At 47.3% G+C, this 144,179-nt stretch overlaps 1 protein-coding gene and 1 pseudogene across 1 annotated transcript; one reads left to right on the top strand and one right to left on the bottom strand.

Moving 5' to 3' along the window:
• Positions 1–44,853: 44,853 nt before the first annotated feature.
• Positions 44,854–126,220, bottom strand: PPP1R14C (protein phosphatase 1 regulatory inhibitor subunit 14C). Its single transcript, XM_045842512.1, has 4 exons — positions 125,362–126,220; positions 66,132–66,215; positions 64,788–64,820; positions 44,854–46,466 (listed from the first exon to the last, which is right to left on the bottom strand). Exons 1-4 carry the CDS (start codon positions 125,617–125,619, stop codon positions 46,392–46,394), a joined length of 450 nt encoding a protein of 149 aa, XP_045698468.1. The 5' UTR covers positions 125,620–126,220; the 3' UTR covers positions 44,854–46,391.
• Positions 90,005–90,341, top strand: LOC123821429 (annotated as a pseudogene).
• Positions 126,221–144,179: the final 17,959 nt, after the last annotated feature.

Genomic DNA, 144,179 nt, shown 5'->3' with positions numbered 1-144,179 from the left:
TCACCTTCGTCAGTGAACTCGCACAGGAGGGCGGGCGCCTGGGGATCCTGCGTGGAGCAAAAGCAGCTGTCTGGGCAGCAGGTCCGAAGAACCCCGCTGTGCCTCTGGTGGGGCTGCTGCTAGAATTTTTATGTCTGGACAAGCTGGGGAGGAAGACTCCATATCCCAGAGTGGTGAACAGAAGGATGGTCTCAGTCCTGGAGTGCAGCCTGGAAGAGGCAGTACGTATTAGAGCCGAAAGGAGGGAACCGGTGGCAGAGGAGCATTCTCCCAAATCCTGGGTGGAGGGGAGAGGGCCCAGTAGGGGAGGGCTACCAGAAGACCTGACCGGTCACCAGGCCCCAGGAAACATTCACTATGTCCCCTTCGTGTACAGTTTTATAAGGAGAAGGAGCAAGCAGAGGAGAAAGAGGAAACGAATCGTAGGAATAGCATTTGCCACATCCCAGGGGACAGACAGGATGATAATGACGAGGAAAAACAATGGAGGGACCCAAGTTTTTTGAAAGGCTGGAAAAAAATGCAAGTTAGGATGAAGGAAAAGCAGTGAAGGACAGCAGTGCCTGCTGCTGCAGGACGTGACCGCTGGAGTTCAGGACGTGCCAGCGCAGAACACACCGCTTTGGCACGTTGCTTATTTTGAGCTGCGAGCACTGGAAAGTGGCAATGTGGGAGAAGGCGCTCTCTGGGCTCCCGGCATCTGCCTGAAGACAGGTCCTGCAAAAGGAACTCCGTGGTCATCGGGCCCCTCCCAGGAGTTTCATCACCCAGGGAGCATTGGCTGTTATCACAGGAGAGGACACTAGAAGTGGACAGCACACCCAGACAGACTCTGTCACACACCGTCTCACCTGCCTTATATTCTTCCAAGGCCCCATTCACCTTTCCTAAAAATCCCTCTCCCCTAAGAAACCTACTTCCCCTATCAAGAATATATGTAAGTTGAGATGCTAAGCCTCCTCAGGGAGTTACTCTTTTTCCCCGGGTGTCCCCCATAGTGTCCAGAGAGTACACGTGCTAAGGAACTTCTGTTGGGTTTTTCTCTTGCTAATCCGTCTGTGATCACACACAAGGGTCTCAGCCAACAAGTCGGAAGGGTAGAGGGAAAGTTCATTTCCCCCTGCTGCTGAAGAATGTGTGTGGACCAGGTATGAGCCAGGGTTCTCCAGAGAAACAGGACCGATGACAGAACCGGGACAGAGAGAGAAACAGATAAAAGGAGGCTGAGCCCAGAGGCTGGCTCCCGTGGTCACGGAGGCAGAGACGTCCCGAGGTCTGCCATCCGCACGCTGGAGGACCAGGACAGCCGGGGCTGTGGTTCCGTCTGAGTCCCAAGGCCCAGGAATGGGAGCTCTAAGGTCTAAGGGCCAAAGATGGTCGTCCCAGCTCAGGAAGAAAGAGAGAATTTGGTCTTCCTCTGCCTTTTTGCTCCATTTCCGTGTCCAACGTACTGGATGGTGCCCACCGACTTTGGTGAGAGAGGATCTCCTGACTTGCCTACTGAATCAAACGCTAATCTCATCATAAACACCCTTACAGACACACCCAGAAGTGTCTTGGCAGCTCTCGGGCTGGACTCGTACCTGAGCCAAGCTGACACGTGAAATTAACATGCAAAAGCCTGAGACCGAGGCTGAGAGAAACACACACACTTCTTTCCTGAATAGAAAGTTCGTACCTGCTGGCTTCCATGTTTTCTTTAAACAAGAAAGTTCTTCAATCAACAAAAGTGGAGAGTTTTAAGAAGAAAACCGAAGGTCCAAAGGCCCCAGGTGAGTGATTAAAGAACACCCACCAAGGCCCAACAGCCCCACCCTGCCTGCACCTCCCTTGAGTGGACGGACGGAGGTGGGGGGTGGGTAAGCAAACCTTCCCCGCCTCTGTGATCCTGGAACTCAGTGTGCAAGTCACAGGCATCTGAGATCCACTCAGAGGCCAGGATCTCGGTCACTGGGAAATTCTGAACTGGATACCTGGGGTGAAGTCTGCAGGGCGAGTTCCCAGTGATACATGGTTTCCTAAAGAAGAAACAAATCTGTAGCTTTATTCATCAATTCCATGCAGAAAGAGCCAAGCCTTTGGAAGGAGCGTTACAGTTTCCAGAGTCCCACATCACTCTCCATGTAAAGGAGATGCAGATGCTGCTGTGTGACACATACACACACACGGAAGACAGAGCAGGCTCTGACTTCCCCCCAGGCCCCTCCCTGCCTCCCGGGGGCCAGCCCCACCCCTCGGAGGGCCTCCTGTCGGGTTCTGTGTCCTCAGCCGCTGGCTTCGGTGGTGAAGAAAATGAACTCTGTCCAAGTGCCGTTTGGCGGAAACTGGCTACGTAACTTGAAACATCTTCTCTCCATTGGCCACGGAACTGGGAGTTGTAATGCCTCAAAGTTCCAGCAGGTTCCGTTCCGAATAAGGAATGAAACCCTCTCTGTGCTGTAAACTGTGTAAACAAGCAGATGGAAGAGAGATGCAATGATGATGCTAAAACCCTTGTTAAATTCAATATTTCCCCCCTCCAAGGATACAAAGCAAGTAATCCCTAGTGATGGTAGGTAAAGTATTCCGTTTTCTAAAACAAAGATAAAATGTATCATCTTTATCCTTGGCATTCAGAAGGCAGATAAAATGGCCAAAAAGGGCAGCGTAGATGACAGCCCCCTGTGCCCTGCGGTGCTCCCGGGGGTCACAGCAGACTCTGACCCCGCTGCCCTGACGTGGATCCAGCACGTCCGTCTGTGACACGTACCCCGGGGGGTTCTGTGCAGGTGCACAGCATCCATTCTCTGGAGAAAACTCACGCAGAACAGTCCCTGGGAGAAAATGTTAGCCAACCGGTGGACTGCTGGCTGGGGAGAACCCATCGGAACCAGCACGCACCCTCGTTCGTCCTCCCGGGGGTCAGTAAAGACAGATGCCTGGGATTACATCGCGACGGTGTGCTTTGTTTTCCAAGCTGTTTTATTTAGAGTGACAGCCTCCCACCTTTTCATTGTGAAGTGTTACTTTTATTATTTCCTTCCGGACAACGCGCTCACGTCATAGGCAAACAGAGTGTCTGATTAGCGTGACATAGCCAGTACTTCTGAGCAGCCTGACAGAAGTCAGGCCCAAAGCAAAGAGTCTCGATTTCAGTTCTGGGTTTTAAACTCGGATAATATATATAACCGATTTTTATTACTAACTGCCAGGCAATATTATATGTAACCAAGCCTCCAAGGGTGTGAACCCAGCAGGGCCAGAGTCATAATAAATTGCAGCTGACATGGTCTTAGTGCTGGGGAGACAGTAGGGAACAGTGGGGCCTGTAGCAAAGTAGCACAGCCTGTACCCCACCTAAAGAAAACTTCCATGGCCAGGCAGATTGCCCAATTTTTCAAGTATGGGAAAAACATCAGTCGTTTTTTAGTGAAATCTCTTGTTTTGAAAATGTTGCTAATTTTTTGTAAAACGCAGCTGTCTGCCCCGAGAACACATATCCACAGGCTAGATTGGACTCTGGACCACCAGTTTGACATCCCTGCTGTGGCCAGTCTCTGGAGCCATATCAACAGGAAATGCCCAAAATTTCCCATTAGAGTTTGGAAATAATTGAAAAAAGCTGGTCCAGACTACTGTCCAAGACGGAGGTGTAGGTAGATATGCTTTGCTTCCTTGCACAAGCAAAAGAAGGACAACAACAAATTTAAAAACAAAAAAAACAACCAGAAATGCCAGAAAATCAAACTGTATGGAAGTCTGACAACCAAGGAGTTAAAAAAGAAGCATTCATCCAGACCAGTAGGAGGGGCGGAGATGGGCATCCAGGGCAGAGACGATGCGAGGCAAGGTGGCGGACCAGGTGGGCAAGGCAGCAGCTGGCAATCCAGGAGTCCCACATTCCAGTGCAGACAAACTGGAAGGAACAACTGGGGAGCGAGACAGAGTGCATAACCCAGGGTTCCAGCGTGGGAAACGAAAGCTTCAAAACCTCTGGTGGCAAAAACCTGTTGGGGTGGAGCAGCAGGAGGAACTCCCAGCCTCTGGGAGGAGAGTTTGTTGGAGAGACCCACAGGGTCCGAGACTACACACAAGCCCACCACCCAGGAATCAGCACCAGAAGGGCCCAGTTTGCCTGTGGGTAGCAGGGGAAGTGTCTGAAAGCAGGGTGAGAGCCAAGCAAGCATCATTGATCCTTCTCACACCACTCCCCCACATACAGTATCACAACACAGTGAACTGGGTTGCCCCGCCCTGGCAAATACCTAAGGCTCTGCCTCTTACTAAGTAACAGGCCAAGACAAAGAAGTATGGTCCAAATGAAAGAACAGATCGAAACTCTAGAAAAAGAACTAAGCGATGAAGAGATAGCCAACCTATCAGATGTAGAGTTCAAATCACTGGTAATCAGAATGATCACACAGAAATGACTGAAAACAGAAGCAAAATAGAGGAAAAAGTGAAGGCTATGCAAAATGAAATACAGAAAAATATACAGGGAACCAACAGTGAAGCAAAAGAAACTGGGAATCAGATCAATGGTTTGGAACAGAAGGAAGAAATATACATTCAACCAGAACAGAATGAAGAAACAAGAATTCAAAAAAAATGAAGAGAAGCTTAGGGACCTCTGGGACAACTCCAACATCAATTCCAACATCAGAATCATAGGAGTGCCAGAAGGAGAAGAGGAAGAGCAAGAAACTAAAAACTTATTTGAAAAAATAATGAAGGAGAACTTCCCCAATCTGGCAAAAGAAAGAGACTTCCAGGAAGTCCAGGAAGCCCAGAGAGTCCCAAAGAAATTGAACTTGAGGAGGAACACACCAAGACACATCATAATCACATTACCCAAGATTAAAGACAAGGAGAGAATCTTAAAAGCAACAAGAGATAAGGAGACAGTAACCTACAAAAGAGTTCCCATAAGACTGTCAGCTGATTTCTCAAAAGAGACCTTACAGGCAAGAAGGGGCTGGAAAGAAATATTCCAAGTCATGAAAAGCAAGGACCTACATCCACGATTACTCTGTCCAGCAAAGCTTTCATTTAGAATGGAAGGGCAGATAAAGTGCTTTCCAGATAAGTCAAGTTAAAGGAGTTTGTCATCACCAAACCCTTATTATATGAAATGTTAAAGGGACTTACCTAAGAAAAAGAAGATAATCAAAGATACGAACAGTAAAATGACAATAAACTCACAACTGTCAACAACTGAACCTAAAAACAAAAACAAACTAAGCAAACAGCTAGAACAGGAACAGAATCACAGAAATGGAGATCACACAGAGGGTTATCAGTGGGGAGGGGTGGGGGGAGAATAGAGGAAAAGGCACAGGGAATAAGAAGCATAGATGGTAGGTTCAAAACAGACAGGGGGAGGTTAAGAATAGTACAGGAAATGGAGAAGCCAAAGAACTTCTATGTACAACCCATGGGCATGAACTAAGGGGAGGGGCGGGGAATACTGGTGGGAGGGTGCTGGGTGGATGAGAATAAAGGGGAGAAAAAAATGGGACAACTATAACAGCGTAATCAGTAAAATATACTTAAAAAAAAAGCTGGGCCAGAAACCAGTGCTCTGGGGCAGGGACCAGAAAACTTCCTCACAAGGCCAGATAATAGATGTCTTAGGTTTTGCGGGCAGTTCTGTCTCTTATAACCCCTCTTCCTTTGTGGCTGGAAAGCAGCCTCATGCGGTTTATAGACCAACGGGTGTGTCACGTCCCAATGAAAGTTTATGTACAAAGAAGGGTTTGCAGGCTGTAGACGACAGTTTGCTCGCCCTACTGTAGGGCGTCTTGTTCTGGGAATCTCTGACATCGAATCAATCTGTATCATCCTAGGTGAGAAAGAAAAATCTCTTTTTAATTGTCTAAGTTGAAATTCACTGTGATAGGGGTCTTCCAGAAGCAGCCTGGCTCCCTCGGCACCATGTCGCTGATCTAGGTCACACAGGTGGTCCAGCGAAGAGGAAAGTCGGACCCCAAAAGGACCCCAGCTGGCCTGCCATCGGCAGCACCGGCTCAGAGACTGCTCATTAACAGCCAGCTCTGCCTGTCTCCCTGGGCCCGGAGAGCTAGCTGCCCAGCTCCTGCTGTCTCTCCCACCTTGACACCGGGCCACCCTGCTGGAAACTCCTCTGAGCATCTCGCGTCCTTGGGATGCTCCAGGTCAACACCCGTAAAGCAACACATTAAATTTAGCACAGCCCTGCATGAATCAGACAAAACCAGACTGATACTCAGTGATTGTGATCTGCCATACTTCCTAACTGTTTGATCCTGCTGGTTTCCCCAGGTGAGAGTGAAACTCACACTCTCAGTTGCAATAAACCTGCTGCCACTGACTTCGATCTTTGTTCCCAGAGCTGTGCAGGCCAGCCCCCCCTCCCCCGCCCCCCGCTGTGCCCAGGGGCAGACACCCCAGTGCTACGATGGCCACAGCTGCACACAGAAAGAGCACAACAACTTGCTGGAGACCATACATGCTGAGACTCAATTAGGACCACTCATTAAAGAGGATCTCAATAATTATCTTGTAAGGGATGCCAGCTTGAAGGTGAGAGACAAATTGTGGCCAGAATCGAGGGACAGTTGCCAACATCGAAAGCCACTGCCACCCTGCAGATACACCCAAAGGGCCCATCAGGCCGGAGCTGCATATACTGACTTCTTTCCCTGCTGGTCAAACCACCCAGGCGCTGGCACAGGAACAGCACAGAGAAGCAAGTGCTGTCACGAATGACTCACTTTTCAAGCGCTTGGTTCTATGTAGCCTCTGTTCTCCTGGCTCAGCCTTCAAAAAGCACGTTGTCAATGCCTGATTCACTGTGGAGACTGATGTGGCATGAATGTGTCTTAATGCATTTCTGAGAAGCTGACACTAACACGTCTGTCAGCTCAGCCTTGCCAGGGCATAGCCTGGAGTCCCTGCCACCCACGTGAAGGCTTGGAAGGCCTGGGGGAGCAAAAATGGGGGTTCTCCTGGCAGCAACAGGGTCAGCCTGGCTGATCCGAGGTGGCCACGAGGAATGGAACAATTTACATGGGCACCCAGAACCGGGGGGGTGGGGTCACAGGGAGGCTAGTTTCTGGAAAGCCAGGACAGCTGCGGAGAGCTGCTGAGTGCCCCGAGCCAAAGGCTTTTTGCACAAATCTTCATCCCTTCAGAAGGGCTTGTCGGAGTCAGCTGAGTCCTGGGTCACAAAGCGAGCAAGGCGTGGCGTGTCTTGGGACATGCTAATGGACTTCCTAAACAATCCCTTTCCATCTTCGTGCCCTCAGGTCTGCTGAGAAAAGGGGGTTTCCGGTGATGGAGCAGCTGGCAAGGCCTGCACTGTCACTGGGTAATTGGAACAGGGCTGTCATTATCTTCTAAAACCTTGCCTGAGTCTCCCTAGCTATGCAACGGACAGAGTGTCAGCCTGCAGCGCAGGAGACAGGACGTTCAGATTTGCCACTCAACTCAGTGGCCTTGGGGGTGTCAGTTAACCTCACAGAACCTGGGTTTCTTACTTACGAGATGGTGGTGTTGGACAAGAATCATCCTTAAATGTCATACTAGGAAAAATTCTGCTAACATTTCAGGCCCGTTAATGTCCCTCCAGGGTTCCCAGCTGTGTGCCTGATACATAAAATTGAGAACATGCTGCTGCACTGCACAGAACATAGAAAGCAACCGTTTAGTCCAGCTCTTTCACTCACGAGCAGTTTTCACTAAACTCTTCCTGGCAGGGACTTACACGTGGTTTGGCCTCTGCTCCGGCCCACAGTTAGCTGTCAGTGGTAGAGAAGGATGGTGGGTTCTTCTCAAGCTCCTGTTGCTGGTGTGGGGGCCTTTCATCACACTCAACGTCCTCTCCAGCAGATCGCCAAACCTCTCGCCCAGGTGTGTGCTCTCACTTCGAAATGAGATCGCTCTGTGCCCAGGAAGACAGCAGCTTCGTGACGATGCTCTTCCGGACTGCCTAGCCTACATTCATCCCATCGCCCCTCTCAGGCCACCTGTGCTGAACCCTGCCCTTCCCACGATCCATGCACCAGCAACTTTCCTTTTCTCTTAGATCCACCATGCTGACCCCTTTATTAGCCCTTGAAAGAGGCTACAAAGGGACACTTTGGTTTAGGTTTTCTTTCGGTATCAAAGCCCCATGATTGCCAGCAGTCACAGAGGGAAGCCCCATCAATCAGATTCCCAACCAAGCCCAGGCCGACATCCTGACGGGAACGTCATGAGAGACCCTGAGCCAGAACCACCCAGAGAAACCACTCTTGGATTCCTGATCCACAGAAAGCTACATGAGATAAGAAACATTTATTGCCAAGACATTTAGTGGTAGGATAATTTGTCATGCAGCAATAGATAGTGGATACACTCCGGTTAACCTTTTCAGAGGCTAGAATCCGGCCTCTTGCCTGTTGCCTAAGAATGTTACTGATAACACTAACTCCTCCAGCAGGGTACAGCACACCTCTGTTAGAAGGAGCCAGGTATTCAGAGCGAGAGTCATAAAGGAACTGGGCATGGGGGTGAGAATAGTGTGTAGCTGGCACTCTCCACCAGCAACTACTTCCTTTTCTGTAAAGTTGAGTTTCACAGCAGCTGTCAAGGACCCTAGCAGAGTCCCTGACAAATGCATTCTTGCTCTTGAGGTGCCGGTCTCTGATATGGCCTACTGAAGACCCCTGGCCCAACCATTTCCGGTTGTTACGGAAACTGAATCTAAGGCGGCAGCCCCAGGCCTGGGCCCTCCCTCCGAGGACCACAGTGGTTTCTTCCCACGCCTCCCTGCCCGACGCCCAGGAGGCAGATCAGAATGTGGATTTCACAGGTAGAAGAAAATCACAGTTGTATTAAAAAATGTCTGCTCACAACGTGTCAGGGGGGACTCAGAAACTGCTCTCCTCCATCAGGATCTCTGTGAGAAAAAGAAAAGAAAAATATTTTTTTTCACACACAGCAATGAAGTGTGAATTGTTTTTGCGGCGTGACAGGAGGGATCAAGGGAAATGACAGCAAAAGCAATATTTAGCATGATTGAAGACTTTTTCTCTAGTGTGGTATGTGACATTCTGGATACAACGGCTGACGGTCCTGTTTGGTCACTGCTGTCCTGTCCCTGTGGGCTCCCATTGGCCTCTGGGCCCCGGGCTCTGCTCCAAGACACACAGAGCGTGCTGTGTGGTTATTGGCATCGGGAGAGGCTGGAGTGCAGTCAATGAACCCTTTTTCCTTTTTGCTCTCTCCCTCCACTCCCTACCCCTCCCGCCCAGAGCTGTCAGCCTGCTGTCCTTCTATGAGTCTGTCTCTGTTTCACTTGTTAGTTCTGTTTGTTCATCTGATTCCACATGTGAGTGAAATCATAGGTATTTCTCTTTCTCTGACTGGCTTATTTCACTCAGTGTAATATTCTCCAGGTCCACCCATGCTGTTGCAAAGGGTAAAATTTTCTTTTTTTTTTATAGTCGAGTAGTATTCCATTGTGTAAATGTCCCCTAGTTGTTTTATCCACTCATCTATTGATGGACACTCCGGCTACTTCCGAATCCTGGCAATTGATTATAAATAATGCTGCAATGAACCCAGGGGTGCTTGTGTTCTTTTGAGTTAGTGTTTCAGGTTTCTTCAGATAAATTCCCAGAAGTGGAGTCCCTGGGCTGTAAGGCAGTTAGTTCCATTTTTCACTTTTTGAGGAAATTCCATACTGCTTCCCACAGCGGCTGCAGCGGTCTGCATCAGTCCCGCCAGCAGTGCCCTGGGGGCCCCTTTCTCCACGTCCTCTCCAGCACTTGCTGTCTGGTGATTTACTGATGAGGGCCCTTCTGACTGGTGTGAGATGGTATCTTGTAGTGGTTTCAATTGGCATTTCTCTGATGGCCAGTGATGCTGAGTGTCCTTTCATATGTCTATTGGCCCTCTGTATGTCCTCTTTGGGGAAGTGTCTATTCAGGACCTTTGCCCATTTTTTAACTGGATTATCTGGGGTTTTTTAGTGTTGAGTTTTATACGTTCTTTATAAATTTTGGATATTAACCCCTTATCAGATATATTGACGAATACGTTCTCCCATTCAGTGGGTTGTCTTTTCATTTTGATGATGGTTTCCTTTGCTGTCCAAAACCTTTTCAGTTTGATGTAGGTAGCAATGTGGTGACTGTGGGGGCAGGTATAATGGGGGTAAATGGTAATTGAAAAAATACAATGAAAAATAAATTTAAAAAGAGAGAGAGAGAGAGAGAGAGAGAGAGAGGCTGGAGAAAAAGGCGTTCTTCTGTGAACTGTGTTTTCCAGCGGTTACAGGGAACCGAGTGAACAGAGAGACGGAGACGGAGGGAGACAGGCAGCAGCTGCGTAACTGACAACACGAGCTTCTCTCTCATCTCGGAGGTCCCTCTAGATTTCCCACGGGGCCAGGGAGTCTGAAGGGTTGCCTAAAATAAGCAACAAATTGCTTATTTCAGGGGTCTGGAAGGGGTCTGGAGAGGGTCTAGGGGGTCTATATTATACAAATATGTCTTTTCTGGCCCCCAAGAAAATTTTTAAATAGAGCCCCAGACTTGCTCTCAAAAAATGATTCTACAATACAAACAGAACTGCCCTCACACCATAGAGGGGAGAGCAAGGTAAAGGTGAGGAGTGATGAAGTCATAGAAACCTGAAAAGCACAAAAGGCATTTCAGAAATCAGTCCATTGGCAGATCTCTACCTTGAGTCTCCTGTGCCTGTGAATGCACGTTCCTGTCTCCTGTCTGTACGTGCTGGGCAGTAGGAAGTACAGAGGGCAAAAGAGTCTGCTTTGGGGGAATGCCTGGCCACGTGTGTGTCCTCCAGTGGTAGGACGACCCCCATAGCACCCCTCAGGTGCCGGGCTCTGCCCGTCTCTACCTTGCACCCGGGCTGTCCCATCATCTGGACCACCCTCCTCCTGCTGGTCTACTCAGCCAGTGGCCACTGCTGCTCCAGTCGCAGCCCCCGTGTGACTGCCTCTACCTGTCCTCCCCTGCCGCCCACAGACCCACTCCATGGCCCTTGTTCTGCACATGTGCCCCAGGCACCACCTTTCGCAGAGCAGCGGCTGGGCTCTGTGTCATTGCTGGCACACATGTCTGCGTCCTCTGCAGATCTGGTAACTAGTCCTGAAATTCCGTGAGGGCATTTTTCCGGTTTGGGTGGGCCTGCCAGGTGTTGAATGGTATCTGGTGGACTCTTTCATTTCTGGGACCTTGGCTGGACTAATTAGGATAACTGGAATGATGGGGCTTCTCATCCCCCGGGAGATCAACCCCGTTCTGTTCCTGCAGTGATGAGAATTTCCAGCATCAAGAGAGGGCAGGGCTTTGTGCCCTCTCTTGATGCTGGCCAGAGAAGTCCTGCCTTCTCTTACAAGTACTTTTTAACCCTCTTCTTATGTCCCATTTGCTATTGTCCTAGGATCCAAACAAGTCACATGAGTATGACTAGACTCCCTTGGGAAAGACCCACCCCGGATGTGAACACAGAGGCTAGAAAAAGCTAGGGCCACTCAACAGCAGGCTGAGGATTTTCTCTCTCGTTTATGAGTCACAAATGGCCCTCCTGTATCTCCTTAATGAATGCAGATGTTCCTCAGCTTACGATGGGGTTAGGTCTTGATAAACCCGTCCCAAGTTAAAAATAGCATTAGGTTGACAAGGCACATAATACATCTAACCTGCCCACATCGTAGCTTAGCTCGGCCTCCCTTAAATGTGTTTGGAACACTTACCTCCGCCTACAGTTGAGGGATGATCTTGAACTGCCTTCCTGTTCTTCTTCTCGCCAGAAGCAGGGCACACAGAAAGGCCTTCTGTAGACACGATGGGAAGAGAAAACACAAAGGGCCATGTCCAAACGCTGGGAACGCAGTGCGCTGTGGAGTGTCTGTCGGCTGTTGACCTTCATGGTCACACGGCTCCCGGCCGCTACCCAGCATGGCAGGGGAAGCATCGCTAGCTCGAGAAAAGATCAAAATTTCAAGTATGGTTTCTACTAAATGAGTATCTCTTTTGCATGATCCTAAAGTAGAAAGCTCATTGAATAGAACCATGGTCAGTCAGGGACCCTCTGTAAATCTAGTTATACTCCAACGTGAGTAAACATGACTAATTATTTATTATAATTAAATAATAATGCTTCATTTGTGATTAATAACATCTTTGGAATCAGGTCAGATATGCTATCTATGTGCTTAGGATGAAGGGGATTGGCTCGATGAGGAAAAGCAGGACCTGTGCTGGTCTCGGAGGACGGACACAGGCTGAGGAGGCGGAGCGGGAGGGCCCGGCCCCGGGGAGGCGTCTGCCGGCTCTGCCCGCAGGCCGGCTCTAGCTGATGATGCTATGTGTGGGACTGAACTTTGCTAAGTGAATAGAACTGAAGAGTTTTCACCCCTGGCCAAAAAAAAAAAAATTAAGGTAAATATGTGAGGTAATAAATGTGTTCATTGACTTGATGGTGGGAATCCTTTCACAATTATCATGTATGTCAAATGATCCCATTGGACATACTGGCTGGTGCAGCTCAGTGGATTGAGTGTGGGCTGTGAACCAAAGTGTTGCAGGTTCAATTCCCAGTCAGGGTACATGCCTGGGTTGCAGGCCATGACCCCCAGCAACCGCACATTGATGTTTCTCTCTCTCTCTCTCTCTCTCCCTCCCTTCCCTCTCTAAAAATAAATAAATAAAAATTTAAAAAAAATAAAGTACATTTGATTCTTACAAAAAAGTGATCCCATTGTATGCTTTAAATGCATTATGATTTCATTTGTCTATTATACTTCAGTGGACCTTAACAATATATAGAAATAACAATATCCTGATTTTAGTATTTATTTGAGACTAAGCTATATTCCAATAACATCACCTCTAACTCTGTAGTGGCTCATTCACCTGCTTGATTATGCACCTGCTGCATCTCCCTGCACCGTAGAAATGCTGCTGGTCGTCTCCAGCAGGTCACCAGGGCCAGCCAGTGGCCTTCCATGGAGTGAGGATTTCCCCTTTTTCTCTGGAAAAGGACCCGAATGTTCTGAGGTAACTTTAATGGATCAACTTCTAGTTTCTGTAAAGAGATGAGTCAGTTCTTTATAAGCTTTAGCTCCCACAAATTTAGACTTGATACTGTCATCCACTGGGAAAAAAACACCAGAGATGTGGGTTCTACTGACGTCACCATTATGTACGTGTTCTTGAAGCTCGAGACTTAGAATGACCAGCGAAAACCTTAGAGAAGCCATTTCCAAACTTGCAAGATTGACAGCTACCACCAGCACCGCCACTCCAGAAGCAAGCAACATTCTAGACACACCCTCTCTTCTCGTCGGAACGAACAAAGCTGAGGCTCGGACTCAGTTTTCTGAGGCTGACCTGTGACCCCACCCGGGCTTTCTGGGTGCCCTGGGCTGACGCCGCTCCACTTTGGGGAGGAAGTGAAGGGAGTTTTTCTTCTACTCTAGGTTCATGTGGGACAGGCTTTTCACAAGACTCAGAAACCAGAGATGCAGCTAAAAGATAAATACTCACTTTTTTTGGGGGGGGGGGTCAGATTTGGCATGAGAAAGAAATTATAATTCAAAACAAGAAAAAAAAGAGACGTTTTTAAACGAGAAATGCAAACTAGAAGGCTTAAGGCAGGAGCCCCACCAATGGCTTGTGGTCTCCCACCCACTCCTGCAGACTCATGCACACAGTTCTGAGTCACGGGCCTTCTACAGGGCCTCCTGCCCTTCATTTGCTCCTGTCTTGTCCGGAAAGGAAGACCGCATCTTCCCCACAAAATAACCCTGAGCAGCCTGGCCTGGTATACCACAACACGGTCAAGTCCCTTCTCCTCAAAGTGCCCTGGACTATTAGATCCCATCCGACGCTGGCTGAGGCCAGAGCTGGACCCTGGTCCACAGCCCGGCACACGCGCTGCGATCTCAGCTCGTCCGCTTCATAGAAAACATTCTCTAATGTGATCCGAGTGTTTGCTGCTGGGCCATTACGTTCTAAGGCCCTTCTTCTGGGCATCACCCTTGCTTCTAACACCCAAGCCAAACAGTGTGGTGTACCTGGAAAGGCCGGGGGCCACTCCACAGAAATATAGGTGTGTCTTACTGCTCAACAAAGTGAACATTTTTTGAGGACCTAATATGTTAAAAAAAATCAGTGCTAGGTGCCTATAAGGCACATAGAGATGAAAGAGTTAATCCTCCCCCCACCCCCGCCCACCCAAGAGCTTTTATAATTGTGAGGTTTGTGTCATCCTCTCATCAGTCTCAGAACAGCGGCCCAGCAGGGGCAGATGGGAGTTCCTTTCCTGTAAAGGCCGGGCGTGAGGCCCAGAGGGGCACAGTGACTTCGGGCGGGGCACCTCCTGGCCCGGAAGCCAGTGGCTGACTCCCTGAAACGCCAGGTGGCCTGCAGTGAAAGGAAGCATACAGATTTCTTTAGGCCTTGAGACCTTGTCACCTGCCTTCTCCTCATTTGTCACTACGTTTTGCCCACAGGAGTTGGCAAACCCATCAGTGCCACCAAATGCTTCGGTGACATGGGATTTAGCTCCTCAGGACTCAGTTTCCCCATGAGAGATGTTCCCACTGGCTTCGAACAAATGACATCAGATTCCCAATAACTTCTGATGAAATCGAGTGGAAAATGACAGTTTAGGAAAAAAAGAGAGAAAGAAGGCATTTCATCATGCTCTTGATGGTGCTGAAAAGAGGAACCTCTGCTGTTGCCGGGCAGCTCCCCACCCTGTGGGCTTCAGGTTGGGGCTTCCCTGACGGTGGGAGTACCTTCCTCTGCCCTCACACGTGCCCCTCTCACCGACAAAATGTCTTCTGGCTGCTGTGAGACCGGGCTCTCTATCCTAATTCCTGCTGCTCTAGAAATGTCTCTCTGAGCCTCTTTCTTTCCCAGGAACCCAAAGCCCTTGTCTGCATGTTGTGACTGCTATGTACTCTACATGCAGACAGCGTATATGAACACATCACGCGTGCAGACTGAGCCAGCTGCTCGGATGTTCTCGGTTCCTTCCTTGCCAGCTGCCAGATTTGGCAGGCCAGCTGACACCCAGCCAGGCCATTTCACTCATCGCTGCACAACACCAGGGGCTGGCCCCTCTCTTCCAGAGAATCATAGGATACAGAGGCTGGGAGGGGGTGGGGGCCCCTCAGTTCTCCGGTGACAACTCTGAACCTTTCCTGGGGGCTTTAATCAAGCATTTGGCCCGGCTATTGTAAACCTGTCCTCCCCGTGGTGGAGTGCTTGTGACTTTACTCTCTGGGCGGCAGGACAAAGCGGGGTCTGAAGAACAGCTGGATGGAGGAGAGGAGGGGGCAGTCTCGCCGCTGGGGCAAATGTCCATCAGGACCCCAGGTGTCTGTGTGGCAGATATGTGTGTGGCATGATAAAGGTTTCGTTTCACAGACAAAAATTATGGTGTGATTCAGTGTCTGCTCCGGATGTCAGTTCCCAAGTCTTTCTTCTGGGCATGTCAGTCTTTCCTCTAACACCCAGGAAAAACAGCTTGAGTCCACCCACCCACATTCTTTATGGAGCCCAGGAAATGTGTGTCCAGGGCATCGCGGAAAGATTCATTCCTCTTGGATTTGAGCTCTCTCTCTCTCTCTCATCCTCCTTTTCCACTGAACTCTCCACCCTCGTGTGGCATCACTTCACCCCATGCTGTCCCTCTTCCTTCATTCACCAAAGCATCAGCAGCACAAGATCAGTGTGTGTAGAAGACAGTTCAGTGAAGGGGGTGGGGTAAGAGAGGAGAGTTACAGCACAGTGCAGACGACGTCAAGCTGGGCATTAGTCACCACGGTCTTGCATTTCCCCAGCCGCCCCCACCAGAGACCGTCTCACTGCCTTTTAGGGCTCCTGCCTGCTGACACTGGGATCCTGTGGGCGTCTACTTGTCTTCCAGATCCTACCAGTTACATCTTCTCCCCCAGGTTATGAGGCCAAACCAGAAATCCTGCTACTTGCAATGCAGAAAACATTGGTTGTTTTACTGAGCAGTACATATTTTATTCCTACTTATTATCAGAAAAATCTATTCAATGAATGCATGATGTTTGCAGCATGAAACACGAAGCATGAAGCATGATGTCACTTGTAAATCCTTTGTTACACTAAACATACCAATCCTCATCATTTCTTTAGATCTCAGGTATCTTGAAAATAATAGAAATTCTCTCATTAATGTGGAAAAGGGCTCATTAGAAAATAAACAAGTGAAAAATGCTTTTGAAAAGACAAGTCAATTTTTTATCTCAAAATGTGTTTTTCTAGTGTTTGTATTAGTTGTTCTTGCTAGATAGTAAATTACACCAAAATCTGAGACAATATATATTTGCAGTCTCACAGTTTCTGTGAATTACAGGTCTGGGAGTGGCCTAGCTGGGGGGTTCTGGCTCAGGGTCTCTCACGAGGCCGCAGTCAAGATGTCGGCCAGGGCTGTGGTCCCGTGAAGGCTGGGCTGGGGTGGAAGGATCTGCCTTCAAGTTGGTGCACCCACATGCCTGACAACTTAGTGCTGGCTGCGGGCAGAAGCTCCTCATCCCTTGAATGGACCTCTCTGTGGGACTGACTGAGTGTCTTCACAACATGACATCTGGCTTCTTCCAAAATGAGTGGTCCAAAAGAGAACACAACAGAATCAGTAAGGCCTTTTAGGACCCAACGCTGGAAGTCACACTGTGTCATTTCCATAATGACCTGTTGGTGGCATAGATAAGCCTTATTCAGGAAGAGGAGACTCACAGGGTAAATGTCATGAGGCAAGAATCTCTGGGATTAGGAGGCATTATGGACACTGGATACCACACTGCTAGAAACGAATGTCAGCCCTCGATAAACGCTGTATTTCATTAGATCTGAAATATCATTGACAGAAAGACACATCTTCATTTTATGTAACAATCAGAAAGAAAAATCTGTCCAATATTGGGAGAATCTTTAAACAAAGCTGGTTCACCAGAGGCTATGCCTTTGATATGGGGCCAAACAAGAATAACTCCACTCCACAAAAAGTAACAGCAGAAGGCTTGCCCTTCTCATCTTGTACTGGGTGAAAAAAATATTCCCTGGAGAATATGAATCCAAGCAGGTAGCACCCCCAAACAGAGACAACTTGAAATAGAACTTAAGAACTCCTCATGAGAAACTTGATTTCAATCCAGGTCGAATGCAACTGAAGAGTCATTTAAATTTTAGGGGATGTTAATGTCAGCAAGTGTGCATCTTAAAGACAAAAAATACAGTCATATCAGTGAAGATTCCTGTAAAATGTACAGAAATAGTTCATAGTTAGCATTCTTTTTGGGAGATTACAAAAATGGAGTCTTATTTTAAGAAAAAGAAGGACAGAAACTCAGTCCATCTGCTATGAGTTGCTGGCCAGTACTGTGTCCTTTCTCATATACCTTAAACTCAGCTGATTACAGAATCAGACAATGAAGAAAAGCAGAAAGGGAATCAGTGTAGAATCAGTAGAAATAAAATGAACATTGAGTTAGACCCACCTGGCTCTAGGTCTTTATAGCTGTGTGATCTTGAGCAAGTTGCTTTACTTCTCTTGGTCTCTAGTCATAGGACCTTCAGGTAAGGCCCAGGCAATAATCTACTTTGTCTGGTTGTAAGAGTTTAATATCACATGTATGAAACATCTAGCATGGTGCTTATCAACATGATAGCTGTTATGGTGATTACTATTTATCATTTCTAAGACTATACTCCTTTTTTGAGACTTTTTTTGAAAAGGCTCAACCAACAGGAAGACTAATACCCAGAGAAGATGACCTTCCTTCTGCTGCTCATTCAATAATAACCGTAAACATTAATGGAGTCCTGAGTCTGAATTGAACACGGGTCCTGAATAGAGTAGTACTCCAGCTGCACCAGCTAGGCAGCCCTCTCTCCTTCCCAAGGAGCTGCAAAGAGAATGGATGCCTTCCTCAAACAATCCCCAAGGATGGTCACACTAAGTCTCCATCCTGGAGGAGTCAGGCAACCCTCACTGATGGGGAATCTGGAGTGAATGGTTCTTTCATTCTGCAAACGTTTACTAAGCAGCTTCTGAATTCCAGACTCTGAGCCAGGTTGCAGGGACATGGAAACCAACAGAACACGGCCAGTGCCCTCGAGGGGTTGACAGTCCTGTGGAGGAAAGAGCAAGGAGAATGATCAAGCGAAGGGCCCCACGAGATGTGTGGAGATTGTGGGAGCACCTAAAAGGACACATCGACTCCACTTGGGAAGGTCAAGGAAGACTTCTAGGAGGAGGCAATGCTTGGGTGAGCCTTAAAGGCTGAGCAGCATTTTGCCAGATGGATAGTATTGAGTTGTTAGATGGCATCCATTTATTTCTTCCTTTCTCAAGTGTGGAATCAACTGAAAAGTAAGACACAAGGGATAGGCAAAATGTCAGTTTTATTGCTGAGAAAGCCAGTTGGAGAACATGGCTTTTTTATGGTTAAAAGAGCATGCCAAAAAAGTAATTTTACAGTGGAGAAAACTGACAGACACTTCCTCAGACAGGTGATCAAGGTCAACGAGAACCGTCGTAAATCATGTTGACAGCAAGGCAAGCCTCGGTACGATGGGAATAACACTTCACCTCTGTGGTCTTATTCTGCAAAACCCATAATCCCAGTCTAATCATGAGGACCATTTCAGCCCAATTCTGGTCGACGGACTTTCTGAAAAACACCTGACCAGTACTTCTCAAAACGGTCAAGGTCATCGAAAGAAGGAAAATCTGTGAAACTGTCACAGTGAAGAAAAGCCTCAGGAGATGTAATGGAAAAATGCAATGTGGCACCTTGGAGAGAATTCTGGAACAGAAAAAGGACATTAGGTAAAAGCTAAGGAAACCTAAATAAACTACGGGCTGCAGTTAACCGAAATACCTCAATCTGGTTCATTAATTTGAACAAATGTATCATACTAATGGAAATGTTAATAATAGGGAAAGTGGTGTGGTATGTATGGACCTCTTGTACCCATCTCCTCAAATTCTCTTTAAGTGTAAATGCACTGTGACACTCAGCACGGTGACACTCAGTTAATAAAGGGAGTAAAGAGAGGAATTAAGGACCCTCGCTGCTTGTGGCAAGTTTCCCAGAGTGTGACCAGAGGAGCCCTTGAGGGGCGTGTTGAAACGCTGATTTCTGAGATCTGAATTCAGAGACGCATCTAGAAATAGGACCCCAGGCAGTTGCTGGGGAGAAGGTGACTCAGAGATGTGGTTCGGTAAATACCTTCTAACCGTTCTATCCTCTTACCTTCCACACTGCTGTGTCATGATGAAACAATCTTTTTCTTAGAACTAAAGGGGAAATCCCTGAAGAGAGATTTTGTTTGCTGTGGAAAAGAACCAAAGAAGGGCAAAGCGAGCCAGGAAGGGAGGGGGCGTCGTTACCAGTTCAAGGTCTGTGTGTCCAACGTGTCGAAGGCCAGTATTCAAAATGTCATAGCTTGGAGTAAGGAAAGTTTTTTGGATCGAGAAGGTGCCAGCTTGAGAAGATGGGGCCTGGAGGGCTTCCCCAAATCCATCTTAAGAAAGCCCAGAATTCAGGCTTCTTTTATGTCAACGGAAGGGAGAAGAGGCAGGGTAAGGAGGGTGTGCCCACCCACCACAGACATCTGGGTGCCAACAGGGATTTAAGGGAGTGAAAAAAATCTCTGAAGTGCTTTGTTTCCCTTTCCTCAACCCAGGCTGCTCTAAATCCAGTCTTGAGGCTTTCTCCATGTGTCAAACTCTAATTCCTCTAGTAATTGCATATCTATAGCAGGAACTATTAGTCTAAAGGCCGGGGGTTGGAGTGGGGGCTGGGGGCGCAGGCTAGAATCTAGAGCCAGAGAAAGCCAGCACTTTGCTCTGTTACAGGAGGAATCAATTGCAGGAACGTGGGTCTCTGGGAGAATGCCAGCTGCTCCTCCCCTCCTCAGGTAGCACAGCTGACTGGGCTCCCGAAATTCAGAATGTTCTCCTGTGCCGTCCTCGTGGGTTACAGGTCTGTTCTCAGAATTCTCACCTTCAGCTCGTCCATTGCACCAGTGTGCCATCAAATATCTTTTTCTGCGCTTGCCATGAGGCGAGAAAGTTGAGATGTTTGTACTAAAATTAGTTCAGCACAAACATCTTTGTCAGCCTTCTAATAATGCTGCACCCAATTTTAACGTGTGTGTGTGCGTGTAGCAGGGGGTTCCCACCACCAAAAGCAATTCTCCAACACCAACTGGGTTTACGCAATTCCGTTCAACTCAGTTCTGATGCTGTCTGCCCCAGATAGCAGTCAACTGACTGTGCAGGCTGAGGGCTCGGCCCTACCGCCGACCCCACCACTTCTGTTGACAAGCACAAACCCACAGTGTCACTTGTGCTTCTGACCAACACGCTATAGATCAGAGGTGCCGATGACCCCTCCCCGGGTTTGATTCCTTTGTTAAAGCAGCTCCCAGAACTTAGAGAAACGTTTTACTTACTACGTCACTTGCTTATTATAAAAGGATATTAATTCAGGAACAGCCCATGGAAAAGATGCATAGGGCAAGGTACGTGGGAAGGGGCACCCAGCTGGTGTCCATGCTCTCTCTGGGTATCCCATTCTCCCAGCACCTGCTGGTGTTCCCCAGCCTGGAAGCTCTCTGAATGCCATTCTCTTGGAGTTTTCTGGGGGCTCCATTACATAGTTCCGATCACGGCCACTGAAGATCAGTTCAGCCTCCATCCCCTCTGTCCTCCCGAAATCAGGCGGTAGTCCTGAAATTCCAACCATCCCATTGCAGGGTTGTTTCCCCTGGCAACCAGTCCCCATCTGCAAGTGACCTAGGGGATTTCCAAAAGTCATCTCATTAACATAACAAAAGAGCTTTTATGGCTCTCATCACTAAGGAAATTCCAAGGCTTGCAGGAGCCCTGTGCCCGACCTTGGGACTAAGACCAAATATACATAAGAAATCACAATATCGCACCTTCTGTTCACTGGCTGATTTGAGGGAAAAGTGCTTTCTGTTTGTTTGCTATGGAGTGGGACGAGGGAGCATATCCATGTGTCTTTTGTCCAAATCTCACCATCAGTAAGGACTGGTTTACCACCCAGAACAAAAGCAAGGTTTGCTCCAGAGACCACAAAGCTCACAGAGCTAAGCTGAGCTGAAGACCACCATCTCGGCACCTCCCCTCATCTCCTGTTTTTCAATTCCCTGGGCGCTGGCCACGCTTCCTGAATGAATGGATGAATGAAAGAATGAATGAATAAATGAAAGGGAAGTATGGTGGAGGAATCAGAATAGAGAGAAAGAGAATGGAGGAAAACACACGTTTCATTTCAGGTCTCTCTCCTGGAAAGACCCATAAGGTCATTCATTTAGGAGTTTTCATGTCAAGGCCAAGAATAGACGTGTTATTGTTCCCTGAGGGTATTATTTGATGACCAACTTGCCCTTTTAACCTACCCCACTGTGGCTTGAAAAGACATTTGACCTGCAGCCCGGGCAAGTGCCCTGACTGGGAATCGAACCTATGACCCTTAGGTTCACAGGCTGGCACTCAATCCACTGAGCCACACCAGCCTGGGTTGCAGGCCAAGCCCCCAGGAGGGGGTGCATGAGAGGCAGCCACACATTGATGTTTCTCTCTCTTTCTCCCTCCCTTCCCTTCTGTCTAAAAATAAATGAAATATTTTTAAAATTAATTTTTTTAAAAGATGTTTGAAGCTTTAATTTCACCTCAAATGGAAACAGCAACTTTAGCCACTGTGCTGTTGATTACTCAGCCCAGGAATTGGCCAGATTGGCCCTCTGCCCTTCCCCACACAGTCCCGGGCAAGCCTTCGGGGACCCCTAAGGAGACCATCCCGAAGCAGCGATGCCCCTGTCGCTCCTTCCTCCAGAGTGAGAGCTGCAGCAGGCTGCACAGACACGCTGGTGACCTGTCATTTCCCACTGGGGACAGAGAAGGAAAAGCCATATGCTAACTTTCTGCGGGTGTAAGTAGCAGAGTCAGAACGTGTGTCAAGGGGGTGGTATGGAGATGCTGCCTGTTTCGCACAGCTTTTGTCCATTCACCTTTTTTTGAAAACAAAAATCCCTTCTTCAGCGTGCTCCCTCACATCCCCCAGACACCGGCAGGCCCGTGGTGAGTCTGCCGTTTCTCTGTGGTCTGAAAAAGCCTGTGGGCCTTTCGCACCAGCCAGGTTGGTCTTCTCATGACCTCTTACCTGTCTGCGCTCAGATTAATCCTCATCCCTTGCGGGTTCATCGTCATCCATCAGAATCTGACTCCTCCTTCCTCCCCACTTTCTCTGAATTCCTGCAGCCCTTGGGGCCACACGCAATCTCCTGCTCAGTCTTCCCCACGTGGGGCCCGTATGCTGTGTGACTGTCACCCTTCTGCTCATCCCACTTCACGGGCCCTTGGAAACAAGGGCTGTGCAGTAAGCACGTGACTGTCTCCAGGTAAGTCACTGGATATCTGATTTGCTGTGCCGTGCACCTGCTTATTGAACAGGTTCTCACCCCTTGAAACAGGAGTTCAAGGAAGAGGGGAGATCCATTTAAGGGTGAAGAGAGGACAAGAAGAGGCAGGAAAAGGGGAGGATAAAGCACAAGAAATTTAATGAAGATGGACAAAGAAATAATAACTTGCCCTCAGGCTAGCCAACATGTTTCGCTCTCCATCTGGTGGCATTTCCATCCTAGAAGGTACCAGTTTGACTTCGTAAGTGCCTGTTCAGATTATAGGAGTCATGCTGGGTTTTTTGATGCTCACGCGAGTGTGACAACAGAGTCCAAGTTCCCAGTGATGCCTCCAAATTTTAAAAACCTATCTGGCACCTGCCCTCTCCATAAGCTGGGTTGTGCAAACGACTGACATTTTGTAAGCATTTGCTGCATTTTCATTGTCCTAGTACCCAAAATAAAATCCTGTCCATCCTTTGCCCTGTGCCATACTGCTGGGAAGACCGACCTGCCCCTCTTTCTCTAGGGCAGGGAGTCAAACTCCTATTCACCAGGGGCCACATCAGCCTCGAGGTTGCCTTCAAAGGGCGGAATGTAATGTTAGGACTGTATAAATGTAACTACTCCTTAACAGTTAAGCGAGAGCTGGGTGCTGCCGCCAGGTAGAAACAAGATGCCGGGCCGGATAAAACAAGGTGGAGGGCCGGATTCGGCCCTTGGGCCTTGTGTTTGCCGCCTGTGCTCTAGTGAGCTCAGGAAAAGACAATCTTTCTCCCAGGAGCAAACTGGGGTTTGGAAGGCTTTACAATATTTATTTAACCTACTCACCCTCCAAAGAGTATAGTTATTAATTCACCTGTACTGAACCCCTCCATGTGCCACAGATCACTCTGATAACCTTGCCTTTTGAGATAATGTTGATGAAAAATCACATCTGGGTAAGCGCAAAAATAATTACAACCCGTTAGTGCTCTAAGAGGAGTTTACCTGGGAGCAAACTGAGGTTTGGAACACTTCGTAATATTTATTTAATCTTCTTGCTCTCCACATTTTTCCATATGGAGTACAGCAAGTCCTCCAAGAGCATGGCTTTACTGCAATGTTGATGAGATGCTGTAGGAACTTAACTCTTGTTTACAACAATTAGCCTGTGGTAAAATTGGCGTTGCTATACATCCTGTTGCTTAAAGTCGCAGAACCTATTGGTGATGTTAAATGAGGACTCACTGTAGCACATTTGACTGATGAAAAAGTCTTGTTAGCAGCTGACCTGACTATGTGGTGAACAAGAATAAAAACCAAGAGCACGTAGAGAGAGATGGCTCTTAAATGAATTCAAAGTTTGTTTAGGTCAGAACTCAATGGTTCTTGCTTTTTTAAAAATATATTTTATTGATTGAGCTATTACAGTTGTCCCATTTTCCCCCTTTCACTCCCCTTCGCCCAGGACACCCCCTCCCACCCACATTTCCACACTTTAGTTTATGTCTGTGGGTTGTACATATAAGTTATTTTGCTTCTATATTTCCTATATTATTCTTACCCTTCCTCTTTCTATTTTCTATCTATTCTCTATGACTTATTCTCTGTACCTTTTTCCCCTCTCTTCTCCTCCCACGCCCCTGTTGATAACCCTCCAAATGATCTCTATTTCTGTGTTTCTGTTCCTGTTCTAGTCGTTTGCTTAGTTTGCTTTTGTTTTTGTTTTAGCTGTGGTTGTTAATGATTGTGTTTGCTGTCATTTTACTGTTCATATTTTTTATCTTCTTTTTCTTAGATAAATACCTTTAACATTTCATACAACAAGGGCTTGGTGATGATGAACTCCTTTAAGTTGACCTTTTGTGGGAAGCAGTTTATCTGCCCTTCCATTCTAAATGATAGCTTTCCTGGATAGAGTCATCTTGGATGTAGGTCCTTGACTTTCATGACTTGGAATGCTTCTTTCCAGCCCCTTCTTGCCTGCAAGGTCTCTTTTGAGAAATCAGCTGACAGTCTTATGGGAACTCCTTTATAGGTAACTGTCTCCTTTTCTCTTGCTGCTTCTAGGATCCTCTCCTTAATTTTAATCTTGGGTAATGTAATTATGATGTGCCTTGGTGTGTGCTTCCTTGGGTCTAACTTCTTTGGGACTCTCTGGGCTTCCTGGACTTCCTGGAAGTCTATTTCCTTCACCAGATTGGGGAAGTTCTCCTTTATTATTTGTTCAGATAACTTTTCCACTTGTTGCTCTTCCTCTTCTCCTTCTGGTACCCCTGTAATTCGGATGTTGGAATGTTTAAAGATGTCTTGGAGGTTCCTAAGCCTTTCCTCATTCTTTTTAAATTCTTGTTTCTTCATTCATTTCTGGTTGGATGTTTATTTTTCCCCTCTGGTCCACACCATTGATTTGAGTCCCAGTTTCCTTCCCATCACTATTGATTCCCTGTACATTTTTCTTTATTTCACTTAGCATAGCTTTCATTTTTTCATCTAATTTGTGACCAAATTCAACCAAACCTGTGAGCATCCTGATTACCAGTGTTTTGAACTGTTCATCTGATAGGTTGGCTATCCCTTCATTGCTTAGTTGTATTTTTTCTGGATCTTTGATCTGTTTTCGTTTGGGCCATTTTTTTTCCTTGTTGCACCTGTTACGTAGTGAGGGGCAGAGCCTTAGGTATTCACCAGCACAGGGCAACCCAGTGGCTGGGTTGTGACGCTGTATGTGGGGGAGGGGTCCAAGAGGGAACAATGGTGCTTGCTCCACTCTCTGCTGGATTTCAGTCCCTTCTGCTGCTTCCCCCAAGCAAACTGGGCCCTTCTGTGCTGATTCCCATGTGGGTGGGTTTGTGTACATCCTGGGACCCTGTGGATCTCTTTAACAAACTCTCCTGTGAGGCTGTGAGTCTCTCCTGGCACCTCAACTGCCACAGGTATTTTCAGTTGGTGGTTTGAGGCTTTATTTCCATGCTCTGGGGCCCTGGTTTGTGTGGTCTGTCTCGCTCCCCAGTTTCACCTGGTTTATCTGTGCACAAATGTGGGACTGCCAGGTTTGCTAGTTGCCCAGCTGCCTGTCTCCACCATGCCTACCGGTCTAGATGAATGTGTCTTCTTTAACTCCTTGGTTGTCAGACTTCCATACAGTTCAATTTTCTGTGTGTTCTGGTTGTGTTTTGTTTTTAAATTGTTGTTGTCCTTGTTTCGGTTGTGTGAGGAGGCACAGTGTGTCCACCTATGCCTCCATCTCGGCCAGAAGTCCTCTCAGTGGTCCTTGCTTGCTTTTAACACAGAGACTTTTACTCACGCTGCTGGCATTGGTCCCCAGGGAATGTCCCTAGACATCACTTACTCATCTAGCTGCTACCAGGATAGAAATTCTGCCTTTGTGCTGGGCACTCGGGGAAGGCATTGTCACTGGATGACACAATGCCACTGGAGACTATTCACCACATGCTGCTGGCTGTCACATCTCGGCATGGCTAGTCCATGTCCAAGGGTGAGGTGACCCCCCTTCCCACCGGCTCTGCCCCAGCTCCCGTCACAGCCCCAGCCTGCTTCACCTTACACAGCAATGGCGCTTCCCATGGGATTCTCACAGCCGCCCTGGAGAGATACTTCCCACATTTGTCTACTGGCAGAAAACAAACAAAACAAAACAAACAACAACAAAACCCAGGCCCAAATACCCTGCCCAAGGTAACCCTGCAAGACAGAATCCAAAGCCTCTTCAATGGCTCCAAATTTGGGTCAAGTCCAAACTTAACATGTATGTGAAGCTCTTTGTGAGTAACTTCACCCCTCCCAGCCTCCAATCCTGCTGAACAAGGATGGTCGAGACTCACCCCCCACCCCCAGCCCATGCTTGGCCAGACCCCTGAGTTTGTCGTTACCCCTACTGCCATCCCTTTCTCTGCCTTCCGACCCTACTGCCTCCTAGGCCTCCTCCTGGCTCTTTCCCATTTGTCCTTGGGGTCCCAGCACCTCATTCATTCTGCTAGTCAGTCAGTTGGCTAGCATTCTGCTGGTACTCACCCAAGGTGCTCCAGGTGCTGAGGGTATTGCCACAAATAAGCAGAAGTGGTCTCTTCTGCCTTGCCGAGGTTACAACCCAGTGAAGGGACACAATTAAAAAGAGAGCTTAGATATATAAGAAGTTAGGTGGTATAATACAGGATGAGAGCAGGGTGTGTGTATTAAGTGTTCTCTGAGAAACAGCCAAATGGGCAATAGAAAGTGTGTGTGTGTGTGTGTGTGTGTGTGTGCATGTGTAGAGAGAGAGAGAGAGAAGAAGATTTTAACAAAGTTTATTGTAAGTAGTTGGCTCACAGGATCATGGTGGTGGGCCAGTCTCAAGATGTGCAGGGTGAGTGGGCAAGCCAGAGACCCATGTGAGCCAGCCAGCAGGCCAAAGGTCCAGGAAGAGCCCAAGTTTCAGCCAGTCCAAAGGCAGAAAATGATCTGGTGGCCCCATTCAAAGGCAGTCAGACAGGAAGAATTCTCCTTTACTCAGGAAATATCAGCTTTTTGTTCTATTTATACCTTCAACTTATTGGATGAAGTTGACCCACACTAGAGAGAGAAATCTGCTTTACTTAGTCTACCAGTTTAAATATTAACCTTATCCAAAAACACATTCACAGTAACACCCAGAGTAATGTTGAACCTCGTATCTAGGCACGCATGGGATGGTCAGGTTGACATAAAGTTAACCATCACAGGGTGCCATGGGGACACATAGCTAGAACCCCCACTCTGGAAGTACTCCCATAATTCCCCCACCCCCAGGACTCCACTCAGTGTCCTTTCTCTCTGTTCTCATAGCCTTCATCACAGTCCTTATGTCATAATTCCTGTTGGCACGGCCTCTCTCCTGATGGACCGTAAGTGCCTCGATGTTTATATGGTGCTTTAAGACCTTGCTTTGAAGTCAGATCAACTAGATTTAATTTTCTGGCTCTCCTTTTAACTGTATACCTGGACACATTTCTTACCAACCACAAGCCTCAGGTTCCTTATCTGTACAAAGGGATAGATTTAGCATCTACCAGCCTCACAAGAATGTTGTAAGGATTAAATGAAGTAATATAATACATGGGAAGTATTTAGAGCTGTGTTGGCACATGGTGGAGCCTTAGAAAATAGAAACTATTACTCTCACTCACCATTGAACTTGAGCACCCAGCACGCTTTCCAGCAAGTGATAGGCTTTTGATTCGACTTGGATGGCACCACTCGGACTCATTTCCTGCCAGCGACTGTGTCTGTGTCCAAGGGCATCTCAGGGACTCGTTCTTCCAGAACCCAGCCAGCATGGCTCAGTTCCTCCCAGACAGGTGCTGTGGGAAGGGAGAGTGTCTGGTCTTGTCTGACGGGGCGTCTTGAGGGTGATGACAAAATAGATAGTGGTGGGAGGCTGCAGAGTGCCTGGAGCAGAAACCCAAGAACTATTCCCACAGGCGACTTCTTTTCTTTAGTGACCAGCTCCTCTCAGCTTGATCTTCAGTTAATAGCAAAACCAACTTTAATCAGGCAATTGATTTTTGGCCAATCGCTTTCCAAAGGAGAAGACCTCAGGACAACTCATTATCAAGCATTTGATTTCCACTTCAAAGATAAAGAGTACCCAGTGGGATGAACTGACATTGGGCGGTTGCATCTTTGCCGTCAGTAAGGATTTTCCTGCCTTGCTGGGAGCTTTGGAACCAGTGCCTTAGACTGTCTGACTCAGCAGTGCGCAGACATGGCAGGGTTTTACTGTTCTCCTGACGAGGTCTTCCACCTGTGGCCGGGGGAGGCGAGCCCTGGCATGGGGCCTCCATCCAGGCCTCCCCTCCCCTCGGCAGCTCAGTTCCTGCACCTGGGAAGTAGGGACCATCACCCTCCCTCTATACTGCAGGGTGACAGTGTGTGATATGACACCTAGATCAACGAGGTGATAAAACACTTGGAAGAGAGCGCAGCGTTACACACCTACAGGGTGGCAGCCTGGCATGGAGAGATTTGGCCTGAGGGCCTTATGTAACCCAAACTAATGTTTACATGGAAACACATGTAAAGTGGAGGAGTAACTTCCCACAGCATGTAAGCCAACAACCATGTCGCTATGCTTTTTAAAAATTATCTTGCATCATCTTTGATATTTCAGCAAGCTCTCTCTCTTTGCAAGTTAACAGCATGGGGCATCACGGCGTTTGGCCTTCCTGATAGTTTCCAAAGCTATTGATAATTTTTATGCCAACCCATCTTTCAGCACCAGCACCGCCAACTGACTGGGTATACTGCAAGACATACAGTATAACAACAGCGAACATTGAAGTATAACAATAGCAAACTTTAGAATAACAGCACAACGGCCCCAACGTCACTCTGGTGGGGACTCCTCTGCACATACCACAGTGCAGGTAGGAACGGGCATTCGGTCCACAGCCACATATGCATCTGCCTCAGGGCCAGAGCAGAAGCACAGTTTACAGTTCACTGGGCCCGGTTTGAAAGCTGGGTGTTCTGGGTTTAATTGTGTCCCTCGCCAGAAGATTTTGAAACCCTAACCCCCAGTACCTGCGAATATGACCTTATTTGGCAATAGTCATATTCCTAGGAGGATTTCTCTAACATAGTTGTGATGGTTTGTTTTATGTGCCGACGTGGCTAGGCTTTACTACCCAGCCACGTAGTCAGACAGTAGTCCAGGCGTTGCCGAGAAGGTATTCTGTGGATGTGGGTAATGTGGGTAATGTGGGGAAGCTTCGTTCAATCAGTTCAAGATCTTAAAAGAAGAGGAATCCTTCCTCAAAGCTGCAGTGTTAACTCTTACCTAAGTTCCCAGCCTGCTGGTCTGCCCAACTGACTTTGAACTTGCCAACCCTTCCAATCACATAGCCAATTCCATAAGATAATAATAATTCCCTATTTATATATGTTTGTACATATAACTGTAATATGTAAACATTTATGTATATATATAAAATTCTGCACTCCCTTAAATAAAAAGTTTCATGTATAGTCACATACATGTATATAGGCATATCTGTGAACACACATATTCACATGTATAGGTATATGCATATGTGTGCATGTGTGTGTGTGTCGTATGGGTTCCGTTTTTCTGGAGAACCCTGATCTAAACAACGGTGTAGTTAGAAGTGACAGGATTTTCCCAGAGTTCAGATTTGGGTCTGAGTCCCAGATCTACCATGCTACCAGTTCTGGGCACTTTTGAAATTTCTGGAAGGCCTAAACTTCTCTTCTTGCTTTAAATTTCTTTTTTTAAGATTTTATTTATTTATTTTTATAGAGGGAAGGGAGGGGGAGAGAGAGAGAGAGAAACATCAATGTGTGGTTGCTGGGAGTCATGGCCTGCAACCCAGGCATGTACCCTGACTGGGAATCGAACCTGCGACACTTTGGTTCGCAGCCCCCGCTCAATCCACTGAGCTACGCCAGCCAGGGCTCTTCTTGCTTTAAATTTCTCATCTATGATGTGACAATAAAAAAACCCTTTGAATAATAATACTTGCCTCACCTACTTCATAGAGTTGCTTTGAGTATCAAATGAAATGGATGAAAATACTTAATACAATGTCACTAATATCAGTCATTCAATTCAAAGGCCATATTTCCTACAAAGGATAGACAACTATCTCTTTTTCTTTCAGACTTTGTAAAACTGGCCTCTACATAGGACCATAAAGAGGGGGCGCTTGGCATCAGGTGGAATGAATAAAGACAAAGTGCTTGAGGTCACATGAGTGAATTCAAGGAGGTAATCAATACTCTGCCACCAGGGCTGTCCTTGCAGAGCTCAGGAAGGACAGAGAAAGACAGACAGGACCTGTCTGCTCCCTGCTGGCATGGAGACAGAAGGAAAGGAGGTGTTTCCACCCATCCTGCATTCTCTGTAGGAGACGCATGACCAGGTCAAGGAACAGACAGTGTGGCTGCTTCTCAGCCCTGCAGTGGGAGAAATTACTCTCCCAGGGCTGCTGTTAGGGTGTCTGTAAGCATGGCTGAGCAGGCCACCGTGTGCTAGAAGAGACAGGGAGGCAGCTACCGGGCCTACCAGAGCAGAGACAGACTTCAGAGATGTGCCTGCTGTTTTCTGTGTTAGGGGGCTGTCACCTGCCAGGAGTGCCACCCTGCTGCTGGTGGCTCCTTGTAGGTCAGCGGACATGGAAAACGGGGGTGCAGGATGCTGGCAGAACCACACAGAGTGCGCGCTTGCGAGCGCGGCACCCCGTGCGCGCATTCAGCAGTGCAGGATGGAGCGGTGTGCACAAGGTGCTGCTAGACTGCCCAGCAACATCCCTCCTCTCTGTGCCCCCATCTGGGACTTGCTGCAGCCATCTCCCTGTCCACACGACACAAAGCCAAAGGCTGCTTTTGCTGAGTCTGCCCCTCACGCGTGCATCACCAAGAGCTCAGCAGCCACCACGGGCATTCCCGCAGCCTCCACCTCAGCCCGTCCTCGTTCACCACCTCTAACGGTTAAATGCCGCCACGCCCGTCAGGCCACAGGGTGCTCTTGTATTTCCCTGGTCTACCAAGTGCTATCCAGACCAACACATCAATTCGGAGGACAAAATGCTTCCTTCTCAAGTCCAACAGACAGCCCGTTCCTCCAATATTATAATTCTAACTTAAGAAGTATCCAGCGTGCCTGGCGTGAGCTTGTTCCCAGTCTCACTGCCCACAGTCTGGGACCTCCCTGTTTCCCAGAGGTCCCTGTGATACATCTTTCCTTACACATACTGGTGTCACCCTCACCCCTCCCTCAAGATCTGCCATACTTTTGTATTCTCAAGACTGTTCTGCATGAGTATTTTCTTCCTCTTCCAGGGTTCCTTTTATTTCCCATTTGTTTCCTCCTTAGATAACCATAAAAATCCAAAGCCTGAATTACCATGCATCATTAAGTGGGCCACGGAATTCCAGCACGTTTATGGCCACGTGTGCGCGAGCACCGCCCCCTCCGCACACCCCCTGCCTGAGTGTCTGCCCGGGAGCTCTGGTTCCCAGAGGCAAGAAAGAGTTCCCACGCTGGCACGCCTGCCCGGGGCCACGCCCAGGTCTCTGGAGTGGGATGGGCCTCATTCCGTAGGAATTTCAGAGAGGAGGAGAGACTGTGGCACTCTTCCTCCGGCGCACTCCATACACACCCGAGTTCAAGCAAAAAGTCCCAGAAGTCCCATAAAAAAGGATAAAACCTTTGGGTGAGCAGCACCTCAAAAGCAAGGAAGGATCCACCCTGTTGTACATCTGAAACTAACACAGCTGATAGAATATTTATAACTATACTTACATTTACATACATAAATAATTTTAAAAAATTTAAAGCAAGGAAGGAGGGAGGGAGAAAGAGACTATCAAGGAGAAAGGGGATGGGACACTTTGCAGCTCTCCAAAGTCACCCAAGATCATTTGACAATACCTAGTAGGTTCAGAGACTCAGAGAGCTTCATTCCCCCGGCTGCACTCAGAGCAAGGCTGGTGCACTGTGCCAGGGCGCCAAACCCCCTAGCACAGCGAACGGTCCTCGGGTTAAAAATCGTTTTTACGGGGTCATGAAGAAGCTGGCATGGTAAGGGGAGGGTGGGAGGTGTTAACAGACCCTGTTAAAATTTAAAATATTTATGATCTGGCCCTTTACAGGACAAGCAGGCTCTGGAGTTTTCTAAACTTACCGGATCATCTTAGGACTCACCTGTGGAGACTGTCACACATACAGGTCCCCACTTGTGGCCAGTCTACTGTAGCATTGTCCAGAATCACTAACTGACCTAAATGTCCATACACGGGAGAATAAATGCAGTGGCCACAGTTATTAACCTGGGAAATGCTCACATGTAAAAACTATACCGCAGAGAGATACACAGAGTATGATACCCTTTATACGAAGTTGTTAATGTGGTATTGTTCACAGATCCTACATAAGTAGTGGAAGTATCAGGACATTCATGGGAATGGTAAATAGCAAATTCAAGTTCATAGTTATCTCTACAAAGGGAGAGGGAAGGGTCAGCAAGAGCACAAAGAGGGTGTCGATTTTAAGCATAATGTTTTACTTCTTATGCTTCCTGGCAAGCAGATAAATAGATGAGAGGTAGATACAGATGTAGAGACATATAATCTCACCTATAAGTGGACCTTAATCAATAAAATGAACAAATGAGCAAAACAGAACCAGAGGCATGGAAACAAGGAACAGACTGACAAGGGTCAGAGGGACGGGGGTGGGGGGGAGGCGGATAAGGGGAGACGGAAGGGAAAGGTCTAGTTACAGAACAAGTATAAATGACCCTCAGACAGGGACAACAGGGTGGGGACTGACTGTGGGAGTGGGGGAGGGGGGTGGGAGGGGCTGGGGAAGAGTAATGGGGGAAAATTGGGACAACTGTAACAGAACAATAAAAAAAAATAAAAAATAAATCAATAAAGAGAAATATAGATATTTCAATATTACCCCTTAGATTTTTTTGTATACCAGAAACATTTTATTGATACAATTTTTTAAACATGGCTGCTAAGAAATCTACAGCTCTAAATAGACATTCCAGGAAGCTGAAGTCTTTTAGGATTAATATATGGATCATGGTAAAAGAAACTCTACACTTTCTGGTCCTTTTAAATGGTTCGTGTATCAAGTGATGAGGACTTAGAGCACCAACCGACTTTTTCTAACCATTTCAGGGGGAAGGGTCCGCAGGCCTGTGCTCCGTTAAGCAGATCTTCCCCCTCTTCTAGAAGTGTTTTCATCCTTGGCTCTTCCTCTCCGAAGGAAGAACCGTGGCTTCCTGGAGCTTCTTTCTGGAAGCAGCAGGAAATGCTGGTCAGCGGATTCGGACCAGAAGCCGGGAGTGGTGGCTGCGGGGTGGCGATGGGCAGATGCGGGTAGGCTGTGGGAGGTGGTCTTGGGATGGAGCGGGCTGTGGCCTTGGCCCGGCTCCCAGCAGAGACGCACCCTGGGAGGGGGGGAAAGAAGCAGTGCAGCCCGAGGCGGCCGCACAAAGAAACCCTGTGGATGAAGCTTCCAGAGAGAAACAGATGGAGCTGCCAGAGGATGGCGAGACCTGCAAATAAACCTGCAGGCGGGCAGAAAGGGCTCTGCTAATTGGAGTGTATGATTTAGGAGGTGAACCCAGCGCAAAGCCCTAGAGGGACTGACTGCAGATTTAATTAAAGATGATCTTCCGTAACCTTGTTCCTGCTTTAAAAATCATCGGCCCTGAGACGCGCTGGAAAACCACATGCGCCTTGTTAGCTGGGTGTCTCCTTCTTTAGAACTTAGCTAGGAGGAGCCGTTTACCTACATAGAATCTGACCCTCTGGGACGGCTATTGGATTTGGGACTTTTCCTCAACGGCCACCTGCACCCCCAAACATGACCCCAGGAGAGAGAAAGGATACAAACACATTTAGAAAATCAAGAAGTAGAAAGTGTTATACACGGACAACGAAGGTTAAAACGTAAGTTTTTCAGGTTCCTACATGCCTAACGAGGGAAGCTGAGAGCTTGAGAATTCTGAAGGCAGACACCTCTCCCACAGGCAGAGGCTCCAGTCTTGCTCCTGGAGACGTTGCCTAATTCTGGCCCCACAGCCTTGGGGGGTGCTGTGGGCTCCCCTGGACTCCCTGGGTTCCCACTTTTGGTTGAGCCGCGTCAGATGAATGATGGGGGAAGACCAAGAAGTACGTAAGAGGCGGAAGGCCTGCCTGAAGAATAGTGATCATCACTTTTGAAACTAAGAATGAGGAAGAAAAACATTCTAAGTAACCAATGCAGTATCTGCCTCTTATGTAAATAATATCCTGCTGTAGTGTGTGTATACGCGTACACAGACTTAAAGTCTACTCCTGTTACTTTGTCACTTTACAGGCAGAGACAGCAAGGGCAGACACTTTCGACAGCACCGGAAATCACACCCGTAAGCAGCAGCAGAGCCGGGCGGGTGTGCGGGACTGATCCCAAGCCCAGGGCTGTTGACTGACTGACCGACGGATTGGTGGGCGCCCTATCTTTGCAGCTACTCAAGCTTCTAACCTAATGAACAGACTCCGTCGTTTCTGTCGATGTTGACACTGGGCCGGACCTTCCACATTAGTTGCTCATTTGCTCCTCTCTACCCCGTGGGGGAGTCTAAGCCGATGTTCTTAATTTTACAGAGCAGGAGACTGAAGCTCAGACAGAACCACTTGCCCGAGGACACCAGGCTGGGTTATGACAGATCCCAGTGTCGTTTTCAGTCTACCAACATCTCGGAGTCCATCTGGAGCCCTCAGTGGCTTTATCGAAAGGAGGATCGTGCCTGTCCCCATCCGCGTCCTTGCAAGCTTCAGACTCAAGGTCCCTCGGGGGCTGTTCTGAGCTTGATGTTTCTTAGAAATATTTGCATTGTGTGAAGTATTCTGTGGAGAATTACTCAGATCAGGGAGCCAGAATCACAGACTGCTTAGTATGTCTGTGATTATATCGAGGGCCTGCCTCAATGCATATACGTTTTGCTATTTTTTATTTTAAATACCGAGAGATGCTTATGTCCAAAAAATGGGAGCCACACTATTGTGACTGTGCACACTTCCCCAGCCCAGATCACCGTCTCACTAGGAACCCGTGTGACCTGCAGCCACCAGCTTCCCACAGGTTAGCGGAGTTGCCTTTGTCATCGGATTTCCTGCTTTGAAATCGAAACTTTGTCATCTGCTGGATGGTCTGACCTCAGGCTACTTAACCTCCCCAGGCCTCGCTTGCCTTGCCTGTATGGTGGGTAGAATAACAGCCCCGTAGCAAGCACAGCTGTGAGAATTCCCTGGCAAACGCCTCCCAGCACACGGTACCAGCACAGTGAGCATGCAGGGACAGGTGGCTGGTGTCACTGTCACCTGCTCATGGGGGATTGGGGGTCATGACAGCATCCCTAAGTAAAAGCACTTGGACTTGGAAAGGGTTTCTCTGCTCCTACTGCATGTAGTCATGGGAGCTGGACAGACAGACGGAGCAGAGGCTAGACGGACACCCACGATTCATAGTGCAATGGAAAGCCTTTCCTGGGCCCATTCTAGCTACCACTGCTTTGGACCATTCTGGAGCAAGAAAATAACTCCCCTTCCCCTTTCTTAAAAATGTTATGGGAAGAAACCAATCCCCACTCCCCCCGCAATGCTTCAGCATATCTTTAAGGATATCTTTTTACCACCTTGCACTTCCATAGTCTACTTAGTTCTTCCTGCTGGAGTTTGACTCCGTCTTGTCCTTTTTCCACATTCCCCACAGGCCCCGTCTGTGGATGGGGGGACTGCGTTCCAACGCACCATAAGCCTGTTCTCTCAGAGGAATAAGGCTCCGGCTAAACCTTCGCTGCCAGGGCCTTTTGGAAACTTCCAGACACTCTGTGCAGTCATGTGGGCCCCAGCACACAGGCCAGCCGAGCTGACCGCCCTTGGCCGGCGCTGGACACGAGTGTGAGGTTCCCAGAGGCACCGGGCGAGGACACCTCCTCAAAATGTGTCTCCTTTCCCAAACTTTGTTTCCTAGCGCAAAGAGTGAATGTAACTCTTACTATGAAAAAATACTCAAATGTTCCAGAAATGTAATAGATAAGTGGTCTTCCAACTCCTCACCCCATAGTTTCAACCCAAGAAAACTGCTAACAATAGCATATTCTCCCACTTTTTAAAAATGTATAAAATCAGTCATACACACTGTTTTTAAAAAGTAGAATTACGTGCCATACTCTCCTCGGATTTCCGTTTCCCCTCTGCACAACCAACACCATGTCGGTATCTCATTCTTTTAAAAATTATATGTTTATTGATGAGCACAGGTTGGTTTTTCTCCATTATAACCAATAGCATAATAAAGATGATTTACTTATGTATTTGTGCAGATTCTAAGTACATTTTAAAGAGTGTTGATGCTGAACCAAAGGGTGCTAGCATGTTATAGTTTAATAAAGACCTCTAAGTTGCCCTCCAAAAATACAGTTCCAGCAGATACACCTCCTCTGTGCTGTCACTGGGTAGAGCTGAACCTTTCTCAGCCCGGCTCCTCATCGCAAATGTGGACATCACGCTGCTCACGTCATTGGGTCACTCTCAGAGTTAACTCAATCTGCAAACAGCCTTATGACATTCAAATATTCTTTGTTATGGTTTTCCTTCCAGTAAGTTTAACTATGGCCTCACAGCCCTCCTATACCCTGACCTTCCTCCTTAATGGGGAATTTGGCCAGAGCAAAGATGATTAAAGCCAAAGATGCCAACCGGGAGTAGGAGCTGGTTAGCCCGAAGGAGGATGAATGCCCGAGAGCGGCGGGGCCCTCACACTCACATGGGAAGGGGCTGCGTCTTGGTAGGAGAAGGAGGGCAGGGCGCAATCTTAACCTTGAGACTGCTGAAACCTCACCCTAACAGGTACCCGCAAACTCCACCGCTCCGAATAGCCCAAGCTTTTCCCTTTGGGATTCTTCTTCTAAAATCAGTGGCACTGTCGCTTGGCCTCAGGGCCACAGTTTAAAACGGGAGGAGGGAGGCCACAGGCAGCAGCATTTTACGAACCTAGAATGCTGCACAGTGCAAGCTGCATCCACCAACCACTGTGAGGAGCCGATTTCCTCTGACAGCGACAGGTGACTTCAAAACTTTTCGGAAGCCTTGAAACTTCATAAAACCAATGAAAGGTCCCAAAGGGGCCAGTTCTGGATAAGCATGTGAATGCTGAGTCATGAAACACTTTCCTAATCCAAGGTAAGCCTCTACATTAACTTCCCCAATCATCACCAGTGAATTACCCGCAAGGACTTTCCCTAAAATGCAGATCCCCTTCGTAATGACGTCTGTCTCTGAGGGACGGGATTGGATTAATGGTTAGTTATGATTTTGAAACCCCTTCATTTCTGCTTGTTTCTCCCTGTGCAAAGAGTGAATGTAATTCTTACTATGAAAAAATACTCAAATGAGCCAACATTAAGTTTGATCCTTTATCGCTGGCAACAAAATGGGAATTTTCATTTGTAAAAGGTTTTTGCCCTTGGGCTCTGAGGTGCCTTAAAAATGTGGCTTTGCCTGGCTCAACCCACGGTGGGTGAGTTGTTTTTAAGCGCAGGGTACAGGGCTGAGCGAGCGCTAGTGCAGGGGCAATGTCCGCTTCCTGGGCTCCGCGTGCAGCCTGCGTGTAGGGCGGCACTAAAAGTGCCGTTCTTGCTTCCTCCACGTGAAGATCAGGAATTACAGAGCAGCACTTTGGGTGACAAGGGTCTCATGAAAAAACGTGAGCAAAACGGAGCCATTAAAGGCATAATTCCTCCTAGAAGTTATAAAATGTTTTATAGAATTTAAATTCCCAGCCCAAATAGGACACGATAGCTTTCTTTCTTTGCACGCCTATGAAACAACAAAAGAATGCACAAAAAGTGGTCTGTCCCTTTTACCAACCGGTGTGCACCCATCAGGCAAAGAAAGGGCCTTGCAACTGAACCTGAGAAGCTGACCAAGTTGGCGTTCAAACTGCGCAATCAGCTCAGGATCATCGTGGGACCCCCTGGGCAGAACCCATCACGGAGAGCAGACGAAGAAAGACACGTGGCACCCACCTTCCTGAGCGAGCCAGGGTATGTGTGTGTGTGGGGGGGTGCAGAACCGGTCCGTTCCAGGCTTCCTCGCCAGGCAGGCTGTCACTCACTCCTGTCTCAGGGAGAAGTCGCCATCCATGGAAGGAATTCAGCACGGCGGAACATCTGGGGGTGAAGCAGGGAGGAAGGGAGTCAGGAAATCCAGTTGGGGAGGTGGGCTTGTCCCCAGCTGTTTTGGGACACCCAGTAACCCTGGCTTCCTGCCTGGCATGGCCTCTAAAGTTCCCAGCCTGGCTCTTCAGCTGTTCTAGGTATGAATGTTTGAGACCCTGATGATAGAACAGACTCCCTCCCGAAATGTTCACGCCAGCCAGGCTCCTGTCTCGGTCCTTTCTGGCACTCTCTCCCCAGCACACCGTCTCTCTCCATCTGTTCTCTCTCCTGCAAAGCTTCGGAGCCTGTGAGGACCCCCTTGAGCCTACCTGAGTTGTAGCTTTAAGGACTCGTAGCTTACAGTTATGGGCAGGGAGTTAGCTGTAAAAGGGGCACAGATGCTTGAAACAGAAATAACATTCAAAGGGAAAAAAGACTATGCTATGTTTTTCTAACACTCTGAGAAGTTTTGTTCAAATCGTCACCCATTTCAGAAATGGGTGCTTCTCTAAGGCTTTGGGGGGATTCTGTGAAAGCCACACCAGCCTCCGTGATAGACTGTAGTGTTGGTGCCCTACGTTGGGATTACAGCTGAGAAGTGAGGTGCGGTGCTGAGTGCTGTAAAATGTTTTTTAAACATAAATTATCTTATTTATACCCTTTCCATACACTATCAGAAAGGGGATTTGTGCCCTGGCTTGTGTAGCTCAGTGGATTCAGCGCGGGCCTGCAAACCAAAGAGTTGCTGGTTCGACTCCCAGTCAGGGCACATGCCTGGGTTGTGGGCCAGGTCCCCAGTAGGGTGTGTGTGAGACACAACCACACATTGATGTTTCTCTCCCTCTCTCCTTTCCTTCCCCTCTCTATAAAAATAAATAAAATTTAAAAAAAAGAAAGGGGGTTTGTGTCTCTCTTTTATAAATCTAATCACCACCTGTCACTAACAATGGAAAAACCAGATGGTAAATCAATCAGTGACAAGCAACTTGTGACCCAGAAGGGGGTGTTGGCGCACGTTTTATATAGACAGGTCACTTTTTGACCTGACAAGAACCAGTCTGGTAACAGCAGATACTCCGTGAGCTTACTTTCTGTTTCTGGTTTCGGCTTCCACTGGGTGGGCTGTGATACTGTAAATAAATTACAGTCTCAAAACTGCTTTTGGAGTTCAGTTTAGAAACTTCAAAATAGCAAGTGATAACAGACTGCTCATATCATTCAGACACATGATTTAAAGAGAAAGATGCACGGCGAGAATTGCCATTTGCTTGTGTTCTCCAGCTCACTCTTGGGCGGCACTTTTCTGTAAACTAGGTGTGTCTCTCCCATCACCCATTTGCCCAGATCTCCAAAAGGCAAGTATTCCTTTTTGTTCCTGACACGGAGAGAGAGAGTGGTTTTTGTCAAAGTAATTTCAGCCCATGGAACAGTCATTTCCAGGCATGAAATGCTTTAAAGGAAACTTCTGACCCTATATAGTTGAGAATGATCCGTTAGAATAGGATCTAAACAAAAGAACATTATCTTCTAGCTATGAGAACGCTACAAGTCATACTGAAAGAGACCAAGATGTGGATACGTTCTAAGAAATGTACGGTTTGGTGATTATGTCATCCCGTGAACATCATTCCACAAACCTAGATGGTACAGCCTACGACACACCTAGGCTGTGTGGTAGAGCTTCTCGCTCCTAGTGTTCAGTACATGTAACTGCACTGAATGCTGCAGGCAACTGGAATGCAGCAGCAAATGTTTGTGTATCTAAACACGGACAAGGTACAGTAAAAATACGGTGCACAGACAGAAATGGCACACCCGTACAGAGCACTTACCGCGAATGGAGGCGGCAGGACCGGCAGCTGCTCCGGGCGAGTGCGCAGGCCCAGGACCTGACTGGCCCCTGGAGACTTTATAAACCCTGTACGCTTAGGCTACACTCCAGGTGTATATGTTTTGTGTGTCCTAAATAATAAGTGAACCTTAGCTTACTCTAACATTTTTACTTTGTAAACTTTTTATTTTTTTCACTTTTTCATTCTTTTGCAATAACACCTAGCTTAAAACACAAACACACGGCATAGCTGTCCAAACATATTTTCTTTCTTTCTCTCCTTATCCTATAAGCTTTTTTCTATTTTAGAAATTTTTAATTTTTTTTTCATTTGTAAGGCTTTGCTTGTCAAAAACTAAGATGCGTGAAGAACGACAGACTCAGTGCCGGCTGGCTGGGTGTGGAGCGGTGCCCACTATGGGGCGGCGCAGTGGCTGCGTATCTGGCTCCCGCCTGCAGCCTCTCCTGCACTGTGAAAGGGAAAAGGGTCCTGCATCGCCCACCTGCTCTCGCCCACCTGCTTCTCCAGGTGGTGGGCTTGGTGCCTGGGCCAGTCTGGCTCTGGCTTTGCTCTGGCTCCCCTAGTCAGTGTCCCTCGGGGAAGGGGTAATCATGATTCAAAAAGACCTCGTGCTCCCAACCACTGCATCTCCGTGGAGAGAGCCAGGCAGAACCACATACTCTTCCTGTTGAGAAGCTGATTCTGCACAGTCTTTCACGGGCCCTCTGGGTGGTAAACGAGAACCAGATGCCTGTGTGTTACAGGGATTGCGCACCAGCTTGCCCTGAGCCGCTTTTTCTCCCCTGAGTTCGCCTCCTCAGGTAACTGATGAAAGGATGCTCCATGCTCAGCAGCTAAGGCCGCGTCCTGGAGCTTTTCGTTCGGGGAGAGGGCACGAGCCTGGGAACAGAGCGGCGGCCTCGCACAGCCGGCCGCACTACAGCTCAGGAGCAGGGAGCTCCTCGGGTCTCGGGGTGAGGGGGAAGCGGCAGGTGGCCAAGGGCCTTCTCCAGTCACAGAGCACCCCAACCCCCCCTCCCCCAAAGTCTAGGGGGCTGGCTCCCATCAGACGCAGCTCCTGGCTTTCACTTGTGCGGGGAGGGGGGGAGATGAAAGTAACCCCCGTAAGAGGCAGGAAACCCTAGTGGTCAAGGGGTGTGGAGGCCAACAAGTGTGGGTTTGAACCTCAGCTCCGTAACTGTATGACCTCGGGCAAGCTGCTCGACCTTTCTGGGCTTATTTCCTCATCTCTAAAATGAGAATCATGCAATTTACTTGGTAATATTAATGTCGAGATTAAATGAGATAAGGCATGTAAGCCCTTAGCGCAGTGATAATAAACGGGAACCATTATGATTGTTGTAAATGGACACCAGTCTGCAAACTTTAAACCTAGATCACTCGGTGATCAAAGGAGCACGGGGCTAGAAGCTGGAGACATGGGAGTCGCCCCCCAGGGCAGCGCTCTTATTCCTCTCTAGTAGAAAATACAACCAGAGACAGTCAATGTGCTGATGTCAAAGCTGCCGCCCGCTGTAACAGCATCAACACGGTGAGCTGAGGTCAAGCTCATGCATCCGGGGACACAGGAATGGCCCAGCAGCCCGGTGGTGCTCTATCTGGGAGCTTGTAGGGATGGAGGCCTGAAATCTGCTCCTACAGCTTCTGATGAAACTGGTTGGTTTGATGAACTTCTGGCCAAGAGGGAGGCGTAGGTAGATACACTTTGGCTCCTTGAACAACCAAAACAAGGACAACAATAAATTTTAAAACAAAAACAACCAGAACTGACAGAAAATCGAACTGTATGGAAGTTCGACAACCAAGGAGTTAAAGAAGAAACATTTATCCAGACTGGTAGGAGGGGCAGAGACAGGCAGCCGGGGCGGAGAGGACTCAGGGCAAGGCAGCGGCTGGAGGATCCAGTGAGGCAGAGGCTGGTGGAGCTGGTGGTCCCACATTTGTGTGCGGATAAACCAGGAGGAACAAATGGGGAGCAAGACAGCCCACTCAACCCACAGTTCCAGCACAGGGAGACAAAGCCTCAAACCCTCTGACTGAAAAAAACCTGTGGGGGTTGAGGTAGCAGGAGAAATTCCCAGCCTCATAGGAGAATTTGTTGGAGACGCCCACAGGCTCCTAGAGTACACCAAGCCACCCACCCAGGAATCAGCACCAGAAGGGCCCAATTTGCTTGAGGGTAGAGGACGAAGTGACTGAAAGCCAGCAGAGAGCTGAGCAAGCAGCATTGTTCCCTCTTGGACCCCTTCCCCACATACAGCACCACAGTGAATACCTAAGGCTCCACCTCTTACTATGTAACAGGCACACCGAGACAAAAAAAAATATGGCCCAAATGAAAGAACAGATCAAAGCTCTAGAAAAAATACAACTAGGTGATGAAGAGATAGCCAACCTATTGATGCAGAGTTCAAAACACAGACAATCAGGATGCTCACAGAAATGGTTTAATATGGTTGCAACATAGAGGAAAAAAATGAAGGCTATGGAAAATGCACAGGGAACCAACAGTGATGGGAAGGAAACCAGGGCTTAAATCAATGGTTTGGGCCAGAAGGAAGAAAGAAACATTCAACCAGAACAGAGTGAAGAAACGGGAGTTCAAAAACATGAGGGGAGGCTTAGGAACTCCTGAGACAACTTTAAACATTCCAACATCCAAATCATAGGGGTGCCAGAAGGAGAAGAGGAAGAGCAAGAAATTAAAAACTTGTTTAAAAAAATAATGAAGGGGAACTTCCCCAATCTGGCCAAGGAAATAGACTTCCAGGGAGTCCAGGAAGCTCAGAGAGTCCCAAAGAAGCTGGACCCAAGGAAGCACACACCAAAGCACGTCATAATTACATTATCCAAGATTAAAGACAAGGAGAGAATCTTAAAAGCAGCAAGAGAAAAGGAGACAGTTACCTACAAAGGAGTTCCCAGAAGACTATCAGCTGGTTTCTCAAAAGAGATCTTACAGGCAAGAAGGAGCTGGAAAGAAGCATTCCAAATCATGAAAAGCAAGGACCTACATCCAAGATGACTCTATCCAGCAAAGCTCCCATTTAGAATGGAAGGGCAGATAAAGTGCTTCCTAGAAAAGGTCAACTTAAAGGAGTTCATTGTCACCAAGCCCTTATTATATGAAATGTTAAAGGGACTTATGTAAGAAAAACAAGAAGATCAAAAATACGAACAGTAAAATGACAACAAACTCACAACTATCAACAACTAACCCTAAAAGAAAAACAAAAATAAAAGCAAACTAAGCAAAAATCTAGAACAGGAACAGATTCACAGAAATAGAGATCACATGGAGAGTTAATAGCAGGAAGGAGGAGAATGGGGGGAAAGGTGCAGGGAATAAGAAGTATAAATGGCAGGTACAAAATAGACAGGAGGAGATTAAGAATAGTATGGGAAATGGAGAAGCCAAAGAAGTTACATGTATGACCATGGACATAAACTAAGGTAGAGGAATGATGGTGGAAGAGGGGGTATATGGTAGAGGGGAATAAAAAGGGAGAAAAAATAAAACAACTATAATAGCATAATCAATAAAGTATATGTTAAAAAAGTAATTACTTTAAAAAAATTGGGCAGGATGAAGGTCTAGGCTTCAGTTGTTTTCAAAGCTTTCCATGTGAAACAAATGTCCATTCAGGTCTAAGAGCCACTACCCCAGCTGGGAAGGACATAGCTGAGTTTTTCTGAAGAATCTTTTATTGATTCAACTGGCAAACACATACTGATCCCTTTGACGGGACAAGCACAAGACCAGGTGCTTGATTTATAAGCCCGAGACCCAACCTCAAAGATTCTAGAGTCTAACAGAAGGGACGAACAGGGGAAAGGACCGTAACAGTACTGTGGACGTGGGGGCCACAAGGGGTCACCACTGGTAGGTCTTCGGGTAGAGCCTGTTGGTGGAGAGGGTGCACCAGACCGAGGCAATAGTTTCTGCAAAGCCCCAGTGGAGAAAATACATAGAGCATTCTAGACACCCCAAATAATTCTGGCCATTAGTGCAAGACCAAAAGGTGAGGCTGGAGATGCAGAGACCAATTCCTCATAACAAATGTAGAGATCTTTGAGTTTTTTGTGGGGAGGTAAAATGATCAGAGCAGTCTTTCAGAAAGATTATTTTGGCTACTGTGTTCAGATTAGAGAAAAGCAAGACTGGGCACACAGAAACCAGTTCCATGATGGCTACAGCAACTGAGGCAAGATTTAACAAGGTGCAGACCTGAGAGCTATTAGTGGAAGAAGGGCGTGGTGACTGCAGGTGTGTGGGGGGCAGAGATAGGGGTCAGAGAGGAAATCCAAGCTTGTGGTTTGAGCACTCAGAGGAAATGGGGTAATGCCAGGCCCTGAGCAAAGGAAGTGGGGAAGGCGGGGGTGGTGGCATGTGGGAGAATCAGAGGCCTTTGGGGAAGAGCTTGCTCAGGCTTCATGAGAGGACCATAACTTGGACAAATCTAAGGAAAATCCTGCAAATCCTCGATTTTTCTATACTTTCAGGGTGCATGCCACTAACAGTAATTGAAATGCCTGATTAATTTGAAATCTCGAGGGTTTGTATCAGATTGGTCAAGGGTCGTTTTAATGAAAGGAAAGGGGCACGGCCTAGGAGAGGGTTGGAATAGAAGGAGGGGGGCGGGACCAGGTGCACAGAGCTCGTCCCGGGTTTCCCGCCCAACCCAGGGGTGTGCTCCAGCTCCTTTGCTATTCTCAGGGGACCGCTAGGATCAAACACCTGAAAAGGCAATGCTGCACAGAGCAGCTTGGGACCCTCCCCTGCAGAGCGTCTGACCGACTCACGTCAGCAGGTGAACGTGTTTTGTTGAGGTGAACAGGTAAGCAGAGTTGTAAGCAGCTCCATTTATTCGGGTAAATAGCTTGTCAGGAAATCATTGGTAAACATTACAAAATTAAATAGGTTTTCAAAAGCTTGCCAGTATACAGAAAATTCACAAACATAGTTCTTTTAAAAAATAAAATATGTTCGGAGCACCCTTTGATAGACAACGCCTGACCCCTGTGCTTGGACAGGGCCCCGTAGAGACATCTCACCACAGGTGGGGTTTCCGTGGGGAGGCAGCGGGGCCCTCCTGGGGGGAAGGGAGAGTTTCTGCTCTGACCTTTGACCCCACCCACGTCCATCTGAAGGTAGAGCCTCCCCCAAGGAGCTGGTGTATCATTGAGAGGGGCAGGGCAGGTACCCCAGGCTTAGCTCCAAGCAAGAAGACCGAGGTGCAAAGTTAGGGCCAAGAGCCAGTGTCCTCACCATATGCTGCTGAGAGAAGCTGGAAACGCAGTCTCCACCACGCTTCCCAGCCAGCGCACGCTCCTCTATCCGCTCTCCCGAGAGAAGATGAAGCTTTCCCACCCTGCCACCGGCTCACCACTCCATTCACCCCCTCGGGTCAGGTGCTGCCCAGGCACAGAAGTGACCAGAACCTACTTCTAAGAAGGAAGATGCATCATCTGCCGACTCCCTTAGGACCTGCTTTCGTGGAGAGAGGACAAGACACAGTACTCGGTTGAAAGCAGAGGATTAATTGCTACACAGTGCTTCCATTTCCCGTTGCAAAACACTGCTCAGATCGCATGGGCCCTTCTCTAGAAATCCTACTCGTTCTTCAAAGGAAGGGTTCCTGAAACTCGAAAACACCACAAACGAGGCAATAAGTACATCACCTGGCAAAGCATCCCAATGAATGCAATAATATAAAGTCCATAAATTAAGCCCTTGACCAACTGAACATTTCTGTAGTGCAGCTCACTCAAATAACGGATACACTGAATTCTTTCACTTTGGTGCATAAGGTGGAAGTCGGAGGTCAACAACACTCACGCGAAGACTACCTAGTCACCTCTTCAAAAGACGTGTGCGGTGACGCCCAGCTAAAGGACAACCACGCGTTCATTTCATCAGCGTGAAATAAAACTCACATCTACGTTGGAACTCGGTCGTGTGTAGATACATATTAACGTATATACAAGTAGGAGAAATTCGACATCTGAGTCCAATGAACAACTGAAGATAAAAGGATTATGAAACTAGTTGTAAAAAAACCGTCATCCCTGTATAGGTAGGCCCTAAACATCAGATTTCTCGAAGAAAATCCTGCCTGGCCCCGTCCATCCTTGGAAGTCTGCCTGGTTTGATAATCGCTCGTTGGGCCGAAACCAGAGTCGTGATATCTTTGCTATTAAAATAGTACACTAATAAAACCTTTAAAAACAAAAACACTCTTGAATAAGTGTCTAATAGATATGCATCCCCCCACCCCAAAAAAAAGTTCCTCGTAAGGACAACTATTCTTTAATAAAAGTCCTTGTGAAGTCCAAATCCCAGGACCTGGTCCTGTTCTCCAGGCAAGTTCTGCCCTGCGCCAGAATCACACAGACTTCTTCTGGGGGGGACTCAGTTTCCTCATGCCTCTGATCCGAGAGAGCAGCTCCTTGATGAACTCCTAAAAGAGACCAGAAGAAATTAATATGGGGGGGGGTCCCTCTATCACAATTAGGGTTTACAATCTGCTTGAAGTAATGGATGCCAAATGAAGTTAACCTTCGTTGATGAGTTAGTAAGGATGGATTCATCCCAACTGGTAAAGTACAGGAGCTTTTTAAACAAATGAAGAGCGCTTAAATTTCATACCGCAGTGCCTTCTAACTGCTATATAGATGCTGCTGGGTGTACGATGGGTTTATGTGGAAAATTCTGTAAGTCAAAAGTGCACTGAATACACCTAACCTACAGAAGGTCGTAGCTTAGCCTGGCTGCCTTACACATGCTCAGAACACTGACATTAGCTATAGCTGGGCAAGGTCATCTGCCTGCTGATGCCCGGAACCACGAGAGAGTATAGTACTGCATATCACTAGTCGGGAGAATATCAAAATTTGAAGTAGGGTTTCTTCTAAGTAAGTTTCACTTTCGTAAAGTAAAAAATCATAAGCCGAACCTTCATGAGTCCGGGACGGCCTGTACACTTCAGGGAGAAAACCAGGCTGCCTTCACTCATTGACATTGTCTACTTGGCCCCTGCAGGCAGGCATATGTGGTTTGGATCAATGCTTCCAATCCTTTAATACACCTTTAATCCGAGCCTACAAATCACCCAGGAACATGTCAGCTCTGATTTAGTAGGTCTCAGCTGGGGCCTGCAATTCTGCTTTTCCAGCCAGCTGCCAGGTGATGCAGTGCTAGTCTCTGCACCACATCTGGAAAGCAAGGCTAGACCAGTGGTTCCTGAATTGGAGCATGCACCAGAATCACCAGGGGGCCTTGTGAGAGCACAGAAGGCGGGGCCACCCCCGGAGTGTCCCATTCAGCAGGTCAGCGGTGGGGGGCCTGAGAACTGGCACTTCCCAGAAGCTCCTGGGTGATGCCTATGTTGCTGGTTCTGGGATCTTACTGAGAACCACTGGTCTAGACCACAATGAGAGTCTGGTTTTCTCTTTTTACTGCAAATCATAGTTTAAAAAAGTACAGACGTTTAACATCACAGTCTAGTACATTAAACACACACCTAAAATAAAAATTTTAAGAACAAACACTATATACAATGCACTCCATATTTTCTATGTATTCTAATTTCACTGACCAGGTAATGCTGGGGAAAACCCGCTAAAATGATTCTATGATGTATGGATGAGAACCCAAAGACTGAAGGACAGTCTAAACAGCTTTTAGTTACATCATCATCCCATTTTACAATGTTTGGTATCAACTGACAGAAAAATTTAGTAAATTAGCAATGAAACACATTTTACAATGCTTGTGGTCTTTTTAAGGGCAATTTCAGCAGGTGAAGAACTTGGAAGAGAAAAAAAACATGCCCATAGGTTGCCTCACTCGTAATGAAATAAAAGCCATAGTTTGAGCTCACACACACACAAATATTTAGCTGCTTAAATAAGTCGCATTTCTTAGATAATAATTACTTTTAATTATTCCTATTTAGTGTTTGTCAAAGATGAAGCTGACGGCCAATCAGACCTTTTGGTCAGCAAGTGACAGCCGGTGAGTGGCAGAAATGAGCAAAAGTACTAAGAGACCCTCCTCCCCATCACGGATGGCCTCTGTGGTGACACAGCCCTCGGATGACCTCCTGGGCCAGTCACAGCCCTGGCCACGGGCTCCCCGCTCCCGATGATGCCTGCACCTACTCTCTGGTCCACGCACAATGAGCTCGGATAGTTCATATTTCATTAGACACCTCTATTTCCCTTTCTAGTCACCTTTTTTCTAGTATAAAAGTAATATGAGCTTTTCCTAGATGACTTGGAAAATACAAACTAGCAACAATTACCCCTCAGAATAAATCACTGTTAACCTATTTTCTTTTATGGAACTCTTTTTTTTACCGAATCAAGATCTTACTATCCTTTTTTCCCACTTAGCATCATGCCAAAGCTTTTCCCGACAACATTAAATTGCCTTTCTAAAAGTTAACTTTAATGGTAATACAATCCTTTATTGCACAGATTTCTACAATCTGCTTAATTCCCCCATCAATGGATATTTGACTGGTTTGTGGCTTTTCAAAATTATAAACAACGCCACTGTTGACATCTTTGTGTATCAGTCTTTGCCTTCAGTTTGGATTATTCCCTTTGGAGAGCAATCCAAAAGTGGGTCAAAGGACAACAACATTTTAATCACCACCATTTTTGTTTTATTTTTTAATAAAGATTTATTTATTTACTTTTAGAGAGAGGAGAGGGAGGAAGAAAGAGGGAGAGAAACATCTATGTATGAGAGATACATCAATCAGTTGCCTCTCATGCACCCTATACTGTGGACCTGGCCTGCAACCCAGGCACATGCTCTGACTGGGAATTGAACCCATGACCCTTTGGTTCACAGGCCGGCACTTAATCCACTGAGCCACACCAGCCAGGGCAAGTCACTACCATTTTTCAACTTGGACAGAATGAAATCTGCATGAGGAAAAGGAGACCCTATTTTACATCTCTTAACATTATTGTATCTAACTTAAAGAATTTTCTAGGATAAAATAGTGCCAAATATTCCCCCTGACAGCCAGTTTCCATTTTGAAAAGTTAAGTGCATTTCCTATTGCCCCTTTTACTATGTGATTTAAACAACACGTACTGTGTTGCACATACAATTTCTAATTTTGTGGTTTTTGGAATCTGTTACTCAGCTGACTACTGCGAGAAGTTCCTGTATTTGAGTGTAGATTTCCTTTCTCTTTTTTTTAAAGCAAAAGTCAAAATTACAAACTCTATCATTTATCTTGGTAATAAGGCTGGTAATTTTTTCTTCACTATTTTAATAACATTTTTCATAAAGATCATTATAAAAATAAAGACTTAAATCATATAAGGACTAATGTTACCTAAACTACAGAACTTTCTTCTTCAAGGCAAAAGCAATTTGGTAATTTAAATCAAATTTCCTCAAAATGTTCATTATAATGTGTATAAATCTCAGTGATTAAAAAGTTAAAGTAAGTAACTCATCTTATACTTATGATATGTTAACATTAATGAGTTTCATTTTAAAATTTATATTAACATAATTTATATGTCTATAACTTAATATAGTCTATTGTGCATATTTTAAACTGTTCATTAAATTTGCATAATGAGGTACTCAGCTAAGTAAAAAAAATGGCAAGATCAATATTTATTCTCCAGATAGAAACTTGACAACACCACTTGCAACAGAAGGATTTTGTTGATTGCAGATGATTCACAAAGAAAATTCAAGGATCTCTAACCAAAACTACGGGTTGATAAGCTCTTGGTTCCTATTATTCAAGAACACTCTATATTTGTAACAGCAACACATCTGATTGACTTCCAAAACAGATCACTCACACTTGGGTTAGGGACCCTCATTCAGTCAGAGAAGGGCTGCCCCTTCAAAGTGAGTTATGACCTGAATTGACAAAATGAAGCCAGTTTGGAGAAGATCTGGGGGCCCAGGTCATGGCGCATGTGCAGAGGCCTTGCAGAGACATGCGTGAGAAAGTGGGCATTCCTGGCAAAGAAAAGCCCAGGTGAGCATGGTGAGAGCCTTAGTGGAGATGCTGGGGCCAGACCGCTAGGGCCTCCGTGGACGCAGATGGTGAGAGGTCATTTCTGGTGCAACGGAAAGCCACCAGTGGCTTTCAAGGAGAAGAACGCCATCTGGTTTGGGTTTTCAAAGATCCCTTTGGCCGCTGTGTGAAGAATGGTTTTGTGGAGACAAGTGTGAAAGGAAGGGCAGGCTGGAGCTGTCGCAGTGGTCCCAGCCAGGGATGCCGGTGGCTTGGCGTGCAGTGGGTGGAAACTGAAATGGAAATCAGCGGGTGGATTTGGGATCCATTCCCGAGGCAGAGCCAGGAGATCTTGCTGGTGGGCTGAGTGTGGGGGTAGGGTGCAGTGGAGGCTGGGGACAGGAAGGAAGGGAATTAAGGACTTTCATCATAGGGATATTAGGAGAAAGGTGGTGGCATTTGGTGAGACTGGGGATAACTTCAGGGAAAAAGGGTTTGCAGGTATGAGATGCCTGCTAGACCCCTGAGGGGAGATATCACGGGACAGATAAATGTGACTTTGGGCTTTGGCTCACGGCTGAATGCATTCATCTGGGCCCCACCAGCACCTAGATCAGTGGCTTTTAGCTAGAAACAAACAAACAAGATGAAAATATTACATGTGACCCACACATAGTTATAGCAACCTAGAAGACAGAGATATAAGACAAAAACAGAAGTTTTGTGGAAAAAAAGATAACTCTTACTATATGTAGTACCTCTTGATATTTTCCAGTCTACTTTATTTTGGCGAAAGTGGGGGGGAACCCACAGGCCATAACCAGCTAATGGCTCATCATCCGTAGTTTATAAACAATAATCTAGACCAGCGCTATTCAAAACAGTAGGCCTTAACCACGGGTGTCTATTTACATTTAGGTTAATTAAAATAAATAAAATTTAAAATTTACTTCCTTAGTCATACTCGTCACATTTCAAGTACTCAATAAACACATATGCCTCCCGGCTACCATAATGGACTCTGCGAAAATAGAACATCACATTGTCTCAGGAAATTCTATTGGATAGAGCAGATCACAGTGCTCTGAATCACAGGACTAGACGCAAAACGTTGGAGGAAAGCATAACCAGAGAGGGAAGGAAGGCCAAGACCAAGGCCAGAGGCCCTCTGACAAGTGAGATCTGGTAGAGCAGTTTGAGCCAGCAAAGGCTGGGAAAGAAATAAGGGAGAGAGGTGGGGAAAACCCAAGAGAGTGTGCTGTTAAGAAGCCAAAGGAAGTGTTGTCTAGAAGGCTGTCTATTGTTTCGGGAAGAAAGACATGCCCAGTACAGTCAAGATCTGATAAAGGCCGGGTAAGTCAAACACAGACAAAGCTATTAAACTGGCAACAAGGGGCCATTGTGTGTCGATTGGGGTGGGGAGTAGAATTGTGCAAATGACCGACTGGCCCCAGCTACTATGGAGGCAGGTTCTGGAGGTTTTCCTTTTGGCCCCTAAAAACTAGCTGACCTGGGGAAGGTGGGGAAAAGGAGGAGCATTTGGGGAAGAGTGGAGTCTAGGATGCTTGTGCACGTGTGCGCGCGCGTGCGCATGAGCGCGATCAAAGGGAACACACATTTCCAGTGACCTTGGAAGCCTGACTTTGCATAACATGCAGCCGCCTGACTCACGAGAGATTTCTAAGAAAGGAAGAAGCCAAAGCCGGTCTCTGAGGGGACCTGGCAGCCGCCGTGGAAACAGAAGGTCCTTCCTCGCTCTGCAGTCTCAGCCGTGCCGCACTGTCGGAGGGCTCGGCACACACGGCAGAGGCCACGCTCTGCCCTGAGCTCCCACCCCTCCATCCCTCCTGGGCCCTGAGGCGTTCAGCGTCCACCCAGCTCCCGCCCGCCACGTCTGTGCCAGAGCGGCAGATGGACACGCGTTTCGTAATTATCGCCAGAGCCAGGCGTCTGGGAACCTTCCCTAGTCACTCCGAGTGGTTCAGCTGTCACCCTCATTGAGGCTCCTGCCCTGCTCAGACGAAGCTGGCCCCATCAGAACGCAGGAAAAGCAGAAACCGCGGCATCAATGCGAATCGCTGCTTTGTGCATAAACCGCATTGGGCCATTCCGTCAGCTTTTGAAGTCACACAAAAAGATAAAGTAAATGGACATGACGTGGTAGCCCTTTGATTAGAAATATTTTCTGACAAAAGAACTTTTGAAAGGAATGTGGAAACCGCTGCTCAGTGACCGGTGTCACCAGCAAAAGTAATCATATAGGTCATGCTGGCTCCCATAAAGTGTGCCCAACAGAACTCTGGATGCTCAAGCTGCTTTTCAAAGAAAAAAAAAATTACCCACTCCCTCCACAGAATACAGGGTGGAGCGAAGAGAAAGAGCAGGTGAGGGTTCTGCAGGCTGAGATTCACATGCATCAGCAACTTCTCTCTGTCCTGTCTCCTCTTCGTCACCCCAATCCACACACTGGCCATTTCCTTAAAAATCCATATTCACAGGGACCATCTACTCCTGGCCTGAGTCTCCTTGCTGGATGACAGCAAATCGAGTCAGCTTGCAGTCCTCCCACCCCAATGTCACTTTGTGTCACTTTCAGGGGCACAGCATAGCGATTAGAAAATCATATACTTTACAAAGTGGTCCCCACTGTGTTTCCAGGACCCACCTGGCGCCACACAGGGTTATCACGATATTATTGACTACATTTCCTGTGCTGTTACTTTACATCCCCCTGACTCTTCTATAACTGCCCATTTGTACTTCTCTCTTTTTAAAATATTTTATTGATTATGCTATTATAGTTGTCTCATTTTTTTCTCCCCTTTATTCCCCTCTGCCCTGTACCCCCTCTCCCACCATCATTACCCTACCTTAGTTCATGTCCATGGTCATACATATAACTTCTTTGGCTTCTCCATTTCCCATACTATTCTTAACTTCCTCCTCTCTATTTTGTACCTACCAGTTATGCTTCTTTTCCCCATTCTCTCCTTCCACTTCCCTGCTGATAACCCTCTATGTGATCTCTATGTCTATGGATCTGTTCCTGTTCTAGATGTTTGCTTAATTTGCTTTTATTTTTGTTTTTAGGTTCGGTTGTTGATATTTGCGAGTTTGTTGTCATTTTACTGTTCGTATTTTTGATCTTCTTGTTTTTCTTAGATAAGTCCCTTTAACATTTCATATAATAAGGGCTTGGTGATGATGAACTCCTCTAAGTTGACCTTTTCTAGGAAGCACTTTATCTGCCCTTCCATTCTAAATGGGAGCTTTGCTGGATAGAGTCATCTTGGATGTAGATCCTTGCCTTTCAAGACTTGGAATGCTTCTTTCCAGCCCCTTCTTGCCTGTAAGGTTTCTTTTGAGAAACCAGCTGATAGTCTTCTGGGAACTCCTTTGTAGGTAACTGTCTGCTTTTCTCTTGCTGCTTTTAAGATTCTCTCCTTGTCTTTAATCTTGGGTAATGTAATTATGACGTGCCTTGGTGTGTGCTTCCTTGGGTCCAACTTCTTTGGGACTCTCTGGGCTTCCTGGACTTCCTGGAAGTCTTATTTCCTTGGCCAGATTAGGGAAGTTCCCTTTCATTGTTTTTTTTAAACAAGTTTTCAATTTCTTGCTCTTCCTCTTCTCCTTCTGGCACCCCTATAATTCAGACATTGGAATGTTTAAAGTTGTCTTGGGAGTTCCTAAGCCTCCCCTCACGTTTTTCAACTCTTGTTTCTTCATTCTGTTCTGGTTGAATGTTTCTTTCTTCCTTCTTGTCCAAACCATTGGTTTAAGCCCTGGTTTCCTTCCTATCACTATTGGTTCCCTGTACATTTTCCTTTATTTCACTTTTCATAACCTTCATTTTTTCCTCTATGTTGTAACCATACTCAACCATTTCTGTGAGCATTCTGATTACCAGTGTTTTGAACTCAGCATATAAAAAAACAAAATAAAATAAAATAAAATAAAATAAATAAAATAAAATTAAATTAAATTAAATAAAGAAGTACCAATGGGACTTTACAGAAGAGTTGGGGAAATGTAAAGTAACAGCACAGGAAACCTAGTCAGTGGTAGTTCCACTTCTCAGTGCCTTCACCTCTTCCACCCCGCCCCCAGACCACACATTTTATGCAGCTACTTGACACTTCTTCCAAAAAGCCTGACATTGAGCAGGTGACTTGAGAATGAGGCAAGTTGTGATCAAGCAGAGGAAGAGAAGAATCTTTTTAAATTTGAGACATAATGGACATATAGCATTAAATTACTTTCAGGTACATGTACACAACATGATCGATACAAGTATATATTGACATAATCACCACAAAAATTCTAGTTGACATTCGTCATCATGTGGTTACAATATTTTGTCTGTGGTGAGAACTTTTCAGGCCTCCTCTTTTAGTGACTCCCACACAGACAATACAGTAGTAACTACAGTCAGCACGCTCTGCAAGAAGAATTTCTACATCCAAGGAAGTTTAGATAACAGCAAACCCACAATTACTAACAACCACACCTAAAATAAAACGAAAAGAAACTAAGCAAACAACTAGAACAGGAACAGAACCACAGAAATGGAGATCACATGGGGGGTTAGCACCAGGGGAATGGGAGGAGAAGCGAGGGGGAAAAGGCACAGAGAATAAGTACCCTAGATGGTAGGTAGAAAATAGACAGGGGGAGGGCAAGAATAGTATGGGAAATGTAGAAGCTAAAGAACTTATGATACATGGACATGAAGTAAAGGGGGGAATGTGGGTGGGAGAGGGTGTGCAGGGTGGAGGGGAATGAAGCGGGGGTAATGGGACAATTGTAATAGCATAATCAATAAAATATATTTTTAAAAATAAGATAAAATAGAAAAAGAATATAAAAAAAGTTTAGATAAGTGAGGACAATGGAAGGGTATTAGGTATCTCTTAAAACATGACAGCAACCCTGAAAGCAGTTCCAAAGGGCAGAATGTCCTCACCCGAAGAACGTGCTAAGCATTCGAAACCACACTGTAAACTTTCATCAGCCTGAACATTCAGTACGCACAGGAGGCCAGAGGGGTAGGCAGTGAATCAGCACCAATGCACACAGCTCCAGGCAGTCCCCAGCCCAACCTGACACTGGGATTTGCTCCCTGCAGGCACAGGCATTCAGCACCATAAGCACCATCATCACTCCCCACGGAGACATTTAATTTCTCCCCTGTTGGGGAGGGGGCGGGCAGTGTTGTTTACCGTGGGAGAGGTGTGTTCGCTGACCGGGCACACCAGAACTGATCCTATTTTTCATGATCTGCAAAAAGGCTTATGAATCTGTTATGGGTCGGGGTTTGTGCCAGCTGTTGGTGTAATCACTTCTGCCAACAGAAATTCCTGCAGGTCTTAACTGCATCCTGGATGATCTACACCCCCACCCCATGTCCTTTAACTTGAAACCACTGACACTGTTTTGTCCATTTATTTTCTTGACTATCTGCCTTTGAAGATTAATTTGTTCTGCTGCTGAGAGCAGTCCCCATAATCCATTTTAGAGATTCGGACCACTGCTCTTAGGCTAATTTATTTTGTACCCAAATTCATTCTTCATTTGTATGCAGAACAACAGATCCTTTGCCCTCACCGTATTCAACCTTACAAGGATTTAATTCTTCACTTACTAATAGGTTTCTCAAAATCCATACACTTGCAATTCAGACAAGATAAAATAAAATCCACACAAGTAATCCAACCAATGCAAATAATCAATGGAATTAATTCAGCAAAATTATAATCTCCCACATCAAGTATCTCATTATCAATGAGGGGCAATAGCATTTGCAATGAATACCTCCATCTTATCTAAATAAAAGAAATCCATTTGCAAACTGTTTGAAATTTGGTTTTGTGACTCCATTTGCTAAAAGATGTAGAAATTTAAAAGTCATTTATGGAAGTGCCCTCAACTCATATGGTTTCTTCTGTCTAGATAAGCCTAAACACAAGAAGAGAATGTGGAGCATTTAAAACATGATCATTCCTTTTGAATTTAATGGAGGAAAAAAGGCCAAAATCAATCACAATCAATCCTTTAGAAATGCTAACCTTTTTAAAGGGCCACCTCCCTTTAAGGCCTACATCCTCCTCCATCTCTTCCTTAAAAAAACAAAAGTCATTAATTACTGGAAGAAAAGCATTCCAAAGGCAAGATGCACGTGGCTCTTCCTACAATGGCATCTCTTTTTTCGTATGTTACACCACAATTATTGTTCTCAGCATCTCTGCTATTCTCATGGTCCTCCTGCTTCTAAGGCTGTGGAGTAAGGAATTTAACCTTGCCCAAGAAGAGATCTGGTTTTTGCCCTCAGCTCCTAGGAGGCAAGCTCTAAGGCCCTGGAATGTCCTGCCTAATGAAAGTGTCTTTGTTTACCTGGGGTCTTGGGGCATGCAAAACAGTCTCACGATGTGACTCAGGATGGGGGCTTTGAGCCGTATGGTACTAGCTCAACATCTGGAGGGGCTGCACACTCGAGGTTACCGTGGGCAGTCAACCATGACCCTGAGGCCAAGCGCCAGTGAAAAGTGTGAACCTCCAGGCTCAGGTGAGCTCTGGTTGGCAATGCTCTCTACACACTGCCACACACCATCGCTGAGGGTCAACACTGTCTTTGACCCCACTGGGTGAGGGCAGCAGGAGGCTCTGCATTTGGAACTTTCCTGGACGCGGTCCCATGAAGCTCTTCCCTCGGCTGATTTTAATCTGCATGTAGCCTTTGTCTGTAATAAACCGTAACTGTGAATATGACAACTTTCAGTGAGTTCTGTGGGTCCTTCTAGCCAAATATGAAACATGAGTATGGTCTTAGAGACCTGTGAACTTGCAGTTAGTGTCAGAAGTGAGGATCGTCCTGTGGCTGGTTCCCTGCCTCTGCAAGAATGCTGAATAAAGACCAGGAAATAAATGCAGTTTTGCTCCATAACTACATGCCTTTAGCAGCCTTAGCTAATATTTCTTGGTTGATTTTCCTTAATTAAGACAATCTTTTTTTTTAGGCTTTATTTATTTATTTTTAGAGAAAGGGGAAAGGAGGGAGAAAGAGAGGAAGAGCAACAACGATGGGTCATCCCTCCTATGTGCCCTAACCAGGGGGCTGAACCCGTAACCCAGGCATGTGCCCCGACCAGAAGTCAAACCGCTGACCCTTTGCTTTGTGGGACGATGCCCAAACAACTGAGCCACACTGGTCAGGGCAGTGAAGACAGTCTTGATCAGGTTTATAAATGTTCCCAAGTGGAGCTTGTGCTCACCTAGTAAGAATTCAGAGAAAGGCAGCAAGAAGTAGGCAGAGCACAGGATGTCAACCTGCTCGTGGGTCCAAATGCCAGCTCCAGCACGCCCTGGCTCTTTTTCCTGTGCCGAGGAGGCTGGCATATGAAGAGCCCTAATTTAAGTGTGTGAGCAGTTGGCATACTGGGACCAAAACCTTTTTGGCTACTAGGTAAGTTTACTCGTGTTTCTGGTCAGTAAATCTCACCTGCCTAATCACACAAAACATAATAAGGCTCTCGGAGCAAGTGGCTACAACCACGCAAATGGCATTTTCATCTGATTGCAGTCTTTCTCTGGAAGCTCCCACTTTTCTCACTATTCAGAAATATTGTTCTGAAGGTTGTATTTCAAGTCGCTAATCTAGCGTCCAGGCTCTATTCCTCGCCCCAACCCAACACCATGCTCTCTTTGGAGGAAGCCCCATGAAGGGCAAGATGGAGAGGCTCCGCTGTGTGCAGACACTCAGACCCACTAAACTGGAGTTCAGTGGCTGCCCCCTGGGCTTTTTCCAGCGACTACAAATGCCCTAAAATCACATTCTGTTAAGCAATTTGGTTCCCAACTTAGAGAACCATGGGAGAAGCTGACATTGCTGTCCTTTTATATCCTTTCATCTTCATATTCTTTGAGCATTCCAATTCTGACCGTAGTTAACTGTGGCCTTACAAGAGATTGTTTTCTAAATGGACATACAGCCCTGGCCAGTGTGGCTCAGTTGGTTGGAGTGTTGTCCTGCAGCCAAATGGCTGTGGGTTTGATTCCTAGTCAGGGCACCCATACCCAGGTTGCGGGTTCAAACCCTGGACCAGTCATGGGCACATGGGACCCCCAAATCCGGGTGTGTATGATTCCCTTATTGGGGCACCAGTCCCAAGTCTGGGCATGTACAGGAGGCAACCAATCAATGCTTCCCTCTCACATCGATGTTTCTCTCCCTTTCTGTCCCCCCTCCTCTCTCTCTAAAAGAAATGAAAAAAAAAAATGTCCTTGGGTGAGGATTAAAAAAATTAAATAAAATGGACATACAGATTCACTGCTTTATATAAGTCCCTACATTAGTCACAGGTATGTACGGTGTTCAACAACCATTCGTCGAGCAAGTGAATAAAAAGAATACAGCAAAATGAAAGCCAAGCCTTGTCTCCCCAATCACCCACACAGACTCTCTGTGTTGTAAACACCCAGTTCGTTTTTTTCTCTCCTCTGCAGCTGACTCAGTGAGCAGGGGCTGCGGGTACTTCCACGCACGCATCAACTCAAGAATACCTGAAATGGGTGAACGTGCTAAATGGATGAAGAGCTTTAGTGATCAGGAAGAGTTCAGACCAGTCGCCACCAACGCATGTCAGAAAAGTGAGATACAGTCACCATGACACTAAGGCAAAAAGTGGGAAGTCTGCCTTCCTGCTGCCACCCAAGGCAGAAGAGCAAAGCAGGCCCGCCTCCCCAAATTCTTAGAAATCACAATCAGCATCATCAGAATCACTGAGAGTTTCAGACATCCCTTCCCTGTACCTTCATGTGGCCATGACATTTTTGTGACCCGGCAGATTACAGACACCCAGAACACAATTCTTATCACATCCTCCTGGATTTAATCTCCTACATGAACCGCTGATGTGCCGTATTTTACTGTGTATAATGCACACTTTTTTGCCCAAACTTTTGAGGGGAAAAAATAAGGATGTGCATCATACACGGGTTACATACCCATGTACATTATACATGATTACATACCATGGGTATAATAATGGGTATAATAATCCCGTGTATAATGTGCTAAAAAACATGGGGGTGTGTTATACATGGCAAAATACGGTATGTCAAGTTACACACTTTGATTGCTAGAGGGGTAGGAAATACCCGAACTTCTATTTCACAGAAATGGAACAAGTGCACAGAAAGAAAAATCTGGTCTTTATCAGAGAACAATGGCACAGCCGCTTTCAACTACAAAAAGAGATTTCTAAAAATCCTTTGATTGCACTGGTAACTCCCTCAACAGATGCCCTCCATAATCAATACATTTTCTGTCCACCATCCCAATACAACGGAGGCGATCTTATGTCATCCCGAGATTTGAAAACCATGCAAAGTTAGAGTGAGAAGCAGGAAAAGAAGCTCCTCCCCATACTCGCGGCCCTCATTGCTACCATGTGCACTAGGCTGCTGCTACGGATATTCCAAATTCAAGTACTAACCTACACAAAAATACTCCTTTTCATCTTGTGTTACATAAAAAATACCCTTTTTCTACCTTTAACTCAGCCCTCTTTTAATACCAACTACATCAGAAATGGTATTCACTCAATTATACTGCTTGTTTCAAAAAGTCCAAGTCTGAAAAAATTGACATGTCACACACTGACAGTCTGGAAAGCGGGAAATCACAAGTACTTTTTTTACTAGTCCACAACTTCTGTATATGACAGAAGGTCAAAAGTCAGTTCCATTTTCAGTTTTCTGAGGAAATCCCATACTGTTTTCCATGGTGGCTGCACCAGTCTGTATTCCCACCAACAGTGCACTAGGGTTCCCTTTTCTCCACAGCCTCACCAGCACTTGTTTGTTGATTTTTTCATGATGGCCATTCTGATAGGTGTGAAGTGGTATCTCACTGTTATTTTAATTTGCATCTCTCTGATGCAAGTGAGAGAAAGTGATGCTGAGCATCCTTTCATACATCTCTGGGCCCTCCATATGTCCTCTTTGGAGAAATATCCAAAGTTCAGGTCCTTTGCCCATTTTTTAATTGGATTGTTTATTTCCTGGTGTGTAGTCATGTGAGTCCTTTATATATTTTGGAGATCAAACCTTTGTCCAAGGTATCATTGGCAAATATATTTTCCCATATGATTGGTTCCCTTCTCATTTTGCTGATGTTTACTTTAGCCATGCAGAAGCTTTTTAATTTAATGTAGTCCCATTTGTTTATTCTTTATGTCCCTTGCCCTAGGGGACATATTGGTGAAACTGGTAGATTTTTCAAAGTCTACTCTTCACTTGAATAATTCAAGAACATCATTGTTGGTGAAGTTTGGCATTTTGCATATTTACTACATCATGGAGAAGCATTACCTTATATAGAGCCAGATTAACTAGCATGTGTCAAGCTTCATGTTACCGTATTTTTAGGACTATAAGACGAACCTAGGTTTTAGGAGAGAAAAATAGGAAAAAAAATTTTGAAGCAAAAAATGTGGTAAAATATTTGATAACCTGTGACCCCGCTCTACTGCCAGCCCCCACACAGTGAGCCAGGTAAGCTACATTCGGATTATAAGACGCACCACCCTTTCCCTCCCAAATTTGGGGTGAAAGTGCATCTTATAGTCTGAAAAATACGGTATGTGTTTTATTTTGCACCTTGACTTCTCCATCAATTATTTCACTTAGATGAATTACAGAGCTTTCCTAGGTTTCAAATCCCCTAACTGACAACAATAGTGTCAACCTCATAGCTTTGTTGTGAGGATAAAATGAGTTAATACGTGTGATGTGATTAGATTGGTGCCTAACGTGTACTTAGTAATGGTTTAGCAATTTTATTGTTGTTGTTACTATCACTGAAATTATTATTATTGCAACTAGTCCTTACTAAAATCCAGGGAGGTCATTATTAGTTCCATCTTTCAGGCTTGGAGAGGTTGAGAACAAAGTCACACACACTGAGTACTGGTGCCGGCAGATAAGACTCTCGATTCAAAGTCTGGTCTTCTTTCTACCTCCCGCCCTGCCTCTGCAATAAGACTATAAAAATGTATCTGAATCATCAATGACATCTTCCTTATGTTTCTAACTTCAAATCAGCATAATTGTATACAAAATCCTTTTGATCAAAAAAAAATAGCACTCCCAGAGAAAGCTACTTGAAAAAGAGCATCACTCATTATTAGGTATTCAGTTGAGATAGGACAAAATCCTTTAATGTCCTGAAAATATTACTGAGTCACGTAGCTTTGGAAAACCAGCAGGATGGAAAGAAAGGGTACACGGTCAGCAGTCAGGGCCTTGGAGTTAAGTCCTGGCCTCTTTGCCCACTCCTGTGAGGCCTTAGATAAGTTACCCAAACTGGTCAAGTGATGATCATGAAGATTAAGTAAGAGAGTGCTCATTACCACATTGTGAACTATAGAGCCCTGGGAAAATAAACGTTATTTTTCAAAATCATCACAATCCAGGTGCCAGTAAAATTGATTTCTTATGAACATCAGTGCAAAGGCAAAATTATCCAACCTTTTCTGAAATGATCCTTTAATAGGCAGATACACTTGGCTGAAAAATTGGGGAGAACAGGGCTCATTCAGGTGAGAGCTTGAAAATGACTTCTTACTGCTGCCTGGCTGCAGAGCCAATCAGAAGAGAACGCAGTAAGTCCAACCTTTCCCACCTAAGTAACCAAAACATGAACTTCTCTATCTAGAAGACCAGAAGAAAGGGGAAATAAAAAGTGAGTAAATGGCAGGTCTATACCTACCAGTTCAGCCTCACTCTCAGCCATAACCCTCCCATCCCACATTGCATACTGTCATCAGCATAATCTTATTATTCTTTGCCTAACCCTTCACAATAATTTAATATGATTCTCCAAATAAATAATTGTTTCAACTCTTACATTAATTTCCCTCAACTGTAAGTAAAGAAGCTCTGTTTCCAAAGAAACTAAATGGCAATGCTCTCCTGCCTCCTTCCCATTCTTGGTCCAGGAAAAAAAAGAAAGGTCCAAATAGCAACATTTGAGTGGTCCCCTTGCTCCATACTCACATGCCATAAAAAAGTCTTGTCTGTAACCTAGTGATCCCATAGGGAGACCCACCAATGGACAGGCTGTGCTCACACATGCAGATTTTAATCAGCTTACTGGCTCCCTAACACTCAAACATGAGTCCTCTCCTAAAAACAGCAAAGACAGATGAAAATGAACAGGAAAAAAAAGGCAGATGCAGAGAAAACAGAGACAATGTAGAGAGCACAATATTCTTAAAATGCGAAAACAACAAGAAAGAAAACATCTGATTAATGTCCTAAAAGAGAAAAAAGAATAAACTGCATTGAAGAAACAAGAAGAAATACTAAACCAAAATAATGACCAGAGATCAAGAAGGAGCTCTTCGATATAAAAATAAAATAGCTGAAATTTTAAAATAGCAGTAAAAAGGCCAGAAGATAAAGTCAAGGAAATATTTCAGCAGGGAGAACAAAAAAAGATCAAGAAGATGTAAAACAAAATAGAAAAGTTAAGAAATTAGACACTCCATCCAGAAGATGTACCATCTAAATAATAAGAGAGTGAATGATATAGACTTCTAAAGAAAAAAATAATACAACTTTTGAAAACCTGAAAGATGTGAATCTTCAGACTAAAACAGCTTGCAAAATACCCAGCATATGAGTAGAAAAGACCCACACGAGAGCATATCATTATAAAATTCAAAATGTGGAGAAAATCCTAAAAGTTAACTGAAGGGGGAAAACAGGCCACGTTCAAATAAATGTCTGAGGATAGAAATGGCATTGAACTTGTTAACAACAGAAGTACTACAACAATAGAGTAATGCCTTTAAAATTGAGTTTTAATAATAAATTTTATTCTGGAATTCTATACCATCCCGACTATATTGATCAAGATTTATTTTCATACATGAAAGGGTTCAAAAATTACTTTTTGTGCATTGTTTCCCAAAAAGCTACTGGGTGATGCACTCCAACTAAATTGAGGACGCCTGGGATTTAAGAAACAAAGCATCTAATATAAAATAGCAGTAAACAAAAGTCTCAGCACAGTAGCTACTCAGTAAATCCAGAGAACAACTCCTCCAGATTGTTGCACAGGAGCTCCAGAAGGAAAGTCTGGAGTGGGGGGAAGATAATGATGTGTTAGAGCATACTTAAAATTCACTATTACATGTTTAACAAAGATACTCAAGAGTTCAACAAAAAATAGCATGAAGACAAAATAAAGACAAGGTAACTGTTGACTCCAGGAAAAACAAAGGGTTATATAAGAAAGGGGCCATGGTCATATCTTACTGTTTGGTTTAGCAGTGAAAAACATTTGTTTAAATCATAATATGATTATACTTGACTATTAATAGAAAATGCTAAATAACTTTACAAAGGAGATGAAGGGAAATAAGTTGTGTGGAGAGTGAGAGGGCCGCCACATTTCCCCTTAAGTCATAAATGGAAAAAAAAGAGTTGCAAATGCATAGTTAGAAATATAAGAGTAAATAGCAGGGAAACAGCCAAAAGTGTTGTTACATAGAAACATATAAATATAATAGATGAATATGAGGTACATACCTCTAGGGAAGGACACTGATGGGCGGGAGAGGCACTGCTATTTTTTCTTTATAAGCTAATGGTATGTTTGACTTTCAAAATTATGGTTATGTTATGACATTGATTAAAATATATTTTCATAACTAAAATTAAAGTTAAAAACTCTATAACTGCAAGACATAATCAATATAAATATAAACCAGAGATAGTATGCAAAAAGCTCAAATAAGTAGCAAGTGGTTGCAAACTAAATGATCATAAAACATCCCAATCATTTAAATCTTTTTTTTTTTAAAGATTTTATTTATTTATTTTTAGGGAGGGAGGGAGAGGGAGAGAGAGAGAGAGAGAGAGAGAGAGAGAGAGAGAGAGAGAAACATCAATGTGAGGTTGCTGGGGGTTATGGCCTGCAACCCAGGAATGTACCCTGGCTGGGAATCGAACCTGGGACACTTTGGTTCCCAGCCCGTGCTCAATCCACTGAGCTATGCCAGCCAGGGCCCAATCATTTAAATCTTAAACACTCTTCTAAAAGCAAGCTTTCTCCCCACTTTGTAATAATACCACTTCAAAAAAACAGAAGTCCTACCAATAAATAGACTCCAAAGCATCTGATGAATCTTCCCATTTCTCTTTTACCAATATTTTCATAACTGATCAAACCCTTAATTCCTACACTGTTCTTTCAGGCATTAGCATATACATTCAATGCTTTGGTCTAATCAAATTAATATTCTTTGTTTTTCACATTAGTGTTTATACACTTAGTAAATATCCATACAAAGCAAGCATAAATTATTGGAAGTATTCTTCCAAGAAAAGCAACTGTTCAATTCTGAATAATAGAATTGGCTCTAAGCTTTTTAAAAATACATACCTATACACTATGAGAATGTATTCTCCAGTTACAAACCTTAGACTTTTACTAAAATGATTCCAAAACCTCTCACAATTACCTTTGAAGTTTGGCTTTTACATAAAAGCAAGCATGAGATTTCATTAGCTTTAAGTCTTCCTAAACCAGGCATGTGTAGGCTTATAAATAAGGAAGGTAGTCCTATTCAAACACAGGCACTTCCCTTAGGATAATAATTGCTACTTAGTATGGACTTAAACCCATTTATTGCGGTTTGGCTTTAAAAATAGACAAGCTGATTTAATAAAGAACAACTCAAACACGGCATTTAGGAAACATGATTTGTTTACCTCGGTTGGTTTGTAGCAGTCTACGAGAGCTTCCTAGAATGAAGCACACAGAAGGTAAGTTTTATTGTTTTAAAATTCAACTGCATTTTAAAAACGAAATTCAAAACTATTTCATCTGCAGAGCACTTCTCTAAACATGGTAAATCAACATTTCCTATCAACTCCCTAGAATCACACTTTGTATCTTTGGAGGGCTAATGGGTGCTGAAATGAAGAGTTGTGTCCTTTCTATGCACAACTGCCGCACCCTCTCCAGAACACACACACACACACACACACACACACGCACACTTTCCTTTGGGCTGCCAACTTGGTTAATAACAAACTGGATAGACTTGAACTGAGACAGCCTGTAAAAGACGGTGACAGTCACACTGGACAAGGAGGGGCCTGGCTGGGAACCAAAAAGGATGACCTAAAGCCCCTTTCAAGTTCTCAGTTGTAGGAAAACTTTATGTCATCACATTCTGTATTGAACGGATGCCTGCTTTAATTTTTTGACTTTCATCTCTCAATTAAATTTACTCACAAGGGATAATCATTACACTGAGACTGTTCACCACTCAGGGGACATTAGTAATTATTAACACATCAAACACACTAATATACTAAAATGTGCCCCTTGATTGCCTTTAGCGATCATTTGCCACTGGTCACAACCGACAGCTATTAACAGTAATTATCGGTGAACATTAAAAATGTTGGCAAGTCCAGAGGTTTATTGGTTTTAGAAACTCCCAAACACAGATTTTAAAATGATAGATTTCACCCCCTCTGGGAAGGAAAATAAACAGAGCCTTACTCTGGACCAAGGAACCATGAAACACCTCAACATCCATAGCTGTACCGGAATGCTACCAGGTAAGCATACTCTAACAAGAGGTATTTTATGAAACAGAAATATGTTGTAAACAACCTTTGGTAGAAAGGAATGTCATGAATGATATAATCCACAACTTAGAGACCGGAGTCCTGGGTTGCGACACTCCAGTTCTAGCTTAGCCCTTCTCCTTTTCAAGCACCTGTGGGGCTCGCCGCCTCCTCTGGCAGATGGATCTCTGGAGGCAGGACCAGCTCGTCCTCTCAAGAAGATGAGGCTGGACAAATTCATATCCATAAGGTGCTTCGGGAACTGCTCATCATCGAGAACCGCTTTATCATCAGAGGTGTGTTTCATGAGGGTGAACACCTAGCATCCTATCACTTTCCTCTCTGCACACTGCTGTTGCCCGAGAGCTGGTGCACACACCTCCACAGGCAGAGTCAATGCATGCCGAGATCTGGAGACCCAGGTGGAGTCACCTCTCTATGGCCGGAAGGTTCCAGATTTTGAAAGCGGCTTACCCGTAACTTTAAAGCTCTCTCCTCTTCACTGTCTGCATCGAGAAGGTCATCAATGTCAATTTCTACATCTGGCATTTCTTCTTCCTGGAGGACAAGTGGAAGGCATTCTATTTAGTGAGAAACTACATTGTACTGAACCAAATTAGTTGCGTTAAATAAATTACTAGATCATCCATTTAAGGGGGTTGACAATGCAGGCGGAAGGAGAGACTAAGAGAAGGGGAGGGAAAGGAGGAGAAGGGAGGGGAAATGGGAGAAAGAGAGGAAAGAGGGGGAAGGGAAAACAAGAAGAAGGAGGGAGAAGGAGGGAGAAGGAGAAGAGGGAGAGGAAAGAGAAGCAAGCGGGTAGAGGGAGGAGGGAAACAAAGGAGGATGAAGAGCCACAAAGCAGTAAAAAATAAAATTTCTACTCTGGCAGAAACCTGCAATTCCGAGCACACAACAGGGGTTGATCGTCAAATCACCGGGAAAGCAGTGACCGTAGTGGTTTCCTGACCAATGGTCACCTTTCTCTTGGTGTCTGTACTGACCTTTGATCTTTTTCAGGGATTGAATAACTCCTTTTTGGCTCTGGGTCTGGCGAAACCTTGACTCTGCCACAGGTTTCTGAGGCTGAGCGCTTGGGTGAATCTCACCTGAGCCCTGGCCCCAGCTGCTGGCTCAAGAGAGGACTCCTGACCCAAGTGAAATCAGTGAGGGGCTCTAGAAATAGAAGCTCTTCGGACAGAAGCGTTTCTCCTCTGATCTGAGAGGGCGCCGAGGAAGCTCTCAGTTAGCCTGGAAATTGTTAGCAGTCGTCATGACGACCATAGAGGAGTGATTCTGACTCCACAAGGGGCGGAGTAGGAGAAATGAGAAAAGAAGGTTCTGGATAACGCCACTGAGGCACCAAGTCAACACTCCTCTAAAGCTGGCATATTCACAAGTAAATCCCTGTTATTATTTCAGCCAGGATGACTGGGGTTTAATATTCCCGAAACTAAAGGCATCCAATCCAGAAAAGAGGGCAAGGAAGTCCGGCTGGAATGTGGTAAAAGACCTCCCTGACTGGACTCTGTACTTCCACTCCAAGGTAGAAGTTGGCTGCTTCCCATTTCCTGTTACCTGATCTTCCCCATACCTCTGAGAATGTCCAAGTCAAACCACATTTAAGAAAGGCTGTAATTTTCCACTTCACCTCCCCATTACGTGGCAGTCACTTGCATTCCAGCCCCTCCAGCCACAGGGATGGGCGAGAGGCATCCACAGAGGTGAGAGAGGAACCTGTGTGGGGACACCTGTGCGTTCGCCTGGCTGAGCCACTCCGTGTCAGCTGCATTGCCTGGTCTTCGGGGCCAAGTCTGACTTTCTGAGTCTTTTCTTTCTAGTAAAGTACACTCATTACGTAATAGTGCTCAACCACTTTTCCTCCTGTTCCAGCACAAAAGAGAGGACCCAAGTGTTTTGAGGAAACCGAGGAATATGATACACTGTTGTAAAAGAATAATAATAATTATTATTATATATTATTATTATAGATTATTATAAATATATATAATCTGCCTCTGGTTCTTGAAACATAACTAAAACCCTATGAATAAGAGTGCTGGGAGAACTTTTCATTCTAACACTTACTTCTTGACCTCAGTTCCTGACACAGAACTCCTAAATTCCTTGTAATTTCCTGGATGATGGCAGCGTCTTTTGTTCTAATAAGGAGACTCTTGGCAGCTCCTGGGCAGGGGCCGGCCATAGGAAAGATCACACCATGATTAGAAGGTTGGAACTTTCCACTCCACCCTTCATCCTCCTGGGAGGGAAGAGGGGCTAGAAAGGGGGTTTTGCTAATCAATCATGCCGATGTGATGAGGCCTCCATAAAAATCATGAGAGAATGAGGTTCGAGGACCTTCTAGGTTGGTGAACACATCTACGCGCTGGGAGCAGCGGGTACACTCAGCTCCACAGGGACAGACGCTCCTGTGCTGGGGACCCTCTGACCCTCACCCTGTGAACCTCTCCATCTGGCTATTTGTCTTTATTGCATCCTTCCTAATAAGCCAATAAAAATAAGTATTTCCCTTAGTTTAGTAAGTCATTCTAGCACATTACTGAACCCATGGAGGGGGTCATAAAGAGCCTCAATTTACAGTTGGGGGGGGTCAGAAGTATAGTGGACAACTTGAGACTTGAGATTGGCCTCTGAAGTGGAAGCAGTTTTATGGGAACAAGTCCTTAACTTGTGGGATCTGACACTGTTTCCAGGTAGAACTGAGTTGGATTGGATTGGATTGGATTGTCATGTGGAAGACGAACACAGTTGGTGTCAGAAGTGTGGCGAGTGTGGGAATAGTATGAGAGTAAAAGAAAAATGTAGAAGTGTGTTTTCTCACCGAACTACCCTCAGTAACAGTAACTGCTGAAGGCAGGTAGTAGTAGTAGGCAGTAGGCATAGGGTTCTGGGAAAAACACTGTCTTGAAAACCTCAAGTGACTCATTTGGTGTCTGTTGAGAATTTCCATTTAGATTGTTTGGTTAGATATTCAGTGGTATAATCCACTTCAAAACCAGTATTTATCAACGTGTCTTTGGTCTCATCTGCAAAGTTCTACCTAATAGAAGAAAGGTTTTGTATCCATTAACATAATTTTTGTATTTATAATTAATTATCATTACCTATTAACAAAAGCCAATGGTATAGAAATAGGAAGGTTTTTAAAAAGATTTTATCTATTTATTTTTAGAGAGAGGGAAGAGAAGGAGAAAGAAAAGGAGAGAAACATCCATGTGCGTGAGACAAACACTGGTTGCATCTCGCACTCCCCCAGCCAGGGACCTGGCCTGGGATAAGCCCTGACTGGGAACTGAACCAGCAACCTGGTGAGTGGTTCACAGGCCAATGCTCAACCCACTGAGCCACAACAGCCAGGGCAAAAGTAGGAAATGTAAATATTTGATGAGCACAAGGCTGAAGGGTGACCTCTGCTCACGGTTCCAGCGCCGGGCAGCCCGAGCCAAAGGCCAGCTCTGCCACTCACTCTCGGGGTGACTCTGGTCAAGAACCTTAACCTTTCTGGCCTCGGTTTCTTCGCCTATAGAAATGGTAACAACTACCTCATAACATTGATGTTTACATTAAATTAGCTAATTGATATCGAATTCTTAAAACAGTAGCTGGCACATCACTAAGACTTCTTGATTACTGATTGTTGTTTCTTTACTATTGTAAGATGTGTGATCCCTATTGAAAAGCTCAGATAAAACAGAGGTTGGACATATAGTAGAGAGGCAGCCCTAAAATCCATAGTCTTACTAAGGCTAAAATCTCCCTTTAAGAAATTAATAAGTCAGCCCTGGCTGGCGTAGCTCAGTGGATTGAGCATGGGCTGCAAACCAAGGTGTCACAGGTTTGATTCCCAGTCAGGGCACATGCCTGGGTTGCAGGCCACAGCCCCCAACAACCGCACATTGATGTTTCTCTCTCTCTTTCTCCCTCCCTTCCCTCTCTAAAAAATAATAAATAAAATTTTTAAAAGAAGAAATTAATAAGTCTGACAAAGAGATGACACTTCTTGCTGAAGAACTGTGAGAGGAGTGAAAATAACACACGATCACCAGACGGCCCAGGACATCAGAGGGCCGTGCAGGTGTGAGTATGCAACTGGCTACGAGAATATTCCATGGTACCTGCCAGGCCCGCCCAGTCAGTCTGCCCCTCCCACTGGTGGTTTAGAGCTGCTGTTTCATATGAGATGACATTTTTAAGCCCTGCTGGGGGACGGGCAGGCAGGTGGGTATAGATGTGGCCTCCTTAAGGGCAGAGGATGGTGAAGGAGGCCGGGAGGATCCCAATGCTCCACGCCTTTGTCAGGACACCGTTGAAGACCACAGTGAATGTGAGTGCTGCTTCCCGCCCTCCTTGGGTGCCCGCTTGCCTCCGTCCCCCCAGGCCTCCCCCACCGCCTGCCCCTAGACGCACTCAACTGACTTTCTCTTCCTGTGTCTGTGTGAAACTGCGGCTGAAAGGAAGACTCATTTAGAGAGAATTCAAAAACACAGTGTTTACCACTATCACGGTGTAGAGAGCAGGACCGATAAAATGGCATTGCTCTGATCAAGATAGCATAAAGTAAAAAAAAAAAAAAAAGATAGCATGAAGTCTCAAACAAAGTGGAGTCACTGGTGTCGACCAAGATGGCTGCTGGTCAGCCATGACCCTTTGGTTCAAGAGGGGAACGACCTAAGTCAGATCAGGCGCATCTGGCAAGGAGACACACTTAAGCTATCTGCACATGTAATTAGAACAGCTGTGTCTGCAGAGCGGGACCACCCACATATGGGCTCCTGGGGAGATGCCCCACTTGCCAGCAGGGGTGTCAAGCAGAATAGCCACGTACCACCCAGAGGCTTCCAGGGAAATTCTACACTTGGCATCAGAGGTGCTAAGACATTTATCAAAAAGACTCAGAAGGGCGGAGTGCACCACTTTCACGGTAAAACTCAGGCAGGCTCCAGACACTGCGGGGACAGCCGAGCTCCACACCCGAGTGCTGCCCCACGCCACGCTGATCTCCCTTGGCATCGGCCACTGAGGCCCTGCCCCGCTGGACTGAGGACTTTGTCTGCCCTGCTGCCCACCTAGCTCCGGAGACCCTTCCTTGCAAGATGCTGACAGCTCCCTTGCCCACCGTGCTGTCTCCCGGACCCGCAGACTGAGACTCTGGGACTTGGGCTCGTTATTCCCCACTGGTTGCTGTGTGTGTGTGTGTGTGTGTGTTTTATTTCTCTTAGATTGTTAGAGCGTGAGTAGGATATTAATGTATGTTGGTGGTCTTCTTCTAGTGAACCTGCATCCAATAAAAGCTGAGTGAATAGCAGAATTACTGTGTGTGACTCTTGTCTATTGCGCGGTGCTGGGCTGCTCAGCCGGCAGCTGGCTGAGCAGTTACCTGGCTGACTTATAGGAAAGACTATCATGAACACACACTCGTGACACAGGGGTATCAGATTTCTCACAGTGAAAGGATGCATGGGAACTGAAAGACCATCTGAGACATTCACTAGCTTGCAAGACCCCTGGCCGCCCGTGGGCACGGAGTGCAGCTGGGAAGCCCCGGTGCGGAGAAATCAGTTGCGGCCCTTCCCAGCCACAGAGGCTGAGGCCATGACCATTGGGCCTCCGGAGGGGAGCCTCCGACATTGTGTGTGCCTTCCAGAAAACACAGCTCCAGGTCAACTCACCTCTGCATCAGGCCACAATGCCTACGTGAATGGTTCCTGCTGACAAGGTTCACCAAAAGCCTGGCTAAGGGAAGACTAGTTTCAGTTACGGTCATTTCAGTAATATCAGTAATAGTCATTTCCCTGCTCCTCTCTTAACCACTCCTCTAATGACACTGAGCAGAGGAAGATAACTATACAAGCTTCCCAGGGAATCACAGGTAAGGGGAACTCCATGTCTGCGCTTCTTAAAATAAGTGAAACAATATATAAATAATGCCTTTCTCAAAACAGCACAGACACGGGTTTCCCTGCCGACATTACTCAGTGTTGATGCCCTACCAAATTGGATCAAAGGGGCTTTTACTTGTGTGGCAACATCAAGTCCCACCCACGTCCGAGAAGGGCCCGGCCCGGCAGGCAGTCAGGGCCGTTCTCGCTGGGAGCACACGGCTCCCCCCAGGCCCTGTGTAACTCAGCCCCCCAGCCCTCAAGATCTGGGCTGCCCCCTACAGCAGCCACACGTGGTATGCACATTTTAATTCTTCTTAAAAATACTTTATTGTTTATGCTATTACAGTTGTCCCCATTTTTCCCCCTTCGCCCTCCTGGCTGCCCACCCAGCCGGCCTCTCACCCCCACAGTCAGTCCCCACACCCCATTGTTCAAGTCCGTGGGCCCTTCCTATGTGTTCTTAGACTAATTTGCATTTGAATTCAGTGACATGAACTACAGCTGAGAATGTAGTTCCTCTGTCACACTAGCCCCATGTTAGTGCTCTGTCACAACATGTGGTGGGCGGCTACTGCCCCGGACCGTCCAATATAGAACCTTCCCTTCCTTTGGTCAGACTTTCCTAGAGTCCACTCCCACTCGAGACTCAGAGTTGGGAAGCACAGCTCCCTCCCCTCTCAGAGGGGCTTGACAGGCAAATAGAAAATACAGTGCAAGGTCACTACCATTACCCAAGGCAGGGGGCTGGGAAACCCAGGCGTGGCATCCCCGTGGGGAAGCTGATACAGTTCTCCCCTGGCTGCTTACAGTTATCGTTGAGCATCTGCATTTTCTACCCACCCAGGCCACTTCTCATCACCCCCGCCCTCATGTATCAGGGGCAGGAGGACTCTGAGCTCAGGGTGCATATTGAGTGTGGAGCCGAGGTGGGTTCAGATGGTCCGTGTGCCAAAACCAAGGCTGATGGGGAGGACACAGAGACATGGGCCATGGAGGTACAGGTGGGAGAGTCCCAGGAAGCAAAGGCTGATCTAGGATCAAGTGTGGTATCTTGTGTATATTGGCATTTAATATTTCCAGGAAGGAATATGGCAATAGTCTAAATTCAACTGAAGTTCTCTACCTTCTTCATAAAGCAGTATCTCTGAATACAACCTTAGTGACAAATCAGATCCCTTATAAGTGAGTGGCTACACCCACAGCCCGGTCTGGTGTACCAGAGTTCAGTTGTATTTGGGGATTTCTCTACGTTAAAAACAGATCCCCAGAGAGTGGCTTCAGCGACAAGATGTAAAACAATCTCTTCAGGGTCATTGTGATGAGTCACCAGCTAACACCATGGTTTCCATTGGGACCCCTAGAACAAGGGGGTCATTTTATGCATCCGTCCAGTTGTTCTGCTGCTGCGGACCCACTACGTGTGAGGCACTGCGTGTCAGACACTGTGAGGCTCTGCGCTGGAGGATGGTCAGTCTACGCCCGGAACAAGACAACACACAATGGCACCAAAGGGGAGACCAGTGCAAGTGCCTTGGTAACTAAGGAGCAGAGGACTCCCACCTGGGCCTGGCTGGGAAGTTTCACAGAGGACAGTGTGTGTCAGCTGGCCTTGGGGAACTGGCAGAATTTGGACAGATTCAGAAGCGGAGCACATGGTACACAGGAGGCAAGAATACAAGGTGTACCCTAACTAAATGGTGTAAAAGTTGTTGGAGTTGAGTCAGTTCTGCACTGCAAATTTTAATAGAGGCTACGCAGGGAACAGAAATGAGAGCTGAGGCAGATGGGGCTCTATAAGGAATGGTAGGGAGTGTGGCAAACTGATGAAAACAAGCTCAAAGGAAAGGCAGCAAAGAACACTCCATTCCTACCTATTGTAACCTTTTTGAACTGTGCTCAGTGCTGTAAGATTTTACATGTTTTCAGCAAGAGTTAAAAATACAGATCATTAGTGTAAAAAATCTCGATTTTTAAAAAAAGTTGGTTAACAATTCCTTCAAATATTATGAAAGACAAACAAAATCCATCAGCCTGCAGCCTGCCAGGTTCCCCTCATCCTGTAAGATGGTAACCCCTGGGGGTCCAGAGCAAGGGTGGGAAAACCTAGGGGGCAGCCGGTCCAACTGCAGGGCCAGGGCGAAGGGAGGAGGTGAGGAGTACCGCCAAGAGGAGCTAGCTCATCCCAGGGGGAGGGGACGGGGCTTGAACGGGAGTTGTGGCAAGAACGGAGATCTCAGACAGTGATACACAGGGAGGGTGAACCGGATGGAATTTGGAAATGACCTGGGTACTGGACGAGGGAGACGGAAAAAGTAGAGAAGATGCAGGTTTCGAGCCGAGAGGTTTTGAAGAAAGACGCCATCATAGGGGCACACCTGAGACCTTGCAGACATTTCACAACCCAACAAGCAGTTCAGAGCTAAGCCATCCCCAGTGCCCCACCCCCAGATTTGTAAGCAGAGGCAGAACCCCATGCTGCTGCCTCCAAGGGACGCACTGAGTGACAGAGACACAGCCTTTGCAGGCAGAGCTGGCGGCCTGTGACCAGGCCTGCAAGACCCAGGGGTGGCCGACAGGCCCAGGCACCAGGCTGCAGTAACACAACTGAGGCAAGTTCCCAAAACACAGTCAGTCTGGGGTGTCAACACACACTTACATGAATTCCCTTATATACACATGTACACACACACACACTCACATGCACATGTGCACGCTCACACACATGCACATGCACACACACACACACACCACATGCACACACACTTCTAACTAGCCAGACATTTTACACCATGGAGCCTATCCAGTGTGGTGTCAGCTTTGAAACAAGACACATGCTCACCTCTCCCCACAACAGTGAAGGGGGCAGGAATGCTCAGGCTCACACAGCTGGAAAATGGATTATGGTTTTTGAGCTCTATGACACCCAGCCTTAGAGCTCCCCAAAAGTGGCAGCAGCTCACAGCACAGTCTCCATGTCAAAATCAGGGTCTGAGGTCCCCTGGTGCTAGAGCACTGTGCACACACACTGGCCGTGGTGGCTGAGAGAGACTCAGGGGCAGCAGGGGCCAGGGGCTGGGGGATGACCTGTTGCAGCAGCCAGCACTTCTGAGAGAGCCAGAAACCAGTCTGGGAAGAGGCTTAGGAGCGTAGAGGCAAACGGAATGTTGGCGATTCTGTGAGTGCTCTGGGACAATATTTACATTGCATGTTCTCACTTTCCTGGCCATCCAGAAGTGTTCTGTAAACAAGTCTATTTATTCTAAAACAAATCATCTGGGTGACTATCCTCCAGCCAAGCTGGCTCTGTGTTTACACATTGGCATCGAGCAGAATTACACTGTCGCAGGCTAATGAGAAAAGGAACAAAGGGCGGATTTAACATGTCGGTCACTGATTCACGCCAAGGGAAACCAGAGGACGTGGCTCAAAGGACACCGAGCTGCAGCAGTCCGTCCCTAAATCCTAACGCGGGAAGAATGACATCAGCCATCACAGTGAATTCATGTTGTACCAGTGAGTTCCACTGGCTGGGGGCTCATGTTTTGTTTGCAAATCTGATTTGATTTTTATCATTGGAAGAACAAGAAGCAGAAGGAGTTTATGCTTGGTTGTAAGGGGTACATATTAATATTATAATATTTAATATGTAGCCCTGGAATCTGCACAACGTTATTTCCACCCAGAGTGGAGCCCAGCTGACCCTGCACCACTGCACTGTGGGACACCAGAACACCGCGGTGACGGGACATCAGGGAGTCTTTCAGAAGGACAGAGGACCAGTGTCGTCAGGCTCCCCAGCAGCAACGGTGCCCACTGGAAGCCGAGGAAGCAGCGATTCCAAAATGCTGCAGGGACACGATTAACAACCCAGATGCCCGCGTTCCCCCAGCCGCCAACCAAGAGTTAGCGAAAAGCCATAGACATTTTACACCACATCAGCTTGTCGTAATACACAGGGTGGGCAACAGGAGGTTTACAGTCATAAGAACACAAAACAGTTTATTCTTGTATCATTATTATTCGTTATCTTGTTATTTTCCATATGGACAACTGGAAACCTACTTTCGCCCCACCCTGTACTTACTTCCCATTTGGGGAAGAAGTGGTCCAGCAAAACAAAGGAATGAACTAGGAGAGTCGCCTGTAGCCGTGGGATCTGAACCCACAAGGCGTGCACTGAGGTCGGGGCTGAGGAGGCGCCTGCAAGGCCGGGCGGCAAAGAGCACAGCGAGTGGAGGTGCAAAGAGCGGGGACGCTGAGCGCAAGGGGTGGAGATGGGCCCATTTTTATTACGGCTGCTGGGTCCAGCCTCCGACGGGCATATGTCTGCACGGACGGCCTAGCCATTCAGACGCACTGGGGCAGGAGGGCCACACCTTAGGCCTTAAGTGGAACTTAAATGGAGTAAATAAGTGTAGGTCACTCCAGTTTCAACATCCTTGGCAAGTGGTGCGTCCCCATGTCACTAGTTTGTCCCCAGTACACATTTGTTGTAAAAGTCAAATACCTTCAAATGTCTGAAGCTTGCTCAGAGCCCAACAGCAAAATCCTCCTAAAAATCAAAATTAAAAAAAAAATTCAAAATCTTCTCACTGACCTTGATCCTCTAGTAAAGTGAAGGGATGTTTTAAATACTGTCCACAGAGGCTGCTGTCCTTGCACCCGGGAGAGGGTCCCAGACCTCCCTGTACCTGGCACGCCCCGCCACGAAGGTTTGTCTCTGGGATGCTCAGAGCACACACAAATGGCAGCTGCGGCAGAGAGGAGAAGAGCCACAGGACAGAGCTGTCCCCAGCACCCACACGGAATGCCGCCCACGTCCTGCGCTCAAGAACAGGTACTGTGATATCCGTGGCCAAGACTGACATTATTTTACAAAAACCCTAGACCATGGATTCGTGATTGATAGTCCACCAGCTTCAGGTAGTACTTTCATGACCACCACTGGACAGATCGCTGGTGGCACACCCGTGTGTCACAGCCGCCCACGGAGAAGGGCGGCCCCGTCAGTTAGCAGTCTAAAAATAAACGCCAGCTCGCAGGCAGGAAGATCCCCATCCCTGGCCCGTGGGCATGTTCTAGAACTAGGCCCCTCTCCATCGGGCTGTGGGAGCACTGGGCAAGTCTAGGCCACATCTGTGTCTTCCAGGCACTTTCTAGATGCTGGGGTGAAGAAGGAATGAACAACTGGCAAAAACACTTGCTCTCACAGAGATTCAACCCTGATAGGGAAGACAGACAGTAAACACATTGGTACAATGCATTGTGTAGCAAATGGTGACAAATATTTTGGAGGAAAAAATAGGCAAAGGCGAGGGACCAGGAATAGCAGGCCGGCTGGGACTAGGAACAGGGCGTTTGGAGCAGTGAGAGAAGCAGCTGAATGCAAGGCGTGAAGGGGGTGAGGGCGGAAGCCGCAATGACACGGGTGGGGGGCCGTGCCGAGCACTGCAGCAATGCCCAGGTGTGTGTGAGAGCTGCGAGGAGCCAGGGCCCCTGCAAAAACTCTGACTTGGATGCGAGTGACAAAGAGCCAGTGGGGGTTTGAGCAGAGGGGTGGCGTGATCGGATTTACCTTTTGGAAAGGATCGCCCTGTCTGCTTTGTGAAGACTGGGCTGGGGCAGGGCCTGAGCACACAAGCAGGACGCCTTAGGAGGCCACAGAAGAAAGAACTGGGTAAGAGATAACCCTGGCTTAGCCTAGGGCGGTGGCACAGATGTACACATTCTGTTTTCAGTCACTGCTAATCCAGCCTCATGGGGCACGAGGGTATGTCTGCAGCTGCACCAGCTGCAGTGGCTGGCTGAGCCAGAGCGTGTTACAGGTGGCATGTATCAAGCGTACGTCTACTGAGCAGGGGCAGCAGGTGCGCATGGCAGTGAGTGTGAGCCGCTGGTGATGTGGGCTCGGTGGTGAGGGAAGGCACTTGGCGGGAGGGTGCCCAGGACCAGAAGTCAGGGAAGGACCTCGGGGCCGACTGAAACAGGAAGCTGCGTGAGAAGGCGGCGGGGTGACGTGGGATCAAGCTGAGGATGTGCTTTTCCAAGTCTGAACCCCATTTCCCCTCCACGTCGGGTGCTCCTCTTCTCCAGGGCGCACCAGGCATCTCCACCCCAAATCTCTGCCCTTCTTAAAACCCAGCATTTAGCAATTTGTTTCAATAAATGAGTATCTCTGGAAAGATAACTGTAGCACTCCAGACACAATTTTTTTAAAAAAACTCAGAGTCGGGGCAGAAATGGTGTTAGATACCCCACCTTTAGTATCAGTGGCTCATGAGGCCACTTCCTTCCGTGATCAAAGGGCCCTGGACGTGGGCCAACAGGGTGCAGACGGGGAACCTGGGGATCAGATCCTCCATCTTCCCGCACAGGCCCCTGCTGACCTGCCGCTCAGCACGAATGAGACCCCTTGGGCCGGGACCAGGTAGTGGCCAAGGGCACGGAGTGTATAGAGAGACGGGCCGTTTTTACATTCATTCCATCTCTGCCCCTCGCAACCTGCGTGAGCTGAGGCAAGACCACTCCCCCGCCCGACCCCTCCCCCCCCACGCCGGTAACAGGTGACAACTGTCTGATTCTCGGGGCTAGATAAGAAGCTGGCACGAAGTGCGCACTCAGCAAAAGGTAACATCACTGCAGAGGACACTAAGTACTTTGGGCACTGCTGGTCAGTTGATTCCTCTTAAAAAAAAAAAAAAGGAGTTCAATGCAAATATCTCTTCCAAGGAAACTTTCACTCCTCTCACCTGAAAATGTCAAGTTATCGCATCTCCAACTGGTTCAAAATCACAAGGCTGGAACGAAAGGGTGAGCAAAAACCCCCAGACGCAGGGCTTCTGAAAACAGCAACAGTGTGTGCTCTGCATCTGCGCATACAAGCACGAGACCTGCACGGCTGCAGGTTCACGCCAAGGTGATGAGAAAATCGGGAGGTTGTTCCTAGCGAGCTGTTTGAAAACTAGTGATAGCTGAGGCAGTTTATGAAGAGGGCAAGGACAACCTTCTTAGCCACGGCACGACGGGTGACAGTGAGGACAGCCCAAAGGCTGGGCTGCAGCGGACGGACGGCCACCACCCTCAGGCCCCTGCGCTGACTGACGCACAGCAGTGCCTCCCCTCGGGCCCTCACTCCTCCGTGAGGGCAGCGCCTACGGAATGAGGAAGGCCACGCATGAGCTCCCAAGCGCGTCCTGCGGAAGCTGGTGGGCCTGGCCATCGGGATGTGCACCATAAAAAGACAGGAGGGGGCGGGCGGCTCAAAACGATGGACAAAGCATTTCGGCAGTGAGCACGAGATGTCGCGGTGCTGCAGGCAGTGAGTAAGGACACTGGGGAAGAGCAAAGGCGTGTTCCAAAGGAAAGGGCTGGTGCCACCCCCAAAAAACAGGAAGCAACGGCCACCCAGCCTCTCTGAGGAGTCACACTTGGCTATGTCCTGCTTCCCATCTATTTAGTGAGCTGCCAGGGCTGTCTTCTGGTAGGAGAAGGTAGACACCAACCCTTTTAGTGAAACTACCTAGAGGCCAAGCAGGACTCTTTAGCATGAAAACCCCCAATATACTCCCAGGTGGCCATGAAGGCAACAATAGCTCAAAGCCTATTACAGCCCACTCCTTAGAGAGAAGATAATTATTTCCCCACGGTACCAAAATATTTAGCACAGTGCTCATTGGGATGAAACCACGGATTCCCCCGGTGTTGGATTTCCTGAGCACAGAACAGCAAATCCGGACACTGTCTACTTCCTGCCGTGCGGAGGCTCCTGAATCGGCCGCGCCCCGAACACCGAACCCTGCATTCGGAGATCGCCCACCTGTGTGGGGAGGGCTCCTGACTGAGCACGGACAGGTTCACAGAAGAGTGAGGCTGAGCAGACAGTGTGGCCATGCCTCCTGGAGGAGGAGCCAGGCACTGTGGAGAAACGGTGATCCCTGCGTACAGATCTCACGGTGCAGACCAGCAGGCCCGGCGCAGTTGGAATTTGAAAATCTATTGTTAAAACGAGCTATCAAGCCACAAAAAGAAATGCAGAAAACTTACATGCACATTGCTACAGGAAAGAAGCCCACCCGCAAAGATTTCTTTGGTCTCCGTGGTGATGAGACCAAGCTCCTCACCCAGAAACCACGTTCCCAATGCCACGCACCTCTCCTCTGGTGCGTTTACCACGCAGACAACATTTTACATTTGTGAGTCTCCCTCCCTCAATTCTGGGGCAGTGTCTGCACAGGGCTTTGCCCAGTAAGAACCTGGTACATAGTGAGCCCTTGATAATCATTTCCTGAGTTAAAGAATAAACAGTTCCCGGGGGTGGGGGGGTGATACTATTATCACCTCTGTTTTACAGATGGAGTGTCGAGCACAACTTAGTTTGGTCTGAAGCCCAGACCATCTGACCTCAGCAGGTACAGTGTATGCTGACCTGTGCTCTGGGCCTCTGCGGGGGCAGCACTGCTGGGGAGAAGACCTGTCCCCCTGGTTGCAGGGACTGCTGGGACAGCCAGGGTGCATGGCAGAGCCCTTTGAGTAGTGGTGTGGGGACGGCAGCCAGGGACCCCTCCTGGCCCTGCCGTGGCTCCAGGCACCAGGCACATCAGATGCAGCCAACGCACCCGCAGTGATCTGGAGCCTGGGAAGCGGCTCCAAGTTTTCACGGACCGCACCCTCCGTGAGCTATGCTTGCACGCACTCAGGGTTTTAGGGCAAGTCTGGGGATGATCGACCATTTCCAGGGAACATTTTAATTAAACACCCGGCTGGGAACCTGGGCCTCACCTGTCACAGAAACTGCAGAGATGGTTGATTTATATATTGCCATTGCCTGGACCTGTCAGAGGGAAGAAGGCCACATCTGCACCTGAGAGGACTGTCCAAAGAGGTGGCGAGCCAGCAGCTGGGCCAGTCCCTGCTCCCTCTGCTCAGTGGAGAAGGAGCGCTCCCCATGTGGAAACAGAACTGGATGGGTTCACCTTAGAATGCAAAAGATACAGCTAAGTCTGCGCCCTCCGGGAGAGAAGGCTTCAAGGTTACAGGGGAGAGAAACAAAGACAACTGTTTCCACGAAGCAAGTGGTTAGGACTCTGACACAGTGGGGGTGGCTGTGAGGTGTCACAGTCTCCTGGGGCTTAAGTAGAGTTTTCCTGATATTCAGACAGTTAACTGGTTTTTAAAGGTACATTCAGTAATTTATTTTGTTGTTGTTGCTGTCCTATACAAATACTCAGTTTTTAAAATGTCAACTGGTTTCAATCCTACCACTGAAAGTGTAAAATGTACTTGAAGAGAACTTTGGAGTGTGCCTGGGGGACTCAGTAGGGTGGAACAAAGGAAACCAAAGGGGCGGAAATGCCAGGGGCTGAGAAACGCAGTGGCCGTGAGCCAGAGTCCCCGTCTGCAGGTGGAGAGCCTCCCTCCGGGGCACTGCTCAGCCGGCAGCCTGCAGGGCCCCTTCCCTGCCCCGACACGCGGAGCACCTGCTGCCCCAGACGCGGCCTGTGAAGACACAGATTCCTGGGCGCTCCCCAGAGCCGCTGGGCCCTAACAGGCAAGGAGGAGCTCACAGGTCTCCACTGGTAACGGGGCCACAGGGCACTCAGAAGCCAATGAAAGTTGGCAAACCCCTGCTTCAGAAGGTTCCGAGTGTAAAGGAAGCCATTCCATTATGGGTGGTGACAACGAAAAAGGAGGAGCCACTGCTCAGTGCGGTCACTGACTCCCACAGCCCTTTAGGACCTCCACCCTGTGTTTGCCGGCCACCTGCCGTGGCTGGGCACTGTGCTGGGAGCTGAGGATCCAACCGTCAGCAAGACATAAGACCCACACCTGCAGGTTGGGGGTAAGACAAAAGTTCACAGAGACAGTGGTGTCACAGGCACATGGTGGTGACACATGGATGCTGCTCCTTGATTGTGGATGTGGGACTCACTCAGCTGTTAGAGTGAGAGCTGGCCATGGTGGCCTAACTAAATCGGGGGCCACAGGAGAGTCTCTCCCTGCCCGTGGCCACCGCTGATCATCGTTGCTTCTCCAGGGGCCCTCTGCCAACACATGCAAAAGTCACCCGAGTCCTGCCCAGAGCCTGCAGGAGCCTCCACTTTGAAAATGAATCAAAAGACCCATCTTCCCCAGCTTTTGTGATTGTGCAGGGTCTTACACACAGGCGAGGCGAGATCAGTGACAATGCCGAGGATAAAGGAAGTTCTGGCAGGGAAACTGAGGCATTCACATACTGCTCACCAAGGAACAGCCAGGCCTCTCCCCTTGGGGTACAGCCAGGGCAGGGCACACAGAATCCCTCCTCGAGTCCGCCTCCTCGTCAGCTGCAGCAATCGGGGACAGATGTCACCACCAGCTTGCATCACCAGGTGGCAAAGCAATGCTTCAGCCTCCCAGATACCCACCACCAGACATCCCATAACAGTCTGCAGCCAACAATTCGCCAGCCTGTAAAGCAATGCTTTAACTTTGGGGCCAGCTGCCCCCTTCTCCCTGATCTCATGGATGCCAGGCAAGCGATGAACATCAGATGCGATGCAAACTCTCAGTCCCCCCCCACGCACTCCAAGTGCTCTCTGGAGCCAGAGGCCCCGGGGGAGTCTTCTGGGAGTGGCTGCTGGTGGTGAGAGGCCCGCCATGCAACTTCTTCTTTGTCAAACGCCAGGAACTAGACAGCCAGCGCTCACAGGAAGTGGCCCCCCTCACAGCAGGGCTCGCTGAAATTCATCAGGCCGGAGATCAGCCTCTTCCCCTGGTCTCCCCTCCCAGCTTTCTCCTCTCCCACCTACATGCTTGTAATCCTTCTGCAGACCTTCGGGGACTGAGATATGCATCATTTCCCAAGATTACATGTCCACGGGGTGAAGCCAGTAGCAGAAGTTCAAGTCTTAGCAGAGAGTGAAAAAAGGATCTTTGTAGACTGAGCACCTACACCGTACTCAGCCCTGGACATTCTCACGGGTCTCCAGCAATCACTGGGAGCCCGAGGACGGCAGTTTCGCCTTTGCAGCTCGGCCTCCATGCAAGCAGCATGTAATCCGACTTCTGTAATTCCCAAAGCTCCAATTTTGTGACTCTGAATCTGCCAAAAAGTCAGCTTCGGGGAGAAAGCAGCACGTTGGTTTCTCATCTACATCTGTGGCTTTTGCTCCTAGAGGAGACCTCTCATCATTTTAGATGACAAGTAATGGCAGACTGAAGGGAAAAGGGGGTGCAGGGCTTTATCTTTAATTTCAACAAGTGGATTGATTGAACAGATTTATTTTTCCAAGGTAAAAATAATTGGTGGCCCATAACAAGAGGGCAAATTCCTTACACTAGCGACTTTCAAACTTTTTGCATCTCGTGACACAAGTAAACAAATTACCAAAATTCTGTGGTACACCAAAAATGTGTAGTTTTTGCCGACCTGACAAAAATATAGGTATCATTTTGATTCATTCACACCGGGTGCTTGTTGTTGTGTTGGCTGTGATCATTTTTTTAGCTGGAAAATCTAAAAATTCATGCCCTTGACTAAACAGTCAGGTTTGAATGCTTCAGAAATTCTTGAGGCACACCAGTGTGCCACGGCACACCGGTTGAAAATCGCTGCCTTACACTAATCTACATTTTTATTCTCAGAAATGGGTGCTGAATGGTCAAATCTTTCCCAAAACTTTATTGGTTTTTCTCCTGAGCAGGAAACAATTTGGATTGGAAGTGACATACTCAAAACAAACTTGCAAATTTAAAAAAAGCACAGGGGTGGGGGGAGTGTTGGGACAGAAATTAGATTCAAGAATCTGATGACTAGCTTCTCCTGCTTTGCTAAATACTGACAACGATGAAAGGAAACAATGCCTCACACCCAGTGGGCCCTCCGTAATCATCTACTGAGTGGCAGACTGAATGATTCATTTTAAAGAGACCCCAGGGGCTCTCTGCACTGGTAAACTAACTCCGCTGTGAGAAAGGTGGGCCAGGGTTGAAGATTCATGACTGCCCATTGCCCCCGATGACCATACATCATTGCTGGCCTTCAGCTGCTCCACATGGCCCGGCTAAGAGTGCAGCAGGCATAACAGCAGTGTGTTGTGCTGACTCCTTTCGGAAGGGCCTGGTGGTGCTCCTATTTAGAAAGAGTCTCCCTGGCTGGCATAGCTCAGTGGATTGAGCGCGGGCTGCGAACCAAAGTGTCGCAGGTTCGATTCCCAGTCAGGGTACATGTCTGGGTTGCAGGCCATGACCCCCAGCAACCGCACATTGATGTTTCTCTCTCTCCCTCCCTTCCCTCTCTAAAGAAAATAAAATAAAAAATAAGTAAGTAAAGAAAGAAAGAGAGAGAGAGAGAGAGTCTCCCAGGACCACATTTCTCAGTCTCTGTGACACAGGACAGGAGAATGCCATCTCTCCACTCACAGAGGCAGGTTCTACAGCCCAGATGATGATGAGGCTGAGGCATCTCAGGCCTTCTATCCTCAATGCTCAGAGTACATCAGGAGATGGGATACAGGCCATTCATGCTGACGGCTGCCCATGACATGACACTGCATTCGCACCCAAGTTCCTGTCCTCTAGGCTCCCACAGCTCCATGGTGATCAGCACATTAAACCTCATCACAGTCACTAGCACATCAAAACCCTTCTCAAGATGCGTATCTGTGCCTCTGCCCCACCCCCCCACCCCCCCAGGCACACCAACAGCTCCTTGAGGGCAAGGATTGTGTTTCATTTATTTTCGCAACCCCCAGACATAGCGTGGCACCTGGCCCCCACACTTACACAGTGAATGTTTTATTGAGTGAATAAATGGAAGCTCTCTCCCAGGCACAATGGTTAAGCCTAAAACTACCAATAACACATTTCCTAGAATATTCAAGTTAACAATAAGAGGAACTCACATAATTGCATGGGTACTTAATTTCCTCTTGAAATTGAGCAAGACCTGGAGAAGGGATGGTTATGCAGGTTATATAAGAAAGACTATAAATAGCAATTGCTTTAGGTAGGTATGTAAAGAAAGTCCAAAGGGAAAGCGGAGATAAATTCTTTTTATAACGCTCGCCTTCATTGATCGATTCATCCCAGACAGAGAGGCTCTTGAATCAATTGTTATACTTATGAACTGGCTCAATCTCACCTTTGAATTCCATGTCAGTGATTGTATTCAATGCACATAAGGACTTGAGTGGACTTCCCCCTTTATTCATTGAGCTGCTAAAGAATGAAAAATAGCAAACACCTGCCACCAAGCAATTTAAATAAACAAACAGGGTCTTAAGCTATGAAACAAATTGTAAGAGCAATTTTTACACTTTCCAGTCACCCAAGTCAGGCATTTTATCAGCTTAACGAATGACAGAACTGTTTGTGCTAAGGGTAACATGGGACAAGAGTGGCCAGGCTCCTTCTGCATAAAAAGATCAGTAATTTCAGAGTGAGGAGAGGCCAGTGCAAGTCAATAAAATGTAAAATATCTTAAATGGGAAGTTATTTCATCATTTAAAAATAACATTCAAAAAGCGATAATCAACTGTTGCTTGGTAGACAATTGGATAATTCTTTAATGGAAAAAAAAGCAATTCGTACTTGACATACAAATGGTGGTGGAACATTATTTGATTCTCTTCACTAAGTTACACACACCACTTAAACTTAACAATCCGGTATCATTTCCTGCACATATTCCTTAAACAGAAAACAAACAGGGATAGGCAATACAAAGATAAATCTTGGCTCCAGCTTTGTCCAGATCCTCAAAAGGGTTATGAATTGCTTGAGTAACCATTTGGGGGGAGGTGGGAGGATAAGGAAAAGGCAATCAAAATAGAAGGATTTGGAGAAAAAAGGAGATAAGCAAACCTGGTATTCAGTAAATATCTGCTGAAGAACTGGGGGAAAGCCAGGGTAAGGAGGCGTGGGACAGTGGGTCGGGAGCTACATCACAGGATGGCCATTGAAGGAAATGCGGACTCAGCTCTTCTCGTGATGTTCAAAGTCTGAATGGGCTGCCTTGGGAGGACATTCCAGATCCAACTGACCCAGAGGGGCTGGTGGGAATCCCCTCCCTCCTCCGCATCCCAGTCGGTTTCTTTATGTACATAAAGGATGTGTCACTGGGCCCATTCTCTGGAGATGTTGGCTGAGGAGGCCTGGAGGGGCATTTGGAAGCTCCCAGGTGACTCAGATAAGGAACGAGTTTGCAAAACCACACAACCCGGTAACCTTGAAGCCTCCTTCTCTCCATGAATCAAAGCATGGCCCATTCTGCTGGTGGCAGCCTACAGAAATGGTTTTTACTTTGTAGTTAAACACGAGATTAGGAACAAATCTTGCAGAAGAAGAGAAATGAAACCTCAGAATGTTATAAGGTCTATCTCCTTCCCACTAAAAGGCCAACCAAGTGTCTTGTGCCCATGTCATCCAGTAGCACACTCGAGTACAATATGAATGAGCTGGGCCAGGTCATAGAGACAAGTAAATAACTACATCCAAATCAAGTCCACAAAATGGGTGAGCAAAATGAAAATGACTCAGCTTAATTCTGTAGCCAATCAAATCTCCAGCACTGAATGTCTCCACTTTGTGAGGACCCTAGGCAGGGCATTCAGCACTCCTCCAGGGACACACTGTGCTTAGAAACAAAGGAAATTGCAAAACCAAGTGACTCGTCTCCCACACTGAGCCTGAGGGTTTGAATGAAATTTTAAAACCAAGTGGCTCACTCTCAACACTAGTTCCTCCTCTTCTGTCCCCATCTACGCCTCCCATTCAGCTCAAGATCACTCTGACGCCTGAAACAGTTCCTTCTAGAAACAGCTGGCAGTGTCCACTCTCTCTCTTTTTTAAAGCCTCACTATCGCCATGACACTTAATGACAGTAAAAAGTAGGTGTCATGTGCACGTCTTCTGTCATGCTATGGAGAACACTCCAAAAGCATTAGACATGTCTGATTTATTTTGTGTCCCTCCCAATTCTAAGCACTCTTCTTTGTGCATAGTTCCCATAAATAAACATTTGGTGGATACATTCATTCGACCCATATTTACTGAGTGCCTACTACACGCTAGGCATTGTTCTAGGGACTGGGGATACAGTTATACATGAAGCAGAGATTCATTTATAAGTGAAAAAACCCTTGCCCTTTTGGAACTTTCACATGCAATAATACTGTTAGATGGACACAGGTGCTATACGGAAGATTCAAGGAGAAAGGGGAAATAGGGCGTGTTGAACGTGTTGCAATTCCAAAAAAAGTTGGTCGATGGAAGGCTCCTTTTGAGTAAAGCTGTGAGGGAAGTGAGGGAGTAAGCCATGCAGATATCTCAAGGAAGAATGTTCCAGGCAGAGAGAACAGCAAGCTGTAAAGGCCTAAGGAGGAAAGGCTCATGGCATGTTTAAGGAACGAGGAGGCCCATGTGGGGGAGCAGAGGGAAAGGAACGGAAGGCTGAGAGGTAACGAGGAGGGCGGTGGAGATCATGCAGATCACGTAGACCAGTGTAAAGACACATACTGTATAACTTGATTTCCATGACTAGCATCACTCCGGCTTCTGTGCTGAGAATAAAGTGGTCAGGGATGAAGGGGGAAGAAGGGAGAGCAGGTGGAACCTACTCAAATAACCCAGGCAGGAGAACTTGGTGTGAGGGACCAAGGAAGAGGCAGTCAGACTCCGGGTGTATTGTGAAGGTCGAGTCAATGAGATTTGCCGACCAGGTGAATATTGGGTACAAGGAGAGGACGATTCCCAGGTTTCAGACTTGAGTAACTGTTAGGATGAGGTTGCCACGACTGGGACGAGTGGGGCAGGCGGGAAGGGCAGGTGGGAGAAGGACAGGGCTGCAGATGAGAGCTTGGTGCTGGACACGTGAAGATGGAGCCGCCTGTGAGGCATCCACGCAGAGATGCTGAGGAGACAGTTGAATATGTAAGAATGAAGTCTGGTGGAGTGGCGCACACCAGGGATATAAATCTGGGATTCATCAGTACACAGATAGCAACTTAAACCAGAAGACTAAGAACAGAACCCCAAGAGGTGGAAAGTCAGAAGATCAGAGAAGAGGTCTGAAGGTGAATCTCTCAGGCCACCAAGGTGTAGAAATTAGAAAAAACATGAAAGAACCAGCAAAGGGAATGGGAAGAGTTTGGTGCCTGGGGAGCCAGATAAAGAAGAACACGTCTTAAGGGAGGAGGGGCTGATCAGTTCCATCAAACCCACAAGTGAGATAAGAACCAAGAATGGTCACGGGCTAAGGAAATACAGAAGTCGCAGTAACTGAGCAAGACAGCGATGGTGCATTGTTGATGGGAAACCCAGGGTCATTTCACAGGAGAACGGGCAGTTGGGACTGGGTGTGGTGTTCAAGAATACAGGGAGTTTTTCAGGGAGTTTCATTTTTGGAAAAAGGGGGTACTAGTTAGAGGAGGAGGAAGAAAGTCAAGAAAGGATTTTATTTTTAATTATATTTTATTGATGATGCTATTATAATCGTCCTGATTTTTCCCCCTTGGCCCCCCTCCACCCAGCACCCCTGACTCCCTCAGGCAATTTCCACACCATTGTTCACGTTCACGGGTCATGCGTATAAGTTCTTTGCCTACTCCATCTCCTATACTGTACTTTGCATCCCCATGGCTATTCTATAACCACCTATTTGTACTTTGTAATCCCCTCACTTCTTCATCCGTTCCCCCTTTACACTTCTGTCCTTTGCCTAACCCACTGCCCGCCTTACAGTAAGCACTTCACCAAAGAGACCTGCTATAAGTCTGAAGAAGTCAACAAGTGCACCCGGGCCAGAGAAAAGATTAGTCTCTGTTCAAACTCTTTATCAGATCTGGGTGACACCTTTGCTTACAAAGCTCAAAATGTAAATTGCATTATGCAGTTTTTAAGGGTTACTGGCCTCTGTCCAGAAGACTGCAGAGCAACCCACCCACCTGGTCTACACCCTCTAAGAATCAGTGTATCCGTCCCAGAGCCGGGACTGTTCAGTCCATTGATGAATATAAAGAGGCAAAGTTCCTGAACCAGAAACCAGCTTTGAATCAGTGAGTTACAGCCCAATATGTTTGTTTTCTTTTAAAAACCCTGTGTAAAGCCTGTACAAAGTGCACTCCTAGGCCTGGTCAAGAAGTGCAAATTTGAGTAACACAGTCCTCTTTTACCAAAACAATAACAGCTGATATTTATCAGGATCACTGAACCAAGCACTGTGCCCGGAACTTTTACAATCAAGAGTTTAATTACTTCTCATCTCAACCCTAGTAGCTGGTGCTATCATTGCCAGTGGTTCCCCGGTCCTCCACAAGAAGACCAGAACGTTGGCTAAATTCAATCTGGGGCACGCAGGTGTCTTCCTTATCCGGTCAAGAGACCAGTGTCTTCCTCAAATCCAATAACTGTGACCATGAAAAATGGGGCGACAATGTCAGTGAAGCCATCCAAGACCGCCGCAATCTGCTGTTTTGAAGAAATATATTAAGAAGTGGGTGGCATGGGAGGTGGGCAGTAGACTCAGACATTTGAAGGGCATCCCTCCTCACCTGGCACTTTGGAGGAAAAGGATCACCCAAACCCTGGAGCATTAATTTTAGTTATACCCAAAAAAATAATTCCAAGGAGGAGGAATTTAGGGAGTGAACAACGGGCACTTGAATAGTTTGTCAGAAGGTGGCCCTTTTTGTTCTGTCTTCCAGTAAAGCTTCTGAGTTCCTTTGTCACTCCCCAGGGGCATTCGGGTGTGCCCTGAGCAAATGACTACTATCACCTTCCTGCTAGATGTCACACCCATCCATTGTCAGATTCTGTTCATCCTACCTCCAAAATAGCAGCTGCACTGCCCACCCTGGCCCACCCCCACTTCTGACACCCTGGTCTGGGCCACACAGTCCCCTCTGGTTGTAGTTGTAGAATGTGTTGTGTACGCCTTTGTCTGACCGCCTACTTAAGCTATTACCAGAAGAAGAAAGGTTCAGGTAACTAGATTATCTCACCACAAAACCAGAAATAGATGAACCTGTTCTAAATTAGAAACCCTTTGGTGCTTTGAGTACATATGTCCAAAGTCAAATGTTGACATGACAACAAATTGTAGTTTGAAGTAAATAAACCTAATGAAATAAACAAACCCCGATGACAAGTATATCTCTCTCCACAGTGATTGAATCTATGTTAGAGTATAATATTTTACTTTGATTTTCTCACATTGTTGAATTTTTTGTGCGAGTGAGAAATATTGGAAAGGGTGAGATTTAAATGTGGTCACTTGGTGTACAATATAACTTTTGATTTCAAATAGAAATACTATGCATAGAAATTAATTGTGGAAATATAAATCAGACCAAGAAGGGAAGTATAAAGAAAATAATGAATAAGTCAAGTGTAACAAATAAAACAAAAGAAATTTAAGGAATTCCATGTGGAGTGAGGCATCTTGGATCTTGCCAAGGAAACCCCATGAACAAAGCTCACCCTCCCGAGTTGAAAAAAAAAATTGTGGACCAGAGGTTATCATTGAAATTAAATGGTGGCAGACATGTCCGGGGAATATTGCGGGGACCTGGATCTTTCGTGAGTGTTGTCATAGACGAGTGTGTGGGGAGGGTAACTAAGTGGGCGGCAACAACAGTGGACGGTGGGAATACGGGGAAATGGTGTCATCACGTCAGAAGCCTTGGGACCGGCACACACAACAGCTCTGTCGGCCAGAGTCATCACTGCTTCCACACGTCCCCTCTCCACAGCACCTGTTTACCACGATCTAAAAATCGGGTTGTGCACATTTGCACACTGAACTTTTGTTGCATCAACTTTTGTAATAGTCACAAAAATAATTCATATCTGACCACCTCACTCCCCTGCTTCAATGACCTCTAACTAACCTTACAATGCTGACTCCCCGGCTTGGCCCACAAGGTCCTCACGGTCTGACTGCGCCCTTCCTTTTCCCCCTGGCCAGCAGACTTCTGAGCCTTCCCACCTCACCAGAGAGGGGCCCTCCCCAGCCTGCTCGCGAGCGGCGTAACCCTCTGTGCGTGCTCTCGAGCACAACACTTTCCTTTCCTCCTCCGTCTCTCAAGCTGCCATCATTCTGTGTATTGACCACTCAAGCACAAAGCAGGCCGTCGCGAGGCCCCAGCGCCTAGCTCAGTGCTGAGCCCAGAGGGGTTCCTCTCCCAGGGCTGGCTTAGCCTCCCACCCAGATTACCGAAGCCGCTTCACTGCACGTGGAGCTGCTCATACAGTGACAAGCCACATATTAGGTCGGGACGAGGCCGTGTAAGTAAACCCTGAACACACTGCAGAGGCTCGGCGACAGTGCGGCAGAACGAGTGAGCTGACTGAAGGGCCCTCTGTGTCAGCGCTTGCCTCCGGGGCCTGGCTCGGGATCCCGTAGCGTGTCTGCCCTTCAGACAGATGGCAGAGTTATTTCCTTCAAAGTGGTTGGGGAAGTTGTTCCTGTGGGCTTTGCGAGACCACCACAAAGGAAAACCACATTTGCTAAACCTCCAGGGATTAATGTGCTTTCTCCCTGACGAAATAAAATAGTGATTTCAAATGAAGGCAGGGAGGTGGCAAGGAACAACCCTTTCGAGGAGTGATGGTAACAGTTAAGCACAATATCCTGGTGGCCCCTTCCTGGCACGTGGGTAGGCCTGAGCTCCCTCTGAAGATCAACACAGCCGTGTGACTGGCTTTGGCCAACAAACTGGGAGGTAGAAGTGATGCATGTGCTTGCTGCTGCAGGCTCTAAGAGCCATGGGTGCTCAGATGGCCCTTGACCTGCTTTGGTAACCATGGAAGCATATCTTGATGAACCTTCATTGGCCTGGGTCCCTGGGTGACAATGAGGAGAGGAGCACCCATGTCAGCCAACTCTGGATACATAGCATGACTGAGAAATACAATTTTGCTGTTATAAGCCACTGAAATTTTGGGTCACTCTTGACTGTAGCATAACCTAGCCTATCTTTACTGATACACTGAGCTGATTATTGTCACTGACTATTGGAATTATAAATGATCATTAGGTTCCTATTATAGACCCAGGAGGCTGAATTTCATCAAATGACAAGATTAAGTTTTGCTTTTCTTAAATATTGTTTACACCCAAGCTAGTTAGCTACACAGCCCATGTCAAACTCAGCATTTCCAAAAATACTAATGCTTATTCTAGCCCTGCATGTAATTTCCCACTCCATCTAGCAGTTGCTATGGAAGGAAACAAAGTGGATAAACAACCAGCAAACCATTTACTGCACAAAGGAATTTTATGTCAAGGCTCAAATTAGAGAAGCAGTGAAAAAGAAAACCTGTCATAGCCACAAATCAAAAATACATCAAGTCTCATTACCGAAAGATCTTTAAAAAGACACACCCAGAGTATGCTTTTGGCCAGGAAGGTGCTCACAGAGACCACCCAAACCACGGTGGCAGAGCTCTCGCCCATGTGCTGCCATCAGGCAGAAAGACACAGCATCTTATCAGACTTGGAAACTAGAATGCCAGCCTCATAGGGGACAGTTTTCCTGATTAAAAAAGAAGCTATAGAGAGAGAGATGCAAGAGATCATTTTTTAATCTGAGAAGTGAAATACCTGGAGAAACAGGAAATAGCATAACAGAGAAAAGCTGGGATAACAGAAAAGGACGATGCTAATTAACAGTTCAATATTCAAGACGAGATTTTTAAAATGGTCCACCCTACTGTGAAAATGTCTGCTCTCGGGACAACCCGAACCCTAAAGCAGAAAGGAAGAGAGAGGTGCAGTGCCCCCTCCGGGAGGTAACCCTCAATCACTCCCCTCCACAGAGGAGTCTGTGGCCACGCCAGGCGGGGCTGTCCCTTCAAGAATCTCTCCTCAAGTGTCGGCCTCCCAGGAAGCGGCCAGCCACCTACTGATATGTCAATAAAATGAAGGGAACAAAAAGGGTACTTCCAGAGACAGGTCTACTCTGGTTCACATTTTACAAGCAGATACCACTTCCTGCTCAATTTAAATCCAACCGTTAGTTCCTCAGAGAGAAGCTAGAGTTCCTCTCACCCAACTCAACCTACCCGCATTTTGCTATGTACAATGTACATATTTTTGCCCAAATGTTTGAGGGAAAAATATGGATATGCATTTATTGTACATGGGTAGTCCTAATTCTGTATCTATAGAAATGGTTTTAATTCTTTTATTTATGCTTCTGCATTGAAAGTGTAACTCTAAGCCCTGGCTGGCATAGCTCAGTGGATTGAGCGTGGGCTGCAAACCAAAGTGTTGCAGGTTCAACTTCCAGTCAGGGCACATGCCTGGGTTGCAGGCCATGACCCCCAGCAACTGCACATTGATGTTTCTCTCTCTCTCTCTACCTCCCTCCCTTCCCTCTCTAAAAATAAATAAATAAAATCTTAAAAAAAAGAGAAGTGTTTAAGCAGCAAAAGAGAGTCTAGTAAAAAAAAAATAAAAAGAAAGTGTAACTCTAGGAAGCAATCACAATATCCGTATGTAAGACTGTACCCTGGAATACAATAATCAGTTTTGTTTCTAAATATAAATAAATAAAACATTGAATTAAAAAATTAAGATGAGAGATTTTTTTCCCCTGAAAGTTTGTGCCCAAAATGTGGGTGTGCACTACACATGACAAAACATGGGGAGCAGTGACCGTCACTACTTCAGATGCACTCTGAGTGGCAAGTGGCGAGTCTGGGCTTGCCCAGGAACATGGCACATTCACACTGAGTCACCGCCGGGCAGGAAAACCACAACACCTACAGAGTCCAGGCTGCAGAAGTTGAACTTGCGGTTCTCGAGTTTCCCTCACTCCTACCCCCGGCCACCCGGCCTGGCAACAGTCCCACCTCCGCAGTCATTCGGGGTTACTCTTTTCTCCACATTACAAGTTCTCGAGCTGCTGATGCAGGCTGCTCCCCCTAGTCACTACAGGGAGGTCTTCGAGACACGAGCTTAAAATAGCTCTTCTGAGAAGTGGGTGTGCCGCTGACCCCATTTATATCAGATAAAACACCCAAAGGCACACCAAGGAGCTCATGAGCTTTATCTCCACGTACAGCGGTCTTCGTGCAATGGTGGATGAAACCTAAACCTCCAAAGTGCTTCTGTTTCATTGAAGCATCTCCCCCAAATGCTACGATGTGCAGCTGTCATGACAACGCTTTCATGTGGGTGGCACAAATATCCCCGTTTTACAGGGGCAGAAGCTGGGCCTCGGAGAGGGGTTTTGTTATTGGCCCTGGAGGAGACGCCAAGATTTGTGCCAGCCTCGACGAGTCTGTCTCAGACAGAAGAAGAGCTAGGATGCACTGTTTGTTTTCTACCAGATTCTTTGCTAAACACTTTAATACATGGATCACCTCAGTTAATTCTCGCATCCCTTTTGCTACCCATGTTGTATGGCAGGGACCGAAGAACAGAAAGGCTGACTGGTTTCCCCGGGGGTCTCCCAGGGAGCATGTGACAGACTCGGAACCCCAACTCTTGTTCTTCTCATGCGTTCTACGCATGAATGCTGTTCTTACATCATCACAACCATGCTAAAAAAATAATAATAAGGTTGTCCCTTCTTGCATCTACAAAAGCCTCATCATGAAGGTTATCAATTATCTTCAACAGTCCATGAACCAACGTGAAAGGTTTAACATGAGACACGTATTTGGGGATTCAGAGTCTGATAGAAGGCAAATCAGCAGAATTAGTTTCCATGCAAATGACAGGCCTGTGTGTCCAGGTGCCCAAGTCTAGACACTTACTGAGACTCTCCCCACTGGGAGGTCCGTTCCCCTCACTCGTCCCTCGCTGGGTCCCCCCGGCACGCCTCCCCATGCTGACTCTGGTCTCAGGACAGGCGGACACCACAGGCCTCCCTTCCACCCAGGAGAGGGTGATTTGGAGGGTATTTCAAGAAGTCAAGCAGAGCTTAGAATAGCTTCTATACTCATGGGAACAGATAGCATCTAGGAGGCTGACAAGTCTAGCTGGCGGGCTTTCCCTGGAGAGCTGGCTTTGCCCACAGCAGGCCCATTCTGAGTCAGTCACACCGGAGCCATGGATCTCATTTTCTCCGCTTCTCTGTGGATAAAGAAATCAGTCACCCGGGAGATTGAAAATATGCCTATCAGAGAGCATACCTAGCTGCCTCCACATCTCCCTAAGCCGGGTCCGGATATGAGAGATAAACTGGAACTCTGTAGCTATCTCTTCATCTTAGATTGTAGCCACTTCCACTCAGAGTACTACGATCATCAGTAGCAAAAAGACCCTCTTTAGTATTTTTTTAGGATTTTATTTATTTATTTTTAGAGAGGGAAGGGAGGGAGAGAGAGAGAGAGAGAGAGAGAGAGAGAGAGAGAGAGAGAGAGAGAGAGAGAAACATCAATGTGCGGTTGCTGGGGGTCATGGCCTGCAACCCAAGCATGTGCCCTGACTGGGAATCGAACCTGCGACACTTTGGTTCGCAGCCCGCGCTCAATCCACTGAGCTACGCCAGCCAGGGCTCCTCTTTAGTATTTCTGATACAGTATTTTGTATCACCATGATAATTTTGAAAGCCAGGTAGTAATTTATCTTTAATGATTTTTTTTTTTAAAAAAAGAGGAAACAGGAATCAAGATAATGTATCTATTACACATTTAGGTTAGACGCAGTCGTCTCTTTGGTTGAGATACTTGCAATCAAGTCTGTAAATTCATTGTGTTGGGTTTACTTAAATTAAAGAGCTCAACTTCAAGGGCTGGTCATGTATATTAGGAGAATGACAAATATTACTCTGTACCCTCTCCCCGCTCCGATGGTAGCCTGGAGTCTCCAGAGATTCTCGAGCTGGTCTTGCCCCCTGTCAAGCTACACAGGGCTTTCATCATTCCTGGGGGCCCCCATCATGCTCCTCTGCCCACATTTGGGCCTTTCCTCCAGCCTCCCACATGGGCTGGATTATCAGACAAAGCAGATGGACCATTAGTCCAGACCTCCCACCACAGCTCCCAGGCGGGCCAGAGACAGGTCGGCATAAACCTTTCCAATGTGGTACCAGCCCTGATCCCAGGGTGCAGGTAGAGGAGAGGGCACAGAGCCTCTGCACAAAAGCACCGAGGTATGTGCAGGTGGGGTCGTGGGGCTACCCCAGAAGCCAGGAGACACCCAAAGCCTGCTGGGAGGTAATAGTCACAGCACTCAGCCCACTCACGAGTGAGATAAAACATTACACTGATGAGTAACAAGACAATATGTATTCCACAATCCAGGCTAACAGTACAGCGAAGAGGAAAGGCATAGACAGCAAGGGGAAGCCCCTCCTCTTTGCCTGGGGATAAAGTCTGCCCCCGGCTACTCAGCGGGAGAGTCACTGGGCAGAACCGGGCCCTGGGGTTCTGACCCAAGTCCCATTGGCCCAGTTGCACTAGCTCTCCCCCACCCGCCCTCTGCCTCCCTGTACTGGGAGAGAAAGACAACCAAGCAGTGTAGAGCGGAGAAGGGAAGTCATGGCTACCTGTGAGACCACTGAATCTTCACAAAAACTAGCCTCACAGCCCCTTGGGCACCCCACACTTGACCCTGGCCAACCCTCTTTACTGTCAACAGACAGGATCCAGTCCTCAAGCACAGGGGTGAGAAGTTTCACTTCTTATCTACCAAGAATATTTCATTCCCAATATAAATCTGGCCCGAAAGCACCATTAAGTGAGAGCATAAATGGGCTCAACTATGATTTCATTTTCTCTCTCTTCTCTGCAGATCCCTTCCCAGAAACAACAACAGGAAGAAAAACAGTCCCTCTTAGTGCTCAGGCGTGTCCCGCCCTTTCCGGCCCCCCGTGGAGTAGGCAAAAGCCCGCACCCTCTGTGCTGGGTGTTAAGATTGGCTTAATCCTATTCAGAGGGCAATGCGGCCTTTAAAACCACCCAGGACAACACCTCTTGGGAACCAGGGTCGGGCTTGCAGGCTGGGAAACGCGGATATTGACATTTCTGGTCAAGGGAAGGCAGACTACAGGGCATGGAGGCAGGGACGCAGGCAGCCAGGTCACGGGGTAAAGCCACATCGCTTGCCCAGTGCGACCAGCTTTAAAAACTTGGCTGTCCCCAGCAGTGCCACTTCCTGCTTCCCTGAGTGGCCTCGTCACTCAGGGGAAGCCCACCGTCTCTCCCACGGTCCCCCGCACGGTGAATAGGATTCTCCCGACCCGGCCACTCCTTCACGTCCTCTGCCAAACCCAGAGCCCTGTCGCCGTGACAGGCCCCCTCCTTGCATGGGCCTCACCCCCAATAACAGAGTAAAAGAAAAACCTCACCTCTGTGGCCTGAAAGAGGTGTTGGAGTGTGAACGAGTGGGAGATAATCATAACAACTCTCTGGTCCCCGACACACCAGTCTAATGCGTGAAAACGTCAGGAGAAAGAAGCAGACGTGAACTGGAGAAAGAACAATTCCTTCCAGTGCACTAAGGAAGTTCTCGCGTGTATTGCGCCTGAATGTATTTGGGATGTCACATAAGGTAGCAGAGACAGAAACAGAAAGTTGCTTCTCTATGGTCCCTTTGGCGCTAAGACGTGCAACGAGGGGCAAGTTCCGGTTAAACAGGAAGATGCTGCCTTGAAACAGAAAACGAGACAAGAGGCAGTTGCCAGACACAAACTGTACAGTGGGCAAGCTTGATGTTCTGGAGCAATTGCTGCCTTGATGACCCAGGGAGGCCATGGTGCCCCTGCAGAGAGGGGACAGCCTTCGGGCCCGCAGTTCCAGCCCAGCTGGCAGGGCAGGTGGTGAGCCCGATGTGGGCTCTACCCTCAGGCCCACACACCATCACCTGTGGTGCCCACGGGCTTCCCCTGTGCACTCCAATCATGAGAACCCCTTCACCCCCCAAACAGGTCATCGATCAAAGGACAAACTCCTAAGGACGCAAAAGGAAAGTAAACGGCCAGTGTTGTAAATGTCCCAGCGCAGCTTTGAATTCTTTAGTGGAGCAACTTGTGACTTCACCGTGCGGGTGGAAAGATCTTGTCACCAGAGAGAGCGCTTCAGAAACTCCAGGACCCAGTGTGGCAATTAGGACCAGCAAACCAAGTAGCAGTGGAAAACCCCATAGGTATGTTGCATTGGTGGTCCAGAGGGCATTTCCCAGACAGCCCGGGGGCATGGTGTTGGGTTTTCTTTTGATTGTGCTGAGAAAACCACTGGCATTCATTCAGTGCAGCAGAGTCCAACGCAAGGTGCTGTGGTTGCCTAACCAACTTGTGGCTGGTCGGGTGGTACAAAATGGTTAAACACTGAAAAAGGGGAAAACACACCAAGAGAGAGTTCTGGGCGTCTTCTCCGTCCTGGGGCATACCAGAGCCAGGACCTGACAAAGTCACCCTCACAAGCGCTGTGCCCTGCAGCTGCCTTACTCTGTGCTGTTGGCTGTTGAAGTAATACTCTACAAAGGCTGTTACTAAGCATCCCGAAGCACAAGGAGTTAAATGTCTATAAAGGCTCACAAGATGAACAAACTCGCTTTCCCCAAAATATGCTCATCATATCAACGTTCTGTAGTGTAAGGACATGACCACTCTGATTTCACAAGAAGAGGAGGTGAGGTCTGTGACCATCTGTGACCTCTGCTGGCAAACACCCCGCAGGAGCAGATCCAAGAGACCTGGCCCATGGGCACACTCCTTCCTGTCCCACCAGCTCCTCCCAGGCTCTCAGTGAGTGCCTGAACCTGTCTGTGCCTGAGTCTCACTCTTGTAATGGGACTCAGTGATAGCAGTCATCTCGCAGGCTTGTTGAGAGGATCAAGAGTTAATGCGGGAAGGCCTTAGCACTGTGTGAGTTACTATTCCTGTGGTTGGTCACGGTCTTATTATAGCCAACAGGGATTAAATGCCAGAGCACCACCATAAGCCACAGTCAGGCCACTGGTACTGTTTCAGATAGAACGAGACCAAAAGGAAACACTCCCTGCAGTTTTTTATCAAATTATATTCCAAGAAATCACACTTATTTAAAACGCATTTGCTCAACAGAGACTATCTGCTGGAGTGTTTGAATGACACAGTATATTTTAAACCAAAGTTCCTGCCCTCTAGCTGCTTGCAGTTGAACTTGGAAGATGCACCCACATGAGAAACCTCAGGCGGCATGGCAGGGCCAGCTGAGTGAGGCTGTAGCATTTATTTTTCACTGATTTATGCACAATAAGAAGTGTTGGGTAAGCAGGTTGACTTCAGCCTGAAATGGCAAACATCATGGAGGTGGCCTCCAGGTCTGGTTTCAGAGACTGGAGAGGATCCTCACTGACAGGAGGATTTGGGGAAAACACGGGGGGGTGGGATGAGCAAAGCTCACAGGGCCATCTTGAACTTGAGATGAGAGACTATTAGGGGAGCTTAGGAAGCTAAGGTCTACAGTCAGATGGCCTCTGCCCAAACCCTTCTTCAACCACGCACTGGCCGTGTGAGTCCATCCGTGGCCAGGTATTTATCTGTCTCTGTGCCTTAGTTTCCTAACTGGTCCCCCTCATAGGTGCTCCCCTGAAGACTGAATAAGATGCAGCACGTAGGAGCTTCACATAGTCCCTGACACACAACAGGACTCGAGGTGACACACTGTGTTAGGGATGCGGCCAAGAGATCCGTCTGTCTGTGGAAGGGACTGAAGTGGACGCATGTTGGAAGGTAGGAAAGGAGTCTGGGGGGAGCTCAGCTCTCATTCAGGGGGAGATTGGAGTCACAGGAGAAGAATCCCTTTTCCGATGGTTCATCTGGCAGCTGCGGGCTGCTCCAAGGGAGGTGGGAGAACCTGGAGACAGGTGTGCGATAATAATGTGCCAGGGTCCACGTGCGAGTGGAAGGGGGCAGGGTGGGGCCGTGGCACCTGTCACAGAAATGGGAGAAGAGAAGCGCTGGCGTGAGGGACTGGGTCAGGGGGCTCAAAGAGCGGGTGGGAAATGAGAGGAGTCAAAAACAGACTCTACGAACTGCAATGTGGTATCCTGGGTCAGAAAAAAAGGGCATTTGCAGAAAAACCAGGGAAATCTAATAAAGACTGCAGTTTAGCTAATAGGGTTGAGCCCCTGTTGATGTGACGTTAGGGGAAGCTGAGTGAAGGGGATGTGGGAGAGCTCGGCACTGTGTCTGCAACTCTTTGGTAAATCTAAAACTATTTCAGAGTTATTTAAAAAAAACACTCCAGGTCTTCGGAGGCGATTCATCACGTCATCAATAAAGAGAGGGAGGCTGGGGCGAGTGCTGGTTTGGGCTTAAGGTTGATTAAGCACCTTAGACCAGAATACGGCTGATGGCGGACCAAGGAGACACCCAAGCCTGGCATGTGGGAGCATGGCCTGTGCCCACCTCCAGACACATGACAAAGCTGGCCTATGAGGGATGTGGAGTGGCCCGGACTTGTCCTCTCAAGTGACCGTGCTCACGTTCCTTGTCACGAGCCACCTGCCCCCCCCAGTCACACAGAGCACCCCGCACACCCTCGGCTCCCTATTACAGCAACTTTGCCCACAAGGAGAGGAGTGAGACCACACTTCCAAAGAACTTTATCTCCTAGTTTGAGGCCTGTAATAAACTAAGGTTTCCTGAGGAGCAGAGAAATATCCATAACGTGAGCTCTCAACCGTCCAAATGAAAAACAATCGCCAACTAGTGAGCAGCACAGAGCGGGGTTTGGGACCCAGGGCCGCCTTGCTCTGCAGGCTGTGTTCCTACCACCACGCTACAGGCCTCACGCCCCAGGCTGGGTGCGGTCTGCCGCCTCAGCAAACACACACAGAACTGCGGCTGTCCCAGAGAGCTTCCCCGTGTCGTAACAGCACCATTGCCCAGAGCTATGGAGATCTTCTAGAAAGCTGTCCAGTCGCACTGGCCTGAGGGAATCAACTGTTTCCAACCTACAGTAACCTGAACCATTAGTTCTAAGTGTCAAAAGTATCACACAAAGAATATACGGGTGGGGCAAAAAGTGGGTTTGCAGTTGGTCATATGGAAAATAATACAATAATAAATAATAATCATACAAGAATAAACTTGGTTTCACATACTCACAACTGCTAAACCTACTCTTGCCCTAAACTGTATATGTTTTATATACATACCTGTGAATGAATATACCAGGTAATAAATTTAAGAACCTCAAGAGCATAGATAAGAGAGAAATGTAATAAAATATAAAACCTATGTAATGCATGTCTTTTATATATGGGTGATGAATCAGTAAAATCAATCCTTTGGCAAGAAGTAGGAGGGACTCGGAACACTGACACAGAATAACCGGTAACAAACACTTGTTGATTTTACCGAATGACATGACCTGGTGCTCTTTACATCAGTCCCTACAAATAAAATGTCTGTGCTAAACTATGAAATTAAGAATGGGGTAATTTTCATGGAAATGAAACGAGAGAGCAACAGGAGAAAGAGGTTACATTCTGGGCATGGTGTGGAGCCTGAGGAACTTCCCCTAACTCTGAAATGTTTGCATCGGTCATTGATTCTGTGTTGGGACGTGTGAATTCCAAGAAGCAGAAGCTCTGGGCTGGCTGTCCTCCCGCCAGACTGTAGGTGGAGTTAATGTGTCAGGTGGAGAAGTGAGAATAGATCCTCTCTTTCTAGCTAGGAGCTTCTGAGACTCTTGGGTGGAACTCAGGTGGTTGTGCTCCAATAAGATGGCGAGGCATCCCTTGGCTCTAAGGTGTTGGTTCGGTGCAGGGGTGTGCTGGGGCTGGCTTGTAGCAGCTCACCAGACAACCTTTTCAGGGGTTTTACAAACCAGCTGTTCAACCCAGTCATTATTAAAAAATTAAACGATGTAAACATGCAAGTAAGTTAATTATAATTAAAACAGAGTTCCTAAGTACTCAAAATATTATTTTCTACCCATTTTACCACATTTCCCTCTTATTTGTGTTCTTGAGGTTACTCAGGTCCATTGTATCCACAGGGAGGAAGCTCCATCGTGGGTGGCTTCACAATGGTAGCCCCAAATCGACCACAGTGGGAGTATTTCCACCAAGGAAATGGGCAAACGCTATGAACAGGGTGTGTTTTTTTTTCTCCTGAGAGCCAGTTGTTAAATACCTACAAGCAACCCACTGGACATTGCCGTCCTTCACAGAAGAAGACAAATGGAGAACTGTATCGTGGTTGAGAGGAGAAGAGGTGGAACAGAAAGTGAAAAGGGGAAGAGAAGGCACTTGGGGGCAGCACGCCGTGGGAAGGAGGCGGGGCTAAAGGAGTGGGGAGGGGCAGGAAGGGGATGGAGAAATGGAAGAAATCAAAGTGGGCACAGAGTAAGAGGGGAGAGAGAGGAAGAGAGAAGGAAAGATGGGGAGACAGGGAGAATTATTTTATTTCTTTAGTATCCTGAGGGAAAACAATGGCTCCATAGAAGAAATTATTTCAGATAACCAACGTTTAAATTCTTTTTCTGAAAATCTTTTAAATGTATCGCTCATGTGCCTGCCTTCTGAGGCGGGGGCTATGGACACAAGTCAATATCCTGTCAGTGACTCGGGTCGGCCTGGTGGCCTGGTGAGTGGATGTGCCAGTGCTCCGCGTCACCCTGCAGGTCGATGACTCGCCCAGGGCTCTTTCTGTCTCACACAATACGGCTCCGGTCTGCTGAGCTTTTTACAGACTCTCTGCCAGCCCCTTACCGGCAGGCTGTAAGCTGTCCCTTCTAGAGGTTCTCGTACTACTCATATTCAGTAGTTTGTTGCTACTGAATCAGAGTGAACTAAGAAGTGAGAAAACCCAAGCTCTCCAGAATTGTCACGAAAGTAAAGAGTCAACAAACTATGTTGTACATCTGAAACTAATACTGTATGTCAACTGTAGTTGAAAAAATTTTTAATTTCCATGTGAAGTACAAAGATAAAAAAAAAAGCCTATGGCTCTCTGTAATAAAGAACAAAAACTCCAGGATGGGCCCTTACGTTCTTAAAGGTACCCACCCCGCTTTCTTTCAGGTTCTTCCCTGTGTTCCAAATGGTTGAGGTTGGTGGGCTCTGGACAGATGAGGTTCCACTCAACACAGAAGACATTCCATTGAGGCAAACGGCAGCGAACGGAGCCAGTGATAAATAATAAGAAAGTCCCGTTGTGTGCATGAGAGTCAACCGCACAGACGCCCTGTCCTGCGGCTGGGCTCCTTCCCCGTCCTGAGGCAGGGGCCGAGCTCCATGGCCAGCACCACGGCCGCCTCTCCCGGAGTCCACACGGCGCTCTCAGCAGCCACGCCTGGCGACCACCGGAAACAGGCAGCGGTGACAAGGAAGCTGACAGAGGCAGCCCCACATTCTAGCTGCGAATGCTGGGGGCCGGCCCCAGCTTGGGGTGCCTACCCTCCCAGTCACTCCTCCTCCACATCCCTGAGAGAGTTCCAGGGACATGAACCAGGGCCCTGGTGTAAGCGGGCACAATGACAGCCAGGGAGAAGTCGTCCACGGACAGGTCCCCTGATAGACAGGTGCCAGCACCAACCGCAGTGCCCAGTACCTGGCCCAGTTGCACCACCTCTGCCAGGACACTAGTCCCTCCTGAGCACCACACCGACCTCTGGAAAATGCATGTCTGTTTCTCTGAATGTGGTCTTTGGGCTGCCACTAGGTTCTGAAAGCAAGAAAAGGATTAAACAGATCATTGAATCCACCAGATAAAATAAGGTGCAAAAATAAAAATCTTTCTTTTGCAGGGTTTTGTTTTGAAATGTCCTGATAACAACATAGAAGCTCTTGTTCTTAGGCCTGTTGCCTGTTTACCCAGACTGTCACCTCAAAAAAGGTTGTTTTTCTTTTAAGGTTTTATTTTATTTACTTTTAGAGAGGGAAGGGAGGGAGAAAGAGAGAGAGAAACATCAATGTGGGGTTGCTGGGGGTCATGGCCTGCAACCCAGGCATGTACCCTGACTGGGAATCGAACCTGCGACACTTTGGTTCGCAGCCTGTGCTCAATCCACTGAGCTATGCCAGCCAGGGCTTAAAAAAAGTTTTAAAATAACTGCACTGGAGCAACAAAGCTCTACCAGAAGCTTTCTGGTCTAGAGAAACTATACCAGAAGTAGAAGAAAATTCTAAAAATCACCCTATTGCACTGAGTGTTTAATTTGAAAATAAAAAAACACAAATGTCCTACTATTAAAAATAGAAACTAGGAAAAGAATCCCATTATTTCATAGCTATATTTTATGCCTAGCACATAGTAGGCCCGCAGCAAATATGTATGGGGCTGGATGGCTAAATAGACGCACTGCTCGTGACGGGGTATTCCGAAGCTGACAGGCCTTCTTTAGGCATTCAGCCAGCAGGACACATCCAAAACCACAGTTGGGCCTGTTGAACAAATATAACCAGTCAAGTCTTCTCTGAAACAGAACCTGAGTATCTTTGCTTTGAGCCTGAGCCTAGGAATTTTAAGCACTTATGCCTAAAGGTAAGTTCAGACCAGTCCATCAGCTGGCAAATATTTACTCACCACTTACAGCAGCACCTGGGTCACTGTGCCAGGCAATGGAGGCAGAGCATAGTGAGCAGGACAGGAAGGCCCCGCCCGACACTAAAACTCTCACCAGAAGCTATACTAGACCCACATATACAAGGTCCCCTGGTTTGTGACTACAGTGTAGTGGGGGGAGTATGAACTTTCAATGAATGACGCCGGGTCAACTGGATATCCTGGTGGGACAATAAAGAATCTTCTTGCCCTGCTGGTGTGGCTTGGTGGATTGAGTACCAGCCTGTGAACCAAAAGGTCGTTGGTTCAATTCCCAGTCACGGCACATGCCTGTGTTACAGGTAGGTCCCCAGTAAGGGGCAATGAGAGGCAACCACTCATTGATGTTTCTCTCCCTCTCTCCCTCCCTTCCCCTCTCTCTAAATATCAATAAATAAAATCTTTTTTAAAATCTAAAAAAAAAACCTTCTTGCCTACATTATACCATGTACCAAAATCCATTATAGACAGACTACAGATCTAAATATGAATGAAAGAACAATGAAGCATCCAAAAGACAACACAGAAGAAGAGCATGACCTTTGAGCAGACAAAAATTTCTTAAAAGGGATGCAAATTACACTAACTATAAAGGAAAACACTGATAAACTGGACAAGATTAAGAACATCTGTTCAGCAAAAAACACTAAAGATTAAAAGAGTAAAAAAGGCAACTAACCAAGTAGGAGGAAATACACGTTTCTGACAAGAGACTGACACCTAAGATGTACGTATAAAAATTGATGTCCAGGATACATAAAAATCCGGAACAGCCTGACAGCTGTGAGAGGGAGGGAGGGAGGAGTCTGGGACTGATTGAAGAAGGGGAAGGGATTAGTCACAGAACATGTATGCAGGACCCATGGGTGTGGACACCAGTGTGGGGATTGACTGTGGGAGTGGGAAGCGCTGGGCAGAGGGGGGCAAAGGGAGAAAATTGGGAAACTGTAATAGCATAAACAATGAGACATTAAAAAATAAAAATAAAAATCAGTATGAACAAGGCAGACAACTCAATCCAAAGGGTTTTTTTTTTCCTCAAATGGGAAAAGAGTTGAACAGGCATGTCACAGAGGGGATACCCAAAGGGCCAATAAACATATAAAAAGGGGCTGGACTTCACTGGTCCTCACTAAATGCAAATTACACCCACAATGCAATGCCACTACATCCCTAACAGATAGTTAAATGGGAAGGATAAAATGCCAAGCATTGATGAGGATGCAAAACTACGGGGCTTTCATTACTGCAGTGGGAATGCAAGTCAGTACAATCACTCAGGAAAATTGTCTGGGAATATTTAGGAAAGCTGAATGTACCCTAAAACCAGTAATTTCACCACAACGTGTATAACCCAACAGAAATACAGGCATTTGTTCACCAAAAGACGTGTGTACTAATGTTCACAGCAGCTCAGTCCAGAGTACTCCCAAGCTGAAAAACCTCCCAAGTGCCCATCAAAAGCAGAATGGATGAGAAATAATTGCAATGTATTCACACATGGAATATTGTATGGCTATTAAAACGAACAAATCTCAATGGCATGCAGTAACACGGGTATATCTCATACACTTAACATTGAAGGAAAGAGACATAAAAATTATAATTTAAAAAAGGCCAAGTCTATCAGGTTACAAAGGAGTGGGGTGGGAGGCCAATGATGGGAAGAGGGCAGAGCAGGGACTCCAGTGGTGCTGGCAATGTTCTGTTTCTTAATCTGGACAGTGGTTACAGGGTGGGACCAAGTTGAGAAAATTTATCAACCTGTGCACTTTAGGGTTTGTGCACTTTGCATGTTATACTACAGGGAAAAGGTGGGGTTTTAAAAAAATACTTATTTTTAGAGAGAGGGGAAGGAAGGGAGAGAGAGAAGGAGAGAACACTTACATGAGAGACACATCAATCAGTCACCTCTGGCATGGCCGCCAACAGGGGACCGAGCCCACGACTCAGGCACGTGCCCCGAGCAGAATCAAACTTGCAACCTTTCAGTCTGTGGGACAACACCCAACCCACTGAGCTACAGCAGTCAGGGCAAAAGGTGTTTTTTTTTTTTAAATGCTTTCATTCATGACTCATCTCATGTCTCTTTCTGTCCCTATCCCTTGTCCAAGTCAAGGTCTGTTCTGCCTCGGGGTCTCAGCATTAACTGAGCCCCTTGCAGGAAAGTCCGTCCTCCCAGGCCTTTGAGCAGTAGGTGTCATCTCTCGCCATTTAAGTCCCCACAGAGGCCCGTCATTCAGTCCTTGTCCCAGTAGCCTGTTTTCTTTCTTTCACAGCACTTCTCAGGAGCTGAATGTGCATTGTTTTGGAGCACAGGGACTTTGTCTCTGATGTGCTGCTGTAGCCCTAGCGCCTAAAAGTGCCTCTGGCATATGTACCCAACTGATTTGAAACGTATAGCCACACAAAGGCCTGCCAGAAAATGTTTACAGCAGGGGCATTTATACAATGGAATGCTATTCAACTATGAAAAGAAATGAGATACCAAGTCATGAAAAGACAGAGATGAGCCTTAAATGCACATTATTAAATGAAACAAACCACTCTGAAAAGTCTATGTACTGTATGGTTCCAATTATATGACATTTAAGGAAAGGTCAAACAACGGCAATGGTGAAAGATCAGTGATTGTGACGGGCTCACAGAGGGAAGTACGGAGGATTTTTTAGAGGACGAAACTACTCTATATGATATTCTAAGGGTAGATACATGATGTTATTCATTTGTCAAAACCCACAGAACTTTATTCCGCAGAGAATACATCTTATGTGTGCAAATTTGTAGTCATTTAGGAGAGCAGGGGATCCCAGGATGGAATGCAGATTGTGACAAAACAATCCAATTATATTACAAATAAAAGAAACAACCGCACTGAATGAGGTATGGGGAAAAGGTGCTCACCCGAGTGACTGGAAATAAGCGGAGTCTAGGAGACCGAAGACTGCCTTCCACGGGGGTCTGGGATAAGAATTTTGATACTGCTATCGACATAGTCTGCAGCTGAACAATTACGTGAATGGATGGAGGGCAGTGGGAACCACAGGCTCCTCACTGTGGGCGTGAGAATTTACAAATGTACAAGGGAAGGCAGCTAGATGGTCCATGTGACAATGGATTAGAGTTGGAGACACCAGCTTGAACGCGTGTTTAGCTTAATATAGATATTGATGGTAACATATAGAAATATTTATAGGTATGTTTATAGACACAGGTTAGTATGCACACATACATTCCTTTGCTCTTCAGCTCACAGACCCAAGAAACAGTGACACCCCAGTAGCAACAAGCATACCTAGCATTCATGTCTTGGTTCCTAACACAATTCTCCAATAAAATAGCATAAGAGCAGAGGGTTGCTTACAGAAATGGTCAATTCTAGGTCTGGAGCAAGAAATCTAGATAAACCTGGGACATCTTGAAGTCCCAGAAAGTAAGGAAGTATTATACCCACATACAACTACAGGAGTGTGTCAAACAGACAAAGCAGTCGACTGAAACAGCTTCCGATGGCCAACACTGGAACAATTTGAGCAACAACATAAATACAGAAATATTGAATGATAACCCAAGCACCTAATAAATATCCATGAGTCCATACTGGCATGAGTAAATCCTTGACTAAATACACAAGTGGGGGAGAAGAGACAAATCTCCCATGCAGAAGAATTCCCCCCCAAAATTATATAGAAACACCAGGAGGTGGAGCATAACTCCCATTCCTTAGCTGTGGGTTGTACATAGGGATTTCCTTCCAAAGAGGACGGTATGGAAGGAGGGGAAGGGAGTGACTTTACAGCAGAGAAACCTGACAGAAACTTCCTCAGCCAAGTGGTCAAGGTCAACATCAGCGGTGATAAATCTTGCGTTCACAGCAACACCCCTTGAGAGGATGTGGTGAGCATGGCTGTTGACCTCTATGGTTTTTCTTCTAAAAAGACACAACCCCAGTCTAATCACGAGAAGAACATCAGACAAGTCCCGTTTTAGAGACATTCTACAAAATACCTAAACTGTACTCCACACAACTCTCAAGGCCATCAAAAACAAGGAGAGTCTGAGAAACATGACAACTAAATGTAATAATGGTGTCCTGGGTGGAAGAGAGAAAGGACACCAGGTAAAAACTAAGGAATCTGAATACAGTGTGGATTTTAGTGAATAACAATATATCAGTGATGTCCCATTCATTGTAACGAATGCACCATACTAATTTAAGATGTTACTAATCAGTGAAAATGGCTGGGAAGTATATGGGAACTATCTTCAAAATTTTTCTGTAACTCTGACCATGTAAAAAATATAAGTTTATTTATGCTTTTAAAAATGGGCCTCGCAAAAGGTGGAATGGAGAAACCAGCAGATGGATATTGGAGGGAGGAAGGAAGAGATGGATAGCGCAATGGCTGATAGGAAGATGGACAGAGTTTGGGATAACACACCTCTGCAAAGCAGGACAGTCAAACACTCTGAGAGCGTGAAGATGACAACTGGGATGGGCACCAGGGACTTAACAACAGAGAGCAGGCAGGTCTCTTGATGGACAGGCGAGGGGGCTGACAGGGGAGCAGGAGGGGACAGAATGGGGACAAAGCGTATAGACAATCTAACTGTGAAATCTGGCTGAAGAGGGGAAAAAGGAAGGAGAGCTTTGTGTGTGCGTCCTACTACTGTATTGAGGTGCAACTTACACAGCATGAAATGCACAGACTTAGGGCGTAGCTGGATGACCCGACACGGAGGAAAGGCCGAGGATACAGAAGTGGAGAGACCCTGCGCAGATGCAGGGGCCGGGCTCCTGGGAGCAGGCAAAGGGTGGCGCCGTCTCCCGTCTAACTCTCCTCTGTCCTCTGGGCGGTGCCACCATCCTCACTGGGGACGGACGGACTTTTAACCCAAAAAGGCAATGAGGACACCCTAATTTCCAAAAGTGTTATCCGTGCTCATTCTGAAAAAGTAAAGAACCAAATAGGAACAAAATTATTGGCCACCTTTTCCTTATTTACAATTAAAAACTTTAAAGGCCCTGGCTGCCTCAAAAAGAGGAGAAGGTGAAGCCCCGTGAAAGGTGCTTGAGACACTGTTGAGACCGGGGACAGGAGCACTCGCCTCGTTAAAGAGTAGGGTGGCCCTTTTCTCTTTGTATCCTCACCCGAGGACGTTTTCTCATCACTTTCTTTTTAAGAGAGAGAGTGGGAGGGAGAGAGAGAAACACTGATTGGGTTGCCTTTCCTTGTGCCCTGACTGGGGATCAAACCCACGACCTTGGTACGTACCCTGACAAGAAATCAGACCTGAAGCCTTTCGGTTATGGGACGATGCTCCAACCCATAATGCTCCAACTGAGCCACACGGGCCAGGGCAAGGGAACCCTTCTTACCGCAACCACAGAGGCCCAAACCCACACCCACCTCTTTCTAAAAATAACCTCAGACTATTCCTTCTCTTATAAAAGGAATGCACAGTCATTGTACAAAACATACAGTTGCCCATACTGACACGAATAGTAGTATTTATTATGTATCTTTCCAGTCTTTTTTTAGGCAGTTAAAAAAGGTATCTTATGGAAAAGATTGTTACCCGTTATCACTTACATGTCATAAATCTGTTGAATTAAAAAATCTGTTGAATTCTGTTGAATTTAATTCTCTTAAATCAACCCCAGATCTTTCATTCTGAGATACTGACTAGATTATTTTATATTCACAAAACCTAATGTGTGACCAAAATCAAGCCCTAAACCCCACCCAAAAAGAAAAATACACATTAACAAACTCCAAAAGCCTCTGTTTTCTTTTTGGCCAAAGAATCTAACTTTAATTTGAATATATGTGTTAACTAGGCAGAATTAATTGTGGCAAAAAGATCACAGATGTTGCTAATAGCGCTTTCATAAACATCCTGGGCTTTTCTTGGGATGATTGTTATGATCTTAACATTATTAATGCTCCAAACATGCCCAGAAGGGCTATATCATTTCAAAGGGGCATTAAAGGAAGCCAAGGATGGTGACTCATAAGTACTCAGAGCAGAGAGCCTGCCTCGTTCTCCTGGGTGGACCAAGCCCACACCCACCCCGGGAGCAGGGAGGGTCTATCACGTAATGTGATTCCCCGCACCTGGATAGGAGGATGTAAAAAGAACCCCTGACCCCAACCAATAGGGATCTCTGAAATGGGATGCACTATTTCCTACAACCAGTAAAGAGCCTTATCTAGGAACTTTTCAGTTTATTTTGATTTTGTCAAGCGGGGAAAGAGAGGTGCCTGTGTTCCCAGAGGAAAGCAGGTCCGTGGCCCCACCCACCCTGCCTGCTCAAGCCTAGGCCCCCAAGGAAGTGGGTGGGTCTCAGTCCTACTAGTCACGACGTCTGGCTGGAGAACATGAACTTCACTTTACTCAGTGTTTTACGTGGTCTCTGTGTCTCATTCTTTGGCCTCCTTCCACGGTTTTGAATTGCTTTATGCAAGGCAATTTACGGAAAGTGTCAATGATTGATAAACGAGGTCCTCATTTTCTCCTTCTTTGGAATAGTAAGTTAACTGGAGCTTGAGGTCTGCATTTATTAAACACAGCCCACTACCGGCCTGAGAAGTCTGCCATGGGAATATCCCAGAGGTCGGAGGCAGCTGGCCGCTACATGCTTTTAGAGTGTCAGGCTAGTTGAGGCAGTAGTCTGTTTACCTAGGTACGCAAACATTTTCGTTATCTAAACATCTCCCCATAAAAACTGCTCTGGCAGGAGATTACTGAACACTGAACCTTCTGGGGCTTAGTGAAGAAATGGAATATTGCAGCTGCACAAAAGGCAGTTGTCTACCAGGGAGAGTACATGTTGTTATTTCTTAGTTGTAATGTTTGTGAGGTGTTTTCATCACAGCAAGCATAATCATGTGTTAGCAACAAATCCATGATTCACTTTCTTGGGACTTGTCGGAGAGGTCCCACACCCCAGGACAAACAGCAGAAAAGCCAGTGACTAATTAGAATTGTTACGTAGCATATTAGCTCACAAGAACTCAGTAGAAAAAGCCATTTTGGCCCATCTGAAAACTCGACACCTTATCAAGTTGGCTGGAAACAGATTTGATTTAATATTTGCAAAAATGAATGAAGCACCGAGGTCAGCTGCACTACTAACAAATAAAATATGGGACCAAAGATACTAACAGATGATTGACCACAGTGCTCAACACAAAAACACCCTTTTACAGACACAGAACACGTGGCTAAGGGGTTTTCTCATTTTGTTTAGAAGAAGCATTATTTTTTTTACATCTAGTACTTTCAAACACGTAGAATAAAAACCCCAGTCTGCATCCTCTGGCTTATTTCAAGTGAGCTTCTAACTTTTAACTTCAACATTCTAGCTAAGTGGATAGAGGGGACACTCAGAGGCACTGGTGGCAAACACAAGCCCCGTGGGCCAAATCCGGCCCTCTACCTTGTTTTATCCGGCCTGGCACCTTGTTTCTACCCGCCGGAAACACTGAGCTCTCGCTTAACTGCTAAGGAGTGGTTACATTTATACAGTCCTAAAATCACATTCGGCCCTTTGAAGGCAACCGCGAGGCCGATGTGGCCCCGGTAACAATGAGTTGGACACCCCTGGCCTGAAGGCCCTAGTACTAAGCACTCATGCAAACCTGGCAGTCAGTGGAATAACACGCTCACAGGGACATATACTTGAGAACGAACGGGTTTGGATTTTTCTAAACAAGTAGCTGAATCCTATAAATAGCTTCTCTAAGAAAGAAAGGGGTCCTGTAGGTTATTAAAGATGAAGCATATATGAAAATGTATCAAGTAAATTAAGCAAAAAAGCCTTGCCCGGTCAAGCATACTAAAATTCACAGCAATGGTCTGGCGGTGAAGGTCAAACTGAGAGTCACTGTTCTCACTGTGAGTCCTCTCTCTTCTCTCTGGCAATTTAAACTTGGGCTTGGTACTAAGGCCCTCTGAGCCTCAGGGTTCTAGGTTAAAAAATGGGATAACAAGCCCTGGCTGGTGTAGCTCAGCTGATTGAGCGCGGGCTATGAACCAAAGCATCGCAGGTTCAATTCCCAGTCAGGGTACATGCCTGGGTTACAGGCCATGACCCCCAGCAACCACACATTGATGTTTCTCTCTCTCTCTCTTTCCCCCCACTTCCCTCTCTAAAAATAAATAAATAAAATCTTTTAAAAAATGGGATAACTACTTACTTTAAAGAACTTTAGTGTGGATCGAATGGGATTATCTGATGGTGCTTTATGAATTCTACCATCACACCAAATAAACAAATATTATAAAGAGGAATAAAAATTCTGCCTTTCACTTTCTACCAAAAGTGTCCGTGAGAAATCTTCATTTCTTGTTTCTATTCTGTCATGGCAGTTCTATAACTACAAAGGGACATTCTAGGAATAAATTCCCCAGTGAAAATTAATTTGTTTAGGCAGATTTATTCGACCTCTTATTTAGGCTAATTTGTACCCTTCACGGTTGTTTTTAAAGTTTTATTTCCTAAAGCTACTGTGATTTTACTTCTCAGACGCTCATTTGATATCTCAGCCCAAATGTTCCTCAAGTTAAAATAAATACCACCATTAGTTAATTATGAGCTGTCAAGCTCAAGGACAAATAATAAGCATGGAAAAGGCCCCTGACAGCCACTATTATAAATTATACCCTGAAAGTGTTTAAGGCAAATATGCCAGCTCTTCTTAAAGGTTAACCCAATTAGAGCAAAGAAAAAGAAAGAAAGCAGCATAGAGGGTAGCTCTGAGTGTCTGCTTGTCAGATTTCACATTTAAGTTGGAAGTCAAGAGTAGGGAAGAAGTGCTGGAGGGGGTTAGGAGGATTTTTCTAAAGGCTTCTCGGTCTGGTATTTCCCGAGTCTCATCACACCAGAGACCATGCCAAGAAAGGATGGAGAACTACGCGCTCACTGTCGCTGCTAAAATTAACTATGGAAATCAGATGATGCTTCAGTGAACTAGCCCCGCTCCTGTCTCAGGTTTGCCTACAGAGCAAAAGACCTTTCTACCGCTGCTTCGGATATCACCCTCTCTGCAATAAATCTCATTCTCCCCCATGCACGGCCAGCTTTATTACAGAATCTCTAAAGCCTGGAGCTTCAAAGCCTTAGACCGTGCTCATTTTTTTTTCAGCTGAGGAAAGAAAAATCAAGAAACAGAAGTCTATTGGGAGCATTATTGGCCAAGGTCATTGAGCTAGAAGAGAGGTCCACAGACCGGGGCCCTTCCTGCAACATCATACTGGGAACGGTAGGCACGTTTTGATTACATAGAGTCCAACGAGGTCCCACCACCCACAAATAAGATAGTTATTTATAAACCTGCCCGGGTTTATTAATGCCCAAAGTTTAGCTGTTAAGAGATGACTTGCTCTTACTTAGTCCTCGCTTCTCATGAAAACGAAAAATACAGTGTTTTTAGTTGCTGATATTAGAATGTCGGTGGTGGGGGGGGTTGTTGGCTCTGCCGGGAAAGGACTCGCACTCATATGGAGGTCCACCTTCTTCTCCTGCTAGGGAAAGTGTTCCTGTACTTTTCCCACTTCTTCTCTTACTCAGATTTAAAGAATGAATCTTTAAAGTTCCCCTTGAGTGAAAAGGAGAACTAAAGGGGAACAAGAAGACTTCATCCTTTGTTCACTGCCATCTATGTCAATATCTGCTGAATGAATGAATGAATGAATGAATATCCCTGCCTGCCAGAGTTCCTTCCACAGCTTGCCTGAGGACTTCTTTCCAAATAGGAAAAAAAAAAAGCCCTTTTTGATCGCTTTTCCTCAACCATAAAGTGATTCTTTACGGCCTAAATCCACATTCTGGTCTTCTCTGTTTTCTAAGCTTTCATGCGGTGGCACAGATTCCCAGACTGCCAGTGCTGACGAACACCTGGTGACAATGGACCCGCGCGGACTCTCAAGCAGACGCAGAAATCCTGGCTTTCGCACCCGTTCTAGCCAGGCTTGTGTGAACCTGTCACTCCGCACCTCCTCTGCCCATGGGAAACACTCACCACTTCCTCGCACGGCGAGCATTTCCACTGCCAAGGCAATGAATCATTTTACTGGGCAAATAAACTAGTACCCGTGTACATCCTGAAAAACTAAAACTGCAGAAAAGAAAGGCAGTAGCCTGTGATCACTTCCTTAGTGGGTTTTTATCACCCGTGCACCTGCACTATATTCCATAACAACTTCCTTTTAGTTCACAGATTTGAAGGACTGCAGAGACACCATGTTTTTCAGACTATAAGATGCATCCCCCCCAATGTGGGAGGAAACTGGGGGTGCATCTTATAGTCCGAATGTAGCTTTATGTTTACATTGGTGAAATATGTTATTTATGTTATTAAATATTTTACCACATTTTTTGCTTCAAAAAATTTTTTTTCCTATTTTTCTCCTCTAAAACCTAGGTGCATCTTACAGTCCAAAAAATACGGTCATTCATAACCATGAAAAAGAGCTAACACTTCCAGTCAACAGTGAAAGGGCAGAAAGTGTTTTTAATACAGTCAGAGCCAAATTGCAAGAATGCTGTTCATTTGCAGTCTCTCTGAAAAGTACCACACCACGAAATGTGCCAACTGCCCCTGAGGGCCAGTTTGTCTCTGTTGGGGACTGTCCTGCTGACATATGCTCATGTCTCACCTAACAGTGCACCTGAGTGTAGCCAGGCATGCAAGAGGCACGGGGGCTGCAAAGATCACACGGCTCTGCCCTCTGGGAGCTGCAGCTAGGGGGACTGGGGAGGGGGGTAGGGTTACAGGTAGGGTGCCAAGGAAGGGGAAAGAATAAGCCGGCAAAAGTCCGTGAGCCTGTAGGTGAGGAGACATATCAGAGAGGCTTCCTGGAGGAGGCAGCATAAGGATGAGCCCGAAGAACAACAGGTCACAAGCACACAGGTAAGGTAGGGAGGCAGGAGGGAGAGATGTCCCTGGCAGGGGGAGAAGCAGATGGGAGGGGTTCCGCATGCCCTGCATGAGGGTCTCAGTTCATCACTGAAGAAGCAGGTGGAAACAGTGGCTAGCGATGAGACCGGAGTGGCGGGCAGATCAATCCCCTGAGCCCTTGTCACGGGCTGAGGTGCTCGCACCTCACCCTGAAGGCGGGGGGAGTAACAAGCTCCAGTGTGGACTTCAGGAGCATTCCAGCAGTGTGCAGGGGGCTCTGAGGACCAGGGCTCAGAAGAACAGGCTCCAGCCCCAGAATTGGAGAGAGGACAGGCGTCCACCCTGACTCTGCCCTTTCAGAGTCATGTGGCCTCCTCACCAGGGACTGTCTGTGGCCTAAGCTCTCCATCCCTCAGTTTCTTTGCCTACCTTGAAGACTTAATTAACTCTTGCAAGGATTCAACAAGAGCTCATGAAGGATGGGGTATGCAGTAGGAGCTTAATAAATGTCGCCACAGGGATCAATGATAGCATTATGGCTATGCGACTTTGTAATCAACGTGATCCTGCACGAGGACAAGTAATACCTTCTCTGATTTCAGTTTCTTCCTCTATAAGATGAAGACATAAAGGTGATACCAGCCAGTTTACAGAGGTATTGTGAGGTTTGATTGTAGGAGATAAGACGTATAAATCAGCTGGCCCTTACAGAGAGCTGTGCTAGTGGCTGAAGTAGCAGTAATGGCAGCAAGAGTCTTGGACTGCTAGTAGGAACAGTATTCTAGTATTCTAGTACTAGTGGTAATGAGACTGGAGTGTCTATTAAACACGGGGGATAAATGATAAGGTGCTGGACTAAAGCAGTGGTTGTGGGACTTCAAGGAATCGGATTCCAGAACCATAAGGAGCAAGACTGAACGAGACTTCATGACTACTGGGTGTGGCGGGCGGGGGAGAGGAGAGAGAGAGGGGTGCCAGCGCCGTCTCTGGCCGGGACCCCTGTGGGTGACAGCCCCTGTCATTCACTGAGAGAACTGAGGGAGAGCAGTAGGTCTGCAGAGGAAGATAATAAGCTCATTTTCAGACAAGTTGAATATGAGGTTCACGCCTATTCCCCCATGGGACGTCTAAGGGATGTTGTCCATGTCAAAACTCTCTGAATATGCCCAATGCTCAGAAAACAGACAGGGGCTAAAAATGCAGACTGCAGGGCTGTCAGCACACGGACAGCAGCGGCAGTCACAGGAATATCTGAGGCACCCAGAAAGAGCACGCAGGAGCTGGGGGGTGGGGAGCCACAGGGAAGGTAGAACCAAGGTCCAAAGGCAGGTCCTGTGTGACATCAGCACCAGAGAGGCGGGCAGAGAAAGGAATCGGGAAGGAGGGTGAAGGAGGAGCTAGGGAACAGGGTGAGAACCAGGAGGGCACAGCCCCAGAAGCCACAGGCCACGTAAAATAAAGGCCCGAACAAACGCACTAGACTGAGAAGCCATGGTGGGGGTTGACATCAGACTGTGGCGGATAAACAGGGTGGGTAATGAGTGGAGAGAGATCTGGACAGACAGACAGTAAGGGAAGAAGAAAGACAGCGTGGCAACCAGAGTGCATACAGAATTGAGAAAGGGAACGGTTTTTGTTGCAGGAGGTTAGTCATGAACAGACGTGAAAGTCTTCCATTTATGTGTGTGCCACGGTGCAAGCGGGAGGTTGAAAATACAGCCAAGAAAGGAGGGTGAACACGGGGAGGGCGTGCTGTGAGGGTGGCTTGGACGGGACGAAGCTGCCGGGACACCTCTGAAAGGAAGGCGAGATGAGAGCAAAGGTGCCTTGAAAAGACAGGCCAAGGGCAAGGAAGCGGGACACAAAAGAGTACACTGCAAAATGACATCGCGCACACACCACAGGGCGAACAAAACAAGCGGCCTTTGTTCTTCCCGCCACCCAGAAAGAGGTGGCTCCTTTGAGGAGACCTGTGAGCGAGGCCAGGTGTGCCGTAGGCAGCCAGGTGGTTTCAAAGGCAGGAGGAAAAGAGGCGAGGACACTGGAAGCAGGCGCAGGTCGGACAGGAGGACAGCAGCAGAACGAGTGAGTGTGGCAGGGGACCCCGCAGAAGCGAAGAAAAAGGGAGTGAACAGGAGACTCAGGGAGGAGAGAATTTTCCAAAGAACGCTCTTAATCTAGCTTAACATCAATGAACTGCCACTACTATCTTTAAATTCCTCTGTGGAGCATAAGTCACTGAAGGCAGGTATATATATTTTTTAAAGATTTTATTTTATTTTTTATTTTTAGAGAGGGAAGGGAGGGAGAAAGAGAGAGAGAGAGAGAAACATCAATGTGCAGTTGCTGGGGGCCATGGCCTACAACCCAGGCATGTGCCCTGACTGGGAATCGAACCTGCGATGCTTTGGTTCGAAGCCTGCGCTCAATCCACTGAGCTACGCCAGCCAGGGCTGCAGGTATATTTTTTAACAAGGCTGACATAAAACAGTAGTGATGTAAGAGTATGATATGGGTTATTGTAACAAAATCATGCATCAATGTTGTTTCTGTGACAAAGGAACACCACCAACTAATTCAATATTAAAACACTGGTGGCTTTTCAAAGATTTTCTGAAGACTGACCCTTTTTCATTCATTCAAACAAATGTTAATGGTCCAAGAACTGTCCTCTACTAGAGACATAGACAAAGAAAATCAAGACAGATCCTGCCTTCCATGGTTGAAGTCCAATTTTACTACGCATACATAGAAATCCACAGGAATTTCCAGAATGAGGAAGGCTTAGGAAAGAGGGCAACGATATAGATAATGTTTGCCCGTGTTCAAGTTCATATATACACCACCTCTGATCCACACATCCTTCTCCAAATTCTGTCCCCAGGTAGATGTGAATGCCCGTTTTCTCCCCCACTCCTGCCCTCTCTTCACATCATAGAGAATAATGGCTGGTTTCGTGGCTGGGTAGGGTTCAAATGACAGCACAACTGCACACCTACTATGTTCCAGCTACCAGGTTCTGTGTTGTACCCATTCGGTCCTCACAACAACCCTGTAAAGAGTGATTGCCAGGGTGATTCCCTTAAACAGAAAGTGAGGTTAACATAATTGCCTCATTACTAACTCCCACTGAATGCTGGGATCATGTGTACCTCCAGGTCCATCCAGTGCCGAAGCATTTATGCCTGCAACCCCTGCCTCCACACCCGATCTTCCTAACCGTCGTTCCAAAGGGCAATGTGCTAAGTCCGTTTTCTTCCTTTGGCAACTTAGCGTTCTTTAGTTCAGAGACTTTTAGCGTGTTTAACTTATACCTTAATATTTTACAGATTGACTTCGTGGAGATTTTTTTCAAGCAGTTTTGTTTAAAATGCTATTCATTCTCAAATAACTACATAAATGATGGCTCGCCAAATAATCCACGAGCCAAATTCTAAGCACCACTTTCCACCGCTGGCGGAGGGACTCACAAAGTAGCATAGCGGGCTAACTCGATGTTGTAGAGGAAGAAGCTAGATTCCAACCAAGGACCTGAACTCAAAACAAGAGACCTGATCCCGGTACAAGAACAAACCCACTGACAAGAGCTGTCCCCATATAAGCAGTACCAGTCAGCATAGAAATTACAACAATCACACCTGGAGACGAAGGAAAAGGCAGGGTTCACCGAAAGTACTAGGCCTGCCGAAACTCCAAAAGCAATAAGGTGCAGTGGGTTAAGGTGCCATCTGACTTCCTAGATACATCCCTGCTCGGCCATGTCCCAGCTGAGGGACCTGGAGCAACTTCAAGACTTCCCTGTGCCTCAGTTTCCACATCCATAAAATGGGAATGTCTGAGGTTGTTACTACGATTACATGAATCATACCTGATACATAAAAAGCACTTAGTAAAGGCCAGCTGATTTCATTACATGTGTTTAGATGTTTCCCTTCCTGGGGCAGCATTTTTAAAACTGTAGGCCATGGTCCAAAACTGTGTTATGGAATCAATCTAGAGGGTCACAACTAGCAATTCGAGAAATGAAATAAAACAATATCAGATTTAACATTACTGAAGTCAGAGACTTCCAGCCACGATGGAGGCGTAGGTAGATACACTGTGCCTCCTCACCCAACCAAAAGTATGGTCACAAAATAGAGGAAAAAGTGAAGGCTATACAAAGTGAAATAAAGGAAAATATACAAGGAACCAACAGTGACGTGAAAGAAACTGGGACTCAAATCAACGGTGTGGACCAGAAGGAAGAAAGAAACATTCAACCAGAACAGAATGAAGAAACAAGAATTCAAAAAAAAAAATGAGGAGAGGCTTAGGAATCTCTGGGACAACTTTAAACATTCCAACATCCAAATCATAGGGGTGCCAGAAGGAGAAGAGGAAGAGCAAGAAATTGAAAATTTATTTGAAAAAATGATGAAAGAAAACTTTACCAATCTGGCAAGGTAAATAGACTTCTAGGAAGTCCAGGAAGCTCACAGAGTCCCAAAGAAGTTAGACCCAAAGAAGCACACACCAGGGCACATCATCATTATATTACCTAAAATTAAAGATAAGGAGAGAATCTTAAAAGCAGCAAGAGAAAAGGAGATAGTTACCTACAAAGGAGTGCCCATAAGACTATCAACTAGTTTCTCAAAAGAAACCTTGCAAGCAAGAAGGGGCTGTAAAGAAGTACTCAAAGTCATGAAAGGCAAGGACTTACATCCAAGATTACTCTATCAGCAAAAGTCTCATTTAGAATGGAAGGGCAGATAAAGTGCTTCCCAGAGAAGGTCAAGTTAAAGGAGTTCATCATCACCCAGCCCATATTATATGAAATGTTAAAGGGACTTATCTAAGAAAAAGAAGATCAAAAATACGAACAGTAAAATGACAACAAACTCACAACTGTCAACAACAGAACCAAAAACAAAAACAAAAACAAAAACAAACAAAGCCAAAACAGGAACAGAGTCACAGAAATGGAGATCACATGGAGGGTTATCAGCGAGGAAGTGGAAGGGAGAGAGGGGGAAAAGGTACAGGGAATATGTAGCATAAATGGTAGGTAGAAAACAGACCAGGGGAGGTTAAGAACAGTACAGGAAATGTAGAAGCCAAAGAACTTGTCCGTACGACCCATGGACATGAACTAACAGGTGGAGGAATGTGGGTGGGAGCAGATGTGCAGGGCAGAGGGTAATCAAGGGGACAAAATAGGACACCTGTAATACCATAATCAATAAAATATATTAAAAAAAATAAAAAATACATACTACTGAAGTCACACTTTGTGTTTCTCTTGTAATTTTTTTCTTTAGCATGTACAGTAGCATTAGGCAGTGCTTTGTGGGTCTGCCCTCACACACCCACGTGTCTGTGTGTGCCTCAGGCAGCGAGTGGAAGTGAGGGCGCCTCTTCCTGTGAGTCACCATCAAAGAAACGGGAAAACACTGACTTGCAGCCTAAGGATGGTCGGCAGCCAGGGGAGGGGAAAAGGTGTGATGATACCATGAACCACTCTGTAAAGTGTAGACAGCTGCAGCAACGGGAAGGCCCTCCTGAGTGGCAGCCGGGAAAGCCACTCAGGAAACACCCTCAGTGCACAAGCCTATGTGCGGCGAGGCTGCCCAGGCCATGGCCGTGTTCTGCGTTTAACGACAGGCTCTCTTTCCCCTGAAGCAAATGGAATTGCACAACTGGAAGTACAGATTTCATCCTGATCCTGAGACGGGGACAAAACTGACGTATCCAGTAAGGCATCTTGCGACACTTGTCCACAGAGGCACTGTGCCAGGTTTCAAATGCTCTTGAAAACCTGTCGGAGTTTGGAGGAGACAGGAGAATGTCTTAAAACAGAAAGCCTTAAATGGGGACATAGATTTAACCGAATGGTTCTATTGCAACCAAATTCCTAAGTGAAAATTTAGCAACCTGTAGAAGAAGGTGAAATGGAAAGTAACTGTAAACACGTAAGAAAGCGTTTTAGAAGCTATAAAAGCATTTATCTACGTAACCAAAAGGTTGTAACATGTGGGTGAAACTGTAACAGGGTGCGGCCAAGAGGGGGGCCCCAAATAGGGATTTGGAACGGGGTCCAGAACCCAAGGTGTCCAGGAAATTTTAGAAAGATATATAGGATGTCCTCACCCGCCTCCCCACCCGCCCCTCACCCCTTGACACAGGTGTGAGTTGGGGGAAGGGACACATGGAGCAGGGCCATTGAGAGCTGTTTTGCATAGCAACAGCTTTGCAGCTAACCTCTGGTGTGGTCATTTAACACATCTATAACCTTTAACTGGTTGCATAGATATGTTAAATAGCTGTGGCCATGCTTTGAGCCAGGGGGATGGAGGTGATTTCCACCCAACATGTAACTGGGAGGCAATTCCCCCTGGTTACAACACCTTCGTGAGAGCTTCGAGATGATTGGCTCCACGGCATGGGGCCACACCTGCCCAGACTCACTATGGCAGCCCAGTAAAGCTGGAAGGATATGGGAATGCTGACACATGTAACCAATTGTAGGAGGAATCCGAAATGGGGCTGCAGAGGAAGACTGGCACGGGGATTTAAACCCAGACTCAGCAGCTATTGAAGAGAAAACCACACAGTTTTGGCAGAGAGGAGACTCCTGCAGCTTTGCCAGAAGAGAACCATGCAGCTTTGGTCAGGGTGGGGACTCCCACAGCTTTGGTGAGAGTGAGGACCACATGGCTTTGGGGTGCTCCCTTTTGCCACGTGGCTTAGGAAGCAGGAGAGACTTTGCCTGGAAGAAAAGGCATGAAAGGACTCTTGCTGGTGAGCCATGAGAAGGTGCCACATGGCTCTGGATTAGCTGGAGATCCTGGTGGCAACACAGCTGATGGTGCCGGAAGCCTGAATCATGGACTTCTGCTTCTTTTCCTGAGATACAGTACCCCAGATTAGGGCAGAGGGAGAAGGAAGGACTGTGTGTGTCTGTGGGCATCCTAAAAGACTTTAATATTTTAATAAAGACATCGGGTCACTACTTTAAGTCTCTATGGCTTGAAATAAACATTCCCTTTCCTTTGCACAAATCTCTGGCATTGAGAGACATCTTTCCTCTGGCGGTGGGCATAACGAACCCAGTGGGGGGTCCTTTCGGTAAGCGTATATCATACCGCCACCTTGGCCCTGTTCTGTAACAAAAGCACACACTTTCGGCTGGGTGAGGGGGGCCACAGTCTGCACCACACCCATTTTCCTGCAACCAGGTCAACCCACCCAGCCAAAACTGGTGTTCGTCCATCTTGTTTTAGGCTATGTTCCAGGTCCCCAGAGCTGCCTAATTAAATGCCCAGCCATTTCCAGGGCATGAACTGGCTCCTCCTAGATTTCCCAGTGGGGGACTTGGCCACTCGTCTGAGCCAGAGACATGGTAAAGGGGTGGCGGAGGGTGTGGCCAAAGACTGGCCACGCACACGGACACTATACCCTTTGCCAGGTGGGACTGCACCAGGGGCGAGAAGCAACTGGAAGCGGACTCCAGACCCAGGGCCTGTTCTCCCAACCGCAGGCCAGCTCTGAGCTCTGGGAAGTCTGAGAATCCTAACTCTAAGCCTAACAACCTTCCAGGCCATTCTAAAAATATTGTTGTCAAGGTAGGTAGATAAAAGACGGTTTGGTTTGTCAGCTTAATTCGTAACTTTTAAATATTCAGACCTACGCCACAAGGGCCTCCATCTGTTCTCTTGCATGGGGCCCTGCAAAGCTACAGGCAGGCCTGGGTTCAAAGCCCCACCCACGGCCTGTCTTTCCCCCAGCTACGTGAGCTGGGAAAGCCTCTTAATCTCTCCGTGTCTCCGTTTCCTCACCTGTAAACACAGGCACTAGCGGCACCCTCCTTGTAGGGCTGTTGTAAACACTCAATGAGTGAGTGCGTACAAAGTCCCTAGAACAGCACCTGGTACCTAATAAACTCACCCCACATGCTGTCTTTATACTGTTCTCCAAACCAAACTGATGGGCAAGTGCAAACTTCTAGATCAGACCACAGCCAGGCCGTGTAGTTCTTCTTTCCCACTCCTTTCTAATTTCAAATATCATGCTTTATGCCACTCCAAAAGATCGTTATTTTCTACTCTCTAAAAGGACAAGTCCTCTAACCGCTGACCTGCCTGATAAAAGTTCTGAGATTAAATATGTGCTCACACCCTCCCTGTTCCCCCAACCTGGCGGTTAGCTCTCGGGCCTCTGACCAGTTTGACGCCTGGCCATTTGGCTTTCTGTGCCAATGTCATGGGATTAAACATTTGAAAAAATTACCCGCGTGAAGTGTTTAAAAAAAGGGGACCTTTCTTCATCTTCATGTTCATGAGATTCACAGCTATAAGCAGGGGTAGGTTCCTCTCGATTCACATAGCACAGGCCAAACTATTTGACGCTATCAGCAAGGAAAGGCTACCAGGCCAGAGAGGCTGAGCTAAAAATAGGGCCCGACAGTGGGGAAGTAGGTGGAAGAAGACAACCCTTTATATGGCTACTTGTTAGTCCACATGCTTTCAATGATTAAACAGCATGCCACCGGCGTAGTAACTACAAATCGGCAACAACCTTTTCAATGATTTCTATTCCTTCAGTCTAAAATGACAGAACAAACAACGGGAAAAAAAGAATCCTTGCCACACTTTAATGACAGGCGGGCGTATACTGTGGCACCTTGTATCATTTTACCACAAAACCTTTCTTTCAAATCCACACCATTCGCTACACATCGGAGGTCCACAGTGGGAGGAGAAGAGCACAGAGAAAACATTCAAGGTCGTATTTACCCTTTTAAAAACACACCTACATGTTCAGCACCGTAAACACTCAATCCACCATTTTTTCCCAATTGTTCTGAAGAATTTTTAAAACATATGAACTGCCAACCTACTGAGAGGCTGGAACTCTTCCTAGTTTCCCAAGCTCCTTCTAATTAGTCTCCCATAAAAGAAGTATTGCTAAAGCATTGTGAATTCCAGCAACCGTGTTCCTGCTCACTCAAGCCTTCTCCAAATTCAAAATGGAGTATGAAGCCCAGTATGAAATGAAAATTAATTGGATTCTACAGAGGCAAGACAGAGCATATCCCCTGCCCAGCAGTAATCCTGTCGAAATCACACATATTGTTTCTTTGGAGAGTTCTGCCAACTTCCTACTTTAAAAAAAAAAACCATGAACACTTCCGACGTTGGCCAATTTTTATTCATGCAGTTAAAATGGCTTTTTAGAAGAGCTGGGTTGGAGAAACAATATATTTTTACAAGCCCATTAGTCATATAGTTGAGCCTCATTATATCATAACCATTCATCAGTAGTCCGTAATGAGAATCCTGTTTCCTTGTGTGATGAGAATGTGGAGGAAGATAATGTACTCGCAATAGGCCATAAGGTGTGTGAAAAACAGAATACCCCAGTCCAGTAGAAAAGCCAGTGAGTTCACCTGGCTTCCCTTTGCGCTGAAGAGCATGAACAGTTATGTACACAAGCCTCGCTTTAACTTAGAAGTCTCTCCTAAATTATTAATCCCCTCCCCTCCTCCACCCTTTCCAAACTCCACTCCTTTAAGAGAAGTAGAAGGCTTCGTTTAAAATCACTGTTGTTAAAGATGGGAATGGGAGGTCGTGTTGGCTTTGGTCATGTTTCTAGCCTACCTTTGTTACAGCTTATTCTAAACATCTGTCCTGTCCGTCAGAGTGGTGTGGATATAACCTGAGGCCCTGAACTGTGGGGGGGTCACAGCGCCCTGACCGCCCGCTGAGCCACCTTCCTTCCACCCAGACACTCTTCCAGGCTGCCTGAGGCTCTCATTCTGCATCTATGGACAGGAGTGGCCAACATGTGCAGCTTTGGTAAATGAAAGGACGAATGATGGGGACTCACATTGGGGTTGGCTGGAAAAGGGAAAGCATTTTGATACAGAATTCCGGGAACAGAAGGGGCCTCTGAGATCCCCAGAACCTCTCCTTCCTGTGAAGCAGTGTTCAGGTCCCTTCCCTGTTTCCTGTCCCTGGAAATCGGGGCTACCAGGATCCCAGGAGCAGGTACTGATACTGTGTTCCCTGCAAAGCTGTGGGGTTAGGCGCAGCTGGGGTGAGTCCATCCAAGCCCCGCTGCTTGTAGCAGCAGCCCCGGGGACTCGAGAAATGCTATGCGCATAGCAAGACCTAACCCCACACCGTCACCCACAGCCATCAAGGGGGCCTGCAGCTCTTCGGGCAGCGGGCAGCTGAACCCCGGACTGAGGAGTTCCAAGCGCTGCGCCCCAGGGCCAGAGGGCACCCTAGAAAGAAGAAGCAGTGCTCCTGGCTCCCAAGCTGGGTCCCCAGGAGTCAGGACGGCGCGCGCCCGGGAGCTGGAGCCCTGGAGAATTCCAGTGTGGGCACATCGGCTGAGGGAGGCCCCCGACCCTCCAGGCCCCGTGCCCAGGTACCTCGCAGCCGTACAGCTGTCCCAGCTGCTCCACGATCCACTCCTCCAGCACCAGCCGCTTCCGGAGCTCCTTGCGATCGTATTTCACTGTCACTTTTCCCTGCTGGTGGCGACGCTGCTGCTGAACCTGCCCAGCCGCGGCTGCGGTGGCCACGGGCGTCGAGTCCTCCCGAGAGGAGCCTGAACCACTGAAGAAAACCCGCGCGCCGCCGCCGCCAGCCCCACCGGCCGCCTCGCCGCTGCCCGTTGCCACCGACATGTCCCCGCGCACCGGAGCCCGAGTGCGGCCGGGAGGAGGGGCAGGCGGAGCGCGCCTGGCGCCACTACCACCCCGGGCCGGGCAACGGCATGCGAGAGGCTCGCCCGCACCTGCTCGCGCGCCACGCACGCCCTGCCGCTGGGCTCTTGGGAGGTCGAAGGAGCCGCCGTGACACGAGGAGGGCGGGGAGGAGTGAGAGGCGGGGACCGCAGCCTTAAAGACGCCGCGGAGGACCCTCTGGATCCAGTCCGGGAGGCGGATCTGGCGCCTGGCCAGGCAGGGGGCCTGGGGTGTGGGAGTTGAGCACCGAGGCAGAATGTGTGCGTGTCGACACACTCGCGTTCGTGGCTGTGGAGACACCGAAGAGGACCGTCTCGAGTCTGGTGCCAGGGATGGTCCTCTGTGCAGGAGTCCTCTTCTCCCGGAGACCGGGAATTGCGCTTTGGTCCGCAGTCCCAGAGCGCACGGAACCCGCCTCCTCCAGCGGCCTTGGCCAGGCTCTGCCCTGGGCTCCGGACTGCAGGCAAGGGGACGAGGAAAGGAACCGCACCGCAGGTTCTTCAGGAGGGTCTTCTTCCTCCCGTCTCCTCCAAGGGCCGGGAAGTGTCTCCTCCGCCCATGGCCCCACCCCGCTGCTGCTCCACACACAGGAGTTCCTATTCCAGCCTCCTCCTCTGCCTGGGAAAAAACTGAAAGGCGATGTTTGTGCAATTGGGTAATCGCTGAGCCTGAGAACCTCTCTCCAGACCAGTTTTTCGCTCCTTACAAACTGTTTATTCATAGGCAGATCATCAGGATATCTTTATATCTAAGGGGCGGAACGCTTGGTTGTCCCTTGGGATAAGGGACTGGGGATACCCAGACAGCAAACATGTCTCTGAGAGTCAGGGCCGGTCTACTGATCTTAGGTGCCTTCCTGGTACTGCATAGCCAGCCTGTCTCTCCAAACAAACCTCTGTTTACCTGGGAAAGCACTGCCCCACTAACTACTTTAAAAACATCGTACAGCCCAGTGGAGTTAGGAATGAATGAGCTTATGCTATGGTTTAGGGCAAAGGGATGGGAAGGGAAATTATAAACAGAAAACCACATGTGTGCGTGTGTGTGTATAAAATTATAGGGAGACACGAATATATTTCTGTTGTACATAACATTACCTTTCAGTTTAGGCAACTGAAAGAAACCACAAAGATGCTCACACACAGTAAAGGACTTTTATGAATATTTTTTAAGCTGGTAAAGGCTCCTGGCAGGTACAAAAGAAGTTTCTCAGAAACAAGGTAGATAAGGGAATCACTTTCTTCTGAATACGTCCTGCGGTGAGGGTTCTGTGTGAGGGTCTAGACCAACCGCTGCAAAGGCCCAGAAAATGAAAAAAGTGACCAGCAACTTCCTCCTGGCTCTTCCGGCTCTCCAGACGGTGGTGCCCAGGCCGGCCCGTCCCGGGTCTGTGATCGGCTCTGTTCCTCCCCGTGGGGGGTTTACAGCAACAGCTTGAGCAGGGATTTTCCCAAAGTATTCCGCACCCGAGGCTCATCATTGAAACAGGTCAGGCCTTGAATAGTGAAAGGAAAGGAGCTAGTGAGAATGGTGTGGAACAGGGTGGCTGCTGTGGGTCCCGGACTTCTGTCATAAATAAAGGGGGTCGAGGCTAAAGGGTCGCTGCTCCGCGGAAGGGGTCAGCGGTCCATCAGCAGGTGGCTCTCCCCCCCCCCCACCCCCGCCAACCTTTCCGGGACAAGGGAGACCGGAAATTCTGTGATTGGGCCCTAAAGATGGATGAGAACTCTTTCTGGCACCTCTGCCCCCACCTGTGTGGGGGCATCTAGGTCATTTTAAACCTGGAACACAACAGCCAAGAGGGTGAGCACCTCAACAAAATGGGACTCTGGGGGCCGGGGGGAGGAAGACGGGAGGGTGCAGAGGTGAATCGTCTCCCCACACAGAATAAGCTTGACTCTCCCAGACCTATGGCGCATATGCAAGTCAGCCAGAACCAGCTTCACCCAGCTGGACAGGAGAATGCCAATCAACGCAAACACGGCTAAAATTTTAGTAACACAAACTGTCTGAAATCTCTGCCTCATTCTGGCTCTGGGACCTGGCTTTACCACTTACTTTGAAAACCGTGCCTGTGATCCAGGAGTGGGGTAAGGAGCGGCGAATTCCTGCTCCTCTCTTTGAGTCTTGGGGCAATGTATTCAGTCATTCAAGAGAAACTTCAAAGAACTTATAAGAATTCACTAAGTTCAGGTGTGGCCCTGTTGGATAGGCATTGTTCTGCAAAGCGAAAGGTCACTGATTCAATTCCCAGTCAGGGCACGTGCCGGAGTTGTGGGTTCTGTCTCCGGTTGGGGCATGTACAAGATACAACCAATTGATATTTCTCTCCCTCTCCTTCTCCCTCTCCCTCCCCTCTCTCTAGACAAAAATAGATAGGATTAATGAAAGAGGAAAACAAAATTAAACTTTTTTAAAAAATTCACTAAGTTCTCTGTGAGAGATTCTTGTGTTAATTTTTTCACACTGTCTAGCATACTTTTTCCTTCATGCTTAAAACTCAGCCTTCTCTTATGACCTCAAAAATGACAGATACTAAGAGACATTAAGGAGACATGTGGGGTTTTAGGCACATTAACTTAAAGAAAAGTAGCCAGTGACAGTTCGGTCTCTCCTCAGATACCTTGACCTTCCAGTGCACAAATGAATAACCTTAATGTGCAACTAGGAGTTGAACTCACACGAGAATTCTTCTTTCTGTAAATTTGCTTGCTTCATCCTGGGCACAACTTACATTTGCAGTAAACTCTGTAGTCCACACACAAACACACGTACTTAATCCCATGTTTCAAAATATTTGGGAATAGGGAATTATTTGCAGGTTAGAGACCTGCAAATCGATGACTTTAAATTCAGGAAAACCAGCAATATTTTTCCTCTATGAGACAGATGTAGATATACAGATATTTGTTCAAGGCAAATATTTTTATTTCTAAGCCATAAAGGCAGGTTTGTTATCATGCTGCTTCATCAAAAACAGTGAATAGTTTTTAGTGCATTGAACGGTCTAAAAATATTCTAGGACACGAGGGATGAGCTTTGACCTCAAGGTGGTCACGCCCCTGCCCCGTGCGAACACAGCCTGAGAAAGCTTCATTTGCCGACATCGAGTCTGCATAGCTTTTATGTTTTCTTAACTGACCATGTTAACTTGCTTTCTCTTTGGGGAGAGTTTATTTTAGGAATTACATAGGTCCTTCACCTCTGACAATGATCTTTCTGCCCGAAGTGTGTTAGACAAGATGACTTAATCAGGGGTCTTAAGGCTTTCTCCACCTCCCAGAGAAACAAGGGTTTACTACAAATGTTTACACTCAGATACAAATCTCCTGACTCCTTCAACACCAAGTGTTGCAATAATTGGAAGATAACACCTGGTTATCTTCCTGGAGACCATGGTAGTGACAGCCGCAAGGCCCACAAGCCTCAACGTGGAATTCTTACCTTGAGTAGCAGTGAGGGTGATAAGGTGCCCACATCCAAATTCCCTCAAAGAATCAATAAAGCAAAAGGACAAATCAAAGGTAATTTTAGTTCTGGTTTTCCTCCTACAAGTAGGAGAAATTTAATCTGTCCTTTGGGATTGCATCAGTTACCCAGAACACTTGCAATTTGCAGAATACAGGCCATTACTTCAATGTTCTTTGTGGAGCCGCAGCAGCCACGCTGCGAACAGCACAGCCCTGTCGTTTTCCTTTTAGCTATTGTTTCACCTCTCTTTTTCCTTCCTCCTCCTAATTCTGAACCTTCGTTTGTATTGTGCCCTACAATTTGAAATCATACTTCCAAAATCAATGTAGCCATTACTTGTACAAATAACCGAAGCAACAGCTGTCGTTGTCAGTGTTGTAAAATTTTGTCTCAGCGATTAACAGAAATTTTCCCCTGGCTGTTCGGAACTAATGAAAAGGCAAGGGGGAGAAACACAGCTTCGTCTCAGTCCTTCTAACAAAGATTGAGTATTCCTGGGCCTTCGTGTAGAGCGAGCCTGTGGAATATTGTCTTTTTCTGTGCACTAGGGTCAAACCTGTTTGCAGAGGAGAGTTATCCCCATCTAACCAGTAGCCTCTTGCCCTCCCCCTTCACTGCCAAAGGTTGTGGAGGAGCTGTCCGCTGCCTCATGTCTCTGCCTTTCCCTCCTACCAGCTCGGCCTCCTGCATCCACCTACCCTCACTGGACTGAAGGCACCGCCCAAGGTCACCGTCCAACTCCATGTTGCTCAATTCAATGTGCACTTTTCAGCTCTTATCTCACCGTTGACCATCTTGAACCTCTCCCTGCTCTTTGGACACTCTCCTCTCTTGGCTCCCAGGCCGACACCCCCCTGGTTTGCCTCTCACCCCTTTGTTCCGTCCATTGCAGCGGGTTGTGTGAGCTCCTTCCCTGTATCCCTGCCTTAAAGGTGGGTGGTTCCCTCAGTTTTCGTTCTGGGCTCATCCACAGGCTCCCCGGGTGATTCTGTCTCCTGCTGAAGCTTCCGCTTTGCACAGAAACTCCCCAGATCACAGTGGATTTCCGGTCTGAGCTTCCAGTCTCCAGGTAGACTGCCTTTAGTGCCAACGCACTACCCAAATATGTGTATAGCTGAAGCACACAAAGACATACACAGCTTTATCAATTCATTGGAGAGCAAAACAGCAGAGCGAATATATTTTTGGCCATGGGTGGTCAGCACATAAAGGATGCTCTGCTTAGTATCTTTTTGACTTTTTTTTTTAACCACAAGCCATAATAAGAGATACATTTTATGTCGCGACCCAAATATATATCCACACACATAATGCACTCATATTACATGTGACACACCCTGACATATCCTATTCTATTCTGTTGTGTTCCGTTACTTTTAAGGAATGCTGCTCCCAATCTGCTAAACCGACTTCCCAACCACGAAAGGGTTGTGGCCCAGAATCCGGAAAGTGCTGCTGTCAGCCGGAACAGCGCCTGCACGTGCCAACCCCAGCTCTCCTGAGTCTTAACGGCACACTCCAGCACAGCTATTTATTTCCCTGGCACCCTCTGTCCTTACTAAGTGTTCCCGTAAACAACGTTTGACCCAAAATGGCTGGCCTAGGGCATGCATGGGATCCCCCTGGAGGTGCCCCCAAAGGACTCCAGAAGGAGAATAGTGGGCCTTAAGATGCGCCTGTGCTGGACTTCCATGCTCCCCAGGAAACAGTCAGGGCCTGGAAGATACACATCAGAAAGTTGTCAGGGAGCATCCGGCTTGAGGACAAATGTACAGTGACGGGTGCTAGCACGAACCCGAGATCCCAGCTGTTTGCGTTGAATCTGGCTTCTGCCACTTAGGCACTGTGTGACCTTCGCAAGTACCTTAACCTCTCTGTGCCTCCGCTTCTCCATTGATACGATGATCCGTAGGGCTTGTCCACAGGTGGATCTGAGGGAAAACAAGTTGCTAGGCCTGCAGCACCTAGAACCGTGCCTACTGGTGCGGGTGGGGATCCCAGACGTAGCAGAGAGGACTGAATCGGCATGGTGCCAACAATGTCCCAAAGTATGGACAGCCACACACCTCCTGACTTCAGGGATGCACAGAGAACCCACCACACAGCACGATTCAGATGTCATTTCTGTTGACAAGTCCCAACAAATGGAGGTGACGTCAGCATCCAACTGCGTGCTCAGGCGACCCCGGCACCCTTGCAGTCACCTTGAATTAACAGTTTACACTGAAATCCCCACCTTCCCAAGATGAACGAGCTTCGCTTCTTATCTTCTTCCTTTTGCCGGGACTGTTGAATACCACCTGCTTCTTCGTCCAGCCTAGAAGCTTCACCCACTAATCCACAAGCAAATCCTGCCGATCCCACATGTGTCTGGACCCCCAGTCTTTCCCCTCCTGTCTGTCCCCAAACTCCTGGATTTCTCTTGTGCTTCCTTAGCCTGATTCCATGCCCGGCCTCCGCCCATTCTCTGTATTGCTCACACAGAGCGACTTCTAAAAGTGAATGTGATCGTATTGCTTACCTCCCTGCTCCGCATTCTTTTTAGGCCGAAGTCCAAACAACTGAGCATTGCACATGAGGCTTTTCTTGCTTTGGCCCTTGCTTCCTGCTGCAGTGCCTGTTTGAACACTCCCCACCCCACCCCCCACAACACACATACACACCGCTCACGCTGCCCAGTTCGGCTCTGAACTTGTAGTTCCCAAACACAGAACTACCACTGCCTACTTCTGCCTGGGCCCACAACCTCCCCAACCAAGCTCTTTCTGATTTCCTAGCTAGTGTCGCTCACCTGTTGGCACCCTGGCCACCATCTGTCTCTCTATCACACCACCCACCAAGCCTTTTGGGGGTCAGGTCTGTCCTCACATGCCGCCACCTCCTCAGACGGGCCTTCTCTCGGCATCCTCTATCCCCTCATCCTCTACTTCCCTTCCTCATTCGTATGACGACTGGGAAATGACATAAGTGTTAACTGCCTTGCTCTCCCATCCGACTGTAAGTTTCCTGAGGGCAGGACCCTGGTGTTCACCTTGGTATCTCCGCTTCCTGAAACAGCACGAGACCATCGGTAGCAGGAGGCATGTCGCTGTGGGTGGAGGAGTCTGTCAGGTCACCTGTCCCTCCCACTGGATGGTGAACTCTTGAAGACAAAGACACGGCTCATTGGAATTTGTGTCCTCTGGACCAAGAACAGTGCTTCCCACATGGCAGGTGACCCAAACAGTGAATGAGCGGAGCCATCTCCATTTCTAGCTGCACACTTTTTTTTTAAGATTTTATGTATTTATTTTTAGAGAGGGAAGGGAGGGAGACAGAGAGAGAGAGAGAGAAACATCAATGTGTGGTTGCTGGGGGCCATGGCCTACAACCCAGGCATGTGCCCTGACTGGGAATCGAACCTGCAACACTTTGGTTCGCAGCCCACGCTCAATCCACTGAGCTCTGCCAGCCAGGGAATGCACACATTTTTTGTTGCTTCTCCAATGCAGGTACACCAAAATGCAGGCCTCTCTCACCACCCGCCCCCACCTCCCTAGTGCCTCATACGGCGTTGGTGGCTGCCCCTTTGAATCACAGGAAGTCACAGATCGCTGGGTTTTTACCACGTTTCCGCAGTAAACAAAGGAAACGACGGTCACCAGCTCTCCCAAAGTCCTGCACGGTCATCTTTTCCTCCAGCGTTCAGTTTCAGCTTCTCAGCACCTGCCTGGTTCGAGGCCATCCTGAGATGGTGGCTCAGGAATCAGGTGTAAAATCAGATTGTAATTCTACCCCTCCTCCCCCGCAACTCTGCCATCACCCAGCAGTGGCTTTGCATCTGCGAAAGTGAGAATGATCCTGCAGACTGCCACCTAAGGCCGTCTGTGGAGAGGGACCAGTTTTGTTTCCTCCCAGGTGGCCGGACCAGCGTGTGGTCCTACAGGGCACAATTCATCTGCAGTCTGTGTCAGACTCGGGCTGGTCTGAAGACTGTCCCCTGACACCAGTCCCTACCGCTGGTCCCATGACAATGTCAAATGTCTCTACAGCTTGATTAACCTAGACCCTCCCAAACCCCTCCCCCCTGGCACAAGGTGCAGGGGTTTAGAAGTGCAAATGGGCGGGTGTAAAATAGTCACAGGGCTGTGAAGTACAGCCCACAGAATATAGTCAGTAACACTGTGATAACTGTGTCTGGTGTCAGATGGGTGTTGTGTAACTTACGGAGTGATCACCCTAATGAGTCTAAGTGTCTAATCGTTATGCTGCACACCTGGAACTAATATAATATTGCATGTCATCTGCAATAAAAAAACACTTAGGTGTCTCTAAAACTTTCTAAACGCCTACTCTCAAGTTCTGTACTCAGGTCCCCAGGGACTGAAACAAGCAGCACACCAACTGGCACCAGTTCTGGAGCCGCACTCGGAAAACCTGTGCTGGAGGTCCTGTTTTGTAATTATGAATGGCTTATAAACTTTAATAGCTGCAATGATAGCTTGGGAAAATGAGACACTGGTTTTCATTTCCTCCTCCGGAAATCTTTGATAAAAATAGAGCGGATTCCAGTGACGCGGAAAGGCGGTCACCTTCCGAGGAGGCCGCGCGGCTGGCCGCCGCACTGTTCACACACCGCGCGCTGCAGAGGGCCGCGCGAGAATCTTCGGAGATCGGCGGGCCTGGTTCTGTGTGCGTCTGCGTGTCGCACTGCGCAGCGCTGCGTGTTGCGTTGTGTCCCAGTGGGCTCCATCCCAGTGGACAGGGGGCTGCCTATCAAAGAAGGGCCTGGCATGCCAGTGTCAATGATCTGCAGAGCTACAAGGTCTTTCTAGACCTTAGGCACTACTGGGGAAGGTAAAAGACGCAATGTTTCTGCGGCCTCATGATTACACTCCGAGGAGATGTATCGTAGGTGTTCTGCGCCTGGGGAAGTGGACCCTCAACCACAGCTGGCAAGTCCTGAACTAGTCTTGTCTGGAGCAGATGATGCAGGTTTCTAATAGTTTGGACCTAATAATACCGAAAACTATGCATCACTGACAGTTGCTATGTGCTGGGCACTTTAGCATAGATATTACCTCATTAAATTTGCCCACAACCGTGCACGGTATCAACGTGCAAGGCTGATGACGACGTTTGGAAGAGGAGGGAACCAGGCTCTGAGAAGCTAAGTGACCCCCACCTCCCCGTCGAGGTTTAAAGGGTAGTGGAGCTGGGACCTTATTTCATATCTGCCGGCCTGCTCCTCAGCGAAATCTTGCTTGACGGTCCCAGCCCTCTCTCAGCTCTGCGCAGGGTCCTTCGGGCAGGGGTGTGTGTTTAGGGCAGGCCACAGGGTCACGGCCACCAAGCACCCCCTTTCCTCCTGTCTGTCTCAGCTTGGCGGAGTCTGGGGTCACTGTGAGGAGCCCCGGGGACAGTCGGCCTCAGAGGACTGCTAGTCCTCTCACAAAGGTTACCAGTCGAGTTCCAAATTGGGAGTAGTCAGATTTTGTTGTATTGATAAAGACAGGCTTTCGGAGGGGGAACTGGATTGGGAGTAAAAAGGAGAAAACTGTATATGAACAATGATTAATAAAAAAAAAAAAGACAGGTTTTCCTCTCCCTTTTCTGCTTTGAGAGCTGGGAGTCTCCAAACTAGGTCATCCATTATAAAAGGGATGCAAATTCCATGCTGGGCCCCCACCCCATGCCAAGCTAGTCAAGGTCTGCGGTGGCCGGTGGCCGGGCCTGGGCATTGGTGCTGTTTAAAAGGCCTGGGTGGCCCTGGCTGGTGTGGCTTGGTTGATTGGAGCATCGTACACCAAAAAGTCGGGGGTTCAGTTCCCCGTCAGGGCATATCCATAGCTTGTGGGTTCGATCCCCAGAAGCAACCAATCGTTTCTCTCTCACATTGATTTTTTTCTGTCTCTCTTTCTTCTTCCCTCCCTTCTGCTCTCCCTAAAATCAAGAAACATATTTTTTGAATATTTTAGTAAAATAAACTGCCCGGGTGATTCTACTGTGCCACTAGGGTCGAGGACCACTGCCCCAGGCCACACAGGAACAGCCTTAGGAATCACAACGGGATCCCCAAAACGTGTTCTCTCTCCTGAGCACCTTCCTTCCTCTCCCTCTCTTAACTACTCCCTCCCCGGTGGCTTTGCTCCACAAACACCACAGAATCACCACCATCAACCCCTCCACAATCGCTCGATCACATACGTTGATTTCCATAGAAATGCACGATTCAGCCGCAGTGTGAATTTCATCGTACAATTTGAGGCTGGTGAGACAGTTTGGCAACTGTTCCGAAATATAAAAAGAATGTATTTTTGAGAACCGCGAAAAATACCTCATTTATAGAACAATAAAGAAACCAGATATAATGATATAATTGTATAAATCAGTAAATCTCTCATAGCACAAGAAGTCTATTTACCTAACTGGAAAAGAAAACCCTAAGAGCGTGGTCTGTCAAAACCTTGTGTAGAGAATTATGTTGATGCTAGGAATCATAATATGCTGAAAAAGTAGAGAATGGCATTTTTCCAGCTTCCCTATTTGAGATAACAGAAAGCTCTGTTGCACTATGCTGCATACATAATGTTACAACGGAGCGATAATGCTGCCGCCCAGAAAAGGCACCAAGCAGTAGGTGCACCTAATGTCCTCAGTGTGGACAGCAAAGCAATAAGCTGTAGAATAAGTAATAAATGGCATTAACCTGCTCTGCCCCAGCTGCCCAGCCCACAGAGAGAAGAAATTATTAAAAATTCCCCAGATGCCCACAGGCTGTCTGACCCCGTAGAAAGAGGTTCTATACAGAAAAGCCCAGAAATGCGGTGGAGCATAATGAATGAAGATAAGCCTCAAGGTACTCCTGAAAGTGTCACTGCATACGCCGCAGAACCGCCATTGTCATTGCAGCCATCATTTCAGAAGATGACAACGCTAGTGAATGCATGCTTCCAGTGACCCGAGCAATGCAGAGTCTTCCTGGGAAACGGGGTAGGAATCTCATCTCCCTATTGTGCTGTCTCCCCTCTTTTGTCCTGTACAAGCAGCCAGGCAGGAAAAGGAGCAAGCCAGACGCCAGGCAGGCACGGGGAGGTGAGCTGGGCCATCTGCAGTTGCTAATCCTGGAATGCAGTTCTGGGCTGGGTCCAGGCTGGAGGCAAGCTGTGAGTGGGTGATACGTGTCTCTCTTCCAACTTTCCAGGTCCTGTCCTCCCCCAGGAGCATATTCCGAGTGCCCAGTCCCTCCGTCACCACCCTTTGGGGGCAGACCCTCTCACAAGCCTCTGCCCTCCCCCCGATTCTCCCACCCACCTCTCCCCACGCCAGCCCCCTCTCTCTTCCCCCGGTACCCAGGAGGTAACTCTTGACTGGGTTACACCAGCTGGGTGACAGATAATGACAGGTGGGAAGGGGCCTGGGCCTGTACTGGGTTGAACAATGTCTCCAACCCCCCAAAACTTCACATCCTCCCTGGAATCTCAGCATGTGACTTCATTAAGAAATAAAATTACTACAGATGGAATTAGTTAGCTTAAGGTCATACTGAAGTAAGGTGGGCCTTTAATCCCAATGACTGGTGTTCTTACAGGAGAAGAAACAACGCATTCCATCACGGAGGCAGAGACTGGAGTGATATGTCTCCAAGCCAAGGAACTGCCAAGCCAAGCGATGCATCTCCAAGCCAGGAACACTAGAAGCTAGAAGAGGCAGGAAGGATCCTCTCCCAGAGTCTTCAGAGAGAGAGACATCGTGGCCCCGCCAACACCTTGGTTTTCGGCTTCAAATCTCCACAACTGGGAGGGAATAAATATCTGCAGCTTTAAGCCTCCTGGTCTGAAGCTGTGTGTTACTCCGGCGCCAAGAACTCATACACAGCCTGTAAAGGTAAGTGTGCGGCTGGCTGCTAACTATGTAGTCGCTGGTAGTCATGGGGTGGCAAATACATTTCATATCAAATGGAGGCTCATGTTGCTTCAGAGGAGTCACTTCGAGCTCTGCTTGCAGGAGGGCTGGGAGTCTGGCTCCAGGCCAGGAAAAATGCCATCGGGCACTAGCACTGTCTGCCAGGAACCCAGAAGAAAGAGTGACAGCTCGGGCCACCTACTGCCGGCCCTGCTGGAGGCGCCTCCCAGGCTCGGAGCCCAGGCACCCACCCTCCAGTCAGTGGTTCCCGCTCTCACCCACCGCCTACCACGCTGAAATGTCTCCTCATCTCACTTTACAGGGGAAAAGGGAAATGAATAAGAAAGAACACACTTCGAAGTCATTTTTTACAAATGTCTTTTTCGAATAAATCTAATCTTCTTTATAAGGTGGAATTATGAATTCTTATACAAATGCCCTGAGTGTCGGTTGATTTTTATTTTTAATTCATGGGAAATGGACCCAGTACCCAGTTAGTAGAACAAAGTGTTAGGAAAGGATCCTGAGAGAAAAGACCAGTTTATTAAAAATTTAAATATTTAAGATAGAAAATCAAAGTGGTTTCAGAAAACTTGTGAGGCTGGAAAAAAATTAGTTTTAACCAACAAGGTTTAGATAAAAAATCTCAGAAGAAAAACAAAAAAAAAATGGCTTGGCGTACTATATTACCTTGGTATCCCTAATGCTTAGCATGGTATTTGGCAAGCAGTATATTTAATGAATAAATACATGACTAAATATGTTAATTTTTTAAATATAGAGACATTTAAATACCAAATGCTATTTGGACATAAAAATATGTTGATAAGCGATAACTCTTCTATACTCTTCTTCTCAGCTTATTGTGAAAGAAGCACTGAAAATTATTTAATCACTTTGAAAGTCAATATTCAAGGAGAATATTAATGATACTACTGTAATACAACAGCAATACTTATTTCACCCTACTACATGCCAGCTGCTGTCATAATTGCTTCTTCGACATCTACTCACTGTCTCCTCCTCACTCGTCGTCGTGCAGATGAGGTGATGGAAACACAGAGAGGTTAAGGAACTTGCCCAAATCACACAACTGCTAAGGGGCAAAGACAGCTGATGTAGCCCCTTCCCTATGCAGGAGTTGTCCAGACGTTTCTGAAGTGCCCACTGCATGCCAGTGGCATGTCTGGCCAGCGCCCTGAGCCCCTGCAGGGCACGCTCATCCTGCGCACAACCCATTCACACTCCTCCAAACCCGAGATTCTCACTCCCCACGGCCTCCTTCGGAAAGCTGGTGTTCACACTCAGCAAGCTCTCGCGCCATTCCCTCTCCCCCGAGTCTGGCAGGTACAAGGAGTCCCTTCAAACGTGACACCCCACACACGAGGTACAAATCACACCGCAATTAGAAGGACCTGGAGTTGTGGCTTATCTTCCTGGGGGGGAAAGCTAGTGTTTGCAGATAAATTAGTTCTATTTTAAAAGCTGAACTGTTTTTCCACTTCAACAGCTGTCTTCCCAGATGTCCCATGTCCCCTGGACGTGGTTAGAATGGCCAGAATTGAAAGTACATTTTTTAAACAGACAAACAGGAGGACGGCAGTGATAATTCTATTCACGGGATCAAGATTGATGACGGCCTTCTGCCAAACCTCCTGGAGAATCTAGTAGGTTTTCCTAGTGCCCAGGAGACATTGGGATGGGACTGAGGGAGCTTTGCTAATAGGGATCACGTACCTGATGTGGCCGAGATAACACTCCGATCGTGTTTATTTCTGAACTCCTGAGACTGCCCTCAGGGCCCTCCCCAGGCTGGCGCTAGTTAGCTAACAACCCTTCCGTGGCATGACATGGTATTTTTAAAACTAGTCAGAAAAACTTTAATGCTCACATTTATTTTTCTGGGAGGGAACACCACGCATGGATTTTGGTCTCCATCTGGCCCGTGAGCTGCACGCTCTGCTTGGGCACCTGCTGCTGTGTCGGTAGCACAGCGAGTGTTCATTAGAATAGCTAACTGCCGTGGCAGAGACCCAAATACGGAAAGGCTGCACCACTACAGTTTATTCTGTGCCCACATATACATTGATTCTAAATAGACGAACAGTACTCCCTGTAGCCACCCTCCTCCACGCAGTCCCTTACAGAGACGCCCAGGCTCGTGAACACTCGGCTCTCTTCAGCTCGTGACAGTCCTGCGCAACGGAATGAAGCCATCACAAGAGGCAAAGCCTGGAAGACAGCACGGTTTTCACGGTCCAGGCCGGGAACCGGCACGCACCACGTCCTGTAGGGTAGGACTCAGTCACCAGGGACACTCCTAATTGCAAGGCCACCTGGGAAATAGAGTTCAGCTGTCTGCCCAGCAGAAAAGAGAACCAGGTTTTGGTCAGCCCATAGCAGCCTCCACCACATAATGAGTTGTGGGATTATGGGTAAACCCTGAACCTTATTTCCTCTGCTCAGAAAAAGGTGCCATTCTGAAAAACGTAAGGTGTGGGGAGACTTTTAGTTAATATTTTAAAGTTCCCTTTTTAGGGCTTTTCTGGACAACTAAAAACTGACAAACTCTACATGAGGCCCTGGAGTCAGAGGGACCCGGGTTTGGATCTGGGCTCTGTCACTCAGTAACTGGTTGATCTTGGCAAGCTGTTAAATTTTCCTGCCTCAGTAAAATGGGTACAAGAATAGTACCCACCTCACAGAGCTGTTATGAGGATGAAGTGAGATCATGCGCTTAGACTCTGTGTTATAGGGTGATTAACACGGGCCTGGCAACACCCCCACATGACTACAAAGACCACCTGCCAAAGTAAGGTGTGAGACCACCATGTAGGACTGCGGAAAGGGTGTGGGGGGAGGGGCCATGCAACCCTCACAGCCCGCTCTCCCATGAAGGGTATTCATAGAAAGGAGTTGGGGGGTGGGGGCGTTGCTGCTGAGAGTCCCCCACGGTGAAGGAGCTCAGCCCCTGACTGTGGAACTTCAGCAACAGCGCTTGGGGACATGCAGGGCCAGCGCCTGACTCAGGCCTGGGGAACCTGACTGAGCCCGGCTGTCTGGCCGCCAGGTCACCAGAGCAAGAAGAGGTGGCCACGTGGAACCAAGCATGGGCCCTGTGTAACTGCCCAGGCCAAATGCCCCCGGAGGCAGGCCTGGAGCTCCACCGCTGCTCCCTCGAACTGATTTGGTTGAGTTAACGCCATGGTGCCTGATGTTTATTTACACCATAGTCCTTTGGGAGGAAAGCAGCAACGTTGAGTGTTGAGTAGGTCACCCTCCAGAAGTATCGAAAGCAGAAAGGCCAGCGAGGAGTTTCAGCTTTAGACCCCAGTTACTCCGCATGGGGTCCTAGCTGGCTCCAGTCTGCCCATCCAACCATCTGCTAAATTTCTTAAAGCAGAGACATTAACTTCACCCTCTTTGAGATAGCAGCAGTAGATTTCTGGTCATTTAACAGCGTGTTAAGTTGTTCCCACTTTCTTCTAGGAACGCGACCGTTCACTGACCAGATTCCCTAACGTCACCGATTAGCACAGCATCGCGCAAAATTACTCTCTGCTCAAAACCCCAGCGCTGCAGGGCCTCCGCCAGCATGTCACAGCTCTTTAAAGCATCCAATCTCAAAAAGATCCTCTTGGTGGGGCGGGGGTCCTGCGTTGGTTAAGCTCTGCCAGGACCGGCTATATAACTAGGGGAGGGCTCATTGCGTGAGATGAAACTGTGGGGCCCTTGTCGGAAGGTTATCAATAATTTCAGGACCACGTCGGCAGAGCGTGAAACTGAGCACAGGCCCTGCGTGACTATACGGGTTACAAGCCCCTGAGGCCCGCCGGAGCTCTTCCAAAACCGATTTTCCTTGACTTCTGAGGAACTTCCCGAGTCACACAGCCTGGAGCTAGTTAGAAGTGTTGACATTGGCTTCATTGTGCAACCATGTTTACTCAGGTGCAAGTTTACTGCTTTTGTCACTTCCTTTTGATTCCAGCCAGGCGTGCTGGAATCTCAACTTGAACTTTCTCCAAAATCGCTCCAAGTGCCAGTTGCCCAGGGGCCTGGTGGCACCTCATCCCCACCAGCAAGGCCTTCCCCAGCCCGCAGCCCCCAGGGCCGGAGGAAGGAAGTACAGCGGCCCATTTGCACACAACACAGGTGCGTTCTTCCTGTCCACCAAGGTCCATCCAGTCCCCACAGGGCCAGGTTTTCAGGTCTTCTGTAGAGAATCCAGAAATGCTGATTTTTAAATGTGAAATCTCCTCGTTTTAAAATGTCATTAACTAAGAACACTGCGTAAGCAAAACAAAGATGCCGTGAGGGCTGTTTCGTTGTGAGCTGCAGTTGGCCGACTTTGTGTCGTCTGCGGGTCACCTCTGCAGGTGCTCCACTGCCCCTAGAGATGGTCCCCACGGCCTGCCCACAGTGGTGTCCCCTCCTTACGGCTGCACCTTCTCCCCCCACAGGCATGACTGGGTAAGGGAAAGATATGATTTTACACGTGCATACGGAGCATCTCGGGGTGTGCTGGTGCCCCCTCAAAAGCAGAGAAGGCCGTGGGGGTGCTGGGGTCTCTTTGCTTGTCCCATGAGTGGTGAGGACCTTCTCAGATTACAAACCAGGGGGAGAGGATGAGAAGGGGAAGCCTGGGATGTCCTAGAAGGAGGGGAATTTGGCTTTGGGTAAAGACAGTTGGCCTGGATAGCTGAGGGCCAGTGGAGAGAAGGAGAAGGCCACAGAGGAGGAGTGATGAGAACAGAGAACGAGAAAACCTGGAAGGGATTCAGGGGAGAGAGACCAATAGGACAAACCCCCCCACCTCAGAGCTCTGCCCACGGCTGTCCCTTGGAGTCCAGGCCTCAGCAGAGAACTGATCACAAAAATGGCCTTTGGGCCCTGGGCAATGGGGTGCACCGCTGGAGAACAGGGTCCCTTCCAGACATTCCCTGCAGGGCAGCATGAACAGGGCTCATGACTGTGATTGGCAGTGGGCTGGCTGGGCACCGTCCAGTGTCTCCAAGGGCGAGGAGTACTCTCCTCCCCTGGCAGCTCCGAGAGGAGCAAACACTTGTAGAATTTGCTCATACTTCTCAGTGTGTGTTTATGTTTGATGAATCCCATGTTCCCAGGAAGTGCCCAGCAGTTTCAATAACGCAATAGCTCTCGCTGGGCTGGGGGTGGGGTGAGGGTCAACTCTGAGAAGCCCCTGATTGACATCATGAATAGGAAAAGGCAGACTGGCACCAACAGAGAACGGAGCTATGTTACCTGGAGCCAGTCTGTGCAGACCAGCCCTGGGGGGACCAGGGAAGGCAGGGCAGGCACCCAGAGGGAAACAGCTCACTGCCCCACGGGCAGGCCCGGACCTGGCTGTGATCCTCAGGGAAGACAGGGCTTCCAGGAGGCCTGAAAGGACCAGAACCCTCTGTTGTCCTTAGACCCTAGAGCTCAGGCAAAGTACCAGGATGGCTTCAGACCACCGAAGGCCACTGTCAAGGGACATTAGCCAAGTTTGACCTGTCCGCAGGACGTGAGCGTCAGCAGATTAAAACCCAGAGGGGTCTGAGGTGGGCAGTGGCAGGAATTATCGACCATAGCTTTCAAATCTATATGTGCAGTTTGGAGCCAACTGCGAATTTGGCAGCTACAGTATCTTGCAGATTCAACTGAAGTAGATGAACTATTTTTTTCTTGCCTAAATCACCCAGGATGGTTTCGAACACGGACTACATTAACTGTGCAGATTTCAACTTTTACTTCTCTCTAAACTGTACAGATTTAAGGCAAATATTTCAGTGAGAAGTAACTTGTGTCATCAAACATTTTACAGGAAACATGTATACACTTAATATATTTGTTTCCGTTTTCATCTTTCTAAAGTAATGAAATTAATCCTTAAAGAATTTTACACAATGTTTTCTATATTCTTTGCTTCAAAAGTGATGCGGAATTTCCACTGATTAACTAGGTGCCTTAACTGTACTATTTGGAGTGGCAAGGGCTGGTTTCACAATTATGTCAGTGTGTCCGGGGGGTGGAGGGGGAGGAGAGAGGATCACGTGGCAGGCTTCCCCAGATGGGGAAACAGAGAGAAGTGGGCGAGGCCGCCTTTTTCAAGGCCGCCGGGCAGCAGCCCATGACCTGACTAGCTATGACTCTCCAGGGCTGCTCTGCCATGTCAGGATTTGAGGCCGCGTCTGTCTCGTGCCCGTTAGCTTTGGTGGTTGCACTTGCTCATTCAGGAACTGGGTGGTGGAAGGGTCCCCTCACATGGAATCCTCTACGTCTGGAGTTGGTCTGTTCTGTAGAAATGATCAATGACTCACGTTCTTTCCCCGCCCAGTGAAACGCAGGCCTCGCTGGTTGCCTGTTGTCTCTCCTTTCGGGACGGATGACGAAAATACTTCACAAAGTTCTTCAAGGCTGTGGCACCCCCATCAGAGCAGTCAGGCATGATGGTAGATGTGAGAGGCATGGAGGTCCCGGTTGACCTGGGGTTGCTGGGTGCCCCTGAGTCCTGATGGCAGAAACAGTACAGCTGTGAGAGGGGTGAGCGTGCCTGAGGGAAGGGAGCAAAGGAGTCTTGGGGTGGGTGGGGGAGGTAAGGGGAGCCTGTCTTGGAGCGGTTGCAGGGATCCAGACCCAACCGAGGCAGGAAACGGAGGCGATCTCTCTGCGTTGAGCATCTTCCCATCTTGATTGTATAACACGGATTTGCACTTCCACCATACAAGGGGGCGTGCTCCGTAAACTGCCCCAAATATTGTCAGAACTGAAAACTCATAGAGTACCAACCAATAAAATCAAACTTCCTGTGCCATGTATACTGGTTAGGTATTGCTGCAAAGCAAATGATCTTAAAACAAATATAACCATTTATCATCTCACACAGATTCTAGAGGTCAGGTTCTGGGGAGCAGTGCGGCTGGGCTGATCCGGGGCCAGTGTCTCATGAATTACAGTTGGGGCTACAATCATCGGAGGGCTTGGTGGGGGGCTGGAGGAACTACTTCCAAGATGGTGCACTCACAGGGTTGCCAAGGCAGCGCTGGCTGTTGGCAGAAGGCCTCAGTCCATTGTCCCGCGGATGTCTCCCTAGGATTGCTCCAGGTCCTCACAGCCGGAGGCTGGCTTCACCCAGAGCAAATGAT

Source organism: Phyllostomus hastatus, unplaced genomic scaffold, assembly GCF_019186645.2.
Source record: "Phyllostomus hastatus isolate PE091 unplaced genomic scaffold, TTU_PhHast_1.1 phas_contig_40, whole genome shotgun sequence".
Taxonomy (NCBI): domain Eukaryota; kingdom Metazoa; phylum Chordata; class Mammalia; order Chiroptera; family Phyllostomidae; genus Phyllostomus; species Phyllostomus hastatus.
Note: the sequence above shows the minus strand (reverse complement) of the source record. Positions and strands in the feature narration are given on the sequence as shown.

What these genes read in the sequence shown, in the direction of transcription:
- PPP1R14C (XM_045842512.1), bottom strand. Translation starts at nt 125,619, where the DNA reads ATGTCGGTGGCAACGGGCAGCGGCGAGGCGGCCGGTGGGGCTGGCGGC. An exon ending in GACAGCTGTACGGCTGCGAG is followed by an intron (nt 66,216 to 125,361) that starts GTACCTGGGCAC and finishes CTTGTCCTCCAG; the next exon opens with GAAGAAGAAATGCCAGATGT. An exon ending in ACTGCTACAAACCAACCGAG is followed by an intron (nt 46,467 to 64,787) that starts GTAAACAAATCA and finishes GGTCTCTTTTAG; the next exon opens with GAGTTCATCAAGGAGCTGCT.